We start from the raw sequence: 144,179 nt of genomic DNA, 5'->3' as shown, positions 1-144,179 counted from the left end.
TTGGTTCGGTGGTTGCTGGTCGTGTCGGTTGTGCTCTTACTCTAGGGGATCATTATGAAACACACTCATTGCCGGGTGGCTGCAGTGTTTTCTCTGCCGAGCTGGTCGCCATCTCTCCCGCCCTAGAGTATATCCGCTCCTGCTCAGTTGAGTCCTTCGTTATCTGTCGTGACTCCCAGAGCGGTTTACGAGCTATCGACCAGTGTTTTCCTCGCTCTCGTCTGGTGACGGCTATCCAGGAGTTCCTCCATACTCTTGTGTGAACCCCGGGTCATGTGGGCATCCCGGGAAATGAACGTGTTGACACGCTGGCCAAACAGGCTGTCGGTGCACCAGCCTTAGAGGTTGGCCTTTCGGAGAGTGACCTCAGGTCAGTTTTGCGGCAGAAGGTACTTCGCACCTGGGGTGAAGACTGGCGCGCCCTTCCTTCACCCAACAAACTTCGGGCCATCAAGGAGGCTACCGATGCGTGGCGCTCCTCCTTGTGGGTCTCTCGCAAGGAGTCTGTTGTCCTCCGCCGGCTACGCGTTGGTCACACCTGGATAACGCACAGCTATTTATTGCGCCGCAAGGACCCATCTTTATGTCTCTGCGGGTCAGCTTTGCCGGTGGTCCACATCTTGTTGAACTGCCAACTTTTAACTCCGCTCAGGCAGACGTTAGCTCTGCCTGATACGCTTCCTGCACTTTTATCAGATGACGTTGCGATGACAGATTTAGTTCTGAGTTTTATTCGTGCAGGGTTTTTATCGCCTGATCGAAGTGTTTGTCCTTTTTTTGTGTTGAGTCTGGCCTTTGGCCTACGATTTTAGACTGGGGTTTTTAGTGCGTTTCTTGGTGGTTGGCTTTTCCTGTTTTGTGTCTACGGTCGGCCAACCACTGTCACACTCGGTGTGATTTTAATTCCTTTTTTCTGGTCTCTGTCTGTGTCTTTCTTGTCCTGTGTCATCTCCATTGTTTGTTTTTATTCCTTGTGGGTGTTTCAAGTTTGTGGAAAAAAGGGACCGTTGGGTCTAGTAGTCTGGTCCCTTCAATCCCACCAACCAACCGATCTCTGTGCGCCGCAAGACTTGCATTGTTAGTAATGTTAGCGTCATGACCTTCCGTTAGGCGCCAGTACTGGTACGGCGACTTAGATTTGCAATCCAACCATCAGTGGTCATCACAGATGCAAACAGTCAAGAAGGGCCTGGACAATGTGAGCAGGCTGCTGCTCTTCGCGTGTATCGACGCGTTAAACGATTGCCAAGAGATCCTCTGTCCGCCCTGGGGTTGAAAAACATGATTCGGAATTTGAATTTACCGACGATTTGTGAACTGCTCGTGGAAGAGGCAGACAGCATATATTGTACCAGAAAATACTGAAGAAGTTACCGTTGCCCTGGCTAAGAATGCTGGACGCAGTGTGTAACCAAAGTACGAACTGTGTTGTTGATGTTGTTGTGGTCTTCAGTCCTGAGACTGGTTTGATGCAGCTCTCCATACTATTCTATCCTGCGCAAGCTTCTTCATCTCCCAGTACCTGCTGCAACCTACATCCTTCTGAATCTGCTTAGTGTATTCATCTCTTGGTCTCCCTCTACGATTTTTACCCTCCACGCTGCCCTACAATGCTAAATTTGTGATCCCTTGATGCCTCAAAACATGTCCTACCAACCGATCCCTTCTTCTAGTCAAGTTGTGCCACAAACTTCTCTTCTCCCCAATCCTATTCAATACCTCCTCATTAGTTACGTGATCTACCCACCTTATCTTCAGCAGTCTTCTGTAGCACCACATTTCGAAAGCTTCTATTCTCTTCTTGTCCAAACTAGTTATCGTCCATGTTTCACTTCCATACATGGCTACACTCCATACAAATATTTTCAGAAACGACTTCCTGACACTTAAATCGATACTCGATGTTAACAAATTTCTCTTCTTCAGAAACGATTTCCTTGCCATTGCCAGTCTACATTTTATATCCTCTCTACTTCGACCATCATCGACTGACGAAAATTCCAAGGTTAACCGTTCTAAAAGAGTTGCGACAAATTGGAAATTTTATCCATACAGACTTCACATTACTCACGAACTTTTGGCGCTTGACACAGACATTCGAATAAACTTGGCTCTTACGTTTGTTTCAGGCGTTGAAATTGACTACTTGTGGCCTTGGAAAGTGAAGTGATGAAGCACACTTTACGCTTACAGGGACACTGAAGATTCTTCACAGGGTCGCAGCTGGGGATCGTCATCGTCAACAAACGTTCATGAAGTTCTCCAGCATAGTGAACGCGTCGCTATGTGGTGTGACTTCGTGGTACAATTCATGACAGGTCCACTTTTCTTTTTTTCTTTTAGGAACTCGTACCCCAAGGACAGGATTCATTCATGAAGAATCATTGGCCGGTCGTTCCAAACTGCGTGGTCATCAAGACGCCAGATTTAAACCGGTGTTCTTTCTGGCTGTGGGGTAACCTGAAGGACCGATTTCGTCAACGGGGCGCTAACACACGTTGGAGGTTGAAGATGAGCGCAGCAAGGGATGTAACCAACATACCACGTGAGATGTTTCGGGCATCAGTAGAGCTATCTCCTGAGCTGTTCCAGGCTGTCACATTAAGCAATCGCAGGTTCGAATCCTGCCTCGGGCACGGATGTGTGTGATGTCCTTAGGTTAGTTAGGTTTCAGTAGTTCTAAGTTCTAGGGGACTGATGACCTCAGAAGTTAAGTCTCATAGTGCCCAGAGCCATTTGAACCATTTGAACATTAAGCAACTTTTGTAGCCTGGAACGTAAAGGTGGTACGCAATTAATAAATGTAACCCTCTGTCGTGGAAATCAAAATGTGTTTCTTTCAATAATTTATTCGTTATTTCTCTTCCTCGTGTCATTAGTAACGTTACCACAAAGTTTCATTATCCTACGTTCACTTGTTTTTCACGGGCGCGCTCGCAAATTGCGAAAGCTTGATTATAACCACCATGTACTCCAGGTTGACTGCTTGGGTGACGCACTGCATACATCAGATTTTGAAGTAGACTATTCAGAACAATGTCTAAGAGATCAAGAAAGGTGTACTTTAACAAGAAATGAATTGTGACACACCCATATTTATGTCCGATTCATCCAGTACGAAATGCTAGTGATAAGCATTTCAATTTTCATGCAGAAAAATATGCTGTCGAAATCACAAAAGCCTTTGGAAGAAGCAAAACAGTGAAAAAGAATTACGAATACAGTGTCGTCGCTGATGCAGCTGACATGTGGAGAAACGAGATTATATTACATTGGCAAGGCGAGCTGAAAGAAATAATGAATTTTTAATTTCTTGAGCCCTGCTCAGTATGTAGTCACATCAAAAATGAATTTAAAATTTACATATTGATGATGTTATTTGTTTATAAACATAATGAAATTCTGCTTCTTATAGATGAAAATAAAACTACAAAACAAGGAAAGTTAGATAGAAAAGTTTTCCTTGATGTATCTTGAGTTTTACATCACCTTGGAAAGTTTCAATCACTTTAAGCAGCAGAGAGAATCAATCGTATAATTTTTTGGAAGAGTTTAGTATACGGCTGTCTGAATCTTGTTTCGAACTTACAACACTGATGTAATCCGTACAACGATAACTCTTGTATATTAGTGTTTGCGTAGCTAATTATATAATACGTAAAGTGGTCAGCTCAGCAAGCGTAGCTACTGTGCTGAGGTTGGCGAAAATGTCAGCCAATCGTGTTTCACAATGTTGGTGATGCTGATTTCATGTGGAGTGACTTTAATCAGAACGGCTAATTTTTTACCGTCCAAATCCATATCGGTATTTGTTCTTTGTAGACAAAAATGTGCACGACGGAGGCTATTGTACAAAATAAAAGGAGCATAAAAATTAAAATTAATGAAAAAAGAAAGAAATTTCTACGTATAAAAGGAAACGTCCTGACTGACTGTCTCATCATTGCGCAGCCCAAACATCTAAGGATTGTAACTTGAAATTTGGAGAGTGTGTATATAATATAATGTAGCCATCTCTTAGTATGGGATTGTTCGAAATTCCACCCTTAAGGGACTGAAGTAGGGGATGAAATACTTTTAGAAAATACGTCGTTATCAAGGCAGTTTTGAAGCTAGAACTACGAAAAGTGATATGTACTTAGTTTCTAGGTCAGAAATATCAATGTTTCAACATATTTGGAAATTTAGCCACCAGGGTGGGTAAAATTGTGGGTGAACGTTTGTTTTGAAAATAAATAATTATTAATTATTAATACTATTAAAGCATTTTTAAAGCTACATCTATGGAAATCGATATTTGAATTCTCGTTTAGAAATAAAAGTATACGTGCATCAATATTTTTGGAAACTGAGTCCCTAAGAGGGTGAAAAGAACGATGAAGACTTTTAAGAAAATATTAAGTTATATTACAACATTCCTAAATGTAAAATCTATGAAAACTGACATTTCATTTCTGAGTTAGAAATGAAGAAAAAAATATTTATTAGGGGATGAAAATTTCAATGGAAATATCCCCACAAGAACTTGGAAAGCAGGATTAACAAAAACGTCCGACCCCAGTCACCAGACATGGTTTCTCGTCAGTGCGTTTGGAAAAGACCATAATTCTACGGCCTTAATTAACGTCTTGTAATTTGTGACTGTAAACCAGTCTATGCGAGCGAGGCAACGGGCGCTAAGCTAGTGGGTAAATAAAAGCAGAGGTACAAGTATAAAGGTAAGGGAACACACGTGATATATAATCAATACTGTACAGAGAACGTTTTATTTCAGTACGTGAAATGAAACTTCCGTGGAATCCAGTGCTTCGACAGCTGATGTTGCGTCCTTCAGCGTAAACATTTATATGATCACCGTCAGTGGACTCGACGACGCCCCTATCTACTAGGGAGTAGCCTATATAGCTCGATGGCTGGTGTACGGCCCCGCATATCATCTGCGCTCGGCAGTAACTATACTGGCGCCGCGCCGACAGAACAGCAGACGGACAGCGCCGGGCCACTGTCAACGAAATTTCAGGACATAACAGCGAGCGACCACGGTGTAATGATGGCGATTCAATTTGTAATTAACAGCCATTAATAGCATCGCAGGCAATAAATTTAGTTAATTGCATATACAAAATTTATACGAAATTGCCTCGTACGCGTGCGCTACGTTCGGCGCGATGACGGCGGCAGAATGGGCATTGGTGGAGGGGCGGACGGGTCATGTGCAGCAGGGTGGGAGGGAGGGAGGAGGGGGGAGAGGTTGATTTTGCATCGCTCGTTCCGCAGGTTGAGCAGCGCAACGCACGCCACAGCACAGTATTGCCGCCAAACAGTCAATACGGTCAGCCGGGAGCATTTTATCCTTCATTTAGTAAGCCAATAACGAGGTGCGTGTATTCCGCTGCCGTAATGCGCCACGCGGATTTGCTTACGGTAAAAGTTTGGCGAAAAAATGTGGTCGCGCGTTTTGGTCATGAAACAACGCGCGCGTGTGTTAAAAAATTCAACGCACCGCTCCCGCCCCCTCTCCAAATACGTGTTACCGGCAGCGAAATCGCTCTACTTTATTGCCAGCTACGCGAAAGGACCGGCCGTGCGATGTCGCATCTAATATTAGGCCCATTATTCCTGTTAATCTGACAGACTATCGCAGCTACAGGGGCAGTCATGTCGCGGGTGGCTCTCACTAGCAAGTGGATGCAATCGGTTCGCCTTTCACAGACCAAGCGCATTGCCTTAGGGAGACAAAGTGAACGACTTGGAAATTTTTCTAATTACATTTTAACCTGAGGACGAAATTGTTTAAAACATTTCATTCGATCTCACAGTACTGTTGCTGTTGTTGTGGTCTTCACTCCGAAGACTTGTTTGATGCGACTCTCCATGCTACTCTCTCCTGGGTAAGAGTCGTCATCTCCGAAGAACTGCTGAAATGTACAATCTTTTCAATGTGCGTACCGTATTCATCTCTTACCCTCCCCCGCCCCCCGTCCACACAAACAAACACACACACTTGCCTCCAGTACTAAACTGGTGATCCCTTGAAGTGTCACAATGTGTCATAGCGACCGATCCCTTCTTCTAGTCAGGATGTGCTACAAATTCTTTTACTCTCCAATTCTATACAGTACCTCCTCGTAAAGTACGCGATCTACCCATCTATTCTTCAACATTCTTGTGCAGCACCACATTTCAAATTTTTTGTTCTCTTCTTCTCTAAACTGTTTATTGTCCCTGTTTTACTTCCAGTGATGGCTACATTTCATACAACTACTTTCAGAAAAGGTTTCCTTACACTTAAATCTACATTCGATGTTAACGAATTTCTCTTCTTGAGAAACCCTTTTCTTACCATTGCCAGGCTGTGTTCTATATCCTCTCTACTTCGTCCATCATCAGTTACCTTACAGTCCAAATAGCAAAATTCATCTATTTTTTAAGCATCTCTTTTCCTAATCTCAATCCCTCAGCGTCGCCTGATTTAATTCGATTACATTCCCTTATCCTTGTTTTGCATCTTATATCCTACCTTCAAGAGTATGTTCACTCCGTTTTACTGTTCTTCCAATTCTTTGCTGTCTCTGACAGAATAATAATGTCATCGGCAAACCTCAAAGTTTTTATTTTTTCTCTTTGGAGTTTAATTCTTTACTGCTTGCTCAATGCACAGATTGAATAACATCAGGGATAACCTAAAAACCTGTGTCACTCCCTTCTCAACCACTGCTTCCCTTTCATGCCCCTCCACTAACTGCCATCTGGTTTTTATACAAGTTGTAAATAGCCTTTGGTACCCTTTATTTTATCCCTGATACCTTCAGAATTTAAAAGAATGAATTCCAGTCAATGTCGCCAAAAACTTTCTCTAGGTCTATAAATGTTATAAACGTAGGTTTGCCTTTCCATAACCTATCATTTAAGAGAAGTTGTAGGGTCAGTATTGCCTCGCGTGTTACTTTATTTCTCCGGAATCCAAACTGATGTTCCACGAGATTGGGTTCTACCAGTTTTTCCATTCTTCTGTAAAGAATACGAGTTAGTATTTTGTAACCATAACTTATCATACTGATAGTTCGCTAATATTCACGTCTGTCAGCACACTCTTGATTTGGAATTGGAGCCATCGTACTTTTTTTGAAGTCTCAGGGTATTTCTCCTGTCTCATACATATTTCACACATACACAGTTTGGCAACACCGTCAGTGTCACTCGCACACTTTCGTTGAGCAGTTTAAAGCTGTACCTATACGGAGATACCTATTGATCGTTTTATAGGTGCCTAAAGGCAAGCAACCACTCCAACATCTCTCAGATTCCGTATGCAAGCAGGCGCTGGAATACAGTAATACGGCGCTACTCAGGTGTAGTGTGTCGAAGGGTTTGCCCATCTCCAGGCGCCTAGGACTCGGTCAAGGGTTGTCTCTGTCCTGTGCTCTAGAAGGTGCGTGGGTGGCACTGAGAATATTCGTAAACTGGGTGCTTTTAGAGGGACCGATTACCGTGTTACTCGTGCATATGCCATTGTGGCACCCTCCCATGATCACACCACTGGGGGAGGGCTCAAAGCAGGAGTGCTGATATTGCACAAACATCTTTTATGATTTCGATCAAACTCAAATTTCGCCGAATGGGTTTGGACAATGAGTAGTTGTTCCTCCGTATATACCTGAGAAAAACACTGCAGACGCACTGCAGTCCAAAGGAGTCAGAGGTTACTACCCCATGATATCCTTAGAGAAATCGTCAGAGAGGATGTCGACAGTGCCTGAGTCTGTCACGCACTAAAAACCACTGCACTGTCACGCACTAGAAAGTGTCGTTTTAGAACGCGAAACTTTTTGAGCCGTGGCGGGCTGTCACCGGTGTTATTTTGTTCTTGTATCGTTGAGATCGACTGCGGTTGAGCTAAGCCATCTTTGCTTTTCGCGTGTCTTTCCTTCCGGGTTGACGGGCGAAGCGATTTGTTTGTTAGCCTTCGACGTGTAACCCTCTAGATCTCGTGACATTCGCGGGGAGACGAGTGTCAACGACTGCCGAACGACCGTGATCACCGTTATATGTTGTGGTGTGAAATTGTAGGGCGTTTCGGCGACATGGGCAGCTTGGAGATACAAGTTGTGTGACTTCGCTGGGAACAAAATTTGAAATGAAGCAGTGAAGCTTTATAACCCACTCCTTCGTATAGTGTACGTGGTATGAAGTAAGTGGTCGTAATTGTGTTTGTTGACCGACGCACTCAGAGGCATTTAAATTTTATTATTATGGTGAGACTTTTACAAAAATGGTTCAAATGGCTCTGAGCACTATGGGACTTAACTTCTGAGGTCATCAGTCCGCTAGAACTTAGAACTACTTAAACCTAAGTAACCTAAGGACATCAACAGATCCATGCCCGAGGCTGGATTCGAACCTGCGACCGTAGCGGTAGCGCGGTTCCAGACTGTAGCGCCTAGAACCGCTCGGCCACCCCGGCCGGCAGACTTTTACAGTCGAACTGAAAGATTTTGTGGAAGAGTTCAGTTGGCCTACTAAATGGTGGCCGTTATTTGAAAGTTTTCTCGGAAGTTTTACTAGTGCTCTGTGTTCCTTGTAATCAAATAATTTTATATTGGCGTTTTCAAAGCATGCACTCTATTAATGCAGTTGTACATGTGTAAAATGCTTAAGGTCAAAGTTGCGAATTTGTCAGTAGTGTAACGTGTTCCTATACACGTTTACCCAGATATCGAGCCATATGTTCTGCCGAGTGTTTCTATGTTTCAGAGTTATTCGAATGTCTTTATGATTCGCGCAAAAACCTTTGATTGTGCCAGCGCTTTGGCGGTTAGTGAAATGTCATCCGAGGTCTAGGTCTAGCAGTGTTTAAGAACTTGGTCACTACCGGGAGTTGTTCACATACCGCCTTCCAAAGTTTAGTATTTATCTTCCTTCCGCCAAGGCGGGTTAAGCTGGTAGATATATAAATATATATTGTATGTAATCTGTTCTTATACGAATCTGTTTCCTTAAATATTAGCGCCTGGCATCTGGCTAGACTTTAAATTGCATAGCATCTGTTGCGTTCGTTGCTCGGCGCCTTCTAGTAGTCTTTTATTAACACATCGGAGCACGTGATCATTGTTTTTTTAAAGATGACTGTTTCTGCTGTAGTTTTTTATGTAAGTGGTTCTATCATGTTATGTAATTGGATCTTAGCTTGGCAATAGTGTTGCATTGCCATTAAGTCACCCTGTATTGGTAACTGTTTTCATTACATGTATTTTGAGGGAAATCCTATATGGGAGTTTGAATTTCTGAAGTTCGTCAGTAGTTCTGTTTCCTTAGTAACAGAAAAAAGTGAGGGGTATTAGTGCCCGGCAACGTTAAGTTTGTAATTGACCTCTTAACAAGTGCTTCTTTAAAGGATTGAAATAGTAAGCATAGAAGAGTATTTTAGTAAAGAATGTTAAGTGTGGCCATCTTCATGTAATAAATGGCTTTAAGGAGTTTGTTGAAGCGACTATGTGAGGTAATTGATAACTGCTATGCTTAAGGTTTCTATAAATGCCGGGCACATTAAGTTTTCTATAACTTTCTCTTAAGGGGCTGTTTATTTGAGTACTGAGTACGTTGGGTTTCTAACTATACATGCAAAGCTTTATCTAGTGCCTCGTCCACAATTTGTAATTGTCAAATTCCTTAAAAGGCGTAATGTTAATAAACTGTCTTAATTATAAATTGTGACTACCAACCATGACTCCATTCCGCTTCCTCTTTTATAGTATCTAAGATATGGTGGGTAAGTGTGGTATGAATAGGAATCCACGTACCACTTTTGTAAATAAACGCCCCAAATGAAGCGGTTGTTTCTTTGACACCTGTTACTTCCCTCCTGAAGCCTGATTCTGAGCATCTGTGTGTGTGAATTGTTTTCCTCAGCCACTCAGAAGAAACCCGCTTGATTTAGTAGCTTGACGTCTAAGTTTTGCCCTCCACTGCAGATGCGTCAAGACGGGGGCTGAAATGTGTGTGAATTCCTAAGGGACCAAACTGCTTAGGTCATCGGTCCCTAGACTTTCACACTACTTAAACTAACTTACGCTAAGAACAACCCACACACCCATGCCCGAGGGCGGACTCGAACCTCCGGCGGTAGGGGCTGCGCAGTCCGTGACATAATGCCTCAAACCGCTCGGCCACTCAGCAAGACGGGGTCTGAGCTGTGGTTAAGGTGAATGGTGTGACGTCATTCCCCTCGTGTGACACGTCCGTTGTGGCGTTGGGCTGAGTCGTGGTGAAATTTTGTGTCAATGTGACCTGATCAACACACCTTCCACCTCACATGAATTTCTGAGCTGAGGATTTTTCTCATGTGCCGGTACATTGCTGTTTGATGCGTCACCGTGTCCGAGTGTGAGGCTACAGGGTCATCGAAACATTGTAGAGAAGGGTTGTAGACATCTTTGGGCCAAATTTCAAAGTTCTGTGTCGCAATATCGGGATGTGATGGAAGCTCAAAAACGCGACGCTTTAATTCTCACGCGCTATGTAATTGAAAGCTCAGGAAATGTGGGTTGAGGCAGCTGATAGTTACTCTTAAGTTTTCGATCACCCCATTGACAAAGGGGTAAAGCCACACTGGTGATTTTATTGCACGTGTCTTACTGGAATTAAACTGATGTTTAAAGTGAGTGTGACTTTTAGTGATTTAACTGTGTAGTCAGAGGCAATACGGCGACATCTGACTACACGTAAGACGCTGGGTGTTGTTGCCCAGGCCACCTCTACTCTGGGGCTGTGGCTCAGAACATCTGTCACTGCATGTGTTGTGTCAGCGGCTGCCACGACAGAGGTCCGGGTTCTGGCTGTGCACACGTCAAGGCGAGCACAGGCGATACGACTGTTTCTGTCGAAGAACGCACTGGGAGCCCAATGGCTACCTCGCTTTGTCACGGCAGCACAAAATGTTTCGTGCTGTGCCAGATGCGTCCAGTATTTACCAGGAGGGGACATTGTACTGCCTCTACCTCTCGTCGGGTGTGGTGCTCTTGCACGTCGCAGACAGCGGCTCGGTGTGGGGTCCTGCTATAAATTTTTTGTGGAAAACAAAGGTTCTTTTTGCGTCGTCTCATTGCCACTGTCGAAAGTTGTACCATGGGAAACAAGGAGAGGATGTTGTTTTGCCTGGGCGGTATCCTTTTTCTATAACACAACAGCACAATTGTATTACAAGGTTTCTTTATTCATAAGAACAAGGAGTTACTTAAGATAGTCCAGGTGTTGTGGTACAAGCTCATTCGTAATAGTCCACGTTATCCTCACTGCTGGCGAAGTACAAGTTCCGCTGTAAACACTTCGCTCTCGTAGCCGATGAGGTGAACTGACAGACGCGAGCTGGAATGGCGACTGAGCTAGTAACTGAGCTGACTGCGACTGCAACTGACTCTTTCTGCAACTGAGATGATTGTCTGTGACTGACTGGGTTGACTGAATGACTATCTGTGACTGACTCTATGACTGACTGAGGCCCTCCGGTCCGCGGCGGCGATCTAAATATTTGCGGTGGAGAGGGCGTTGGCGGCCGGTTACTTCCAAGTCTGTCTTTGGCCGCTCTCCTGATAGGTACACTTGATCCACTGCCTGCCATCGATCTTCTCGCAGCCTCTTTGCCAACCGGCGTGCTGGCGACAGCTTACGCCAGCACAGTTCTACCATTAATGAAGACTATTTTGTACGGGAGTATGATATGGTGTTTAATGGGTCCCAAAAAATAAAGAAGGACTAACGTGAACTTCTAATGTTAACTGTTTAGTCTAGAGAGTGGGAAACATCACATTGACAGTAGTAAGAGTATAAGAAGATCATGAATAGGTGGAATTTTTACATTAATGTTGATGTCAAAATTCTGCTACGTCCACTAAAGACTCGTCTATCCGAATTTTCAAATTCTTCTAAATGTCAGACTCAGGCATCCTAATTGGAGAGTGGAAAAGCTTGTCGACATAGGACCATGATTGTATTCAACTGCAACGTAATAAGTGATTTGCTTGGCAAAAGCAGTGATAATCAAACTTCCTCAAGGAAAAATTACACTGGAGGTTCTGCTTGAGAGAGACGTAAATATAAATCCGAGAGCGCACTGACGGCGCGCGATTATCGCTTCATCAAACCGTCCGCTTCCAGGAGCTTAATTATCTGGAACATCGAATTACAATTTTCTGATAATAATAGAAATGCTTGATTATTCTGTGACCGCAAATGGAAACAATTTAAGGTCGTTATGAATATTGTTAAAACCATTTTATATAGGTTTCAGGTTGTCAGTCTGGAGGCAAAGTAATAGCAAGAAGACTGGATTTTACAAAACATAAAAGGAACAATAACTAAGCACAGATATGTTTAATTTAACAAATATAGGTTCTGCTTTAAACTCAAAATGTAGATGTAACAATAAAAAAATTAAATATCACCAATAATTTTAAATTATTTTATTATAAAATGGGAATACGTGAAATTACTGCCAACAGCAAACACTTGCATTGATGCACAAGTCAACAATTATACTATTCGAATCTGTTCTGGAACCGATTAATTGATGTTAAATTATATTTTTGTGTACAAGCAATGTCAGTACTGTATAGGAAACAGGATACAACATTTATCGGTCAGTGTACAAACCACAAATTCATGAGTTTGTGCTGTAAAGTACACTCTTATCGACTTCGAGTATCCCCACTTAAACCATATCTTATCACATCTTGTTAGCACCGGCATTACTAAACCCATACTGACCCTAAACTCTCATGATTACTAACCCACCCCTGCTACTGTAGCCGGCCGGTGTGGCCGTGCGGTTCTAGGCGCTTCAGTCTGGAACCGCGTGACCGCTACGGACGCAGGTTCGAATCCTGCCTCGGGCATGGATGTGTGTGTTGTCCTTAGGTTAGTTAGGTTTAATTAGTTCTTAGTTCTAGGCGACAGATGACCTCAGAAGTTAAGTCGCATAGTGGCCAGAGCCATTGGAACAATTTTGAACCTGCTACTGTAAGTACACGTCTCACTTACTTTAGCGTGGACTTACGGTGTCGCCTACCTTGTTATGCTTCCAACCAGTCGCCTAAGATCTGACGATCAGTCAAAATATGAATGCACAACTCTGGTAAACAAACAAAAAATCACAAAATAACCACAATTAACCAAGTACGTCATAAATATTTCGTACGACTAAATGAAACTGATATTTTTTGCGAAAAACAATATAGAATAACGTACCTATAAAATTATTAATTATTATACTTACCAGACAACACACCACAAGTAACCACACCAGAGATGATCACCACATGCATCAAATTAGCTAGTTGCTCGAGACCTAAGCAGCTGTTTGGGAGTGGGTAGCGAGAAACTCATGGTTCGAATATAGGAGCTCATGAGCGAGGCGACTCTGACATAGTGGAAGGGAAATCGACGATGTGTGGTGATGAATGACATGCAAAGAAAATTACATACACGACACGTAAAGTTCGATGAATACATTATTTCATCAGCATAATATTTTGATATTTGTTTCTCCTTGCCTTCTTGCTCACCAACATCGCAAAATCAGCAAACAGCTACAGTATTCGTTCGATGAGCACGTTCCTAAGAGCAAAACTTTCGTCTGCTTTAATCATAATTCATGAAGTTATTTTATGACAGTTCAGTGAAAGGAATATTACTCTTTATGATATTTAATTGAAAAATAAAATTAAAAGTAGAAGATAATGCTTCATAAAGCAGAACCAGTTATTTTAATGCTGTGGTGATACAAGATAACGTAACACAGTACACGCAAAACGTTTATTTGTAACAGTAATTTCAAAGTAGAAAACCATATGTTACACGTATATAATATACATAGTGACTATTTTTATAGATCAGTTCTGTATCATCTCATAAGATATGACTGTCATCATAAATTAATCAACTTGTCCCAGCAATGCTTCGCTAATACAGCTAAACTGCCCCTGATAAAACGTTTTTCGGTTGCATATATACATAATTTCTTCGTTCAGGATTATAAGTGCCTTGAAAGTTGGATGAAAAGTAACCATGTAATGAGAAACTTGTATCTCATAAAGCCCTGCCTATTTTAGGAAAATTCCTGCACGTTCTTCCTTTTTGGCGTTAAAGAGCTTTCTTTATGCTCAGCCCTTGATCAGTTACAACTGTCACGCTGTGTAGTTCGAGAGCATATACATGTATATTCGACAATTTTTCATATAGCTGCGGAAGACTATTTTTGTTTGTTTTTGTAACTTTTGGAAACTTTCTTGTGAGGACACCTTGTATGTTGGTCCACACCTATTGTCAGCATCTTGCGATAATTGCCAATCCAAAAATCCCACGTTACAGCACATTAGTTCTCATCAATGACTTCCTTTACTTTTGTCAAGCCGTCACGCCTCACTTCAATGGCTCTATCTTGAATATGTCGAGACACGGTTCTTGGAGAAGGCACAGACTGTGTACAGACTGTGACATATCTGGCATCAGTGCCAATTAGTGTTTGAGGAAGAATTACTAACACTTGTCCACGGAGAATATCGAAGTGCCTTTGATTCAACACACACATTAGCTAGCTCTTATCCCTTATTGCCTCCTTATCGCTCTCCGAAATTGTGGGAGATGCTGAACGTTTGAGATATTTTTGAACATATCATGCTTGCTCTGTATACGGGTAACCCTTTGCCTCCCATTCTTTGGCACTGAAAGTAAGCTGCAGGGTCGCACTTTTCCCTTTCAGCCACTATCTGAAATTAAAAATAACAATAATAGACATCTGTTATGTCGGCTACAGTTTCCGTTTTTTTCTCTTTCCACTTCAAAATAATGAAGCAATGTTTTCGAGATTACGTGGCACGAAAAATGCAAAGGGGAAAATATTACGCTCCTAATTTCTACAACTGTCACAAACTGAATTTTGATGAACAGATCCTACGGAAATAAGAAATATCATTCGAACCGTTAAATGAAGTCGAAGGATCACTTTTTCTAATTCCATTCTCGAACTTTGCTTTCCATTTAAATTTTCTTTGAATTGCGACATCTCATGACATATCTGAGCATTCATCCAAAGATCAGCTTTATAGGTTTTTGAGGAAACAAAGTAGCTTAACTAAATAAGTTGATGAGCGAAGCAAATGCACCAATATTAATACTTTTAACGCACGACTGTTCAAAATGTAAAAGAGACATGAAAACAAAAAAAATAGTACTCTTATTTCAAATAGTTGTAAGACTGAACAAAGAAAACTTCAGGAAAATACGATAACACTGGCTGGTACGTCTTGTTAATATAATACCAAATGATGCAAATTACTAATAACGTTAAACAACTAAACCCTAATATTACTCCAGCTCGAACTATCCCAACTTAATGATCTGCTACTAAACTTACCATTAGTTTTTTTGTGTTAAAGAGGTTGTCATTAACGGAGTGAGCAATGTATTATTTTTAGAGTAAAACCACCTTTTGATTATTATTGGTTGTATCGGCATCTTAATTTGGTAACATAGAAATACGTGAATTTTAATTTACGAGGGCGCGTTCAAAGGTAATGACTCTGAACTTTTTCTTGTGAATCTTCTTAAAGCTTTTAAGAAAAACAGACGTTATTAAAATTCTATACCTTTATTCTTCATGTCTACATATTTATTTCTCGACATAGTTACCCTGGCGACGAACTCATTTCTCCCAACGAGATACCAGCTTATTGATACCGTCACTATACACTGTGTGGATTTGTTGATGCAGCTACAGTATCACCTCTGCTTGCACCGTTACATCACCATCAAAGAGATGTCCTCGAACGTGTTCTTTAAGTTTTGGAAAGAGGTGCATTTCGGATGGGTCCAAGTCGGACTGTATGTAGGATGATAGATGACAGTCATCTCAAGGCTTCTGATTGTTACAGATGTTGCAGTGCTCGTGCGTGGTTTGGCATTGTTATGCTGAAGAAGTTGGTGCTCCGTGTGTGGACGAACTCTTCCAATTCTAAACTCCGTTGCAGCATGCTGTTTCTCAAGCACATGGTTACGGTACACGCCGCCATGTTACACGCAACGATTCGAAGCCTTCTAGCGGTAAGTGATCGCAAATATGTAGACATAAAGAATAAATATGTAAAATGTTAGTAACTTTGTTTTATTTGAAAAAGTTTAAGCGTCTTCGCAAAAAAAGAAAAAAAATCGGAGGCATTACTTTTCAGCACGTCCTCATATTTGTATAGAGGACTGTCCTGATTTAATAACAAGTGAAATCGTTAAAAGGCCCTTTAATTATAGGTCGTATCAGTGCCACAGTTCACCAACATATAAAGCGTAGATTTTAATTTATTTGCAATAGAGGATTGCCCTCACTCAATAGCAATACACGATAATAAAGCTTTAGAACCAGCACAATTTATCGTGCAAGCCAGCGTTAATTTAGTTACTAAGGCACTTTGTTTCGCACGCTGGCCGCCGTGTTAACAGCATCGCGTGCAATTCTATTAAGAGGATCGCTAAACGTGCCGGACCCTCCTTTTTTTTCGTCCCTTTGCGCCTCTAACCACACCGCAGGCGGCTGAAATCAGCTCCCTTGTGCGCCGTTCTCACCCCATCGCGTCCGATCCGTGCACCAATACAGCGACCGCCGCCACCACCGGCCGTTCGCTTTCCCCCCTTCCGGTTCCTCCCTTTTTTCCCTCTTTTTTTCGGCGGCCAGCCTCCCCCAGGACTCGGCCCTCGGCGCCCCGGTGCCGGTGGTTTGCTGCCGATTTTTATAGCCGCTTTTTATCGGCGCTGCTCGTGGGCTCCGTCCGGGCCGTGGACCGTTCAACAAGTGTCGGCGAGCGGGCGCGCTCCAACAAGTCGCCCCACACCTTCGCCGGATCGATTCGCTGCGCGCGGTCGAACGGCCTTTTGTTTTTCTGTGGCGGGGTGGAAGAATCGACAGCAGTCGACCAATCAGCTACTGTTGGTCGTGCCGTCGTTCTTAAAACAGTGAAACTCTGGAGACTGTGCCGAAACAGCGTGCGAGTACGTTGCTCCAGCATCCGTGTCAGGAAAGAGAGTAAAGCTGTCTTCACATAGGACGAGGTAGCTAACACTGACGTGGACGTGGACGGGAAAGCAACCACACGAAACATGGTACGCATCACACGATACATGGCACGCATCACACGATACATGCTACACTGTGCAGTCACATTAACATGGCCACTGCATTTATTCGACACCAACGTCCAATAACCACTCACAGGCGGCAGGTGGTAGCACTAGGGGTGGAGGGTATAAAAAGCATGTAGCGGGGGGAGTGGGGGGGAGGGAGATTGGGGAGCGGACACGGGCAACAAAAAAATGGTTCAAATGGCTCTGAGCACTATGGGACTTTAACTGCTGAGGTCATCAGTCCCCTAGAACTTAGAACTACTGAAACCTAACGAACCTAAGGACATCACACACATCCACGCCCGAGGCAGGATTTGAACCTGCGACCGTAGCGGTCGCGCGGTTCCAGACTGCAGCGCCTAGAACCGCTCGGACACTCCGGCCGGCCATGGGCAACAGTGCTGTCATTGTCGTAATACGAAAACAGAATGATGTACGAGGTGCGACGATAAAGTAATGTTTTCTTTGCAAGATGTGGCAACTCTGCAGGCTTGCGTAGGGACAATATCTTTGACCTTGGTCTATAAGCTGCTTCTAGTCCAAGCGGCACATCGATGCAACTGCTCAGTAGTGAGTTGTGCTGTAATAAGTTAACACGTGTTTGTGTCTCTCGTCACGGAAATGGAACCGGATAATATTTCGCAACGGTATTCCATTTCTTTTTGCGTTAAATTGGGTGAAAACGCGACGACAACTTACTGTAAGCTTCAGAAGACTTTTGAAGAGAAGGTTATGTCAAGAGCTCAAGTTTTTCGTTGACATTAAATGTTTAGTGAAGGCAGAATGAATATTGAAGATGAAGACCGCAGTGGACGACCATCAACCTCACGGACGGATGTCAATTTGGCTAGGGTGCGTGAACTCGTACGATCTGATGGAAGATTATCCGTGAAAGTGATTGCAGAAGAACTGATCATCAATTGAGAAACGGTCCGTCTAATAATAACTGAAGATCTTGGTATGAGAAAGATTTGTGCAAAAATGGTCCCCAAAAATCTCACACCACAACAGCGAGAAACACGGCAAAATGTGGCAGCCGATCTGTTAGAGCAAACGGAAATCAGTCCAGAATTGTTGAACCGTGTTATCACTGGTGATGAATGTTGTTTTTTTCAGTTTTTTTTTCTTTTTTGCTCATCAGTCTACTGACTGGTTTGATGCGGCCCGCCACGAATTCCTTTCCTGTGCTAACCTCTTCATCTCAGAGTAGCACTTGCAACCTACGTCCTCAATTATTTGCTTGACGTATTCCAATCTCTGTCTTCCTCTACAGTTTTTGCCCTCTACAGCTCCCTCTAGTACCACGGAAGTCATTCCCTTTCAGTATAATCCAGAGACAAAACGCCAAAGTTCGCAATGGTGCTCAAAGGGATCACCAAGTAAAAAAAAAGTTCGCATGTCAAAGTCAAAAGTGAAATGCACGCTTGTGTGCTTCTTTGATTCCAAGGGAATTGTTCATAAAGAGTTGGTGCTCCTGGACAAACATTTAACTAATATTACTTCAAAGAAATTTTAAGAGTTCTTCGTGTGCGTGCCATCATTGCTGATAATTGGATTCTGCATCACGATAATGCGCCATCCCATATTGCTCTATCAGTACACCAATTTGTAACCTCAAAACAAATTTCAGCACTACCACAGCCACCTTATTCACCAGATATCACTCCGTGCGACTTTTTTCTATTTCCAAGAGTCAAATCGGCGGTCAAGGGACACCATTTTCAAACAACACAATATGTGAAAAAAGCAGTGACGAGAGTCTTGGAGGGTATTACAGAAGATACTCATCTTCTGTAATGTCTGTCCGGAAATGTTACCATCAATGGCAGAAGCGCTGGAAAAAGTGTGTGCAGTCAGAAGGGAACTACTTTGAAGGAGACAACATTAAACTTGACTAAAACTGTAAGCAACTTTTTTTTTTTACATCAGTCTCATTACTTTATTGTCGCACCTCGTATCTCAAGTCCAAAATGGCGTAATCATTGTCTTTCTGCTGAAGGGTAGAAGCGTTTTCGATACGGCAAAGTTTGTAAACTGTTCGCGTGCCGTCGTGGGTAAAGTATACTGTCGACGGCAAAATGGCGCTGTCCCAAAACCGACCTCGAGGTAACTGTGATGCACCACGGGCCAGTAATGACACTGGTGAAAGACGGCTGCGGAGATGTGTATGAGCGAATAGAGGTGCAATTGTTGAGCAACTGACCGCCCAGATGAACGAAGGGGCTATCATTAGTGGCTCCCAATTGACTGTTGAGCGATCGTTATTAAGTATGGGCCTCCGCAGCAATCGCCTGGTTCATGCAGCCATGCTGACTGCTGTATATCGGCAGTACTGGACGTCCGCTGTGTGGCGACAGGTGACCTTTCCAGAGGGGACAGGGTTTACTCTCAATCGGCGAGAAACGTCTGAAAGCCAACAGCCTTCAACAGTTGTATGGCCGGAGGAGGGAGCCATATGGTGTGGGGAATGTTTTTATGACATTTTCTTGGTGCTCTCGTCATTTTGGGAGGCATACTGGAACAACATCAGTATGCCTCCATCCTTGGGAACCATGTCCACTCCTCCATGCTGTTCGCTTTTCCTCAGCACGATGCTATCTACCAGCAGGATAATGCAACATGTTACACAGCTCGTAGTGTACATGCGTCGTCCGAAAAGCATCTCTCCAACTCCCTAGATTAAAATCCAGTCGAGACCACCTCGATCGCGGCATGGATCGTCGATAGAGAAACCTAGCGCAGATGGCTTGATTGCACGTCTCGGAGAGGTCCGCGCTGCAAAAACTAACGCGATTCGCGAAAAGAGCGTTGTCCAGTGGCAGATGACGCCCCTGTTTGACTCACAAATCACACAAATTACCTATGACAACGGACAGGCGTCGAATTCCTATATTATTTCTATTGAAACGTACTTCCTCCATTGTCCATATGGCTATAATCTTGTTCTGTCTATAGTATACATGTTGCCAAGTTGTTTCGAATGCGCTGCAGAGAATTCGGCAGCATGTGGTAGGGCCGGATCTCTCCCCAAGCGGTTTCCTTATTTTTTAAGCTCTGGTGAAAAAAAAAAAAAATCCTTGGCTGTCGATTTGCTTTCGACAATGAGTTACGCGTCTGGGTACAATATTATGGTGCCATAGGCAGCCGAAACATTCTTACATCTGGCCACTGACCGTCTTGCTTCACAGTGGGATAAAATCGTTAACTGTTATGACGACTGCTTTTAAAGTAATAACAAGTTTACGTAGCTTTTTCTCTCGTTTTCATTTGCCCTTATAAATTTAAATACTTTCTTCGCCAGGTAAGTAAATTCTCAGACTCTTTACTTATAACTGAAGTATCTCTGTTATTCTACCTCGTGTGAATCTTGTAGAGCCGGAAGCGGTGGCAGACCGGTTCTAGGTGCTTCAGTTCGGAACCGCGTGACTGCTACGGTCGCAGGTTCGAATCCCGCATGGATGTGTGAGATGTCCTTAGCTTAGTTAGGTTTAAGTAGTTCTAAGTTCTAGGGGACTGATGACCTCAGATGTTAAGTCCCATAGTGCTCAGAGCCATTTGAACCATTTTTTAGTGTAATAGAGAGACAAGTTTGGACTGTTGTAAGAGAGACACATTTGTGTAGTCGTAAGGAATTGGATTTCTGTGAAAGTTGTTTTATCACTGTCAAACAGTTTGCTATGAAAAAATACACGAGACTTTATGGGAACTCTGACTGCTTATTACCGTGATACCTAAACTGAACTTTGTAAGTAATTTCTTGGGAGTTACAAAGCCTGTGCCAACGATCATACTCCGAAGAAGACAACAAAGCCCACATAAGAACAGCAAGTACCAGATTCTTTATCAATGTGGGGCACGACGGTTTTCAGTTTTATGCGAAACGTCGAATATCTGTAAAGTTTATACGTCATTGGAAATAGAAGATGGTCAGAAACAGAATGAAAAGCTTGAAAGGGTGTTGCAGGGTATGTTCTACGGAGAAATAATTCTTCAGAAGAAAATTTCAGTACGTCATGTCGTTTCCAAATTGGTTAAAATTGAAATTAGTCAGTCATACGGTTGCACTTGCATTTCAAGCGGCGCAATATATCCTACTAGCAAAAGTTGTTGCCGTAGCGTAGATGATAGTGAACGGGACTGCTCAACCTTTGGCTCAGATTCGATCCTTTCTACCATGCCACGTCCTGGTTTTGTATCGCCAACTTATTCGGCTTTAGGAAACCAAACCAAGAACAAAAAAATGGTTCAAATGGCTCTGACCACTACGCGACTTAACTTCTGAGGTCATCAGTCGCCTAGAACTTAGAACTAATTAAACCTAACTAACCTAAGGACATCACACACATCCATGCCCGAGGCAGGATTCGAACCTGCGACCGTAGCGGTCGCTCGGCTCCACACTGCAGCTCCACTCCGGCCAGCAACCAGGAACACATTTGACGGTATCGTCTCTGGCAGGCCGCTTGAATCTGCACGCAACGGCTTGATTGGCTACTTACATGCTAATTACCTCAGACACGGTGCAGCGTATCGATTGTATTCCTTAACAAATATCTCTCTGCACAACCTACCCTGCATCACACTTACATGGTTTTCAGACTGTTTGTGTCCACCCTATATAATTCCTACTGAAAGAGCACGTCACATGGAACAATAAATTTGATTTATTATTTTATCAGTCGGGATTTGGTGAGACGATGCACTCGCCGACTAGCGAAATTAGTCAAGGAAACAAAATAATTCGTGGCCTTTGGGGTATTATCTGCTCATCTTGCAATTACGTTGACCGTAAGAAGAAATAAGAGCCCTGCCTCCAGCTACAATAGTACGTACACGGTTTCTCCGTAAGAGCGTGCAAAAATGTATCAGGACATGGAGACTACTCCACTGAACAATATGTGGTAGGGAACATGTGGTCGGAGAAGCCAGCTGGAGGAGGTATGGAAATAAACTTGTCTACCGCTTTGTCTAGCATTACTGTTTGCTAGCTTACTTCCACCTAACATGCGTACATGTTTACTCGTATTGTGCTGTTGAAATGAAATGTCATGTGGCTAGGGTCTCCCATCGGGCAGACCTGACGCCTGGTGCAAGTCTTTATATTTGACGCCACTTCAGCGGCTTGCGTGGCGATGGAGATGATATGATGATGAAGACAACACAACACTCAGTCTGCGAGAGAAGAATATCGCCAACCCCGTCGGGAATCGAACCAGGGCCCCGTTACGTGGCACTCTGCGGCGCTGACCACTCAGCTACCGAGGAGGACTACTGTGCTGTTTAGTCACACGTACATGCTTTATTTCCTGCAAGGAAAGAAGGAGGACGACCCTGATTACTAGGAACTCGTGATGCAAGTTTTGTTTACTTGAGGTTCGTGCAAAGAGTTCTACCTGAGTTGAGTTGTTGGAGAAAGTACCTTTGGCTGTTCGGGAGAGGATGTGGGTACAACATGACGGTGAATCACCTCACTTCAGTGTGGATGTTTGTAACCATCTCAGTGCTGTATTTCCTGGTCTCTGGATTGGAAGGACAGGTCCTATTCCATGGCCTGCTACGAGGTCATCAGACCTGAATCCCCTTGATTATTTACATCTACATCTACATTTATACTCCGCAAGCCACCCAACGATGTGTGGCAGAGGGCACTTTACGTGCCACTGTCATTACCTCCCTTTCCTGATCCAGTCGCGTATGGTTCGCGGGAAGAATGATTGCGGGGAAGCCTCCGTGTGCGCTCGAATCTCTCTGATTTTTCATTCGTGATCTCCTCGGGAGGTATAAGTAGGGGGAAGCAATATATTCGATACCTCATCCAGAAACGCACCCTCTCGAAACCTGGACAGCAAGCTGCACCACGATGCAGAGCGCATCTCTTGCAGAGTCTGCTACTTGAGTTTGCTAAACATCTCCGTAACGCTATCACGCTTACCAAATCACCCTCTGACGAAACGCGCCGCTCTTCTTTGGATCTTCTCTATCTCTTCTGTCACCCCAACCTGGTATGGATCCCACACTGATGAGCAATACTCAAGTATAAGTCGAACGAGTGTTTTGTAAGCCACCTCCTTTGCTGATGGACTACATTTTCTAAGGACTCTCCCAATGAATCTCAACCTGGCACCCGCCTTACTAACAATTAATTTTATATGATAATTCCACTTCAAATCGTTCCGTACGCATACTCCCAGATATTTTACAGAAGTAACTGCTACCCGTGTTTGTTCCGCTATCATATAATCATACAATAAAGGATCCTTCTTTCTATGTATTCGCAAATACATTACATTTGTCTATCTACATCTACATCTACATTGATACTCCGCAAGCCACCCAACGGTGTGCGGCGGAGGGCACTTTACGTGCCACTGTCGTTACCTCCCTTTCCTGTTCCAGTCGCGTATGGTTCGCGGGAAGAACGACTGTCTGAAAGCCTCTGTGCGCGCTCTAATCTCTCTAATTTTACATTCGTGATCTCCTCGGGAGGTATAAGTTGGGGGAAGCAATATATTCGATACCTCATCCAGAAACGCACCCTCTCGAAACCTGGCGAGCAAGCTACACCGCGATGCAGAGCGCCTCTCTTGCAGAGTCTGCCACTTGAGTTTATTAAACATCTCCGTAACGCTATCACGGTTACCAAATAACCCTGTGACAAAACGCGCCGCTCTTCTTTGGATCTTCTCTATCTCCTCCGTCAAACCGATCTGGCACGGATCCCACACTGATGAGCAATACTCAAGTATAGGTCGAACGAGTGTTTTGTAAGCCACCTCCTTTGTTGATGGACTACATTTTCTAAGCACTCTCCCAATGAATCTCAACCTGGTACCCGCCTTACCAACAATTAATTTTATATGATCATTCCACTTCAAATCGTTCCGCACGCATACTCCCAGATATTTTACAGAAGTAACTGCTACCAGTGTTTGTTCCGCTATCATACAATCATACAATAAAGGATCCTTCTTTCTATGTATTCGCAATACATTACATTTGTCTATGTTAAGGGTCAGTTGCCACTCCCTGCACCAAGTGCCTATCCGCTGCAGATCTTCCTGCATTTCGCTACAATTTTCTAATGCTGCAACTTCTCTGTATACTACAGCATCATCCGCGAAAAGCCGCATGGAACTTCCGACAATATCTACTAGGTCATTTATATATATTGTGAAAAGCAATGGTCCCATAACACTCCCCTGTGGCACGCCAGAGGTTACTTTAACGTCTGTAGACGTCTCTCCATTGATAACAACAGGCTGTGTTCTGTTTGATAAAAACTCTTCAATCCAGCCACACAGCTGGTCTGATATTCCGTAGGCTCTTACTTTGTTTATCAGGCGACAGTGCGGAACTGTATCGAACGCCTTCCGGAAGTCAAGAAAAATAGCATCTACCTGGGAGCCTGTATCTAATATTTTCTGGGTCTCATGAACAAATAAAGCGAGTTGGGTCTCACACGATCGCTGTTTCCGGAATCCATGTTGATTCCTACATAGTAGATTCTGGGTTTCCAGAAATAACATGATACGCGAGCAAAAAACATGTTCTAAAATTCTACAACAGATCGACGTCAGAGATATAGGTCTATAGTTTTGCGCATCTGCTCGACGACCCTTCTTGAAGACTGGGACTATCTGTGCTCTTTTCCAATCATTTGGAACCCTCCGTTCCTCTAGAGACTTGCGGTACACGGCTGTTAGAAGGGGGGCAAGTTCTTTCGCGTACTCTGTGTAGAATCGAATTGGTATCCCGTCAGGTCCAGTGGACTTTCCTCTATTGAGTGATTCCAGCTGCTTTTCTATTCCTTGGACACTTATTTCGATGTCAGCCATTTTTTCGTTTGAGCGAGGATTTAGAGAAGGAACTGCAGTGCGGTCTTCCTCTGTGAAACAGCTTTGGAAAAAGGTGTTTAATATTTCAGCTTTACGCGTGTCATCCTCTGTTTCAATGCCATCATCATCCCGTAGTGTCTGGATATGCTGTTTCGAGCCACTTACTGATTTAACGTAAGACCAGAACTTCCTAGGATTTTCTGTCAAGTCGGTACATAGAATTTTACTTTCGAATTCAATGAACGCTTCACGCATAGCCCTCCTTACGCTAACTTTGACATCGTTTAGCTTCTGTTTGTCTGAGAGGTTTTGGCTGCGTTTAAACTTAGAGTGAAGCTCTCTTTGCTTTCGCAGTAGTTTCCTAACTTTGCTGTTGTACCACGGTGGGTTTTTCCCGTCCCTCACAGTTTTACTCGGCACGTACCTGTCTAAGGGTCAGTTGCCACTCCCTGCACCAAGTGCCTATCCGCTGCAGATCTTCCTGCATTTCGCTGCAATTTTCTAATGCTGCAACTTCTCTGTATACTATAGCATCATCCGCGAAAAGCCGCATGGAACTTCCGACACTATCTACTAGGTCATTCATATACACTCCTGGAAATGGAAAAAAGAACACATTGACACCGGTGTGTCAGACCCACCATACTTGCTCCGGACACTGCGAGAGGGCTGTACAAGCAATGATCACACGCTCGGCACAGCGGACACACCAGGAACCGCGGTGTTGGCCGTCGAATGGCGCTAGCTGCGCAGCATTTGTGCACCGCCGCCGTCAGTGTCAGCCAGTTTGCCGTGGCATACGGAGCTCCATCGCAGTCTTTAACACTGGTAGCATGCCGCGACAGCGTGGACGTGAACCGTATGTGCAGTTGACGGACTTTGAGCGAGGGCGTATAGTGGGCATGCGGGAGGCCGGGTAGACGTACCGCCGAATTGCTCAACACGTGGGGCGTGAGGTCTCCACAGTACATCGATGTTGTCGCCAGTGGTCGGCGGAAGGTGCACGTGCCCGTCGACCTGGGACTGGACCGCAGCGACGCACGGATGCACGCCAAGACCGTAGGATCCTACGCAGTGCCGTAGGCGACCGCACCGCCACTTCCCAGCAAATTAGGGACACTGTTATTCCTGGGGTATCGGCGAGGACCATTCGCAACCGTCTCCATGAAGCTGGGCTATGGTCCCGCACACCGTTAGGCCGTCTTCCGCTCACGCCCCAACATCGTGCAGCCCGCCTCCAGTGGTGTCGCGACAGGCGTGAATGGAGGGACGAATGGAGACGTGTCGTCTTCAGCGATGAGAGTCGCTTCTGCCTTGGTGCCAATGATGGTCGTATGCGTGTTTGGCGCCGTGCAGGTGAGCGCCACAATCAGGACTGCATACGACCGAGGCACACAGGGCCAACACCCGGCATCATGGTGTGGGGAGCGATCTCCTACACTGGCCGTACACCACTGGTGATCGTCGAGGGGACACTGAATAGTGCACGGTACATCCAAACCGTCATCGAACCCATCGTTCTACCATTCCTAGACCGGCAAGGGAACTTGCTGTTCCAACAGGACAATGCACGTCCGCATGTATCCCGTGCCACCCAACGTGCTCTAGAAGTTGTAAGTCAACTACCCTGGCCAGCAAGATCTCCGGATCTGTCCCCCATTGAGCATGTTTGGGACTGGATGAAGCGTCGTCTCACGCGGTCTGCACGTCCAGCACGAACGCTGGTCCAACTGAGGCGCCAGGTGGAAATGGCATGGCAAGCCGTTCCACAAGACTACATCCAGCATCTCTACGATCGTCTCCATGGGAGAATAGCAGCCTGCATTGCTGCGAAAGGTGGATATACACTGTACTAGTGCCGACATTGTGCATGCTCTGTTGCCAGTGTCTATGTGCCTGTGGTTCTGTCAGTGTGATCATGTGATGTATCTGACCCCAGGAATGTGTCAATAAAGTTTCCCCTTCCTGGGACAATGAATTCACGGTGTTCTTATTTCAATTTCCAGGAGCGTATATTGTGAAAAGCAATTATCCCATAACACTCCCCTGTGGCACGCCGGGGGAGTGTGGGATATCTCAAGTCTCTTGTGTATGAGATCCGAGTGAATATGGAGATGGAACTAGTTGCCAGAATTGTAGATGCCTGTGATGTGATTCGAAACACACAAGGGATATGTGTCAGGGTGCGTCAGAATCTTGTACGCCGATGTCATGCTTTCATTCAAGTTGATGGCCGTCAGTTTCAGCACATTTTGTAAAATACCGAACAATTGGTACGCTCGTTGGGTCAGCCGGCCGAGTGGTTCTAGTCGCTTCAGTCCGGAACCGCGCGACTGCTACGGTCGCAGGTTCGAATCCTGCCTCGGGCGTGGATGTGTGTGATGTCCTCAGGTTAGTTAGGTTTAAGAAGTTCTAAGTTCTAAGTTCTAGGGGACTGATGATATTAAGTCCCATAGTGCTCAGAGCTATTTGAACCATTTTTTTCATTGGGTCAGTGATGGTATTCGCAGTTAACTGTAACTAATGTTAATACAAAAGTACACAGTAATGTGATTTTATTCCTGTTATCTCCTTAACCTTCACGCGCTCGCGCGGGCGTTGAAGTGACCGCCTTTTTGTAATTTCGAGCCATACTTACTCCACAAAGGTAACGAGGCGGCGGGAGGGACATGTATTCTCTAGTTGCACCTGTTTCCGACAGATGCTGCTCGAAGTTCGTCCAAGTCGCACCTCTCTGCCTCTCAGGACAAGTTCAAATCGGACCGAACACGTTTGGCGGTCAGTTTACCGCCTTGCAAGCGCTTACAAGACTTTGTTCTACTCGTCTACTTCGGAATGTAAGTATTTCTTTTTGTAATTCCCCTATAATTCCTCAATTTTATGGACTCTTCCAATTCTCTAGTGAATGTGCATGTGCTCCAGAATTTCAACATCAAGAAGAACACAAGGGTGGCCTGCATGTATATTTTTCCGCTTACTTGACTTCACAGGAATAAATTCGTTACGCATTTTTCAATTCAACACAGGTAATATGAAAGAAAAAAACGAGAAGACAATTCTTACGTGCGTTATCTTTGGAACTGATGAGCGAAAACCTGAAACAAAGAGCTAAATTGGAGCATCTACCAAAAGATTTGTTAGTATTTTTGGAAAATTACAGAGAGAGTGACGTAGTTTATCCAGCTGTATCAACCCCTACAAGGAGAGGAATATGTTATTTGTGTGGCTCAGAAAAGAATATAAAAACAAAGCGAGAATGGAAGAAACGTCTGTCTACGACATTCAACCACGACAGTTACGTGCAATAATTGTTGTCAGCTTCAAAACGAAAATGAAATGCATACAGACCGATCAGCATTTTTCATCTGACGGAAATGTTTGTGACGTTTTCAATCAAAAATGCTATTTTCAAAGCAAAATTAGCTTTTCTTGTGACGAGTTACGACAGTGAATAATTCTAGTCTTAAGTATTATAGTCCCAAAACATTGCAATAAAAAAAATGTTCTTATATTTCATTTGGGTATTTGGCTTCCCTTTTGTATTCCATTGTATATTTTATTGTTAAATAAATAATTTTGATTACAAATGTGTTTGCAATATTGTGTGAGATATTTTATGGAAATATGACCTTTAAAAACGGAAAACCTCAAGTGATTGATGAAAACTCTCGGGCGGTCGGCCGACCGCCCGCGTGACTATTTCTAGCGCGAGCGCATGAACGTTAAGCTGGCTTCTCCGACCCCTACCTCAAATTGTTCAGTGCAGCATCCTCTGTGTCCTGTTAAATTTTTGCGCGCTCGTACGGAAACACCCTGTACGTCGAGTGCTGAAGGCATTTGCGGCTGAGAGACACATCAGCCTTCGGAGACTGCCGGAGGGGCTGTTTACATACGGCACAGTGCAGCGGGGGCGCCGTATCGGCGAGCCGGCCCACGCAGCCGGTGCGGCCGGCGTCGCCGCTCTAAGAGCAGTTGGCCCAGCGTGCATTATTTAAGGCGGCCAGGGCGGCACACACGCCGGCGTCACGAGTGGCCGCCCCATCGTGCCGTGGATTATTCAGCGTGTCCAGGGAAACGGATCCTGCCGAGTCCCGAGGGACTTCTCCGGCTCTGGGATTAGGCGGCTACCTGCCTCCCGACTCCCGCCTGCTGATAATAATTCATATTTCGCGATGACTTTCTCACCCTCTCCGCCAGAGGGCACGCCGGTCCGCGCCGGCCTTAATTCAGGGGTCCACGTACAGTGCACTGAGTGCGGCCCGGGCGAAATGAGAACAAGCAGCCGGACACGGACACAGTCTGCGCTGCCAGAGGGCGCTAGCTCTTCTGTCGTTCTTTCCCCCCGCCGTGTGTGGCTCTGCTCTGCAGAGGGGGTGGCGACAGCCTCCCCCTAGCGCTGCTGCTCGGTCCTTTCTCACGTCCTTCATCTCGTCTCCCTACTTTCCCTACGCATCACTCCTCTGCCCACATGCCCGCTTGATTTTTTCATATCTCGTGTCCTACGACTGCTGAATTTTGCACAAGTAGGGTTTCAGCGCCCTCTATGAAGAATCTTCTCATCCCTCTTTCTGTCTCCCCTCCAACCATTCTCATCTCTAAATATCTCGGGAGAGAAGACTACAGCTTCGATTGATCCCAGAAATGGCGATTTTAGTGCCGTGGTGTATGAGTTTCATAGAAGTAGATACCTTAGGGGTTGCGAAGCAACCCCCAATCGCTTGATACGGGCTAGTCCTCACGTCCAGATTGTATACCGATTAGGTTCCTTTCAGATTACGCTGACACAATAGCTCGCTACTTAGCAATCATATACAACCGCTCGCTCACCGATAGATCTGTACCTACAGATTGGAAAATTGCGCAGGTCGCACCAGTGTTTAAGAAGGGTAGTAGGAGTAATCCATCGAACTACAGACCTATATCATTGACGTCGGTTTGCAGTAGGGTTTTGGAGCATATACTGGATTCAAACATTATGAATCACCTCGAAGGGAACGATCTGTTGATACGTAATCAGCATGGTTTCAGAAAACATCTTTATTCGCACGCTATCGACAGGGGATCTCAAGTTGATTCCGTATTTCTAGATTTCCGGAAAGCTTTTGACACCGTTCCTCACAAGCGATTTCTAATCAAGCTGCGGCCCTATGGGGTATCGTCTCAGTTGTGCGTCCGGATTCGTGATTTCCTGTCAGAAAGGTCGCAGTTCGTAGTAATAGACGGCAAATCATCGAGTAAAATTGAGGTGATATCAGGTGTTCCCCAGGGAAGCGTCCTGGGATCTCTGCTGTTCCTGATCTATATACATGACCTGGGTGACAATCTGAGCAGTTCTCTTAGATTGTTCGCAGATGATGCTGTAATTTACCGTCTAGTAAGGTCATCCGAAGACCAATATCAGTTGCAAAGGGATTTAGAAAAGATTGCTGTATGGTGTGGCAGGTGGCAGTTGACGCTAAATAACGAAAAGTGTGAGGTGATCCACATGAGTTCCAAAGGAAACCCGTTGGAATTGGATTACTCGATAAATAGTACAATTCTCAAGGCTGTCAATTCAACTAGGTACTTGGGTGTTAAAATTACGAACAATTTCAGTTGGAAAGACCACATAGATAATATTGTGGGGAAGGTGAGCCAAAGGTTGCGTTTCATTCGCAGGACACTTAGAAGATGCAACAAGTCCACTAAAGAGACAGCTTACACTACACTCATTCGTCCTCTGTTAGAATATTGCTGCGCGGTGTGGGATCCTTACCAGGTGGGATTGACGGAGGTCATCGAAATGGTGCAAAAAAGGGCAGCTTGTTTTGTATTATCACGTAATAGGGGAGAGAGAGTGGCAGATATGATACTCGAGTTGGGATGGAAGTTATTAAAGCAAAGACGTTTTTCGTAGCGGCGAGATCTATTTACGGAATTTCAGTCACCAATGCGAAAATATTTTGTTGAGCCCAACCTACATAGGTAGGAATGATCATGAAAATAAAGTAAGAGAAATCAGAGCTCGAACAGAAAGGTTTAGGTGTTCGTTTTTCCAGCGCGCTGTTCGGGAGTGGAATGGTAGAGAGATAGTATGATTGTGGTTCGATGAACCCTCTGCCAAGCACTTAAATGTGAATTGCAGAGTAATCATGTAGTTGTATGAAGTTGTTCGCTGGAAAGCCTCTCAGGATCTCCAAGAGCCTAAATCGCAAGAAATTATCTTCTTTCGTGTCTCTTCGGTCTGTACTTCATAGCGTACTGTTTGTGTTGTCTAGAAAGTGAAATGAAATGTAATGGTCGTATGGCATTGATGGCCTTGAGTCCTCACCTGAGGAAGTTCGGTTGCTGAGTTGCAAGTCTTTCCAATGACCCCACATTGGGTGACTTGTGTGTCGATCATGACGACATGATGATGAGGACAACACCAAACCCAGTCCCGAATGGTGAAAATCTCCGACCGTGTTGGGAATCAAACCCGGGCCTACTACAAATCAATCAGACACGCTGACCACTCAGCTAAGAGGGTGGACTGTCTAATGTGTTATTCTGTGTATGTGACGGTGATGAGGGGCTCTGGCTGTGGCTTGTGACGTGGGAAGTACTGCTGGAACAATGCAAGTTGATTGGTTGGCGATTTTGGTCAAGGGACCAGACAGCGATGTCATCAGTCGCATCGGAAGAAGAAAGGCTGGGGAAGAAAGTGGGCTGTGCCATTTCGAGGGTACCATCCCCGCTTTACCTGAAGTGACTTAGGGAAATCAAAATAGTTCAAATGGCTCTGAGCACTATGGGACTTAACAACTGAGGTCACCAGTCCCCTAGAACTCAGAACTACTGAAACGTAACTAAACTGAGGACATCACACACATCCACGCCCGAGGAAAGATTAGAACCTGCGACCGTAGCAATCGCGCGGTCCCGGACTGAAGCGCCTAGAACTCCTCGGCTACCGCGGCCGGCTTAAGGAAATCAAGCGAAACCTTTATCTGGATGGCCAGGCCTGGGTTTGAGCCGCCGTCCTCCCGAGTGCGAGTCCAGTGGCCTAACCACTCCGCCACCTCGCTCAGTGACAATGCAAGTACTCATTATTATCTTCTTTGCAGACTCGCCACTGAGATACATCCCGGATTAAGAGCACTGCTTGAATGCAAAGTTATTATCATGATGTTTATTAAATACAGTGAGCCACAATAAAATGAACCATCGTGTATGGAGCAAAACAATCTATTAAACTGAATGGCTCATCTGATATGACTGATATGTTTAATCATCTTCTAGGTACTGTATGACGTTAGGTTTTCCAAAGGGTCGGCGGCGGCAAATCCAGTCACGTTAAGCTTGTTATCATCTGTATTGTTTATTTCGGTTCAGATTCCAACAGTGGTCTTGAGCCAACGTCGACTGGTGGAGAATGGGAGTCCAAAACACTGTCCTCATCTACGAAGCACTGTTATCTAAGAGGCCCGCGACCGCCAAGCTCAGCATGTCTCAACCAGAGAGCAACCTTGAATTGTAGGCATTCCAGGCTGGCGTTCGAACTGCGTCAGGCTTTGACACTTAGGTCTGGCACAGCTACGCTGCTAGCACGGTCGGCTGGTGGCCTACGCGAAAAGTGACAAACGGCGGAACCGTAGACACCCAAGGTGCAAGTCCTGGCGGCTTCTGACATCAACAGACACCCAATGGATCAGCGGCTGGGAGGGTCTTAAGTCGACCATCGACCCATTAGTGTGGGGATGAACCCCCGAGGCAGGTGGTCCTACAAGATGGAGAATGCCGATAGCTGCTCCAGAGCCCAAGGAGTGAGCGATGACGGCGTCATGGTAGCAGCCCACTCTGCAGTGGTCCCCGATTCGATGACACTTGCCGTCTGGACGGCCAGCATTTATCCACGCCAGGGAGGGTCTCTTAGTGATCAGACGCCCCAGGTGTCACATACTCCATCTGACGCAGTACCACCAGTGTCTCGGGTTGGAGTGAAACCATTGACTATAGCTGTCATTTGTCAAGGAGATACAAACCTTGCGTTATGTGAAAAGTACCCCTAAGATTTCAGGAAGAGAGGTCTCTGGGATGTGCAAAGACATCTAGGACAAACAAACTGCTGTCACACTCAAGGTTCATAATCTTTTATGCTGACCGTGGAATGAACAGAATATACCCAGAAAGGAGAGTAAAAAGCAATTTCTGCTATTTTGTCAAAAACAGACGTTTTGATCTCGTGGCTGTATACAAAATATAGGTTCACTCTTACATAGAAGATAAAAGCAATCATCCACTTCTTACAACCCTGTTTATTTACTTCAATGTCGCCGTAATTGGTTTTTTATGCATATGTATGGACATAATGAAAGCACCACACACACACTATGTATACAAAAAGCGCATTAAAGAGTTTTTGCTGCTGCAAGATCGTAAGCAGTCTGCACTGGAACATATAGGCGCTTATTTTTCATCGGCACCACCACCCCAAGGAAGTTTCAGTAGTTGGGAAAACAAAAGGCGAAACCTAATGTAAAACGTGAACTAGCTGTCTGATGTTGAACCTGTCGGTTCGAAACCGGTAACGGCGATATTTAAATAAATAAACAGCAGTTTAAAAAGTGGTTGTTTGCTGTTATCTTCTACTTACGAGTCAACCCATAAGAAGCACTTTATTTGACAGTAAACGAAAACGTGTAGAAACGACAAATCTAGGATATATCGCAGGATTCTGCGATGTGGTACGTCATAAAAACTGGGATAACTTGGTAAATGTTAGAGAATGATGCTGCAGCATAATGAATAAACGTTCCTTTTGTCTGCTTCTCGGAGCTTCCGTGCCGTCGCCGAAGTCCTACTCGCAACTGAGGCAAAATCCACACACTCTCAATGGTGCACAGCACACGAATCAAATTACGCGATGCATTAAATAGGTCTAAATGAGGGTCACAAGCCTTTCTTCGACATACGTGTAGTAATCCAACTGCTTTCAGAAAGATCCTGAGATTCAGTCACTGAACTGGAAAATGTATACCGGAAACAGCTCATACACCGCCTCCAGTTACTTCAAACAAATTCCGCCAGTAAACTGCACCACAAACAAAAGAGGAACACAGTTCACAGTCCACAGCGAATGAGTAACACACTCCAAATTTCCAAGGAAACAAACGCAAAGTATTGGCTCCAATTAAACCTGACCGAATCCGTAAGTTTTGACGAAAACCGTCAACAGTCAGCTACTGGCTCTGCGTGTCGAGCACTAGGGTGCCCACTGAATATTATCACTCTTCTGGGATACCAGGAAGTGACAACTGAATTACGCTCCTTCAGACGGGACTGATGTTTAGCATTCTTCCTCGCTTTCGTATTCGGAAAATACTTAGCTAACCACTCCGAATCACTAGTACCGTCTTCAGAAATACACTTCGAAAGACCACTCTGCCTCAGAGGGCATGGGGCTGTTCCCTATAAACGCGAGAGCTGCTTCTGATTTCTCGAGCTTCAAGCAGCTCCTCGAAATGTCTTTCAGCATCTAAGCCTTTCAGCCAGTGATTCTCAGGAATAGAATCCGGGAATTTCTGCTGACCATTTGCTGCTCCCGACGATAGCACTCTCCAGCAAACGGCTGCTTTCTGTCGGTGATCTTCAAAGTTTATTTCCAACAGGCGGTGAAAATCACCTATCATAGTGGGAAAAGTCACTCGTCCTTAAGCCGACCGGCATGTTTCAAACTAGACCAGACCCTGTGTAAGCTGAAGATCAGTCTGTCACCACAACCCCGTTTTCCACCTTCACATTAGTTGGCTTTGCCAACTCGCATATTCCAGCCTAACCTAGATCTCGTCTGAAGATGGGCCAACCAGCCTGAAGCTGGTAAACGGAAAGTAAATTATCATAAAATAAGTAACAGGTCACAGATCTTTCACTTTTCAACATATATTAAAACTAATTCCTAGTAAAACGTAGAGTAGACTACAGCACGCTGAGCTACACTGCTAGACAGGAAACAAATTCTTAATTTGGCTGTACGGTATGGCACCTGCTAAAAGCAAGGTATCCCAGTGAGAACCGCAGGGTTTGCAGAAATGACTCTCCGTAAAAATGTCACTCCGAACAAGTGTTCGAGGCCTTTGGAAACCGACTTAGGATGCACTCCACTAACACAGCCAGGGAATGATATGTTACAGTGTTCCAAAGCAAAGTACTATCAGTAGAAGAGAGGAAGTGCGTATATGAGAGTAGAAGGAGATTTGTAGAAAACTGACTGAAATGTAAAGATTACTTACTTGTTGAAAAGAAGGCCAAACGAAAATCACAGTTTACTACCTCCTTAATATTGAGATAGTTAGAATCCTAACTCATTTGGGTAAGAAGGGTAAAGCGAGAGCCCCTTAATGGCATTTAAACTGATTTAAAGAAACCACACGTAACCCAAATTTTTATGCATTAGAGGGGCTCGTGTGAAGTCTAACTCGCTTGTCCACAAGTTTCTTGTAAAAAGAACACAGCGTGCCATTCTCTTCAGATGTGCTTCCAGGGTGTGTTATAGGACCATTCATTTTTGCAGTATACGTTAATTACGTAGTAGATAACGTCGGAAGTTTAATGTGGCTTTACGCCAATGACGCTGTTGTATACAGAGAAGTCGCAAGTCTAGTAAACTGTAGGGAAAGGATCTATGTTTGGTGTAGGGATGGGCAGTTGGCCCTCAAGATAAACAAATGCAACGTCTTACGAATACATAGACAAAACGTTGCGGTTTACAATGGAAGGTACACTAATGAAAAATCAAGACACGTTCATAGGATTTGTCGACCTGGGAAAGGCGTTCGACAATGCAAACCGGAGCAACATGTTCAAAATTCTAAGGAAAATAGGGGTAAGTTACAAGGAGAGACGGGTAATGTATAATATGTACAAGAGCCAGGAGTGGATAACCAAGGACGAATGCTCGGATTTGAAAGAAACAGTGTAAGACAAGGATGTAGCCTTTCTCCCCTACTGTTCAGTCTATGCATCGAAAAAGCGATGATGAAAATAAAACAAATATTCGGGAGTGAAATTAAAATTCAAGGTGAAAGGATATCAATAATACGTTTCGGTGATGACATTGATATCCTGAGTCAAAGTGAAGCAGAATTAGAGGATCTGCTGAATGGAATAAACAGCCTCATGAATACAGAGCATGGAATGAGAGTAAATCGAAGAAAGACAAAAGTAATAAGAAGTGGTAGAAATGAGAACAGCGAGAAACTTAACATCAGTATTGATGGTCAGGAAGTAGATGAAGTTAAGGAATTTTACTACCTAGGAAGCAAATTAACCAATAACGGACGAAGCAGGGGCAACATCAAAATCAGACTAGCACAAGCTAAAAGGGCATTCCTGGCTAAGAGAATTCTACTAGTATCAAACATAGGCCTTAATTGGAGGAATGGAAATGTACATTTGGAGTACAACATTGTATGGTAGTGAAACATGGACGGTGGGAAATCCGGAACGAAAAAGAATCGAATCATTTGATATGTGGTGCTACAGACGCATTGACTGAAAAAGTAAGGAAAGAGGAGGTTCTGCGCAGAATCGGAGAGTAAAGGAATATGTGGAAAGCACTGACAAGAAGAAGGGACAGGATGATTAGGCATCTCTTAAGGCATCAGGGAATGACTTCTATGCTACTAGAGAGAGCTGCAGACGGCAAAAACTGTAGAGGAAGACATTAATTGGAATACATCCAGCAAATAATCGAGGACGTAGGTTGCAAGTGCAACTCTGAGATGAAGAGGTTGGCACGGGAGAGGAATTCTTGGAGGGCCGCATCAAACCAGGACGAAGACTGATTACTGAGAGAAAAAGAGGACAGAACGATCCTTTACTATTACACGATTGCAGAAGAACCACTGAATGCAATACTTCTATGAAATACCTAGATGTATGCGTACGGAGCGATTTGAAGTTGTACGACCACATGAAATTAGCAGTGGGTAAGACAGGGGCCACCCTGAGATTCTTTGGAAGAATCCTCAGCAAATGTAGTGTCAGCAAAGGAAGTATTTTACAAAACACCCCTTCGATTAATATTTGAATATTGCTCAGCAGTCTGGGACCTGTACCAGATAAAACTGGTAGAGGAACTAGAGAAAATCCAAAGAAGAGCAGCACGTTTCATTACAGGTCCATTTAATGAGATGCTCAGGCAACTCCAGTGGCAGAAGCTGCAATGTAGGCGGTGCAGTTTACTGTTAAAGTTTCTGGAGCATACGTTCCTAGTAGAGGCAACCAGTATATTTCTTCGTCCCATTTATATCTCGCGAAAAGACCATGAAAAAATTAGAGAGATTCAAGCCCACGCAGGGATTGTAATGGAAGTGGTCAGTATATTTCCTATTTGATCCTGTATTGTAACAAGCGATGTGTGACCAATTTTACTCCACGATTCCGACAACGCATCTGAAAATATAGTATATTTTAGTTTTCTTAATAACCAGTTAGTAAAACATTATTCTATTTGTATTCAAAGATAAAAATGATTTGTTTTGAATCGATGCGTTGAATACAATTATTTTTCAGATTTTCAATTTAATATTTAATCTTAATTACGTTGGAAACTATTGTCGTAGCTATTTTTGTATGTAATTCTGTAGTATTGCTGTTTTACGAGTGTTACTTGTATATCTCTGCTGTCGTCTCCTCCCTGTCTGTGCGTAACGTTTTGGCGGGAGTCAGTTTCACTTGTTGATTCTAAGTCGTCAGTTGCAAGGTTTCTGTTATAATGTTGTGAGTTTAGTGGTTGAAAGTGCTTTACGGGAATAAATGTATTTTCAAGAGAATCCTGCAACTATTTATTATTTAATTAATGTATGGAGCCAGAAGACCTGGGAACCTTTTGGTAGCCAATGCGAAAAGGAATCAACCACTTAGAACAGAGTGCCAAGAACAAGAAGAATCTTCAATGATCGTCAACAATCAAGATAAGTTGACAACGTTTTTACTAAAACAACTAGATTACTGTCCTACTCACTCTCAAGTTCAAGATTTTCTGATTCCAAAATAAACGCAACTGATGCATGGTTTGGAACAGTTGCCGACATTAATAATAGTTTTGGAACTTTTTTTTTAATAGTTCAAATGAGGATAAGGGGTCAGAAGACTTACAAGCAACAGTTCTTCCGTGAACCATTCGCGAATGGAACAGGAAAAGGGGAAAGTGAAACTGCTAAGTAAAGTATCCTCTGCCACACACCGAAAGGTGGTTTGTAGTGCAAAAGATGTAGATGCAAGATGTAAAAGTTCACCCTAGATCACTCCTAAGTGAAAGCTGTTTTAATTGCTGAGCCATTGCGGTCATAAATTCATCTTAGAACGAGTCGTTGTGAACATTATCGGAAAGAGATGTCTCCGACATGTTGCAAATAAGAGTGATGACTTGCGTTTGAAAACTGCTTGTACCTCTGCATTAGAAGCGGCGGGACACGGCCACGGCTGTAGCCGCCGCTCTGACGAAGTGCTTTTCAAACAGTGACCGCCTCTTCAGGTTTACGAGTAGTGTCTCCGGAGACAATACGACCGCTGCAGTTGTAACTCCGGCTTCTCTTTGGCCTCTCCGTCTCAGTCTTGTTCCCGCTGCTTCGGTTGCGACGTCGGCGGAATTCGATAGCAGCTGCCAGCTTAAACGCTCATTGATTGTGCAAAGAGCGCGCGCGCCCCAGGGAAAACACATTTTATGGGCCATTTGCCCCGCTTCGGTATTCCCCGAGAGGGCCGCCACTTTCCTCCCGTCCGCTTCTTGCGCCGAAGAGCCCTTGTTTTCTGGAGACTCTTATTTGTTGAGGCAACACAGCGGTCGACCGGGAGATCTTCATTTGGAGGAGAAGCGCGATCGCAGCTGCACAGTACTGAATCTCTGAGCAACGCGCTACCCTCTGTCTATCTTTCTATGTGGATCGAGGGGAAACGTTAATACTTTTTGCAGATGATATAAGCATCATTGTTTGTTTTATATATATATATATATATATATATATATATATATATATATATATATATATATATATATATATATATATATATACACTCCTGGAAATGGAAAAAAGAACACATTGACACCGGTGTGTCAGACCCACCATACTTGCTCCGGACACTGCGAGAGGGCTGTACAAGCAATGATCACACGCACGGCACAGCGGACACACCAGGAACCGCGGTGTTGGCCGTCGAATGGCGCTAGCTGCGCAGCATTTGTGCACCGCCGCCGTCAGTGTCAGCCAGTTTGCCGTGGCATACGGAGCTCCATCGCAGTCTTTAGCACTGGTAGCATGCCGCGACAGCGTGGACGTGAACCGTATGTGCAGTTGACGGACTTTGAGCGAGGGCGTATAGTGGGCATGCGGGAGGCCGGGTGGACGTACCGCCGAATTGCTCAACACGTGGGGCGTGAGGTCTCCACAGTACATCGATGTTGTCGCCAGTGGTCGGCGGAAGGTGCACGTGCCCGTCGACCTGGGACCGGACCGCAGCGACGCACGGATGCACGCCAAGACCGTAGGATCCTACGCAGTGCCGTAGGGGACCGCACTGCCACTTCCCAGCAAATTAGGGACACTGTTGCTCCTGGGGTATCGGCGAGGACCATTCGCAACCGTCTCCATGAAGCTGGGCTACGGTCCCGCACACCGTTAGGCCGTCTTCCGCTCACGCCCCAACATCGTGCAGCCCGCCTCCAGTGGTGTCGCGACAGGCGTGAATGGAGGGACGAATGGAGACGTGTCGTCTTCAGCGATGAGAGTCGCTTCTGCCTTGGTGCCAATGATGGTCGTATGCGTGTTTGGCGCCGTGCAGGTGAGCGCCACAATCAGGACTGCATACGACCGAGGCACACAGGGCCAACACCCGGCATCATGGTGTGGGGAGCGATCTCCTACACTGGCCGTACACCACTGGTGATCGTCGAGGGGACACTGAATAGTGCACGGTACATCCAAACCGTCATCGAACCCATCGTTCTACCATTCCTAGAGCGGCAAGGGAACTTGCTGTTCCAACAGTACAATGCACGTCCGCATGTATCCCGTGCCACCCAACGTGCTCTAGAAGGTGTAAGTCAACTACCCTGGCCAGCAAGATCTCCGGATCTGTCCCCCATTGAGCATGTTTGGGACTGGATGAAGCGCCGTCTCACGCGGTCTGCACGTCCAGCACGAACGCTGGTCCAACTGTGGCGCCAGGTGGAAATGGCATGGCAAGCCGTTCCACAGGACTACATCCAGCATCTCTACGATCGTCTCTATGGGAGAATAGCAGCCTGCATTGCTGCGAAAGGTGGATATACACTGTACTAGTGCCGACATTGTGCATGCTCTGTTGCCTGTGTCTATGTGCCTGTGGTTCTGTCAGTGTGATCATGTGATGTATCTGACCCCAGGAATGTGTCAATAAAGTTTCCCCTTCCTGGGACAATGAATTCACGGTGTTCTTATTTCAATTTCCAGGAGTATATATATATATATATATATATATATATATATATATATATATATATATATATATATATATATATAGGAGACTCTTTTTGTAGACGCACTTTTACAAGTGCGAAGGAGGAATAGAAAAAAAGTACTTACATCACTGAAACTTTTTTTATTTTTCAATGTAGTCCTCTTGTAGATTAATGCACTTGGTCCAACGATGCTCTAGTACCTTGATGCCATCTCGAAAATGAGTTTCTTTCAGGCCTGCAAAATATTTGTCATCTCTGGCTATCAGTTCTTCGTTTGATGTGGATCTTCGTCCACCAAGAAAAATTTTCAGTTTTGGGAAGAGGTGAATATGGCGTGTGTGGCCACAATTCATACTTTATTTTGTGTAATTTTGCCATGGCGGCGGCACATGCGTGCGGGCGCGCATTGTCTTGATGGAAGATGACTTTCTTCCTTGCTAAACCTGGCCTTTTTTTGTGTAACTTTTGTTGCAATTTTTTCCAGGAGGTTAACCCAGTATTCTTCAGTAATTGTTTGCCGAGTTGGGAGATAATCTACAAACAGAATCACCTTCGCATCCCAGAACACTGATGCTATGACCTTTCCCGACGAAGGAATTGTCTTTGCTTTTTTTTGTATGGCGGAGAATCACTATGTTTCCACTGATTTGACTGTTTTTTGTCTCTGGGGTATAGCAGTGCACCCAAGTTTCATCTGTGGTCACAAACCGGTGCAAAAAATCTTGTTCGTTTTTCCTAAAACGGTCCAAACATTGTTCCGATACGTCCATTCTCATCCCATTTTTGATCAAGCGTCAAGAGCCGCGGCACCCATGTTGCAGATAATTTTTTTCATTTCCAATTCTTCAGTTAAAATGTGATATACCCTTTCAGATGGTATCTGGCAAGCGTGTGCAATTTCATGCACTTTCAGTCGGCGATCCTCCATTACCATTTTGTGCACTTTTGTAGTGATTTCTGGAATAGTAACACATGTTGACCGACCACTTCGCGGATCATCATCTAAGCTCTTCCGACGACATTTAAATTCATTTGTCGACTTGGAAACAGCTGAATATGAAGGAGCTGAGTCCCCCAGCGTATTCTGGAAGTCGGCACGAATGTCATTTGCTTTCATACCTTTCTTTACGCAGTACTCAATCACTGCTTGGATCTAAATTTATTCCATCTTCGCAAATCACTACGCGGGAACAACAAAGAGCCACATCACCGCTACAGCTCTCTTCCAAGAGCACTTCCGTGCCACTTGTTTGCAGGCAACAGTCCAATGAATACCACGTGAACAACTCGTTGTGCTAGTGCTGACCTCTCGTGGTGATTCCGAGAACTTTTCAAACCACGCTCGTAATATCAGGGCTGTGCCCTATTTTGCAACTGTATAAAGTCGCATTTGGACCAAAAACGTATAGTATTATTTAAAGCATCATCAGTGGTCACTGCAATATTTGTGGTTTTGTCCTCAAATCGGTTTAACGAGACCATAGACAGTTCTTTTCTTTAAAATTCCTTTTTAGTTGTGTTCTCATACTCTACGTAATGTTAATTTACTTTTGGGATCGACATTATACGCTAAAAAAAAAGAGAAAAACCCTGCTGAAATGCAAAGTCCAAAATTGCAGATCAATTACTGGAAGCAGTTACTTCCATAAAATATGTATGAGTAAGCTCATGGAAGAACCACACAAAATTAATCGCGGTTAAGGCAGATGCTACACTGAGATTCATTTGAAGAATCCTCAATAAATGTAGTGCAGCAACAAAGGAAGTAGATAGCAAAACACTCGTTCGACCAATACTTGAATGTTGGGCGTGATTATGGGATCCTTATTAGATACGAGTGACAGAGAAAATAGAGAACGCCCAAAGAAAAGAACTACATTTTGTTACAGGTACATTTAGTAAGAGCGAAAGGCTCACAGGAATGCCCAGCCATCTCCAGTGGCAGACGCTGGAAGAGAAGCGGGATGAATCACGCTATAGAATACCGATAAAGTTCCGAGAGAGTACATTTCTAAAAGAGTCAACCAGTGTATAGCTTGCTCTTACTTATGTTTCGTGGAAAGTTTACAAAGATAAAATTACAGAAATTTGAACCTATACGGTGGCTTCCCGCGGACCATACGCGACTGGAACAGGAAAAGAGGGATGTCACACTGGTACACGAAACACCCTCCGCCACGCTCTGTGAGGTGGCATGCGAAGAACATTTGTAGATGTAGATGTAGAAAAGTAAATTGTATGAAGCACATTTTTACTTGGCTGACACCATAAATAATAGCGCCCTGTTGTTTTATATACTGAGGAAACTTGAAGACCACATTTTTAACTCCACAGAACAGGATTTTTTGACCAACAATTACACTAAAACAGCACATCAGTTCCACCCACGACTCGTAAACCTCAGACGAAAAACTTAACGATGAACAAAAACGTCAAAAACACAATGTGTACACAAATACAAATCACCATTACATAAAAAAACTGATTATAGAATCCGAGAACAAGGTATAAAGTAAATTTAAAGATTGTAACTGTTTGTGATCTCGTTAAAACAATTTGTAAGCAATTCCACAATAATTGCTCCAGTTGACAATTGTGATGCTATAAACAAAGAGAAACGTGTTTGTTCCAAATAAGACTATCTACAGTTGCAAAAGGCAGCATAATTCTAATATTACTTGCAAGCGTTATTCAAGGCCAAGGAATGAATTTTCGATGGGAAAATAGTAAACGACATTTTTGTTAGATTGTGAAAGTCGTATTGTCCAGCCAGCGTATGGTATCAAAAACCTTTATTGTTTCAACCGGTTATCATTGTCACAATCATCACAGGACAATGGAAGTTTTCCAGTCATATTTGTGTGTAAACCTACACGTCGTCGGAAGCGCAAACTGAACATCAGAACTTAACACATAAATTGGTATGACGAGCCTAGTCTCCCTGTTATTATCGCTATTGCGAAATGATACTTAGCAAACCTCACTAACTTCCAATGCAAGTTGGTCTGCATTCAGGTTTCTTATATCTTGGGAAAAAGTAAGAGGTATGGAAAGACTATCTGTGGAATGAAATGGACTTCACAATTACAGAAAATTTTTTCTACTTGTCTCAAGTTGATTGTCTCTCAGCGAGTATCCCCGTTCTGGCACAGTTGTCTAGGTAAACATTTATGTTTGCAAAAAGAGGAATTTTTTCAAGTTCAGAGTTATTTCAAACACAATTTTAAATTAATTTCATATAGGCCGTTAGTTTGAATCGTTCATATTTTATTAATTCTTTTGCACTTTTTTCACATCATCACAATTTAACACTTCCATGTGAGATGAAGTCTTGAGTTACAGCTTCTGTCAGCAAATGCTTTATATCAGAGAAGATACAGGAAAGGTGTCTTACATCTAACTTATTGACAGTCCTTTCAAATAACAATTTGTCTCTATATAAACTAGATTTAAAGTTACAGCATCATTATAGTAATCAATTTTGTGTTAAGATTTGTTTTTTTTCACATAGATAACTCTGTTTTTGCGGTGTGTATCATAAACAATTGTAATTTTAACGGAAAGAAACGAATTTCTCTTACTTTACTTTGTGATATATTTTAGAAACATTCCAGTAATAGCAATACAAATTCAGCATTCAATGTTTCAATAATAAACGCCAACAACCTTCTCTAGTATTCGAGATACAAGCTGCCTTCCCATGTACTGAATACTGTAACCATTTCCGGCCAGTTGCGCATCACCGCCTTCTCTACTTACTGTTTGGCGTATGCTTGTGACGCGTCAGTTCCTATATTATTTGCCATCACTATTACTGAAATTTGATAAAGAACTTTTACAAATAAATAATTTCATCATTTCACCTTATGGATACCGTGATACTTTTGCCTCAAATTTAGGCGAAACCTTTGATTTTCTCTATTATTAACGGTGATTTAGTAGAATTAAATTGTTAAATGCACTTCTCAAAAGAAAGAGTAGAACGGAAGGAGAGAGACATTCATATAACGCCACAATGCAATTGCTAGAATACAGCTTTTGCATACTCTGTGTAGCTATATCCTTCCGTGGCTTACCAGCAGCAAAATCTTATGACAAGCGCAATATATGTGTCAAGTGGAAAATCTTTTACTATTTCCATCATATACTGAGTTATTACTAGCTGATGAGGGTTTGTTGAAGAAAGCCACCATAACAGCCAGTACCTAAAGAGTGGAAAGTTGCCCATGTCACACCAAAAGACAACAAAGGACATAAGAGTCATTCGCTGAACTGCTGTCCCATATCACTGACGTCGATTTACAATACTATTTTGAAACATATACCACGTTCCAAAATTATGAATTACCTCGAAGTAAGTGATATATCGACACGGATTTAGAAAATATCTTAACTTGAAATAATGAGTTCTGTTTATAGGCGATCTCAAATGGACTCCATTTTTCTGGACATTCGGAAGGTTTTTGACACCGTGCCTCTCAAGGAGCTTCTAATACAACTGCGTGCTTATAGATTACCATCGTATTTGTGCGACTGCGTTGGTAATTTAGACTCGGAAAAGTCACAGACGGAAAGTGATATGTGGCGTTCCGCAAGGAACTGTGTCTAATACTCTAATAGGCATAATCGACTTGGGAGGTAATCTGAGCAGTCCTCTTAGATTTTCTGTAGATGATGCTGTCATTTACAGTCTTGTAAAGTCATCAGAAGATCAAAACCAATAGCAAAGTGATTCAGAGAATATATCTGTATGGTGCGACAAGTGTCTGTTGAGGCTAAGACACGAAAAGTGTGGTCTCGTCCGCATGCGCACTGAAAGCTATCCGTTATATTTCGGTTACACGATAAATCACACAAACATAAAATCTGTCAATTCAGCTAAATATCTGAGTATTATAACTACAGTTAACTTAAATTGAAGTGCTGACATAGATAATGTTGTGTGGAAGACGAATCCGAACTGAAGAGTGCGTCTTACTGGCAGAACACTTATAAAGTGCAACAAGTGTACTAAAGAGACTGCCTGCATTATACTTTTCCGTTCTTTTCTGGAGTACAGCTGCGCAGTATGGCATCTGCATGAGATAGGATTGACGGACAACGTCGAAAAAGTTCAAAGAAGGGCAGGTCGTTTTGTATTGTCGCGGAATTGAGGAGATAGTGTGACAGATATTATGCGGAAGTTCGGGTGCCAATCTTTAAAACAAAAGCGTTTTCGTTGTAGCGAGATATCTTCTTGAAATTTCAATCACACCTTAGTCCTCCTAATGCGAAAATATTTTGTTGACACCCATTTACATAGGGGGAAATAATGGCTATAATAAAATACGAAAAATCAGATATCGCTCGGAAAGACTTAAGTGTTTATTTTTCTGGCGCGTTGTTCTAGAGTGTAATTGTAAAGAAATAGTCCTAACGTGGCTCGATAAACCCTCTGCCAGGACTTCAGGGCCAACGGCAGAGTGGAATCTGTCCGCAGCTCGTGGTCGTGCGGTAGCGTTCTCGCTTCTCACGACCGGGTTCCCGGGTTCAATTCCCGGCGGGGTCAGGGATTTTCTCTGCCTCGTGGTGACTGGCTGTTGTGTGCTGTCCTTAGGTTAGTTAGGTTTAAGTAGTTCTAAGTTCTAGGGGACTGATGACCATTGATGTTAAGTCCCATAGTGCTCAGAGCCATTTGAACCATTTTGAACCAGAGTAGAATCTGTGAGGGGCACTCAAATGAAAACCAAACAACTGATACAATGGGACCCTGGAATTCTTCCATTCAAAAGTAATCACCATAGGCGTTAAAACCATTTATTCCAGTAAGGGATTAAACGATCAATTCGTGTTCGTTGGCCGCAGACGGATCCAAAAGCGCACCCACTCTAGCGCTTTCTCGTCCGACTGAGACCGACGTCCGCACAAGTCATTCTTCAGGTCGTCAAAGATGTGAAAATCACACCGTGAAAGATCATTGTTGTGCGTAGACTGCTACAGTGTTTCCCAACCGAATCTGTGAAGCGTGCCTTCGTCCAGTTGTGGTTCCACGCCCGAGCAACTTGTTCGCATGTGATCACCAGAGACCGTGTATGGAGCGAGCAGGAATGCTGCTACACAGCTCTCTGAAAGGTAGTCGAGTGCTCGGCGCTAGCCCTACAATACTATGACAGCTGGACGAACACACTATACCAGTCCGCCAATAAAGAAGGTCATAACTCATCATCCTTTTTATTATAAGGTGGAGCCCGTCCACGTCCACACCGGCATGATGGCCAACACAAAAGGTGTACTGCCATCTCTGCATAAGGGTTAGTTTTCACAAAGTGAGGTCTCGCAGGATGTGGGAACTGCGATGTTTGCGTTACAATTAACCATTAATATGCGCTCAACCTGAGATAGGTGGGTCGAAAGCTGAACGAAAGGTAGTGGTTTGAACAGCAGAGGAATAAAAGTCCCCCCGGGTTCGATTCCAGGCGGGGTCAGGGATTTTTTCTGCCTCGTGATGACTGGGTGTTGTGTGATGTCCTTAGGTTAGATAGGTTTAAGTTGTTCTAAGTTCTAGGGGACTGATGACCATAGATGTTAAGTCCCATAGTGCTCAGAGCCATCTGAACCATTTGAATAAAAGTCCCAAGGGAAAAAAACCTCTGCGATAGTTGGTTTGGTTTGTAAGAGCAGTTTTAAGAGCAACCTGCGACAGGTCGTGCAAGCTTAGGTTTTGTTAGTAGTGGATATCATGCAGGCGGGTCCCTTTGGCATTGTGGAGCGATGTTACTCGTCAGCTGCAGCTGGGTACCGGTGTTGATTCTCGGTCAGTAGCAGCATGTCTGTAACAAAATGGCTCTGAGCACTATGCGACTTAACTTCTGAGGTTATCAGTCTCCTAGAACTTAGAACTAGTTAAACCTAACTAACCTAAGGACATCACACACATCCATGGCCGAGACAGCATTCGAACCTGCGACCGTAGCGGTCGCTCAGCTCCAGACTGTAGCGCGTAGAACCGCACGGCCACTCCGGCGGCTGTCTGTAACAGTTGAGATCATCCAGGTTAGTGTCCGGTAGCACGTATATCGGATTCACAGTGTAGAGGAGTGTTAGTGGTTTGTTTGTGCATTAGTGTGCGAGCTTGTCGGCTTCCCTGCAGTAGCCTGTTGGCCGGCTGTGATAGCAGCGGGCATATCCAGTCAGTGTTGCTGATGTGCGAACGCTTACCGATGATGTCGCTTGGGAGTTTATGCTACCTCGCCATTGGTGGTTACGTCCTAGCTAGCACTGTCTTAGGCTCCTTATGCTGCCAGCTATGGTTTCGATCATAGTTTCATAGAATAAAGATGAAAGGCTTGTTCGAGTGTCTCGAGTTCCTGTACAGTTGTGTGACGAGCTTTTGAATACTTCATTGAGGGTTTCAAAGCGGTAGTCATTGTGAAGATCCACGGTGCGGGTGTACCGTGGAACGTTGCTAAAGATGCTTAGCACTGTGTTCTGTATTGTCTGCAGGTGGCGCAAGCCATATCCCCATATGGGATTGCGAACATCATTAGAGGTCCAATCAGTGTCATGTATTTGGACGTCGACACTCTCCCGTTTAGTGTCCTTCTTTCCCTGTTGGTCATTGGCTGGAGTTGTTTAAGCCTCACGTGCGCTCTTTTGGCAATGTTTCAATGTGTTTCCCCCCCCCCCCCCCCCCCCTCTGCCAGACACCGAGGGATCTGACTTTCTCCCGGAAACGTATTGGGCGTGCATGTAGTGTTACCAGTCTACAGTATGTTTGCGCAGTAGCTTCGGTCTGCGTGTGAACAGATCTGCTTCACACTTGATGACGTTAACTTTAATACGCCATTGTCCCAACCAAGGCTCGACATTTCTGAGCGCCATCTGTATTAGTGAATTTATGTTGAACGGTTTCCAGTATTGCGCAACTCATCAACTGGGTGCACCTATGATGTTGCACTGTGCCGTTCCCCTACCACAGCGGCGACAATATCGAAGCCTGACAACAGTGGAGCCAATTATCGTGTGGTCTGCGTGTTTTACGGCGGGTGCTCGATTTTCAGTTGATTGCCCCTTGCAGAGGTAGCTAGTCAGTTGCTCCTGAAAATAACTCTTGGAGACAGTCTAACGGTACAGTTTTTACTGAAATCTGGCCCTGCAGTTTCGCGATAATAGCCGATTCCAAAGAAAGCAGGCGTTGACAGATGTGAAAATTACCGAACTATCAGTTTAATAAGTCACGGTTGCAAAATACTAACGCGAATTCTTTACAGACGAATGGAAAAACTGGTAGAAGCTGACCTCGCGGAAGATCAGTTTGGATTCCGTAGAAATATGAGATCACGTGACGCAATACTGACCCTACGACTTATCCTAGAAGCTAGATTAAGGAAAGGCAAACCTGCATTTCTAGCATTTGTACACTTAGAGAAAGCTTTTGACAATTCAAATTCTGAAGGTGGCAGGGGTAAAATACAGGGAGCGAAAGGCTATTTACAATTTGCGCAGAAACCAGATGGCAGTTATAAGAGTCGAGGGACATGAAAGGGAAGCAGTGGTTGGGAAAGGAGTGAGACAGGGTTGTAGCCTCTCACCGATGCTATTCAATCTGTATATTGAGCAAGCAATAAAGGAAACAAAAGAAAAGTTCGGAGTAGATATTAAAATCCATGGAGAAGAAATAAAAACTTTGAGGTTCACCGATGACATTGTAATTCTATCAGAGACAGCAAAGGACTTGGAAGAGCAGTTGAACGGAATGGACAGTGTCTTGAAAGGAGGATATAAGATGAACATCAACAAAAGCAAAACGAGGATAACGGAATGTAGTCCAATTTAGTCTGATGATGCTGAGGGAATTAGATTAGGAAATGAGACACTTAAAGTAGTAAATGAGTTTTGCTATTTGGGGAGCAAAATAACCGATGATGGTCGAAGTAGAGACGATATAAAATGTAGACTGGCAAAGGCAAGGAAAACGTTTCTGAATATGAGAAATTTGTTAACATCGAGTATTGATTTAAGTGTCAGGAAGTCGTTTCCGAAAGTATTTGTATGGAGTGTAGCCATGTATGGAAGTGAAACATGGACGATAAATAGTTTAGACAAGAAGAGAGTAGAAGCTTTCGAAATGTGGTGCTACAGAAGAGTGCTGAAGATTAGATGGGTAGATCATATAACGAATGAGGAGGTATTGAATAGGATTGGGGAGAAGAGGAGTTTGTGGCACAGCTTGACTAGAAGAAGGGATCGGTTGGTAGGACACGTTCTGAGGCATCAAGGGATCACCAATTTAGTATTAGAGGGCTGCGTGGAGGGTAAAAATCGTAGAGGGAGACCAAGAGATGAATAAACTAAGCAGATTCAGAAGGATGTAGGCTGCAGTAGGTACTGGGAGATGGAGACGCTTGCACAGGATAGAGTAGCCTGGAGAGCTGCATCAAACCAGTCACAGGACTGAAGACCACAACAACAGACAAGAATGCCGCCACACTATACATTGTTCCTTCGACGACCACGGGCTGAGCCTGTACTTGGGCTGGGAGTGAACATTTGTAGGAACTCGTGCCACCGGTTGGCAGCCCTCTGTGCAGATGCGCGTTGCCCGCTGCCGGCCACCGCCCAGAACGCACTCCTTCCAGGATGGCGCTCATTTATTCATAGCGGAGGGGGAGAGGGCGGAATAAGCAGGGCCGGCAATTAGCCTGCCTTACACACACGTCCCGTCCTGTCTCCTGCCACCTCTTGCAATCTCTCCCCCTTTTTATATCACTCCTCTGCCACCAGCACCTGTCCATCCGGCGAAAGGCTTTCACCCCACCCTCCCGCGTCCTCTTTCCTCGCACAAAAAAAAGGGAAAGGAAGGAAAAATGGGGGAGGTAAAGGGTGAGCCCGCGGAGAAAGGCGGTGGCAGCAGGGGGCGAGCAACCCTCGTGTGTGAGGCGCCGGTCGCGGATCGCGGCCATCATTAATTCAGACGGCGGATCCGCTGCTGCTAAGGTTCTGCCGGCATTAGCTGCCGTCTGCAGCCCACTCACCTCACCCTCCTGTCTTCCCGTGTCACACACTCACTCCTCTTCCCTTTCTTTCCTGTCCACTTCACATCATAACAACAAACAGCGTGACAATTATTGAACAATACGAAATAAAATCGTAATAAGTTCTGAACGGTTTGTGTTAGGACGTTCAAACTGTACAATTGGCCGCAGAGCATTACAGGAACTAGTAAGCGCATGCATGCTTTAGTTTAGCGGCGAAGCCAACATTCATTTGGATGGGTTCGTCAGTAAGTATAATTGGCGCATTTGGGGAACTGAGAATGCGCATTTCGCTATCGAGAAGTCTCGCCATCCTGAAAGGGTGACTGTGTGGTCTCCACTCTCCAATTACGTTATGATCGGCGCGATACTCCTTTATGGCACGGTGACAACTGAATGGTACGTGAAGATTTTGGAAGATGATTTCATGCCCATTATCCAAAGTGGCCCTGATTTTGACGAGATGTGGTTCATGGAAGACGGAGCTCGACCCCACCTGAGCAGGAGAGTGTTTGACGCCTTGGAGGAGCACTTTGGGGAACGCATTCTACCTCTGGAGTACTCAGAGGCCACTGACATGGGCCTCGACTGGCAGCCATATTCTCCGGTTCTGAACACATGCGACTCGTTTTTGTGGAGCTATGTTAAAGGCAAGGCGCACAGCAATAACCCCAAAACAATTGCTGAGCTGGAAACAGCTATTGAGAAGGTTATCAACAGCATCGACGTTCCGACACTTCACCGGATCATGCAGAATTTCGCTATTCGCGTGCGCCGCATCATCGCCAATGATGGCAGCCATATCCAAATGACATACCTTGAATCAGAATACCTGTAGTGACGTTTACGTGTTGAATAGCGTGTGTGCACGGCGTAGTTTTTACCTATTTTACATTTCTTTCTTGTATTTCAGTAATAGTCACCCTGATATACTATAAAACTATGCTCTTTGAGAGAAGTTCTGTGCGGCAGAAGAAATGCTAATTAGTAGTAGTGGTTGTGATAGTAGTACCACTGGTGGTTGCGGTTTCATTCGTCCTTGAGTCACTTTTACATGAATACAGGATATGGTAGGCTGTTTGCATTTTCAAAACTGTTGTGTACGACTTCGTACGCATCGGTAAGGAGAGGTAGGCCACGGAATGGTGCGGCGACTGTCATCGTAGGAAAGTAGAAATGATTAGCGAAAAAAAAAAAAAAAAAAGGATTTACAGGGTGTTTGAAAAATGACCGGTATATTTGAAACGGCAATAAAAACTAAACGAGCAGCGATAGAAATACACCGTTTGTTGCAATATGCTTGGGACAACAGTACATTTTCAGGCAGACAAATTTTCGAAATTACAGTAGTTACAATTTTCAACAACAGATGGCGCTGCGGACTGGGAAACTCTATAGTACGATATTTTCCACATATCCACCATGCGTAGCAATAATATGGCGTAGTCTCTGAATGAAATTACCCGAAACCTTTGACAACGTGTCTGGCGGAATGGCTTCACATGGAGATGAGATGTACTGCTTCAGCTGTTCAATTGTTTCTGGATTCTGGCGGTACACCTGGTCTTTCAAGTGTCCCCACAGAAAGAAGTCACAGGGGTTCGTGTCTGGCGAATAGGGAGGCCAATCCACGCCGCCTCCTGTATGTTTCGGATAGCCCAAAGCAATCAAACGATCATCGAAACATTCATTCAGGAAATTAAAGACGTCGGCCGTGCGATGTGGCCGGGCACCATCTTGCATAAACCACGAGGTGTTCGCAGTGTCGTCTAAGGCAGTTTGTACCGCCACAAATTCACGAAGAATGTCCAGATAGCGTGATGCAGTAATCGTTTCGGATCTGAAAGATGGGCCAATGATTCCTTTGGAAGAAATGGCGGCCCAGACCAGTGCTTTTTGAGGATGCAGGGACGATGGGACTGCAACATGGGGCTTTTCGGTTCCCCATATACGGCAGTTCTGTTTATTGACGAAGCCGTCCCGGTAAAAATAAGCTTCGTCAGTAAACCAAATGCTGCCCACATGCATATCGCCGTCATCAATCCTGTGCACTATATCGTTAGCGAATGTCTCTCGTGCAGCAATGGTAGCGGCGCTGAGGGGTTGCCGCGTTTGAATGTTGTATGGATAGAGGTGTAAACTCTGGCGCATGAGACGATACGTGGACGTTGGCGTCATTTGGACCGCAGCTGCAACACGGCGAACGGAAACCCGAGGCCGCTGTTGGATCACCTGCTGCACTAGCTGCGCGTTGCCCTCTGTGGTTGCCGTACGCGGTCGCCCTACCTTTCCAGCACGTTCATCCGTCACGTTCCCAGTCCGTTGAAATTTTTCAAACAGATCCTTTATTGTATCGCTTTTCGGTCCTTTGGTTACATTAAACCTCCGTTGAAAACTTCGTCTTGTTGCAACAACACTGTGTTCTAGGCGGTGGAATTCCAACACCAGAAAAATCCTCTGTTCTAAGGAATAAACCATGTTGTCTACAGCACACTTGCACGTTGTGAACAGCACACGTTTACAGCAGAAAGACGACGTACAGAATGGCGCACCCAGAGACTGCGCTGTGTTCTATATCTTTCACATCACTTGCAGCGCCATCTGTTGTTGAAAATTGTAACTACTGTAATTTCGAAAGTTTGTCCGCCTGAAAATGTACTGTTGTCCCAAGCACATTGCAACAAACGGTGCAATTCTATCGCTGCTCGTTTAGTTTTTATTGCCGTTTCAAATATACCGGTCATTTTTGAAACACCCTGTACTTATCTGGTATTTCTCAGTGCGTATGAAGACTCATTACAAATAACACAGCAAGAAAAAGAGTCCAGCTATCACAATGTCCACTAGGATGACGTTCGTGCACTAAGCACGTATGGTGGTGCCATAGCGAGGATGCTCCAAGTGCAAGTGGAACGTCTTTGTGCCGCCGGCTGTCCTATACCGCGGCGCCGGAGGGCGGTCGTGGTACGGATCCACTGGGGGGTGTGGTTCAGTGGGTGTGCATCATTGGATCCGCCAGATCCCGAGCGACCGTTGTTGGTGTTTTATGGAAACTTGCTATTCCGCCGCCAACATCACAATACCCGTGGATTGGAATCAATACCTGATACCACAAGACCAAAGCTACATAATTCATAAATACAATTACACACTACCTTGGCGAAAAAAATGCAGCACTCTCAACCATAATGACGTTTTATTGGCAAGTGATGTGACAGAGAGTACATTTTGTAGTAGGTGCGTATGATAACAAATTCAGACCAAATGTCAAAGAAAAGGTTGCCCAGACAATAGCATAAATACATTGCCATGTACACACACACTCCTTGAGCCACCGTGCGGCGTGTGGCGGAGGGTGCCCTGTGCCTCTACTAGTTATTTCCTTTCCTGCTCCATTCACAAACAGAACGAGGGAAAAGCGACTGTCAGCTGTATATGTCTTATTTTCCTGGTCATTATGCGAAATATGCCTTGGTGACAGTAGAATCGTTCTGCAGTCAGCTTCAAATGTTGGTTTTCTAAATTTTAGCCGTACTGTTCCTCGAAAGCAACTTCGCCTTCCCTCCAGGGAGTCCCATTTGAGTTCCGGAATCACCTCCGTAACACTAGCGTGTTCTACGAAACTATCGATAAGAAATCTAGCAGCCCGCTTCTGAATTACTTCGACGTCTTCCTTTAATTAGAACTGGTGGGGTTCCCACACACTCGAGCGGTACTCGAGAATGGGTCGCACGAGCGTCCTATATGCAATCCCTGATGAACGACACTTCCCTAAAACTCTCCCAGTAAACCAAAAGCCAACATTTTGCCTTCCCCTATACAATCCTTACATGATCGTTCCATTTGATTTCAACGTTACTCCCAGATATTCAGTCGGCGTGACTCTGCCAAGCAGCTGACTATTAATGCTATATTCAAACATTACAGTTTTCCTTTGCCTTCTCATCCACATTAACTTAAATTTTTCTACGTGTAGAGCTGGCTGCCATTCATCATACCAACTAGAAATTTTGTCTAAGTCATTTGTATCGTCTGACGGTCGCTCACCCTCGACACCTTCCCATACACCACAGCATCATCAGGAAACAACCGCAGATTGCTGCCCACCCTATCTGCCATATCATTTATGAATACAGAAAATAACAATGGTCCTTTCATACTTCTCTGGGGGACAACTGAAGAAACCCTTGTCTCTGATGAACTCTCGCCGTCCAGGACAATGTGCTGAATTCTATTACTTAAGTCGTCTTCTAGCCACTCACATACCTGGGAACCTATTCCATATGTAATAAACATATTGTCTTCGTTAACAGCCTGCAATAGCGCACCGCGTCAAATGGTTTTCGGAAAACTAGAAATTTGGAATCTGCCTGTTGCACGGTGTGCCTTCGTCTGTCGGCAAGGCAGGTGCGTATTCTCGCCCACATACGATGATAAACGTGCCGATTGGGATCCTGCAACATATTTTCCCAGGTGTCTTCCGCCTCTTGTTTCAGATCGGCAGTGGTTCTTACAAACCATGAAGTACGAGTAAGTTCCCACATCGTCATGTCAGTGTTCAGTATTCATGTCGTGTTCACTTGACGAGAGATCTGGTGATATTGCTGGCCAGGACAGCTGTTGTACACCAGGAAGAGCACGTAGCGTCACAGCAGCCGTATGTGGAGGGGCGTTGTCCTGCTGAAGAAACACACCACTTTGCTGTCGAATAAATGGCAGTACCATGGGAATAACTGTGCAATGTAGCGGGCTCTGATTACTTCACCATACAGAGACACCTAACATGACAGTGTCTTGTTACTGCCTGCAGAAGTGGCCGAGCGGTTCAAGGCACTACGGTCTGGAACCGCGCGACCGCTACGGTCGCAGGTTCGAATCCTGCCTCGGGCATGGATGTGTGTGATGTCCTTAGGTTGTTAGTTAGGTTTAAGTAGTTCTAAGTTCTAGGGGACTGATGACCTCAGATGTTAAGTCCCACAGTGCTCAGCGCCATTTTTGTTGATGTTACTGATGCCACCGCCCCCCTCCCCCTCTCAATAAAATCTGATCTGCGAGAGAACCTGTGTGTCTTCGGCGAATGCACTCTGAAATAAGCACCTCACCAAGTCTAAACCACATTCGCGAATGTTTTTCATTTTTCGTATTTCTCTTTACAGATACATAATCCCGTAGGGGACAAGCGATCATTTCGAGCCATCAAGTGCTGCTTCTTGGTTTTGTTCCACTCTGTGAAGGCAGCATTTCATTTGTGTTTATCGTTCACTACAAACAAAAATTAAATGGCTTTCTGTACCTCCGTTACTTGTTTGTGACATTCCCCTTGTCACTCAACCTGCAACATTTTCTGGCTAAAACACCTGTTGTACGTTTCGTCCTTCGATGCTGCCACAGTCAAGGAGACAGGAAGATCTTATCTGAAAATAGTGGGAGGAACTTACAGTCATGGCTGCACATCCGATAGTCACTATCAATAGATTCCATCGTTCGTCTTGTTATCTGCTTGACGTAATTCTAATGGGGATAACGTACCGACTTGTTATACAAAGCACAGCAACAGTTGCAATGCCCAGAAGTCTAGCTGGGAAAGGATGGTACGGGTTTTCACATTACACAACTAAATAAACGGAAATATTTGTTTTGATAACGCGTTTCGCGTCAATCCGTTAAGCCATCATCAGTGAACTGAAATACATTTTCATTTCTATAGAGCGCTCTCAACTTACATGTACCGCATTTGTACACGTACGTAACACTGTATTTCTTATTACTTACTGCGTGTGTTGATACTCTCTTACATGTGCTCTTGCTGTTCAGCTGTTGACGTTGTTGTTCTGCCGGTAGCAAACAATAACTCACTACTAAACCTGGCATAAGAATTGATACACACACACATACACACACACACACACACACACACACACACACACACACACACACACACACACACACCACATACACAAACATATATACACATACACACAAAACATATATTAATATAACCTATGATCAGTGACATCAAAATATACATCATGCAATGCAATTCAAAACGCTGCAGAATTGTAAACAGGTTAACACCATGCAGTAGTGTTTATACATTTCGTGGCCTGATTTTAAAACTATTTTTTAGCGTTAAGGGCAGAACAACAGCTTCATCAACAGTGTAGATGAACACATGTAGACCAATATAAAACAACTGAGCAAAAGTTGACTAAGCCAGTACTGTTTGCAACTTGCGTGTTTCAGCATGACAACGCCAGATCACACACGAGCGCTGCAACATCTGCTGGAACGCAAGACCTTGGGTCGACTGTCATCGACCATCCCCCACACAGCTCCGAGTTGGCCCCATCAGGCGTTAATTTATTTTCAAAACTTAAAGAACACCTTCAAGGAATTCACTTTCATAGTGATGAAGCGATGCAAGCAGCGGTGACTTCGTTGAGCCGACAACAAAGTAGTGCAACCTACAGTGACGACATCAACGAATTGGTCTTTCGTTGGGAGAAATGACTTCGTCGCAAGGGCGACGATGTTGAGAAATAAATATGTTAAAATGAAGAATAAGGATGTAACACATTAATAATGTTTGTTTTGTTTAAAAAGCTTCAAGGGTTTTCACATCCAAAGGAGTCACTTCGTAATATAAAATGCGAGTGCCACACTGTTCATTCAGTTCTGAGCACTAGTCATTACAAACACTATACACAAACCTAAGGCCTATATGGAAGCTAGAAGACGATGTTCGGATTCAGTTTTGTGTATCTCAATTTCCCTTTTGTCTGTCTGGAAAGCCGGCCGCTGTGGTCGAGCGGTTCTAAGGCTTCAGTCCGGAACCGCGCGGCCGCTACGGTCGCAGGTTTAAATCCTGCCTCGGGTATGGAGGTGTGTGATGTCCTTAGGTTAGTTAGGTATAAGTAGTTCTAAGTCTAGGGACTGATGATCTCGGATGTTAAGTCCCACAATCCTTAGAGGCATTTGAATCCATCTGTCTGCAAAAATCTCTCCATAATAAATAAGATACTAAGCTGAAAGAGAGAATGACACAGAACTATACACCGTCTAACATTAGTGTAAGATTTCCCAGAAAATAAAAAGAGATGTAAGGGGCAAGTGTGTTGTGAAATGACACTTGTGTTTTATTATTAATTACTGTCGTTTCAGTTCTTACGACGCTCCCACTCTGAGTTATCCAAGCAATGTTTCGCTGTATACAACGTATTGCTTAACAGTTACATTTTAGCAGTGCTATTTTTAACTGATTTAGTAACCTCTCCAACACTTCTAGACCATTTTTGGTATAATATTATTCCTTGAAAGGAAATGCTGCTTTGAATTGTATGTTTACTCTTTTCCGAAAATGTTCAAATGTTTGTGAAATATGATGGGACTTAACTACTAAGGTCATCAGTCCCTAAGCTTACACACTACTTAACCTAAATTAGCCTATGGACAAACACACACACCCATGCCCGAGGGAGGACTCGAAACTCCGCCGGGACCAACAGCACAGTCCGTGACTGCAGTGCCTAAGACCGCTCGGCTAATCCCGCACGGTTTACTTTTTTTCCATGAATTTAAATTCTGTCCAAATTTGTCGCATAATCATATAGATGTAGTAATTATAACTTTTATTTTTGAAGCGCATAAATGATTGGTAAATATCCTCACACACATTAATGACGCAGATATGTTAGATATGAAAGATTTATTGCACTACTGTTTCAACAAAACACGTTTGAAAATTTTGTTTTCATATTTTTCTATTAACAGTGCCTTCTTACATGGGTAATGGTTTGAGAATGAACGAAAATGATCGAGAATAGTCACTAGTAAACATATTAAATTCATCTCTGACGGAAACTTTAGTTAATTACAAACACATCGAGCTGCTGATTCTGATACCGACACAATATTGGAATTACATTAACAGGTAAGGTTGCCTACTCTATAAAAACGAATCTCGAGTTCGAAATTTTTTGGAGAACCTTCTTGAAAACAGTCTCGGCAACAAAAATTGTATATGGAGCAAGACAAAAACGCGTAAGATGAAAATGTAGGCAAGTATTCTTAAAAAAAAAAAAAAAAAAGACAAGTGTGTACAGCACTTCATGTCCTTAAAAGCATATTTATTTGCTGACAGGAGACGTTATACTCGGTTAGCTTCCGCTAGACTCCATCTGAGGCTCAATGAAACAACGCATTCGCCTAAAGGCAGAAAAAGGATCATTTTAGTGTAAGTTATAGCATGTTTATAATATTTACGTACCGCAGTGTTTATTTTAAATGCCAACATGTTCTCCGATGCAGCAAAAACGACGAATGACGTACTCTTAACAGAGTCTCACCATTCAGCCAAGACAAATTTATAATTAACGCCATGAAATGGGAACATTAAGTTTTCGCAGGAGAATCTGCTCAGTTTCTAGAGACGACGTTTAAATTTCACCTTCGACAAACAGCGCTTGGAATCGAATATTTTATCGGCGTTGTCTTCCATTCAGTCCTGGGAGCTGAACTTTGCAAACAGAACGATATTGAGACTGAGTCGCAGATTACAAAAGGAATCGCCCTCTCCCTGTGTCTTCATTTCTACCGGATTAATCTCCCGTAATTGATCCGAATCTGTTTTTAAGCTTAATCCGAAGAATCTCTCCATCCGGGGAGAGCGGGATTTCTTAGAGCAGAGGCGGTCTTACGCGAGTGGCTATAAAAGTAATTCAGACGCAGCGGCCGGAGCCAACGACATTAATGCGACTGACTAGCGCTTGCGTCCTTGCGGGCTGGGGTGGATTCCTAGCCCTTTTTTCTCTTTTTTATTCAGCCAGTTGAGAACTGGCCGCCATGATCGAAGCCCGAAGATCTGAACGCAGATAATACCCTTTCGCCGAAGGACAATCCTCCTGAGAAGTTTGGTCTTGGCTGGGAGCCGCAGTTTGAGAGAGGAGGAGGGGGGAGGGAGGATGGTGGGGGGAGGGGAGGAAATTGAGAAATTGTGGGGTAGACTGAGCGACTGCTGCCGTCTTAAGGGAAGCAGCTCGCGGCGGGCGGCCGAGGACAGAAACGGAAGTTAAAGACGAAATAAGACGGAGAGTCAAAAAGAAGGAGTGAGGGAGGAAAAAAAAAAGAGGTTCGGTCGTCTCCCCCCTATAATAGACATCACAGCCTCCCGAGTCTCTTCTGTTGTTTGCCGACTGCCGGGGCAATCGAAGAGGTTTGACAAAAGGGTCTCGGAGAAAGGGCCTGCAGGGAGGCAGCTGTGAATGCAGCCGTCTCCCGGCTTCTGATCGAACCCTTCGTATCGACAGTGGCAGGCTAGTCAGGTGGGTGGCCGGAGATAAAGACCTCAGTGGTTCGCTAGATGGCACGCTGCCGTTCGTAATGGACGATACGTTGGCGAAACAAATAGGGACATCAGAGAATTAGGAAGGAAAAAGACATAATATCGTGAAGAGCTGAAGAAATATGCATGAAAGTCTTAAAAAGAGGTAAACCAGACATACGCTTACTTGATTTTTTCGAAAAAGATATCTAGAAATACAAAGATGTTGCGAAGATCTTGTGTCCTTACAAGTTACAGTTAACTGCGATTATAGGGGAAATTGCAAAAGAAGCCTGTAAGTAATACTGAGGAAAAAGCATCAACCCTGGTGAAAGTTCTTACAAGAAGTTGCTAATTAAGATATTGAACAAACCAACGTGAGTGTAAGGTCGAATTCAAATCAGATGTATGTGAAATCTTATAGGACTTAACTGCTAAGGTCATCAGTCCCTAAGCTTACACACTACTTAACCTAAATTATCCTAAGTACAAACACACACACCCATGCCCGAGGGAGGACTCGAACCTCCGCCGGGACCAGCCGCACAGTCCAAGACTGCAGCGCCCTAGACCGCTCGGCTAATCCAGCTCGGCTAAGGACGAATTGTGTGAACATTTAATAAATAGCGAAATACAAGCTTACTTCAGTCGGCCATTACCAGAGGATGCATAGGAAGCAGATATGTGTAATATAATTAAATATAAGATCAATAAATCACTAAACAAACGGAAAAGTGTTTGTCGGGAAAGTACATGTGATGATTGATAAATCCTTAGTATGTAAAGAGTTGAGATGTAGATGGCAAGTACTAAGAACTTCGAAAGCATGCATGACAATTACCTGCGAATTGCTACAAACTGAGGTGGAAACTGATACTGTAACACTGCCAGAGCTGAACACATTATGAAGAATTCCGTAGCATCTTGGCCTGCAGGAATAGCTATGAACTGGTAAAAAATTTTCCTCTGCTGGCATCAAAATTGCTTGCAGAAGTCTTAAACAGCTGTATGAATGGAGGGTGAAATATTAACGAACGGAAATTAAATGATATAATTTCGGTGCATAAAGAATGACATAAAAAAGATGGAATTAAGTATGGAGGGCCGGCCGGTGTGTGGCCGAGTGGTTCTAGGCGCTTCAGTCTGGAACCGAGTGACCGCTACGGTCGAAGGTTCGAATCCTGCCTCGGACATGGATGTGTGTGACGTCCTTAGGTTAGTTAGCTTTAAGTAGTTCCAAGTTCTAGGGGACTGATGACCTCAGAAGTTAAGTCCCATAGTGCTCAGAGCCATTTGAACCATTTTTGAAGTATGGAGGAATAATATTTTGTTCGCCTTACGTAGGCCGCAAGGACCAATCGTAAAACCAAAAAGCAGAGGAACTGAAACAGTGAAATGGGTTTACCAGAAAAGTAATGACAAATGGTTCAAATGGCTCTGAGCGCTATGGGACTTAACATCCGAGGTCATCACTCCCCTAGAACTTAGAACTACTTAAACCTAACTCAGAGCCATTTGAACCATTTTCGAAGTATGGAGGAATAATATTTTGTTCGCCTTACGTAGGGCGCAAGGACGAATCGTAAAACCAAAAAGCAGAAGAACTGAAACAGTGAAATGGGTTTAGGACTGGTAGACCTTGCTTCAGATAGCTACCAGAAAAGTAATAACAAATGGTTCAAATGGCTCTGAGCGCTATGGGACTTAACATCCGAGGTCATCACTCCCCTGGAACTTAAAACTACTTAAACCTAACTAACCTGAAGTCATCACACACATACAAGCCCGAGGCAGGGTTCGAACCTGTGACCATAGTGGTCGCGCGATTCCACACTGAAACGCCTATAACCACTCGGCCACACCGGCCGGCAAGTAGTAACATATGGACGTGAGATACAAATCAAATTTATTCTTACAGAGAAAGCTCACGGTAAGGTTTCAAATAAAAACTTCTGGAAAGCAACACAAGACCAGAAAGCAACAATAAGGCACATCGCAAAAGTAAATAACTATCCAAGTTACTTTGTAGTTGCAATATTATAAGAGCATAGCTAATAAATACAATACTATAATACAATTACTATAATAATACGGTTTCTAAAGAACAAACTAAGTTTGTCATCTTACCTTATACGGAGAAATGAGCACTAGTATTGCAACTATTCTTAGAAATTACAATATGACAGTGTCTTTTGGTACCAAAAGTAACTTAGAACGTATTTAGCAACACTCTGTACACGTAAGAAACATATTTCTTGTTTCTGAAGTTTATAAAATTGATTGCCCAGACTGTAAGAGCTGTTACGTTGGCCAAACAGGAAGGATGGAGCAAATTATGTTTGGGGAACACATTGCATTGGGAAGAAAAGATACCACGGAGAAATCGAGTATGGTTGCACATCTACTTACAACAAAACATATGGTGCCGAGTTTGACATCCAATGTGAGGTTGCTGCACAAGTGCGAGAAGTGCAGGTTTCTCGACTTCCTAGAAGAGCTCGAGATCATCTGCAATCACAAAAATACCAACAGCAACCTAATTAATGATTAGGTTGTTATGAAAAACGCACGGTTCTGGGAAGTGTTCGGAGATTTATTGCTGGGAAACAGCGTAGCATTTTTTATTTTTTTTATTTTTCCATATTGTAATTTCGACACCTGTACAAACAACATGTACAGCGTAGGTTTTTTTTTTTTACTTTATTGTGATTTTAACACCTGAACAATCAGGTAGGCTGGCAGCGGCATACAACGCCGCTCTTCAGCCAGAGGATACACAAAGAGAAGAAACACTGAAAAGACACATAAAGACAAACACGGAGCCGTTCACACTCGACGATAATCCACACTGCAAACTGTTGATACGACGCACAAACACTGAAAAAGACGATGGCACTGGTGAACGACAGCGTAGGGTTTGACCTCAGCGAATATGTAGCAGCCATTTGCATAATACTATACGAGTACGATGATTATAATTCTGAACCAACAGTACTTATTCCACGATACTTTAGCTCAGATGCATATACTATTATTAACAGCATTTCAGTATATTGGTTGTTTTGCATTTACAAGGAAAATCGGTTTTAAGGGATAATGAGGTTAGTACCCTCTACATCTACAGCGGAATAGCCAAACCGCACCAACCATGCATGTGACTGACATTTGGCTCCATCTATGAACTGCTTAGTAAATATGATGAACAATATACTTATTATGTTTTAAGAAAGGGAGATATAATAAAGATAAAATTATTTCAGCCGTATCAACTAATAGGTGTATACAGCATGTGTCTTCTTGTGTCTCATAAATTTTTAAAAAGTTTAAAAACTTTTACCCATCAGACGTAATTTAGATGTTTTAATAATAATAACGGACTCACAAGGAATGAACATGGAAATTTTATTACGTGCCGGCAAATACAAAATAAGTCGGACTAAAATGCAAAGAATTTTACGTATGTTTCATTTTATGTAATTCTCATGCAAATTTGAAGTCGCTTACTTCACTTGAATTTTATGTACGTAGTTCATGTAGATGCCGTCATGTAACCAACTGATGTGCTCTCCACACAGCCTGCCTTCTGCAAACAGTAGTATTCAATGAACTGTGGGTGAAGCCCGATCAACAGGGATTTACATGCTTTGAGCGAAAATAGTAGTGGTATGTAATATACAAACCATATGAGTTAAGCCATTGCTCGTAACTTTTTATGTCATCGTCTGACTATGTACTTCTTGTATTCTTAGCATTGAGAATGCCTAACTTCCAGCCGAAATCTAGATATGCATAGTAAAATTTAAATGTAACGACTAATTGCTGCAATCTATAATTTACAAGTCAGTATAACAGTCGCTGAGTGCACGCGCTTTCCGAATAGAAGGTAACCTGATAACCATTTCCAGTAAATGACCGGTTCAGTGGGGCTAGACGACTCAGTCCATTCCATGTAAAACAGCCCACACCATTACACAGCCGCCACCAGCTTGCACAGTTCCTTGTTGACAGTTTGGATCCATGGCTTCTTGGGATATGTACCTCACACGAACCATACCATCAGCTCTAATCAACTGAAAGCTGGCCTCATCTGACCAGACCACGGTTTTCCAGCCGTCTAGGGTCCAACCGATAGGGTCACAAGCTCAGTAGATGCGCAGCAGGCGGTGAGTCGTTGGCAAAGACACTCACCTCTGTCGTCTGCTGCCATAGTCCATTAACGACAGAAATCGCCGCACTGCCATAACGGATACGTTACACTTTGATTTCTGCGCTTATTTCACGCAGTGTTGCTTGTCTGGTCAGCACTGATCTATGCAACCGCCGCTGCTCTCGGTCGTTAAGTGAAGGCCGTCGGCCACTGTTTTCCCCTTGGTGAGAAATAATGCCTGAAATTTGGTTTTCTCGCCACACTCTTGACTGTGAATCTCACAATTGTGAATTCCCTAACGATTTCCGAAATGGAATGTCCCATGCGTCTAGCTCCATCCACCATTCTGCGTTCAAGGTGTGTTACTTGCCGTCGTCTGACCACAATGATGTCGGAAAAATTTGAGAACAAATGACAGCTCTGCCCTCTTATACTTTGCGTGTGCGATACTACCGCTATCTGCATGTGCGCATATCGCTGTCCCATTAATTTTATCAGTGTATGCTGGGTGTTCCACCTAATTGTAACACTCCATATACTTCTGAAACGGAAAAAATGTGAAAAATATGATTGGACAGAGACGCAACTGCGCCAGAGGCTCACACAATGGACAGGAAAGCATAATTCATAAATGTAAATAGACATCAGTTTCAACACAAAGTTACTTTTTTTTTAAGAATACATTTAGGTTTTTTCCTACAGAAATGAAAACTAGAGGTACAATTAATAACGGCAAATCTTTTTTCTCAGTTATAAACCTCATTACATTCTGAAATCCATAGATTGGGGCGCCTTGCCACAGTTCGATTGGCTCCCCCAGTCGGAGGTTCGAATCCTCCCTCGGGCATGGATGTGTGTATTGTCCTTAGCGTAAGATAGTTTAAGTTAGATTAAGTAGTGTGTAAGCATAGGGACCGATGACCTCAGCAGTTTGGCCCATATGAACTTACCAGGAACACCACAACCACCACCATAGACTTTAAAGGATGACAACGGCGCCACAGTTTCTGCCATAATGCGCAGAGCAAGGGTTGCCAACAGCCGGCTTCAGGGCAGTGCAGGTAACTGGCATTACGATATTTCCGCATTACAGCGTTATTTAAAGCCTAAGTGTTCCAGAAGCTTTATAGCAGTGACACAAAGTCTGCCATCACTAATTGTAGCTATGTTTCTCATTTCGGTAGAAAAACATACATGTCCCATTTAAAAAAAAAAAATATAAAAAACCATTGTGTGGAAAATGGTGCGTGTTTATTTGGAGGGATTGTGCATTCCCGTCTTTCATCTACATCTATATTTATACTTCGCAAGCCACCCAATGGTGAGTGGCGGAGGGCACTTTACGTGCCAATGTCATTACCTCCCTTTTCTGTTCCAGTCGCGTATGGTTTGCGGGAAGAACGACTGCCGGAAAGCCTCCATACGCGCTCGAATCTCTCTAATTTTACATTCGCGATCTCCTCGGGAGGTATAAGTAGGGGGAAGCAATATATTCGATACCTCATCCAGAAATACACCCTCTCGAAACCTGGACAACAAGCTACACCGCGATGCAGAGCGCCTCTCTTGCAGAGTCTGCCACTTGAGTATGCTAAACATCTCCGTAACGCTATCACGCTTACCAAATAACACTGTGACGAAACGCGCCGCTTGTCTTTGGATCTTCTCTATCTCCTCTGTCAACCCGACCTGGTACGGATCCCACACTGATGTACAATACTCAAGTATTGGTCGAACGAGTGTTTTGTAAGCCACCTCCTTTGTTGATGGACTACATTTTCTAAGGACTCTCCCAATGAATCTCAACCTGGCACCCGCCTCACCAGCAATTAATTTTATATGATCATTCCGCTTCAAATCGTTCCGCACGCATACTCCCGGATATTTTACAGAAGTAACTGCTACCAGTGTTTGTTCCGCTATCATATAATCATACAATAAAAGGTCCTTCTTTCTATGTATTCGCAATACATAAAAATTTGTCTATGTTAAGGGTCAGTTGCCACTCCCTGCACCAAGTGCCTATCCGCTGCAGATCTTCCTGCATTTCGCTACAATTTTCCAATGCTGCAACTTCTCTGTATACTACAGCATCATCCGCGAAAAGCCGCATGGAACTTCCGACACTATATACTAAGTCATTTATATATATTGTGTAAAGCAATGGTCCCATAACACTCCCCTGTGGCACGCCAGAGGTTACTTTAACGTCTGTAGACGTCTCTCCATTGATAACAACATGCCGTGTTCTGTTTGCTAAAAACTCTTCAATCCAGCCACACAGCTGGTCAGATAATCCGTAGGCTCTTACTTTGTTTATCAGGCGACAGTGAGGAACTGTATCGAACGCCTTCCGGAAGTCAAGGAATATAGCATCTACTTGGGAGCCTGTATAATATTTTCTGGGTCTCATGAACAAAAAATGCGAGTTGGTCCTCACACGATCGCTGTTTCCGGAATCCATGTTGATTGCTACAGATTAGATACTGGGTTTCCAGAAACGACATTATACGTGAGCAAAAATCATGTTCTAAAATTCTACAACAGATCGACGTCAGAGATATATGTCTATAGTTTTGCGCATCTTCTCGACGACCCTTCTTGAAGACTGGGACTACCTGTGCTCTTTTCCAGTCATTTGGAACCTTCCGTTCCTCTAGAGACTTGCGGTACACGGATGTTAGAAGGGGGGCAAGTTCTTTCGCGTAGTCTGTGTAGAATCGAATTGGTATCCCGTCAGGTCCAGTGGACTTCCCTCTGTTGAGTGATTCCAGTTGCTTTTCTATTCCTTGGACACTTATTTCGATGTCAGCCATTTTTTCGTTTGTGCGAGGCCCACTGCCGACGGCAAGCGTCAGATTATTTCCCGTTACAAACAAAATTATTTTTAAACGTTATTTTTCATGCACATTTAACTGATCGGTCCCAAGTAAGTGTAGTGCGATATTTGTTTCATCGATATGTGCTGGCAGGGAAAATAAAACACGATTACTAATCAGTACTCCAGCATTGAGAGCACTGCTCTGTCCGCCGCTGTCTGCTACTGCTAAGAATGCAGCGCTGCTGTGCTGATGCTGTTTGTTCTTCGTGTCTTACTGTCTTTTTTAATATACACGAATAAAACAAACATAGGACTAGTCTAAACTGAGAGCGCTCTATCGAATAGGCACGTAAAATTCCGATTTAAAAATTCTTTTATTTATAATGGGACACAAACTGACACCTGTTGACATAGGATGTCGCACGAAAGACGATATTGGTAGTAACAGTCTGGGCTGAATCCATCCAAAACGATGATGCAAATATTAGCTGAAATAACAGAGAAAATTCGCCTGAAAACACTTTCAGAGACACGCACGTAAACGCAGAACTGGGGTAATACGCGGACGTCTGTGGGACTATGAGTTACCTCTTCTTTAAACCCTCATTACCAGTTAAAATGCGCCTTTTTCGAAAGCGATAATTTAAAGCTAGGTGAGTAGGAGCTACGTTTGTTCTGTTACAGGAAAACAAACGAACAACACGTTTGGCGACGCTTTATCTGGGAGACTGCTTGAATTTGCGAGCGCAAAGAGCTTATTGATGAACTGCAATCCTAATTAAATCGGAAATGGCGCAACATACGGAATTTTTTTTTCTTAAGTATTATTTCTCAGCCCAGCCTACACTGTCTCGCGTCCGTCGGCCGTCGTAATTTAATATATTATTTATAGGTAACGTTGATTCTTGCCGACTTACGTCGTGGGCCTTAATCAAAATGATACTTCATTTTTATTTTTATTTACAATTAAACGCTTTTGTGAAGTTCTCTTTTTTAACAATATTAATCTTCAGTATAAATTATATAAATTATTTGTTACGTTAATGAACGTCAAACTCGCTGAATCTTAAAACATGAGCATATAAGTTGAACAATGGAATAAACTTTTCATATTAATTTCCTCGGCTAGTCAGTTCACTTTAAAGCAAAAAATCTTCAGTTATTAATTACAATTGCGGCCCACACACGCGCGAGAGTATTTTTTCTTACCTCCGTTAACCATTGCATTGTAGTCGGAGTCCTGGCTCTGGCTCTCGGCTATGGTACTGAAAAGAAGAATTTTAAAGCTACGTATTTTCTGCAGCGTCGGGCGGCTGTGGAGAAAAATGTATATTATGTTAATAGCGGGCGAGCTTTTCGCTTCCGCTAATTTTTTATTAGTTAATGTCGCCACGTAATGGCGTCGTTGGCTGCATCGGCCGCTGCGATTGTTGAACTGTAAATCACTCGAATGCAGGTTAATTCAAAGGAAGGCGGACATGAAATCGGGATCACCTCTTACAAGTTAAAAGTGATCAATGATATTAAATCAATATTAATTAGTACAAATATGCTTACATTTGCCAGCACTCGCAAGATGTCCGTCTACACGCAACAAAGACAAGAGAAGAAGTGAAGACGACTAAAAAATTAACGAAAGAGCGTATCTTGTCGTCTCTTTAGATCATTTTGTTATATTTCTTTCCCCTCGAAACTTACACAGAGAAATTATTATAACACGGGTATAATGTATATTATTCGATTTTTAAATGTCTCTTCTTTATAAATAGTTTTTTTAAGTGCTTTATTATTATTTCGCTGGAGACGCTATAACTGCCTCACCTTTACACACTTTTCAGGCTGCTTCTGACCATGGGTGAATGTGAATAACTAAAGAGAAGTCTCTCTGCTACAAAATGTTCTCGGCTTGCTTATTTCAGAGAACAATAAGGGTTAGAACAAAAAACTGATGAATACCAGGCAGACTTCCGCCCCTGTCGTTCGTGCGCAGAACTAATCTTCAGTCTGCAAATAATTGTAAAATACAAGGTTATTAGGAATTGTACACTCATATCCACTATTTCAAGAAAGCATACGAGTCTGCCGACCGACAAACCTTGTTCAGCATCTTAGAAGAACATGGACTCGACCCAAAAACAATACAACAGACACTGGCTGAACAACCTCGAAAACTAAATTTATGGATGAAATGTCTTATCCCTGCATGATTAAACATGGAGTACGCCAAGGCGAAGTATTATCGCTACTGTCGTCCAACATAGTTCTCGACAAAGTATTGAAGCAATGGGATAAAGAACTGAAAATCCAAGGACACTGGAAACAAACACGACTACGACGATCCTGGGACAAGATATACTCTCACATCAAATGAATTAGCAACTGTGAATAAGGACTACCATCAGCTGTAGAATGGAAATGATGACAATGAAACTTTGTGCCGAACCGGGACTCGAACCCAGTTTCCCTCTAATCGCGAGCGGTCGTCTTACCATTTTCTTAACCGTAAAAGACTCACTGCCAGACCCAAACTTACTCATGTGGTCAATCATGCGTGTACGACCTGTACTCGCACATCCATTACGTATGTTGTTGTACAGGTCACACGTTATACTTAAAACTCGCTTGCCCGGCTTTGGCAGATAAACACGATATTGTCGTGCCTGTGTTATTCTGATAGCGACGCATGTCCTAAGGAACTTCACATCGTAAACTGAATAACACAGGCACTGCAACATCTTAGATATATTCTCGGATATAATGAAGAAGCAGCAACCAAAAAAGTACAAATACTAAAAAAATGTGCAGAAAAAGTTCGCCTGCCAATCTCTTTCCAGAAGTCTGAATTCTTCTGCTCGAAATTGAACATACAAAATTTAGACGTAAAGTATGGCAAGATAAACACAGTCACACGTTCACGATAAAGGATGACAGCCAAAAACAGTTGCAGGATAAAAATTTATTAAAATTTCTTGACCAAGGTTTCGGTACATACAAATATTCCTTCATCAGAAGTAAAACATCTGAAATTACATCATGTAATGGAGATTAATAAAACAATTATGACAAAGGCGTAAATTTTTATCCTGCAACTGTTTTTGGCTGTCATCCTTTATCGTGAAGAAATTCAACAGTTGCTGTTGCAGCCATGTTTAAAATCTTGAGACAGTCACACGTTTCAGATGTCTAGGAGAAATCCTCGAACCTACAGGAGGAGAAAAGCTCGCACGCAAGAGTTGACCACAAACAATGAAGAGAGTTTACGCGAAAATACAATACTTATATAATAAGAAATGCTTGCCTATTCAAACGAAAATCAGCGTCTACGACACAGTAACCAAGCCTGACATACTGCATGCAAGTGAGAGACTAATACCTTACTGGAAAAGCGACATGGAAAGCATACAGAAGGAAGAACGCAGAATTACGAGCAAAGTTGTCGGCCAAAAGCTGAGAGAAAAGGGATACCTATTACACTCTCGAGAGACCATAGAGAAGATGTCGAACATAGCAGCAGATGCCAGAAAAAGAAAGTTAAAGTTGTATGTGCGCATCAGCGGGCTACCACCAACGAGACCCACCGACAGAAGTCTGACATACTTACAGGGGGGCCAAGTCAACAATACTACCGACTACACAAGTCTAACGTGACCTAGAAAATTCATAAACTGACCCAACAGAAATTTAAGACAGAAACATATAGATAGACGAGATACAAAAGTTGGATGTTAGTTCAGAGAATGAAGTCCCAAAGAAACAAGGGATAAAGTGGAATGAAAATGGAAAGAGACTCCATGTAGAAAAGGAGGAAAAAATGCGAGGTTGGTTGGTTGGTTGATTTGGAGGGGGGGAGGGGGAGGGGAGGAGACCAAACAGCAACTCCATCGGTCCCATCGGATTAGGGAGGGATGGGGAGGAAATCGGGGGTGCCTTTTCAAAGGAATTATCCCGTCATTAGCCTGAATCTTTTTAGGGAAATCACGGAAAACCTAAGTTACGATGGCCGGATGCGGGTTGGAACCGTCGTCCTCCCGAATGGAAGTCCTGTGTGATAACCACTGCGCCACCTCGATGGCAAAAATGGGAGAATCGTGAAGATCGGAAAGAATACGTAAAATAGGTAGAATGCTTTGCGTGATTCTACTTTTAGGGAGGGGCTAGTCGCTGGAGATGGCATCTCAAGTGCTCTTTATGGCTACACGTTTTAAAACATCTTAGCTCTCTTTTGCATCATTATCAGTAACTTTCTGATGACAAAGGGATGGAGACTTATTTGTCCCAAACGGAAAATTATTTGAAGAGGATTATTGGCAACAGCAATGGTTATCTGCTTCAATGCCAGGGGAAACTCGAGAAATGGCAGGCTGCAACTACTGGTATCGGCAACTCTATTCTGTCTGGCGTTTGGTGGATCCCCTTACGCCTTACTTCGTCCATTGCGGCGTACACCAGATCACCTGCCTGCCTGTGTATTTGTCGCCAACGTCTCCCTCACGGCGCCCGACTCCCTGCACCATTTTCGCCTCCCTCACGTAAACGGGTCTGCCGCGTTTGGGCGCTTGTGGCAGCGCGCGGCTCCGACCAGAGGCGGGCGATTCTTTTCGTCCTCCCGGCCGCCCCGTCCCCTCGCAAAGCCTTCTGGAGGACTCTGAGCCCGGCACCGTATCGAGCCGCTACCGCCGCCGCGACCACGTCAAGAGGATTACCATCAAGTATCGAGAGCGACCAGCTTACGGCCCATTGTCTGTCACGGCCGCCTCCCTCCCACCACCCCCTCCTAGTCGGCAGGCTCTTTTCGTGCTCTCACCACTGTCTCCGCGCACAATGCCAATCGTTCTGGGAAATACCGCGCACTTTGCGAACATTCGCCTCCCCCGCTCCGCCCCCGACACCCGGCGGCAACCCTATAGTCCGATGCCCTCTTTCCTTCCTTCCTGACCGAACCGCTGCCTGCCTGCCTCTCGCCCGTTTTTCGCTGTGAATGCCCTCTTTGATGAATTTCGCCCGTCGATAACTCGCGAGATCGGGGCTTCGTAGACAAAAGGCTTCTTTCCGATACAGCGCCCTAAGCCCCCGGCGCCACCAGCGCCACCCCTCACGGAGGCGGCGACTTTGCGGGGCCGTGACATACATTTGCCACCGCCCTGTGGGGCGGAATCCCTGTCGATCCCTCTTAACCGGCAATCCCTGCTCTCACGAGTAGCCCCTCCCACAGCCAGCAATCCCTCGTTTTCTCGTCTTTGCCCAGTCGTCCTCTCGAACTGTGCGACGTAAATCCCTGCCTTCTGACTGCCCCTCCACTCCCTCAGAAATCCGAAAGTGGTCAGAAAGCGTCGTCTCTCCCATTTGTGTGCAAGTGCTAGCTCAATCCTCTCAGGCGTGGCAAATCCTTCACCCGTCTCCCCTCGACACCCATACGTGAACGAACCCTGAGACCAGTTTCCCACCATTAATCTTCGGTAATAATCGATAGAAGTGTTAAAGAACACCATGTTTGAAACTTCCTGGCAGGTTAAAACTGTGTGCCCGACCGAGACTCGAACTCGGGACCTTTGCCTTTCGCGGGCAAGTGCGTGCTTCGGTAGCTCAGTTGGTAGAGCACTTGCCCGCAAAAGGCAAAGGTCCCGAGTTCGAGTCTCGTTCGGGCACGCAGTTTTAATCTGCCAGGAAGTTTCATATCAGCGCACACTCCGCTGCAGAGTGAAAATCTCATTCTGGAAACACCATGTTTGTTTAGTGATGTGAAATATTCAGTCGTATCATACCACGCCCTCAAAAATCACGAAATGGAAAGGCATCCAGTCCTGGAGGTATAGTAATCGAACTGTTTAAGTATGGAGGACATAAAATAGTAGAAACTCTAGTAACTATTTTTAATAAAGTGGTGCAAGGTATCCCAAGAATGGAAGATATCATACTTTATCGTCTTATGTAAGGAATGGAGCAAAAAAGATCCGACTACTTTCAAGGAATAAGCCTTTGGTGAGTAGGTTGTTCAGTAGTACAAAAAAGAACAGACTGGAGAAGGTTGGGTAGGATGTTGTATCGCAGGAACAGCTGCGTTTTACTTCTGGGAAAAATTGCGGAAATACCATCTTTTGTGTACGCCAGATGTGTCAAAATATGACGATGAGGTCCCATACTCAGAGGAGCATAGGGGACGATGCGGGAGACCCGTAACGCCGTACTAGGCAAGGTCCTAGTGGAGGTGGTTTGCCATTGCCTTCCTCCGACCGTAATGGGGATGAATGATGATGATGTAGACGACACAACAACACCCAGTCATCTCGAGGCATGTGAAAACCCCTGACGCCGCCGGGAATCGAACCCGGGACCACGTGCCCGGGAAGCGAGAACGCTACCACAAGACCACGAGCTGCAGACTCAAAGGATGATGTTGACTTATTAAAGTCCTATGATTCCGTGCCAAGGAGGTTAGTATGGGCAGCACTGGAAAAGGTTGGTGTGAATGGTGCGTTAATAGAGTTGGTGTAAAGGATGTACCACCAAAGCGAGGTAGTTGTGAAGGTTGGTTGTAAAGTATCGGAAAGTTTTAAAACTAGTAGAGTATTAAGACAAGGAAATTCTCTGTCACTAACCTTATGTAAGTTGTGTTTAGAACTTTTTCTTGGTTATTGGAATAGACAGTCTAGAGATCTGAGCGACAGCACAACATCAATGTTTGCATTCATTACTGTCTGCCGACGGTCAAGTACTTATGGCTCTGGATAAAAGTGAGCCATGTATCAAATGAGAAAGTTAGCTGAAATTTATAAACAATGGGGACTGACAGGCAGTGCAGATAACACAGAATGTCTTGTGTGAAACATTCTTGTACCACTTGCCGTATCAGTTCAGTGTAAAACCTCGAGCTTTTGACGATTACCTCCATCGTCTTAGCCAGGAGCAACTGACGAAGACGATGGAGGTAATCGTCGAAACCTCGAGATTTTACCCTCAATCGACGTGGCAAGAAGCCCAAGAATGTTTTATACATCGGTGCCTTCGCGAAATAATTCGTTCTCAGAATATCTCCTTGTTGGATGTGGGCAAGGTGAGGATTTGGAGTTTGAGTCTGGGCTGGTAAGAATTGTGGAAGTGTTCAAGTATTTCGGTTGACTAATCGATAAGACTGGACAGTGTGACGTGGACATATCTCACACTATAAGTCAAGCGCGGGTGGCTATTAGATCATTAAATGGTATCTTTAGGAGTCGGCACGTATCCTGATGAACAAAGAAAGTAGTGTTTCGTGCTGTGGTTGAAGGCAGTCTGACATATGGCTCAGGGTGTTGCACATTCAACGAGAGACAAGGGGGGAAAACTGGGGCTGTCAAAACTGACGGGTTACGGCAGATCACAACAGTCGCTCGTTTCGATCGACTTTGGAATGAATATGTAAGAACGGAGATGCACGCTGTGGAACCAGTCATATATAAAATTGTTAATCGAACACTGAGATTGTATGGACACGTCTGAGAATACAGCAATGGTGGCAGTGTTTGCTCAGTTGATCTCCGTCAGGGAAATGGAGACGAGGGAGACAGAGGGCAACTTGGAGAGTATTTACCGTAGTCAAAGCCATGGAGACGAGAGGTATATAGGAAGACGATTAGCTGGATAGAAGTCTGTGGCATCTGACAACACTCAACTGCTAATAAGCGGAAAACGCCTGTTGCAATAAAAAGAGAGTGCAATTACAGGTCTTTCCAGCAGCACCGATATATGGTAAGTCGAATACATGTTTTAACGTAATTATGATTTATAATTTTACGTAAATGTAATGTGTATTGTTCGCTTGTAACTAAAAAAATGTTTGCTTTTATTTCGTTCCGTTACTGACGCAGCAATAAATTGGCAGAGACGGCAGTCTTCACGCTTTTCTGCAAACTGCATCCAGTGAAACCTTCACCCAGTGAAATTTTCACCCAGAATAGAGTAAGGAAAGGTCCACTAATCCGTCCGTCCCCCCAAAACCACGACGTGCCCAGCAGGTAGAAGAGCCGAGGGCCATTATGTGAGGTGCCGGTGAAGAAGACTGTAACGCCTAAATTTTTACAATTGGAAGTGATCATAATTTTTTGATTATCTGTCGGACCCAATAATACTTTATTTTACTGGCGACCAAATCTTCAGAAAAAATAATGCAAAAAATTAGAACCGAATTACAAACATGGCTTTTAAAAATCGTATGTCTTCTACATGACAAAGCGTACTTTAACATAAAATTTAGTCTATACCCGTGGATCTGCACATGGTACATGTAATGTAAGTAAGATGTATTGTTGTTCTAATGAGAGTGCCATTGTGCATGTTACATGGTGAGCTAGAACTCCAGCGACAAACTTTTGGAGATTGTTCGGGGATATTTTCCCAGTATTTTTGTATAAGAGACCTGTGGTCTCCTGTGGTCCATTAAAGAGTAATTTCATTTCGTTTGATTTATTTATTTATTTTATTTATTTATTTATTTAACCTGATCAGATTAGGGCCATCAGGCCTTCTCTTACATCGGACCAGTGTTCCACACATGCAGCATTTCACACATCAGAGTAACATCATGAACATAGTTTAAATGAGAAAATTAGCTTACTCTAGTGACAATATGAATAAAGACTAGTGACTAAGACCTAATAAAGTAAATGCGGAAGTATTTTTACAACAGTTGCTATACATACAGATTATGATAAAGGCAATAATAATAACAGTAAAACAAAAAATCAAATAATAATGATAAACATGACTAAGACCTAATTAAGTAAATGCTGGCAGTATTTTTACATCTGGTGCTATACATACAGATTATGGTGAAAGCAATAATAATAACAGTAAAAAAAAATCAAATAATAATGACAAACATGAGAAAGATTCGCAATAGTAATGAAGGTTTGTGCAGATGTACATTAATATTTTGGTGTGTAAAGTAGATGTTTACTAGTATAGCGAGTTTTGGGTAAGGGAGGTTTAAGGAGGGGGAGAGAGGGAAGTAATGAGGTGAAGTGCACACATGTACAGAGGAAGGCATTACTGTTGCTTAAGTAGATACGTCATTAACTGTTTTTTGAAGCCGGTCATGTTTTTAAGTTCTCTAACATAACGAAGGAGGTTATTCCAGAATCGGGTTCCCGCTACTGTAAAGGACTTGGAGAAGGTGACTGAGCGATGCAGTGGAACGGAGAGGATTTTATTATGATGGGAACGTGTGTTTCTGTCATGTTGTTCCGACATGAGTGTTAGGGACGAGGAGAGATATGAGGGACAGTGTACATTTATAAGGCAGTAGGTGAGACAGAGTGTATGGAAATCTCTGCGTTTGTCTGCACGCAGCCAGGACAATTTTGCATATGCTGGTGAAATGTGATCAAAAAGTTGAACGTCACAGATATATCGGACGCAGGCATTCGTGACCAGTTCTAGACGTCGGGAATTTTCCTGAGAGAGGCCTTGTAGGATAATATCGCTGTAGTCAATGATTGTGAGTATAAGCGTTTGTACTAATTTCTTTTTCAGATCGAAAGGAAAGAGTTTTTTATATTTTTGTAGGACATGAAGGGATGCTGATGCTTTTTTGCACACTGCAGTTACGTGCTCTGTCCAATTTAGATTTTCATCTATTATTACTCCCAAACTCTTTGCTGAGGGCGAGAAGTTAATAATTGTTCCATTTAGGATAAGAGGTGGTACGGATTCCCGATGTTTTGGGCTAATGAGCTTAGAGCGACCAACAAGTACCGCTTGGGTTTTAGATGGGTTTAGTTTTAGACCTATGTCCTGTGCCCATTTTGAAAGTGCGTCGAGGTCAGTATTGAAATTTTCAATAGCTTTCTTGAGATTGCTTGGTTTCGCACTTAGATACAACTGAAGGTCATCAGCATACATATGGTATTTGCAATAGGTCAGGACCGATGACACATCATTGACATAAAGAGAGAAGAGTATAGGACCTAATACTGAGCCTTGGGGAACGCCTGACACTACCTGCCGCCATTGTGATTTTATATCCCCAGACAGGACGCGTTGCTGACGAGACGTCATGTATGAGCGAAACCATTGCACTGCGCTTGGTGAGAAATTTAGACCGCTAAGTTTGGCTAGTAAGATGTCGAAGTCGACAGTATCAAATGCTTTGCTGAAATCTAAGAAGCAAATGATAGTCGCTTCTTGTCTGTCCATGGCAAGTTTCAGGTCATCTGTCACCTTTATCAGATCGGGTGTTGTGTTTCGATGTTTACGGAAACCTGATTGGTATTCGCCTAATAGGTTGTTAGTAGTTAGGTAGTTGGTGAGCTGGTCATGAACTATATATTCTAAGGCCTTTGATAGTGCAGGAAGAAGGCAGATGGGGCGGTAGTCAGAGGCTGCTGTGGCGATGTCCTTTTTAGGCAGTGGCTTAATTTGTCCCAGTTTCCAGGCCTCAGGGAAAACACTTGTGATTAATGAATCGTTGAAAATGTCTGTTATAGAGGGCAGTAGTTGGTCAATAATAAGTTTTACCATCTGGATAGTGATACCATCATGTCCAGTAGATGCTGATGTAATCCGCATTATGGCTTTCTTGACAGTACTGCAAGTGACGTGCTGTAGATAGAATTTTTCTTTGCTACAGTCGTTCATCCCAATGAAGTAATCAATGATTCTCTGTTTTTTTTGCGGATCAATTTTGGTTGCAGGTAATGTGAAGAATCGGTTTAGTTCTTCAGCTGGGACCATGGGATTTTCTGCAACTTTTATTGCCCCTTGCATTAGAATTGCACTGAAACTAATTGCACAACAGTGAAAATGTTTACAGTACGCATGGTGTAACTTTTTTGGAAACAGACTTGTCCATTCACTCACGGGACTTGCTTTTGACAACAATGAGGCCTACTTTTCTCTGGGTCTTCAAGCTTGCATTCAGTACCTCTCAGTTCGACCTCGGGTTTGCTTTTCCGGCAATGTTAGGTGTAGGTTAACAACGATATAAGCAATATGGTTATGTTTATTGACGAAGACTCGGCTTTAATGCATCTCGTGTATGGGTTCACTGAATGCAATGGAAGGACAGTATGACGACTGTTGTACGGGGTGAAATAACTCTCGTTGGTAAAGTAGTGAGTTCTCAACCTCACTCTTGGTGGGGGGCCTGAGACGATACTACAACACACAAAATATTGGATCACTTTATTACAACTTGCAGAACATGAAATACCTTAACTTGGTTACAATGCATGTCCACAGGAATGTTGTGAGTACTTATTACTGTCACAGACCATTAATACATCGCTTGATACAGACAAGATGCTTATACTGGAGAGATGATTAGCCGAAACATTACGACCACCTGCTGAATAGATTTTTGTCGGTCTTTGGAACGAAATTCATCACTCAGTGCTGCGTATAAAGGATTCGATAGTATGTTGGTTGGCTTGTGGAGGTGTGTGGCATGAGATGTCTATGCACAGGTCATGTAATTTGCGTAAATAACGGGCTGCTGAAAAAAATGGCTCTGAGCACTATGGGACTTAACTTCTGAGGTCATCAGTCCCCTAGAACATAGAACTACTTAAACCTAACTAACCTAAGGGCAGCACACACATCCATGCCCGAGACAGGATTCGAACCTGCGACCGTAGCGGTCTCGCGGTTCCAGACTGTAGCGCCTAGGACCGCTCGGACACCCCGGCCGACACGGGCTGCTGAATTGCGTACGCTGTGATGGTGCCCGATAGCGACCCAGATGGATTCCGTAGGATTTACAGCAGGGGAATTTGGTCACCGAAACATCAACGTGAGTTCACTATAATGCTCCTCAAACCACGAGAACGACTGTAGTGGCTGTACAAGCGGCTTTAGCGTGTGGTACACCAACAAGTTCAGCATGGAGGATGTTGTACCCGTCTAGTTGTCAAAGATGGGGTGTCTAGGAAACCTGTTTCTTAAATTACAAGACAACAATTCAACATCAGTTTAAGATTAATATACTGGCTGGAATTGTAGGTGACTCTGTGGTGAGGCTCTACTTTCTTCCAGCACATCTTTACAGCTGCTGTCTACAGGGATTTTATTCAGAGCACCCTCCAAGACCCTCTAGAAGATGTGCCAGTGCAAATTATAGAAAACACTTGGTTTATACATGATGAAGCTCCAGAATATTTCAGTTTCAGTGCTCGAGTCGCAATGGCTGATGTCTTTCATAACAGATGGATAGACAGAGGAGGACTAGTTCCATCTCCTTCACGTCCCACTGGCCACATTCCTTTGTATCGTTATCTCTGGTGGTTCCTCAACAATTGGTCTATGCAAATGACCACCTGGATGAAAAACTCTTCCTTAGCTTGTCACGGAAACCTGGGAAACCATTTGAAACTACTGGGGAGTATTTGAGAGCGTGCGACAGTCCATGATTCGATGAATCCATGCGTGTTATAATGTCACTCCACCTCGCCGTCGTATCTGGTGCCAATAAATTTACGTCACATAATAATATTAATTAAAATATGACGATCGGACTTTGGAATGAAAGATGTATGATCTAAATTTTGTCCTGAAATAATTGAATTTTGTTATTAATTACGCGTACCAAATAAAGTAGAAAGCGAAACACACTCTGCAAATAGACCTTATGGCTCATTATTTCAGTTCTAATTGAGCAGCTGAAGGCTATTCATTTGATTTCATCTATCACAGAAGATGATACTACAACTCAGTAATAAAAATCTGGGTTCATGTTGATTATTATTACTGCTCAGAACAAGCACGTAAAACAACACTTTGTATTATTTCTGCGGGCCGGTGTGGCCGTGCGGTTCTAAGCGCGTCAGTTTGGAACCGCGTGACCACTACGGTCGCAGGTTCGAATCCTGCTTCGGGCATGGATGTGTGTGATGTCCTTAGGTTAGTTGGGTTTAAGTAGTTCTAAGTTCTAGGGGACTCATGACCTCAGTAGTTAAGTCCCATAGTGCTCAGAGCCATTTTTTATTATTTCTTTAAATATCGTAGCTGAACATTCACACTGATATTCATCAAGAAGTGATCGTAAAACTGAGCACGATAATAAGTGAAATAGAAGTGGAACGAAAAGTGGGACGTCAAGCTGTGTTAGACGTCATTTTATAATGGGACGACGCACCATTAGCAGCGCGGAACCTTACATTGTCATTGTACACAGTTTATTTGGATGAAAGCAACTCGTGCAAAGATATCTCTGCTGCGTTACTTGCGCACTTGCACGTAAATTTAAATACAAGTCAGTAAAGGAAGTACAGGATCTATTACAATGTTCAGAAGCAAGATGATGATATTTCGAAATTTATTATGAGTTTATGTGTTGATTAGCTCAAATCACCTAATTTATAAACATTCGTTAATGACTCGAAAACAAAGGATTTTTGGATATATCTTTATAAGAAGTTTCTTTCTCTTTTTCTTGTAAGGAACGTGTTCACAAAGTTTGTGAAAGTATTTTTGTGAAACGCCCTGTCCAGATATTAAATGGACTTGGTGACAAGCTATAGCCTTGTTTAAGTCAATTATTGGTAATGATTTCTTCAATTTTATTATTGACTATCTTTATTATTATTTTTGAAACCATGAAAGGAAGACATCGAAGCTGCATTTGTTACCGGAGGTTTCTATGAACACTCGAATATTAACGAAACGCTACTTGACCTCAAACGGGAATCCATAGAAGGAGAAAGACATTTTTTCCGCGAAAAACTGTTGAGAAAGTTTATAAAAAAAGCATCTGCAACAGATTCTAGAACGATTCTACTGCCACCTACATACATGTCGCGTAAGGACCGTGAAGACAAAATAAGAGAAATTGGGACACATACGGAAGCATATAGACTTTAGCTTTTCACTCGCACCATTTGCAAATGGAGTAGGAAAGGAAATCCAGAATGAATTTTCACTCTGCAGCGGAGTGTGCGTTAATATTAAACTTTGTGGCAGATTAAAATAGTGTGCCGGACCAGAACAAGAAACTAGGGCAAATATTCTACTTACTTTCTTTTGGTCTGGCCACTCTTTCTCTTTTGAGAAGACTTAATGCGTAAAGGTTTTCATCGATTTTATTATAGAATTTCTTGTACAAAATTTCAGCTCTATTAAATAGCACTTGCAATAAAAACCTAGAGTGCACTGGTCTGCAATGCCATCCCGTCCGAGAAGAATACAATCCCTGAAAGAAGCCGATAATTTGTGACATTAAACGCCACATTTCTGATGATGCGCTGCATGTGAGACGGTGTTCATCTTCGTCCGGAACTTGGCACTGAGAGCCTAATAGTGAATCACGTATTTACCTTTAACTGTCAAGTACGACATTGCACGCATCTCTGTTTCAGCTATCCAAGCACGGCTGACTACCCGGCCTCGTGCGTTACATCTGTCGATATTTCATCTCCTACCTTCCAAACTTCACAGAAGTTCTTTAGCATTCCCCGCGGAACTGCGGCTCCTGGAAGAAAGGATACTGCGAATTCACGGTTCAGGCGCAGCAGTACGACTTTTCACTCTGCAGCGGAGTGTGCGCAGATATGAAACTTCCGCCAGATTAAAACTGTGCACCGGACCGAGACTCGAATGTGGAACCTTTATCTTTCGGGAGAAAGTGCTCTACCGACTGAGCGCGACCCACCCTCACAGCCTTTCTAGGAGTGCTAGTCCCAAAATGTTTGCAGGAGAACTTCTTTAAAGTGCGGAAGATAGGAGATATGGTACTGGCTGAAAATAGCTGTGGTGGAAGGTCGTGTGCCGTGCTTCGGCAGCACAGTCGGCAGGGCCTTTCTCCGCCAAAGATCGCAAGATCAACTCCCGTTTCGGCAACCAGTTTTAATCCGTCAGGAAGTTTCAGCAAAGGGAGTGGTTAGCAGTAGTACAAGGCGTCCGCCGCCACACACCGTATTGTGGCTGTCTGAATATGTATGTCGGAGGAGTCCTAATAAGTGGCCCAAAGAGAAATACTCTCTGCCATGCACTTGGCGGTGGTATGTGGGGTATCGGTGTGGACGAGGGTTGAGTGCAGACATGCGGCCGCGGAAATCTCTCCGAGGCTCGTCGGCAGGTGATGCGGCTGGAGTCCCGGGGATGATCCGGCGCTAATGAAGAAGGCGGGGGCGGCGGCGGTGGCGGCCAGTGGGAACGGACAGGTGTGGCACGGCCTCTCCACCCCCGCCCCGGGGCCAGGGCGGCTCAGCTGCTAAGAGGCTCAGCGTGCGGGATCAGGCCGGGTCACGGAATGGGGCCGCAACCGCAGCCTCTACTTGCCAGCGATCACGCCCGTCTTAGTCGGAAATGTTACTTCGTTGTTGTTTCTGTTTGGCCGTGGTTGTATAGCATAAACAGCTTTTCGATTGCATAAAAGAATAAACAGGAAAAGGCAGGTCATTCATAAAGGAGAAATATTCGTGAGAAAAAATTAACTTCGTTTGCACATAAAGAAGTGTAATAGGACCATTACGACTCGCAGTACAATACAGATATTTACATCGGTAACTGGGAACGGTGTACTGAATAACATTACAACACCATTTACTTTATGTGCGGATTAATAACTGTAGCTATTACAAGTCATAAGTCTTACGTGGATTAGTAGCTCCAAGTACATGAGACAAGAGTTAGTGGTTACTTTTCCCTGGCCACCGAGTCAGGTGTTGAAGGGTGATGGTGGACACTTAGACGCAAAGCAGTTAGTCTATATTGACTGGTGTGGTCCACTTAATGGTGCAGTTACGAGCGTGCAGAAAACATCGAGTAGTAAAGTTTATGATGTATTTGTGGGAAGGCAGTTCGACGCCGGGAAAAAACAACTAACGCAGTGATGTATACATATTAAGGTACGAAATATAAAAATATCGCATTGATAACCGATACACTCTCGATACTAGTTGTATCAAATGTTATTCAAATATCTGTGGCTTGCTGAAAACATTCTAATTGCTTCAGGGAAAGCAAAAGCCTCAGAAGATGCCGTGTTTCTTGACTTCCGCAAGGCGTTCGATACAGTTCCCCCCAGTCGTTTAATGAACAAAGTAAGAGCGTGTGGACTATCAGACCAACTGTGTGATTGGATTGAAGAGTTTCTAGATAACAGAACGCAGCATGTCATTCTCAACGAAGAGATGTCTTCCGAAGTAAGAATGATTTCAGGTGTGCCGCAGGGGAGTGTCGTAGGACCGTTGCTACTCACAATGTATATAAATGACCTTGTGGATAACATCGGAAGTTCACTGAGGCTTTATGCGGATGATGCTGAAGTATATCGAGAGGTTGTAACAATGGAAAATTGTACTGAAATGCAGGAGGATCTGCAACGAATTGACGCATGGTGCAGGGAATGGTAATTGAATCTCAATGTAGACAAGCGTAATGTGTTGCGAATACATAGAAAGAAAGATCCTTTGTCATTTAGCTACAATATAGCATGTCAGCAACTGGAAGCAGTTAATTCCATAAATTATCTGGGAGTAGGCATTAGGTGTGATTTAAAATAGAATGATCATATAAAGTTGATCGTCGGTAAAGCAGATGCCAGACTAAGATTCATTGGAAGAATCCTAAGGAAATGCAATCCGAAAACAGAGGAAGTAGGTTACAGCACACTTGTTCGCCCACTGCTTGAATACTGCTCAGCAGTGTGGGATCCGTACCAGATAGGGTTGATAGAAGAGATAGAGAAGATCCAACGGAGAGCAGCGCGCTTCGTTACAGGATCATTTACTAATCGCGAAAGCGTTACGGAGATGATAGATAAACTCCAGTGGAAGACTCTGCAGGACAGACGCTCAGTAGCTCGGTACGGGCTTTTGTTGAAGTTTGGAGAACATACCTTCACCGAGGAGTCAAGGAGTATATTGCTCCCTCCTACGTATATCTCGCGAAGAGACCATGAAGATAAAATCAGAGAGATTAGAGCCCACACAGAGGCGTACCGAAAATCTTTCTTTCCACGAACAATAGGAGACTGGAATAGAAGGGAGAACCGATAGAGGTACTCAAAGTACCCTCCGCCACACACCGTCAGGTGGCTTGCGGAGTATGGATGTAGATGTAGAAGAGCAGTTGAAAGGAATGAACAGTGTCTTGAAAAGAATTTATAAGATGAACGTTGAGGAAAGTAAAACAATGGTAATGGAAAGTCGTCGAATTAAATCACATGATACTGAATGAATTACTTTAGGGAATGAGATACTGAACGTAGTGGGTGAACTCTGATAACTGGGCAGCAAAATAACTCATGATGACAGAGGCAGAGCGGATATAGAATGCAGATAAGCTATACTGCGAAGAGAATTTCTGAGAAAGAGAAATTTGTTAGGAAGTATTTTATAAAGGTATTTATTTTGAGTGTAGCTTTGTGCAGAAGTGAAACGTGGATGAGAAGCAGTTCAGACAAAATGAGAACTGCGCATCCTCAAATGTGATGCTACAGATGAATGTGAAAACTGGGTGGGTAGATTGAGTTATGAATGAGGAGCTACTGAATAGAAGTGACGAAAAAGTAAATGTATGGCACGACATGACTAAAAGAAGGGGTCAATAGATAGGAGGGAAGTGTTTGGGGAAATAAGAGTAGAGGAACACCAACTGTTGATTACAGAAAGTATTTTCAAGTGGCTGTAGGTCTCAGAAGTCATTCGGAGATGGTGAGGCTCACAAAGGATGGATTAGTACGGTAAGCTGCACCAAAGCAGTCTTCAAACTGAAGACCTCAACAAAGCAACATCAAAACCAATAGGAAAAGCTGACGCAGGTGAAAGTGTTCCTTAAGAGAAGTACTTGCTTTTCAGAACAGGACGCTATTATAATGTAAAAATCGACCAATAGGGATCCGTGTTGGATGCTGTTGAATCCTGTAATAATAAGTACCAATAAAATGGCCTAAATATCACATCCGAGTAGTAGTTGGTAGCCGTTTCAAAAACAGCTCATTCATATTTACATCTACGTTTGTACTACGGAAGCCTCGTAATGGTGTGGGGCGGAGGATGCTTTTGTACCACTGCCACATCCTGACTTTCCAGCTCCAGTGAGTGGAAAGAAAGGTTTGTTCGTGTTAGTGCAAACATGTCTAATTTAATCACCGGCATAGCCTTGTCGCGAGACATGCGTATGAAGAAGCAACACATTGGTTGATTCTTCTACAAACGCGTGACCTGAGACTTTTAATCGTAAACTACACTTTGGTGAACAACACCTCCATTGTAGCGTGTGAAGTTGCATAAGGCTGTCCGTGGCGCCTTTGCGCTTGGTACATGAACCGGTGACTAGACGTGCTGTTCTTCTCTGGAACTTCTCTATGTCCTCCATCAGTCTTATCTGACAAGGGTCCCAGACTGGCGAACAAAGATAACGCGACGGTCGAACGACGGTTTTCTGCTTCCTTCGTCAGTGACTTGCACTTACTGAGAACTTTTCCGTGTCTGGCATATGACTTTGCAACCATTAAATTTTATGTGATCGTTCCGATTTCATTCGCTTCGTACATATACTCCCAGAAGATAGATGGATGTTATTGCTTCCAGTGTTTGTTTGCCAAGCGTGTAAGAATAAGAGAATGAGTCTTTCAGTGTATTTATGTGCATAAGTTACATTTCTTCTTGTTAAGAATCAACTGCCAATCCCTGCATCAAAAATTGGTCCTCTGTAGGTCTTTCAGCGTTCCACTACAATTTTTGTTTTGTGGTTGGGGGAAGGGGTACCACTTCTCTACGTACAAAATCATTATGGAAGTTTGCACAAAAATACACTTTCTAGATATTATTACAATCTGTTTATTGGCTAACAATACGAGCCCCTGACTACCAATTCGTTGTGTGAAAACCGTACAGCAATAACGCTTTCCATTTCCGCAATATTTGCGGTGCAAGTGTGAGGTGGTTCTTCCTAAATACATAGTGTACAACAGATGAAATCTAAAAGTGACACGGGAGAAAGGACACAATAATAGAAGCAGAAACGTTCCAGTAAACATTGGTCTGCGAATGAGCTCTCTGCGAGGTAACAGAGAATTAACTTATCTTTGTCTGGGTTCACAGTCATGTAGGACGTGTGGTTACTAGCTGGCCACTGGCTTAGTGGTAGTATGGAGAATTATCCTAGGTACCATACTGCAAAAATGTGTACTTATTTAGTAAAATCCTCGGTATTAAATTTATGTATTTATATATATATATATATATATATATATATATATATATATAATATGAAATCTTAGAAGGTAGAAGATACGTTCTCACAGAACACCCAACTACAAAAATGAATAAAACATACAGACACGTCATATGCCATAAGAAAGGTGATTCAATTCCAATATCAGACACCAACACAGTAATGAAGCCAGGAGTACCGTACGCAAGCGAGACGCTAACACCGCATATGTAAAGGAACATAGAAGAAAGCATACTGAAGTAAGAACGCAAAATCATTAGAAACACTCGCGGCCCAATATTGCTAGAAAAAGGATGCAGTCCCACATTAGTCTAGTGTGATATTCGGTTTATCTATATGTGTTAAGAGGAATAGGAAAACACGAAGAATTGCCAGTATTTCAGCAGTGAACGAGCAGCGCTGCTGCATGGTGACAGCAGTCAGTGCAGGGGAAGTAGATGCTGTCGTTTCTGGATCACTGGTATTTCTTCGTGTTTTACTGCCTTGTTAATAAATATCCGCAAGGCGAATACCGTATAGACTCTGTCGAATGGACAAGTAAAATTTCTCTTTAAAAATCATTTTGTTCGTAACGGGAAAGACACAGATGCTTTCTGTATACATATTATTCGTAAAAATTCAAACACAAACACCCACACAAAATTCAAGCTTTCGCAACCTATGGTTGCTTCATCAGGAAAGAGGGAAGGAGAGGGAAAGACGAAAGGATGTGGGTTTTAAGGAAGAGTGTAAGGAGTCATTCCAATCCCGGGAGCGGAAAGACTTACCTTAGGGGGAAAAAAGGGACAGGTATACACTCGCACACACACATATCCACTCTTTGCCTTTACATATGTCTGCTTGTGTCTGTATAAGTGAGGATGGATATGTGTGTGTGTGTGTGTGTGTGTGTGTGTGTGTGTGTGTGCGAGTGTATACCTGTCCCTTTTTTCCCCCTAACGTAAGTCTTTCCGCTCCCGGGATTGGAATGACTCCTTACCCTCTCCCTTAAAACCCACATCCTTTCGTCTTTCCCTCTCCTTCCCTCTTTCCTGATGAAGCAACCGTGGGTTGCGAAAGCTCGAATTTTGTGTGTGCGTTTGTGCTTGTTAGTGTCTCTATCAACATACCAACGCTTTCTTTTGGTAAGTTACATCATCTTGAGGTGAAGTCCTGCAACTAACAAGCAAGTTCTTACAGAAGACTCGACAGCAAACATCCAGTAGAACATACAGCAAGAACATATAGCAAGACACATGTCATATGTAACAAGAAATGCGTGTCTGGTCAGACAAACATCAGCCCGAAGAACACAGTAATGAAGCCTGAAATTCTATATACGGGATGATTCAGCTGCCCCTATCTATTGGCGTTATGCAATCTGCAGCACTTTATATACCACACGTGATGTTTTCATAATCTCTGCCTCAATAAATAGATGCTATTAGTCCTACAGGAAAATGAACAGTGCGTTTTTTTAGTAAATTTAATGTAATTAAATTTTGTAGCAGGAAATTTTTTCGCTAGAGGCCCAGAAAAAAAAGGGACCTTCAAACGCGTTTTTTCTTGTATAACTCGAGAACTGTAGCCTCCAGCTAGAAGTTATCCCAGTACAAAATTTAGCTACATTAAATTTCCTACGAAAAGGTCCTACTAATTTTTTTCTGTGGGACTAATAGTTCGCGTGTAGTGAGCATGAGGTTTTTGAAAGTGTTGTGGGTTGCATAAAGCCGAGCATAAGGGAGCTGAATCAATATATAAAGTGTCTTTCAGAAGTGATGATCAATATTCAGGGATATAACAGGAATGATCATTCGAAACAAAAAAAATTCAAGTAAACATGGGCTTTAAAACGCATACGTAAGAGGTATGAGCAACCTTCGATACTGTGAAGCAAATCTCTTCTACTACAAGATCTTTGCTTTCCACGTTTTGGGAGGTGGTAGTGTGGACAAAAACAAGAAAAAGTCCAGTAAAAATGTGCTCTTAAATCCATACCTTAAGAACTATGAGCACTTGTTTATCTTTGCTACTGTGAAACACAACTCTTCGAATGAACAAATGCTCATAACTTTTAAAGTATGCTTTTTAGAGCACGTGTTTACTGGACATTTCTTCTTGTTTTAGTCCATACTAAAAGCACTCCGTCGTCAGGCCGCGAGTGGCCTACCGGGACCACCCGACCGCCGTGTCATCCTCAGGGGAGGATGCGGATAGGAGGGGCGTGGGTTCAGCACACCGCTCTCCCGGTCGTTATGATGGTATTCTTGACCGAAGCCGCTACTATTCGGTCGAGTAGCTCCTCAATTGGCATCACGAGGATGAGTGCACCCCGAAAAATGGCAACAGCGCATGACGACTGGATGGTCACCCATCCAAGTGCCGGCGACGCCCAATAGCGCTTAACTTCGGTGATCTCACGGGAATCGGTGTATCCATTGCGGCAAGGCCGTTGCCAGTCCATACTACCACTTCTTAAAGTATGGAAAGCAAAGAGTTTGCAGTAGAGGAGATACGTTTCACAGTATCGAAGATCAATAACTGCTCATAGCTCTTAACGTATGCCTTTTAGAACACATGTTTACTTGACTTTTTTGTCCAGGATAATCAATCCTGTAATAGCCCTGAATATTGACCATCGCTTCTGTAACACCCTGCATATTGGTAACGTAACCGTTCTTCGTTTTTTCCGATATATGCTTCAGCTTTATTAAAAAATCGAGTATTATTTCACATTACTACCTAGAACGAAATTTGGTTGTATGTGGTTTGTTCGTGCATAATTATAAGCCGTGTTCGCTGCAGCGGCGCAGTTTTCCAGCCTCCAACTAAGTTTGCAATAGGAAGAATCTTTTAAAGTCCTCTCTCCTTGGGCCGTAGCGAGAGGAGAGAGCTCCCGCTTAATCGCCGCTCTTTCTATTCGCCCGCAGGTCGATAATCGACGTGGATATCCGCGCGGCGTGACGCACGGCCGTGCCGTTCCCTTCTGAGCGGCGTCCGGTGGCCACAGCGCGGTCCCTCCGGTCTGCGGTCCTTCCTTCCTTCCGGCTGCCCGCGGCGATAGCGAGGCACAGCGGCTCGGCCGCAGCGGCAGGACAGGGGCCTCTCGCAGGACGACAATGGGCCGCGGCTGACAGCGCAGGTAACGTATGGCCCGGAGCAGGTATGCCGCCGCACAGTGGCGCCGCAGTGTTCTGTTCGAACGTGCCGGCCCTTCCCTTGTCGCCGCGACAATTTGTTGATATAATTATTGCGGGGCCGTCGGCCCCTCGCTCGCATTCCGTCAATGGCGGGGCAGTGTGTACGTACGTGCGTGTGTGTGTGTGCGTAGCGCGCGCGTCTCTGCGTCAGCGCGCGGGGTGCCTCGACAGTTGCCGGTCGCCGCGCCGCGTGGGCGCTGTGGTGGGTGGCTCGGCCCCGGCGGACGCCGTGATGAACGGCGGCAGCTGCAATTGCTATTCATCCGGCGGCACCGTAGAGGCAGAGCCAGTGGAACTGGCGGTGGCTTCCTCTGCGCCTATCTATCACTCAGTCATTGGTCGGCATTATTAGGACGGGGCAGGTGGCTGCCCGTGCGGACAAATGGCCACGCGGGGTTGGAGGCGGAAGCGAGTGTGCTCCGTGTCGTGACTTGAGCAGCGCTAGACAGCGTCACAACGCAGCTGTACTGCGATAGTGTTGGAAACTCATTTTCTATTTGATAATACGTGTCTACAAGGGCCTAAGAATTACCATTAGTACCTCAGTACTAGTACTCAGGCAGATAGTCGTCTTCGGTTCATTTGCAGAATTTTGGGAAGATGTTGTTCATCTGTAAAGGAGACCGCTTATAAGACACTAATACGACCTATTCTTGAGTACTGCTCGAGCGTTTGGGGTCCCTGTAAGGTAGGACAGAGAATCAATTCAGAGGCGGGATGCTAGATTTGTCACTGGTAGGTTTGATCATCACGCGAGTGATGTTTCAGGAACTTGGGTGGAAGTCTCTGGAGGAAAGGAGGCGTTCTTCTCGTGAATCGCTACTGAGGAAATATAGAGAACCACCATTTGAGCCTGACTGCAGTACAATTTTATTGCCGCCAACATATATTTGAACTACTGACGGCCTTGGGAGAGCCAGTCCTGACAAAATTCTACCATCTAGTGAGCAAGATGTATGAGACAGGCGAAGTACCCTCAGACTTCAAGAAGAATATAATAATTCCAATCCCAAAGAAAGCAGGTGTTGACAGACGTGAAAATTACCGAACAATCAGTTTAATAAGTCACAGCTGCAAAATACTAACACGAATTATTTACAGACGAATGGAAAAACTGGTAGAAGCCGACCTCGGGGATGATCAATTTGGATTCCGTAGAAATATTGGAACACGTGAGGCAATACTGACCTCACGACTTATCTTAGAAGCTAGATTAAGGAAAGGCAAACCTACATTTCTAGCATTTGTAGACTTAGAGAAAGCTTTTGACAATGTTGACTGGAAAACACTCTTTCAAATTCTAAAGGTGCCAGGGGTAAAATGCAGGGAGCGAAAGGCTATTTACAACTTGTACAGAAACCAGATGGCAATTATAAGAGTCGAGGGGCATGAAAGGGAAGCAGTGGTTGGGAACGGAGTGAGACAGTGTTGTAGCCTCTCCCCGATGTTATTCAATCTGTATATTGCGCAAGCAATAAAAGAAAAAAAAGAAAGGTTCGGAGTAGATATTAAAATCCATGGAGAAGAAATAATAGCTTTGAGGTTCGCCGATGACATTGTAATTCTGTCAGAGACAGCAAAGGACTTGGAAGATCAATTGAACGGAATGGACGGTCTCTTGAAAGGAGGGTATAAGATGAACATCAACAAAAGCAAAACGAGGATAATGGAATGTGGTCGAATTAAGTAAGGTGATGCTGAGGGAATTAGATTAGGAAATAAGACACTTGAAGTAGTAAAGAAATTTTGCTGTTTGGGGAGCAAAATAACTGATGATGGTCGAAGTAGAGAAGGTATAAAATGTAGACTGGCAATGGCAAGAAAAGCGTTTTTGAAGAAGAAAAATTTATTAACATCGAGTGTAGATTTAAGTGTCAGGAAGTCGTTTCTGAAAGTATTTGTATGGAGAGTAGCCACGTATGGAAGTGAAACATGGACGATAAATAGTTTGGACAGGAAGAGAATACAAGCTTTCGAAATGTGGTGCTACAGAAGAATGCTGAAGATTAGATGGGTAGATCACATAACTAATGATGATTTATTGAATAGAATTGGGGAGAAGAGGAGGTTGTGGCACAACTTGACGAGAAGAAGGGACCGGAGGGTAGGACATTTTCTGAGGCATCTAGGGATCACAAATTTAGCGTTGGAAGGCAGCGTGGAGGGTAAAATCATAGAGGGAGACCAAGAGATGAATACACTAAGCAGATTCAGAAGGATGTAGGTTGCAGTAGGTAAAGGGAGATGAAGAAATTTGCACAGGATAGGGTAGTATGGAGAGCTGCATCAAACCAGTCTCGGGACTGAAGACCACAACAACAACAACTTATATTTCGCGGAAAGTCCACAAAGATAAGATAAGAGGGATTACGGCTCGTACAGAGGCATAAAGGCGGTCATTTTTCACTCGTTCTGTTTGGGAGTGGAACAGGGAGAGAAGATGCTAGTTGTGGTATGAGGTACCCTCCACCACGCACCGTATGATGGATTGCGGTGTATGTATGTAGATGTAGCTGTAGATGTCAGTGTTTCGTGACACTATTGTTATTACCTCTCGAATTAAAACATGTTTCAGTATTTTTTATTTTTTCTATATTAATCAGCAATGTTCCCTGAATTTGGAGAAGGATGTAAGGTATAAAATGGGTAGACAAAGTGAGAGATCAGGACATGATAAGAAGAGTGGGGGAAGACACAGAAATTTTAAAGGTTATCAGGAAGAGGAAACACAGTTGACTTGGACCTTGGATGGGAAGAGATTGTTTACTGATGGATGCTGTGGAAGAAACGGTAGATGAAGGAAGAGAAGAAGTCGGAGAAGATACCATATGGTGGATAGCATCACACGAAGCAGTTACGAGAAAACAAAGATGGTGGCAAATGACAGGACTCCATGGTGAGCTACATGTGCAGACCTGGTCTGAGGCAGGTACTGATGATGATGATGATTTCAATTAGACTCTATGGACCTTGCCTTTTTCTTTGTTGTTGTAAGTATTTACTGTGCATTTTTGTCCTATGGCTTGTTATATATCCTTAGGGATCCCTCGTTGTGGACCAATGGAACAAAGACCTCTCGTTCGACCTGTGCACAATATACACATGCAAAGAAGCAAGTTACTTTATGTTTGTTAGATAATAGACTGCGCAAACAATGTATCACACTTTCAAAAGGTGATAAGTGTCTCCCACTGCGACTCCTAAGTTTGAAATTTGGCTCAAAGCTGCCTCCAGAATTTTTCTGCAGTGGTGCAAAAACGCGGCGCCCTGCGACTTCACCCTCGAGCTCGGCGACGCACCAGACAGCGAGTTGTAGTCACATGCGGAAAAAGGGACCAGAGCTGAGAAGTTCGTACCAGGTTTAAGGTGGCTTTATGATGTCAAATTGGTACCAAATTTCACCTCGTAACCTCCCAAAACATATATATGACACATTTAGTGTAACCTCCCAACAGTTTATTATTCCATAACATCGCAATAATAACGTGACTAACCTCCCAATAAAAAATCTGACTCTTACGCAACCTTTCAATAATTAACTGACTGTGAATCTAAACTGGTAAATCTGGACGTCAGCAGTCCTGTGTCATGGCTCTGAAAGATTGTTCTGAATAAATTGAAAATTCTTACCTCAGTGAAGTCGCCGGATAACGCGTACATATCTGCTCCTATAAGAAATTTTTCTGGCACAGCCCAGTGCAATACTGGCCGCTAGATTTGTCGTGTATAAAAAGAAACAACTGATTTTTCCTTACATTAATCGGGATGACCATGAATTGCAGAAATTAGTAAATTCTTTAAATTCAGGTGAATGATTGTCAAAAAGTTAATTTTATAAAAAATATTATTATTAAAAGATTTTCTAAACATTTACATGGGACTTGATATATCAATAGTAAAAATTTATTTGTAACAAACTACATATGCGCGCGGCTGCTTTTACCTAATATTACATTGCTCAGGCGCCACCATCGCTCCCCACGACCGGCCTGGCCAACTCCATACACCCGACTACTAGCTACTACCTACTCCTACTGTCACTGCTCTTACTGCAGAAAACATCTCTCGCTGGTCTGAGATTCTCTTCTAGCTTACATATCGCAGGCAGTGCGTGAGCAATCCATCGAAATTACATCTGCTCGAGTGCGCTAGCAATAAATTCCTTAGTCATGGACCTCTTACAACCTCATTTCTGACCAACGTCATCGTGGACGTATCACACCATGGAAAGGTCGTCAAACCTCGTCTTACTCATACTTCATTCCTTCTTTTGATGTCTCTGCAGTAGAGGTCGGAACCATGACGCCTTACACTGAAATTGTAACGGTTCCATGTGAGCCGCTACATGGCTTAACACACGAGTCATATACTCAAAACACACCAGGGTGCCCATCCGACATTAAGGGAAGATCAATATGAGATTTATTGTTCGGAATTATGTTTCGTATGGGTAATTACTTTAATATTATCACTCTTAGTATTGTCTGTAAATGTGAATGTGGGTCGTCTGCTGATGTATGGGTGGAGTAGAATGAAATTTTCACTCTACAGCGGAGTGTGCGCTGATATGAAACTTCCTGGCAGATTAAAACCGTGTGCCGGATCGATACTCGAACTCGGGACCTTTGCCTTTCGCGGGCATGTGCTCTACCGACTGAGCTACTCAAGCACGACTCACGCCCCGTCCTCACAGCTTCAATTCCGCCAGTACCTCGTCTCCTATCTTCCGGCACACAGTTTTAATCTGCCAGGAAGTTTCATATCAGCGCACACTCCGCTGTAGAGCGAAAATTTCATTAAAGGAACATCCCCCAGGCTGTGGCTAAGCCATGTATCCGCAATATCCTTTCTTCCAGGAGTGCTAGTTCTGCAAGGTTCGCAGGAGAGCTTCTGTGAAGTTTGGAAGGTAGGAGACGAGATACTGGCGTAATTCAAGCTGTGAGGACGGGGCATGAGTCGTGCTTGAGTAGTTCAGTCAGTAGAGCACTTGCCCGAGAAAGGTAAAGGTCCCGAGTTCGAGTCTCGGTCTGGCACACAGTCTTAATCTGCCAGGAAGTTTCATATGCGTGGACTGTCTGCTGTGGGTTCGATGAATGTGTAGATGCAGTTTAGCCAACCATTGTATTAAGTAGAGTGCGTCTGCACTGGACCAGAGAGACATAAGTTCCCTAAGCGTTAGCAGGCCCCTTTAGGTTGGCAAATAGCCGCTGTGCAGCCTCTCTGAGCCGTTCCGGCCACTGTGTGTGGACCCCGGACGAGGAGAGACGATTGGGCATTCCCTGCTTAGACTCTGGTGGGTACGACGCTCTGCGTGATTGCTCTTATAGTTAGCGAAAGTTGAGGCATTAGCGTTCACTCTGAACTTTCCAGCAGCTTACCTGCTAATAAAACACACTATAGTTTTTCTTAGTCATCTCTGTTAGAAGATATAGGCTGGTTGCATAAAATTTCTATTTTTATTCTGTATTACATATGAGGGGCCAGCATTCACCAGAATAACATTTTTAAGTAAATTGACTGATTAATGAGTATTTTCATGTTTTCTACAAAATAAATGTTGTTGTAGTAGATATAAAATTCTTAGCTTTGCTTCTCACAACAACGCCATATTTCCGTTACCATTCTATTTAAGTTATGCAAAATTTCAACTTAAAGCTAACCACTAAGCAGAAATTTTGTGTAGTGATGTTTGTTCATGCAAAGTGTCGTAGGCGTCTTTCATGAAAGACACAGGTGCCATTTTCAAATTGAGGATGCCTGCCAAGGCTTTGCAAAAAGCAATTATCATGCAAAATCATTTCTTACGGGCTGCCGAGGAAAAGGATGTCAATGAATACACCACTTTCTCTTGGGTCTATGGTTCATACACATTTCGCAGTCGAAAACGACAGTTCGCAGTGTGATGGGCATCGGGACAACATTCTAGTCAACGTTTGACCTTGGTGACACCCCACATCCCAGACGATTCAGTCCTACTCAAAAGACATGGTGTGGTTGCAACCCCACTGAACATCATTTGGCTCCTTCGGAGTTTAGTGTGACCTCAATTTTTGCTCTACTTTACAGGGTGGGATCAGTAGAGATCTTTCAAAACCATTCGACGAGATTTGAATGTGATCTGATGCAGCAAAAGGTTTTATGTTTTTTCAGCCCTCGTGTTCCCGCCATCCTGCGATGTGATCGGTGTTAGTGATTGGTGGTGGTGGTAGTGGTGGGGGAGTGGGGGGGAGGGTTGCATCAGTGCGTGAATATAATGGCAGAAGTCCCTCTAGGACCCTGCAGTTCAGCAACAGCATCGGTGCCGCCTACGCACCTTCGTTGAGCCCATTAAAAATGTAATAAATATACCTGTAAAGGACTTCGATGCCCATTCAGGGGACTGGTGCTCCACTGCTGCCCCAGTGTTTGAGCGCAGGTATCCCAAGCTAAGGTGCGTCGAAGGGGTTGCCTGCCCTAAGGCGCTACAGCAACTGCGAGACACTAGGCAGCCGAATGGGTGTCGAAAGCTCTTACACATACATGCTCAACAAAGATGCGTGGGTAGCACCAGTGTGTTACCGAATGGTGGGAGACTTACATAAAGTAAGTGAGAATTTATTTGCTATGAGCTATGGACAGTATTAACAAGTATCTAAAGAAACAAACAGTGTGTGTGGTGGTGTGACCAAAAGTTTGATAATTGCTTTAACTATATGGTAAGATAGTGATGTACAGTAAAGTTTAAACCGTTTCTATCTAGAAATATTTATATCAAGGCATGTGTTAGATAATATGATTACTTGCTAGAGACAGATTTTGTTGAAGACAATATTTCGAACGACATAAAAATGCAACAGTGGAGAATTTTTTTAAAGAAATTAAAATTTTTTGCCGTCTAGCTCATCATTTAGCAGCACGTCACCATGTACTTTGCCATGAATGGAAGTTTCTAATTCTTCACATAAGTTCATTGGTATCTTTTATCTGTTCTGTGTTACATGTGAAGATCTTCCAAAACATTCTAGAAAGGGTAGCCAGTATTTTTGTATGGGTGGCTATTGCTGATCTATTATAATTTTTTGCGTGGTAGGGATGTATATGTTCATTATATCTTTTCTGGAAGAATCGCACAGTTTGGCCTACATTGAGGGTTTTGTAAGAACTACATGCTATTTTACAAACGCCTGATTGCTTATGTTCATCTGTCTGTACGCTTACGGTGTGTCTTAGTGTATGTTACAATTTGTTATGTGTTGTGATAGCGATGATAATGTTGTCCAGTCTGAAACTGTTTGCTATTTTGTGGGAGATTCTGCCTGTGTTAAGCAGTTTTTTTCGTTTTCTTGCTGCAGTTGCTTTATTGTTGTTTCTTATTTTCTGTGTGAGGTTGTCAATAAGTGTTTCATCATAACTAATAGCTGCAACTGTTTGTTAGATTGTGCTGAGTTCCTCAAGCTTTGCTTATTTATCCAAAGGTATATTGCTGGCTGTGTTAACTGGTGCTCTGTATGCAACAACTTGTGTGTAATTGGGTTGCTGGGTGTGCTGTGTATGATTGTGTCTGTTGTTGTTCTTCTGTGGTTTTTGGTGTAAATAGCATACTTTACTGCTGTTCACGACTAAGAAGTTGTTACTTTTCTGTCCTGTTTATTGAATGTATCGAGTAAGTTGTTAATATCATTTGTGTCACCATATAAGAGGGAGAATGTAACATCAAAATAAAGCCTTATGTAAATAATTTTATCCACGGATGTTGATTTCACTGCAAGAGCTTTTCGCTCAAAGCGGTTAATGTATATATTTGTAGTTGTACCTTGCACGACCTTCATGTTGCATGTAAATTTTATTGTGAAGTGTAAAATAGATACAGCTTATTACAAGTTCAAGAAATTCTATGGATTCAAAGATTTCAAGCAATGATAATTTTTCGTGTTTTTTGAGGTTTTACATGATGACCTTGAATTATTCATGAAGTGTTATGTTTGTGTATAGATTCGTAATGTCCCATGACACGACTTTAACTGAATGGGGTATGATGTTGTTTTTATTTTTTATTTTTTTGTATTTGTTGCTGACTATTTTGTGCTGAGTAGTTTGCAGTGTATGTGTATGGCTTATCTAGTATCTGATTAAATTTGTTTGTCAACTGGACAAATTGGGCAACCTTCTTTATGAATTTTTGGTTGCGATCATAGCTTTGGTTCCCGACGATTCATTGTAATGCTATACTTCTTCTCACAGTCAGTTAACTAGAAATCTGTATTTTTAATCTGAGGTTTGAGTTTTGTCTGAAACGTATTTTTGGGGTCTTTGCATTTCGATAATGCTATTATTTGTGAAGAACTCCAATGTTTTTCTTATGTATTATTCTTCTTTCATTATACACAAGGAATTCCATTTGTCCACCTTTATAATTATTGTTTCATGGTCACTTAGCTTTTGGTTTACGTCTTTGAGATTGTTTATATGTCATCTTGATACTTATTATAATTTGTTTCTTGTTTGTTTAGTTCCTTGGTGCTTATACATTTCTAAGTTGTGATTTAATAAATGAACACAATTTGTTACTGATAACTCATTTCAATCAATCGATTCATTTCTTTCACCCTACTGCCCAGCACTGCCACAGCTGGTCACTTGAAGCTGTCTCTGACGTTTACAATAGCGAACAGGAAACAGCACACATGCATTTCTGCTGGCGAGATCAGAGCAAGCTCAAAGACCTGATAGGTGACGACTATTCTCTCTGGTTACACTGCTCATTTTCAGGATCACTGTCAGTAATTTAGCCGTCCAAGGGTGATTTTACAGTTATACAGTGCGTTCATCCTAAGACTCACCAGGCGCATTTTCTATGGTGTTTAGGTACAAATTTATAATTTCATTGTTCAGTTTTGTGGCTATAGTCATCGTAGACAAAGACTGGTAATCATCTCCTTTATGCAACTCCCAATGTCGACGGAAAGTGTCAGTTTGTTTCCCTTTACAAAGAAAAGAATTTTTAAAGCGGAATTTAATGTTTCCATTCGATAGTGTCTTCCCAAATTAGTGTACTTCGATTTTTGTTTTATCAATATTTGTTAACAGGAACAGTAAACTCGAAGACTAAGCAGTACTCCAGCGACAAATGAGCTGCAAACTGCACTGTGATAGCAGGCAGCGTGAGCCAAGCTGGTGGTGCCACTACAGGAGTACTGACTGTTTTTCATTTTTTTACCGTCCCTGTTGTATTTTTCTGTCGTAGGACTTCGGACTTGTTTGTTTATGCCGGCCACGAATTCCTACCTTATACCAACCGCTTCATCTCAGAGTAACACTTGCAACCTACTTTCCCAGTAATTTTCCGGATGTATTCCAAACTCTGTCTTCCCCTACAGTTTTTACCTTCAAAAGCTTCCTCTAATACCATGGAAGGTATTCCCTGATGTCTTAAAGCTTGTCCTACCAACCTGCCCCTTCTTCTGATTAGAGTTTCTCATGTGTCGCTTTCTTCATCGATTCTGCTGAGAAACTCCTCATTGTTTACCTTATCAGTCTACCTGATTTTCAACATTCTCTTGTACCACCACATCTCAAACGCTTCCATTCTCTTTTTTCTTGTATTGTCTCCACAGTCCATGATTCACTGCCATACAATGCTGTGCTCCAAATGTAAGAGCGAGTGCTGAAAAGTAGTACCTCCGAATTTTTTATTCTGTTGTCAGTATCGGTTGAGGTATTACCCGTCATGCAAATTACTCGGTCGACTTTTCCGCTTCGCTAACGCAAGTTGCAGCCGTTGCCGCTGGAAGACTCTGGTTCGTGGTATCTAACACGGCGGTGTCTGATTTAATTGCGTCGACGCGTGAGGACCAGCGTGCTATAATCGAGTTTCTAACCAAAGAAAAGGTCCCTCCAACTGGAATCCATAGAAGAATGAGAGCTGTGAACGGCGATGGGCTTTTCGTAGTCGCAATGAAGGAAACGGTAGTGCTACCCTCAACGAGTGTGCCGGCCGCGGTGGTCTCGCGGTTAAGGCGCTCAGTCCGGAACCGCGCGACTGCTACGGTCGCAGGTTCGAATCCTGCCTCGGGCATGGATGTATGTGATGTCCTTAGGTTGGTTAGGTTTAAGTAGCTCTAAGTTCTAGGGGACTGATGACCACAGAAGTTAAGTCCCATAGTGCTCAGAGCCATTTGAACCATTTTTTTCAACGAGTGTGACAGAAATCGGAGTCGACGACAGCTTACGGCAAGCGACGAAAGTCTTAGGAATGGACTTGCTCAACTCATCAGTGAAAATCGGCGGATAAAATAGAAACAGCTCTCAGGTAAGTGTGCCATATCATGAAAGTGTGTGGAGACCAATATTGCACAACTGCGGTACCGAAAACTGTGTATACGGTGGGAACCTCGAATGATCTCTCCTGACAGGAAGCAGAGCAGATTTCTCATCTATTAACAATTTCTTTTGTGTTTTGAGGGTGAGGTTAATTGGTTCCTTAGCAACATTCTGAGACGTGATGAAAGTTGGGTTCACCATTTTGATCCAGAAAACCACAAAGCGACAGTGGAGTTCCGCCACAAGTGATCGGCGACGCCAAACGCTCACGGTCATGCCAGCAACGGGCAAAATCTGCTCACAGTGTTCTGGGGAGTGGGAAATTGGGAATTCATACCCAACTGCACCACCGTAAACTCTACAAAGTATTGTGACACCTTCAGAAGACTTCGTCGACACATGGAGCAGTCTTACGGCTTCCTCTTGGTTCTTATACGTATTGTATAGTTCCCTGCCGCTTACTCCTATTTTTCTCAAAATTTCAAGCATTTTGCACTATTTTACTTTGTCGATCGATTTTTCCGGTTGACATATCCCATGAGCGTGTCTTTATTTTTCTTCTCCCTTGTTTCCGTTACCAAGCGCATGATAATACCTGCCTCTCTAGTGCCTTTCTCTTTACTAAAGGCAAACTGACCACAGTGATGGTCCTCTAACAAATCATCAATTTTCTTTTCCATTCTTCTGTATATTATGCTTGTCAGCACCTTGGATACATGAGCTTTTAAGCTGATTGTGCGATAGTTCTCGCACTTATCTGCCTTTTCTCTCTGTTAATACATACATGTAAAACGAATATCGCACTAGATTAATTTGGAACCGTTCTGCCTGTTGGGTAGTAAAACGTTTTAAAAATTACTTTGTCTGTAACGGGAAGCTGATTGGCTGTTTCCGTCGACATTGTGCGTCGCATGATGGCCGTCATAAGTAGTATTTGTTTGGCCTGACCCCAACTACACATTGCAAAAACGAAGGAGAAGACAGATGGTAGCAGTGGCGTCTCTAACTGAACTATTCCTGCATTTGCCCGAAGTGATCTACGAAAACAACAGAAAAATTAAGCCAGGATGGCTGGACAGAGCAAGAGTCCCCATCCTACTTAACCTGAAGCCAGGTTCTTCACAAATGCAATGCCTCAGTCGGATATACCTAACGTACAGCGCCCTTACAATTGTACATACGTGGAACAGGTTAGCTCAGTAATATGAAAAACAATCAAGCACTGTTCTCTTAACTTAATAAAACAAACGAACACCGTCTGAACAGGCCCAGTGGTACCGACCGGCCGCCGTGCTATCCTCAGCCCTTAGGCGTCGACGTATGTAGATACAAAGGGGCATGTGGTCAGCATATCGCTCTCCCGGCCGTTTCAGTTTTCGTGACCATTGCCGTTCTTTTTCAGTGAAGTAGCCCATCAGTAGGCCCACAAGGGCTGACTGTACCCGGCTAGCCAACAGCACCCAGCCTTTTAACTTAAAAAACATAGTAATAATCATACACTGTTGAGTTAGTCTTGTCACTACAGGAAGCCCACACACTTGCCGCTGACTTTAGAACCACGACCATTGCTTCTCCCTCTCTTCCCTTATCTACACTCCTGGAAATTGAAATAAGAACACCGTGAATTCTTTGTCCCAGGAAGGGGAAACTTTATTGACACATTCCTGGGGTCAGATACATCACATGATCACACTGACAGAACCACAGGCACATAGACACAGGCAACAGAGCATGCACAATGTCGGCACTAGTACAGTGTATATCCACCTTTCGCAGCAATGCAGGCTGCTATTCTCCCATGGAGACGATCGTAGAGATGCTGGATGTAGTCCTGTGGAACGGCTTGCCATGCCATTTCCACCTGGCGCCTCAGTTGGACCAGCGTTCGTGCTGGACGTGCAGACCGCGTGAGACGACGCTTCATCCAGTCCCAAACATGCCCAATGGGGGACAGATCCGGAGATCTTGCTGGCCAGGGTAGTTGACTTACACCTTCTAGAGCACGTTGGGTGGCACGGGATACATGCGGACGTGCATTGTCCTGTTGGAACAGCAAGTTCCCTTGCCGGTCTAGGAATGGTAGAACGATGGGTTCGATGACGGTTTGGATGTACCGTGCACTATTCAGTGTCCCCTCGACAATCACCAGTGGTGTACGGCCAGTGTAGGAGATCGCTCCCCACACCATGATGCCGGGTGTTGGCCCTGTGTGCCTCGTTCGTATGCAGTCCTGATTGTGGCGCTCACCTGCACGGCGCCAAACACGCATACGACCATCATTGGCACCAAGGCAGAAGCGACTCTCATCGCTGAAGACGACACATCTCTATTCGTCCCTCCATTCACGCCTGTCGCGACACCACTGGAGGCGGGCTGCACAATGTTGGGGCGTGAGCGGAAGACGGCCTAACGGTGTGCGGGACCTAGCCCAGCTTCATGGAGACGGTTGCGAATGGTCCTCGCCGATACCCCAGGAGCAACAGTGTCCCTAATTTGCTGGGAAGTGGCGGTGCGGTCCCCTACGGCACTGCGTAGGATCCTACGGTCTTGGCGTGCATCCGTGCGTCGCTGCGGTCCGGTCCCAGGTCGACGGGCACGTGCACCTTCCACCGACCACTGGCGACAACATCGATGTACTGTGGAGACCTCACGCCCCACGTGTTGAGCAATTCGGCGGTACGTCCACCCGGCCTCCCGCATGCCCACTATACGCCCTCGCTCAAAGTCCGTCAACTGCACATACGGTTCACGTCCACGCTGTCGGGGCATGCTACCAGTGTTAAAGACTGCGATGGAGCTCCATATGCCACGGCAAACTGGCTGACACTGACGGCGGCGGTGCACAAATGCTGCGCAGCTAGCGCCATTCGACGGCCAACACCGCGGTTCCTGGTGTGTCCGCTGTGCCGTGCGTGTGATCATTGCTTGTACAGCCCTCTCGCAGTGTCCGGAGCAAGTATGGTGGGTCTGACACACCGGTGTCAATGTGTTCTTTTTTCCATTTCCAGGAGTGTATATACTGTTTGACTGTATAGTATACGATATTTAAAAAGTACTCTTCGACTGCATTATCGAACGATGGTATTTTAGTTACTCATTTCCTTGAAGGAATAATACATAATTTAATGTATGATATAAAACACTGTTGTGACTATTTCTTTGTTTTTCCTTGTTAAATGTAAGTCCAAACTTGCTCCTGCCCCATGATCGTGGAAAGAGCTATTTCTGAAATAGTAATATATTTTCCTCCTGTGCACAAACGGTTGATAGAGGAACTAACTTAGTGCAGTAAGTGTAACGAACTTTTTAAATAGGTCCTTAACAATGAGCCCGACAACAACTTTCAGTTACTATTCCTAAACCCCGTCTTTCAGTTTGAAAATTGCGTCCTTGTTTCGTGCATTTGATCCCCTGAACAGAATTCCACTCTTAAAAATCGGGTATACATGGGAATGACAGTAACTGTAGGGCACTGGGTGTTACACAACTGATGAAAGGACCCTAAGGCGATAAGACACAAATGAAATCCTCTTTGCCATTACCTTCGTTTGGTCATTACAGGTCCTTTGACAATCACTGTTTATTCCTAAGAACTTTGTTACATAATCAGTTTATAAATTTATCCTTTATCCTTAACGTTACAGTGTTAATTTCCCTCTTCAAGCTGCAACTCCTGGTAATTGCTTTCTTTATATACAATGTTAATGTATTACACCCTGCCTAGTTCTGCAAACCACTGAATAGCTCTGATGTTTTATCAGTGGCTGTAATGTGATCATCACCAGCTGAGTGACTTTCTGTCCGTGTCTTGTACCTTAGGGATAGTTATTAATATATGTTATTACAGAATAGGTTCCAGTGTGCTACCCTGAGAAAAATCTGCGTAAAAACGTCCTACACTACAGACAGCGCTTTAGTTCTGCAACGTTTCACTATCTGATCAAGAATATTCGCACACCCATTAGTGGACATTCATGTGGGGCGTGTCCAGTTCGTTTAAGGAATTTTATTGCCAGAGACCACCGACTCACAGATGCTGCTTTATGAAACGGTGCATTGTCATGAAGATCTTCTCGGATTCTACCTCCACCGTTCACAACGCCGTAAAATATATTCATATCTTTTCGCTTCTATGTTTTTTTAAGTACCCGACCGCACCATAACCACGAAGAACGCTTCCATTTCGCAGCTCCACCACCCTTACGTTTCATACTCCGCGCTACACAACACTGCAGGTGACGTTCTCCAGCATCCGCAAACCCGAACCCCTTCACAGTATCGTCACGGGGTACAGAATGATTCGTCACTCCAAATCTCTCGTTTGCAGTTATCCACTGTGAGGTAGCGTCGCACTGTACACCACTCCAAGTGTCGCTTAGCACTGAATGTAGAAATGTGTTCTTATCAGCAGCCGATCGGGCACTGTAGCCCATTATTTTCAACTTCCTACGTACAGTCATTGTGCTGGCTAGACTTCTGGTATCACTATGGAACTCACGAGTTATCCTTCCGCACTAACATGCGATTTGTTACAGCTACCCTCTGTAAAGCTCGATGGTGGTTCTTAATCGGTACATGAGGTCTGCCTAGGTCTGATTTTCCTATGGTTGTCCCTTCGTGTTGCCACTTCACAGTGAAATCGCAAACACTTGGGCTGCTTCATAAAGTTTGAATTGTAGCTGATAGATTTATTACTCAGGTGACATCCGATGACTAGTCCACGTTAGAAGTCACTGACCTCTCTTGACGGACCCTTTTTGTTGTTACAGCTTCTATACGGACAACACACCACTCTTCGCCTCTTGTTACCGGCCAGTTGTGGCATCTACAGGTCTATTCCACATTATATAGCGGTGTGCAGATATTTTTGCACACAGTATTCGTGGTGCTTCTAGTTTGATTTATAAAATTTTGTGAAGAGTGTCAAACGGCTCATTTGGACTATAGATATGATTGCCCGCCGAAAAATTCAAGTAATATTTTTTTTTTAATTTTTGGTATGACAGATATTGTACCTCTGCTACCTCAGAAGCCAAACTGTTTCCGTAAGAGGATTCTACAAGGTGATTCAAAATGATCTGTACTCTTTCAACTGTTGCAAAAAAAATGTTTGTACTGAGGTAAGATATTATACGCGGTGGTTCACGAAGATATGCAAATTTTTTAATATGTTATTCTACAAGTAAAAGTAAAGATAAAAGTTTATGTAAACATAGGCCCGCAAATGTTTACTTACTGAGTTACGGCTAATAAAAAATTTTGTCTGAAATTTGGCAACTTCGCTAATATGAAGCCATCGCAAAACTGCACGAGGTTAAAGTAAAGCAGGATTTTTATGTATATATATATATTGCTCTGGTGAATCTAATAAAACATATCCCAGACTTGTATCTGCAGTTGTTTTCGAGAACGTCCAGAGAAGCAAAGATAATTATACAAATAATTTTTTTTTTACTTTCCATTAAGAATGTAGAAACGGTTATGTCATTGTTGGCAACCACTAGTAAGTTGTTTCAGTCGTTTCCTAACCTTGAAACGAGTTACTTTTCTGTATTGTTCAGTGAAAGAACATAACAACAACACTGTATTTAAGTGAAACCACATAGGAATTGCTGTAGTTTGTAGATTATTGATGAAATAGGGATGCCTTTCAAATTTACGACCGAGGAATACGCCGATATGGTGTTTATTTATGGCAAATGTGATGGTAATGCTACAGCTGCAGTTAACAGATATCGCGTATGTTATCCAACTCGGAGGATTCCGAATGCACGAACCATTAATGGAGTATTTCGAATGTTGCGGGAGAGGGGTTCTCTACGTAGCGTTCATAATCTGGAAAACTACTGCATATACACGTCTGGGACAAGTTTTATTAGATTCACCAGATCAATAACAACAAAATAAATGGAGATCGTACTTTACTTTAACCTCGTACAGTTTTGCGAGGGCTTCACATTAGCGAAGTCGCTAATTTTCGGGCTACATCTGTTTTTAGCCGTAACTCTGTAACTCAACATTTGCGGACCTATGTTTACATGAACTTTTTTTTCTTTAGTTTTGGCCGGTCGGAGTGGCCGAGCGGTTCCAGGCGCTACAGTCTGGAACCGCGCGACCGCTACGTTCACAGGTTCGAATCCTACCTCGGGCATGGATGTGTGTGATGTCCTTAGGTTAGTTAGGTTTAAGTAGTTCTAAGTTCTAGGGGACTGATGACGTCAGAAGTTAAGTCCCATAGTTCTCAGAGCCATTTCATCCAGCCATCTTTACTTTTACTTGTAGAATAACATATTAAAATATTTGCATATCTTCGTGAATCACCCTGTATATTTGCGCAGTATGTGTGGCAAGGTATTACATTTTTATGTGCAACAATACAGTAAGTCAAGAAGTTTTCTTCCTGTTACAGTGATCTCCAGCAACATGGCTGCCAGACCAACAGAGAACCTACTTTGCGTGATGGAGCTCCGCAACAGCGAGTCAGCAAATAAAGTTCGTCGGAAATTCAGGATCACATTTAAAAAGGTTCCACCTACCAGGGAATCCATATACGAGTGGTTGCACGTTTAAGGGGAAAAAAAAAGAAAAAATGATCGTGTGGCACTGCTGGCCGGGAACCCCATTCGAGGAAGTTCGGCCGCCGGGTTGGCCACTTGCGTGTCGGTGATGGTGAAACGATGATAAAGGGCAATCCAAAATCCAGTCCACGAACGGAGAAAATCTCCAATCCGGCCGGGAATCTAACCCAGACACGCTGCATGGTAGGCAGTCACGTTACCACTCAGCTAAGCACGCGGAAGTATTTAAGGAAACAGGTTGTACTTGTAAAGGCAAAAGGACTGGGTGGTCATCAACATCTGAGGAACAGGTTGAAAAAATCAAGGAAACATTCAGAACTGGACTATAGACAGGATGCGTTCCGTGTGACTGACTCTTCGAAGATTGAATATTTGTGAACGTGAGACAAAAAACTTCTTGAGTTGGTAGGACATATTTTGCGGCATCAAGGAATCACTAATTTAGTATTGTAGGGGAGCGTGGGGGGGGGGGAGGGGGTAAAAATCTTAGAGGGGGGCCAAGAGATGAATAAAGTAAGCAGATTCAGAGGGATATAGGTTGCAGTAGGTATTCGAAGATGACGAGGCTTGCACAGGATAGAGTACCAGAGAGAACTGCATCAAATCAGTCTTTGGACTGAAGACCACAACTACAGCAACAAGGTATTTTATTTATGTTTCTATAATTTCTAACTGTAGGCATAAACACGCATTGTGCCATTTACAATAGTGTTTGTTCGATTCATATCGATTTTGAGCTGTTTTGCACAGTGTGGCGTAATATTTTTATATGATACTGTAAATATTTCCTGTAATTTTTGACAGTACGCACCATAGTTGTTTTATATTTATTTACCATAAAACATGTGTGGTGTGAACCGCCAAAAAATTTCAAAAAATGTTTACAACAGTGTATCAGAATATTACACCCCACTATGTAAAACAGATCAAAAGCAACATGAAATCGATGTTCTAGAATTTCACGTGAAATATAACCTGAACAGTCACCAGATAGAGCTACACCAGATGATATAGATACGCAGACATACTTGAAAATTGAAATCTTCCGAAACAGCTGTAGTAATAATCGATAAATGTTTTAAGCAGTGATACTGGAATCTTACTGACAATGTCCGTTCAAGACATATATTCCAGTGCAGGCCCAATCATCAAGAAAAATCTTACAGAAATCTCTTGAAAATCTCGGTACAGTATTTCTACCTCCACACCTTGAGAGGTGGCAGGAGCCCCCTCTCATATTTCTATCTTACTCTGAGTAATTAGATTTTCCTCTCTAATTGCGTGCGGTGAAAAGTTGCTAATCCTTCACACACCGACTTTCCACGCAGCGTCTCTCGTTACCCGGGTGGTCCGGTGACAGGCGAGTTCTGTTGAGCTTGAAGGGGTTAAGCCGATTGATGTGAGGGAGTCGAGTGGATGCTTTTCAGACGCCGAAATTGTCATAAGAGCGTCGGCGACACGCCCGCAGGGGCCTGAAGGAGCAGCTGGGCTAGAGATTCCGTTACTTTGCAGAAACTTAGTGAAAACTCTTTCTGGCGGGCTACCAGCGAGGCGTGGGAATGACTTGTGTTCCCAGGCAGTCATGGCGGGCAAATTCCCGCGTTTTCTGCAAAATCGTAACTGTGATTGGCTTGCTCAGGGCCGTGACGTAGCAAAATCGGCGCAGAAATTTGCGCCAGGATCTCCATTGGTGGATGGTAGTGCTTCGGCAATAGAGAATTTTCCGCCGGTTTTCGAGTTGCTGATTGGAACGTTTAACCACGGCCACTGTCGTGGGGGCGGGAATGTTCGGTGTTCGGTTTGTATGAGTGCTCTTGAGGTAGTCGGTTCTTGCCTTTCGGTCGGGATAGGTTACAAGACTGAGCTCTCGCTGCTCTGGACAGTCTGCCTTCCGTTGGCTGTCTAATATACTTTCATTTAATTGTAACTGTTTGACGAAGTTGCTGAAGTTTCGACTTCAACGCAACTTTCCGATTACAGTTGGCAGTTGAGCGTTCTGTGTACAAGCGGCCTATGCTGTCCGTCTTGAGCAGTTTTGGCTAAAGTTGACTGTATCAGAGTTACTGTGTGACTTGTTAAAATTAATCACTGTACCATCAGTGATTGTGTGGTGAGCCTTCTTCGACTCCCTCAGAGGCGCATTTGTATTGTTGATAGGAAGTCTTTAGTCTGGAACAACCAGACCAGGACAATTCGTTTCGGGCTATACTCGCGACATTATCATCACCATGACAGGATGTCGAAGCAACCAGCCATCGCTTCCGGTACGCCAGATCGTGTCCTTGCAGTTAAGAAGACAGCTTGGTTATGTAAGTCCGCAGCACCGACAGATCAGGGAATTTGCTCTGTGATAATCAGAGGTCAGCAGAGCGCGCCTGTTCCCGTCTTTTCTTATGTGGTTATGTCTTGGATGTTCATTGTCTGAATTCTCACTACTGTAGCAGCAATTAAAGTTGGGTTGGCTGGATGTTTCTTGTAAGATTTGAGTTGCAGGGAATTGGCTCCACATACCACTTGGTCATAAACGTCACAAGCTAGTTTATGGACAACTTCACCTTCACAGCATTTATTTGAGTATCCAGTTTGACGTATTGTGTTTCATGTGATTTGTTTATTATTTTGAGTTAAGTCATAATAAATCAAATTGTTATTTTGGATATAACTTTCATTCTGTGGATCGGTAAAGCAACCCTTTCATTTCTCACTACGTTAATGAAACATTCCTTTATCAAATTAAATTTTTTATTATTTTTTTTATTATTTATTTTATGGCCTTCATTGGACCACTGTAGTCAAAAATACAAAGTTCTAAACAATTTGTTACACATGGATACAATTTGGTTCGACAATAACTTAATATATTTAGGTAATATAATTATTAGAGGCTATTCTTATATGAAAGGTGTTTTGCTCTTCTGTCTGCCCAATATTTCTTCATTCTTTCAGATATTTTCTTTCTTTCTTCATCTGAGACAACTCTTCCTGTACTCCTTTTATTGATTTTCATTTGTAGTCTGGTTTGCGGGTCTTGCAGTATTCTGGTTTTCTCTGACTTGTTTTTTAGGTCATATACTGTAATTTGAAGCTCTTTTATATCTTCCTTAATGTCAGTGATCCATTTAATGTCGCTCTTGCTACTCCACAATTTTTGTATTATTTTTTGCTAATTCTGTTTTCTGGAGTTCTCATCACATGTCCAAAGAATGAGATGCGTTTCTTCCTGATTGTGCTCATGACTGGTTCTATTTTCTTATATACTGTTTCATTTGATGCTATTCTCCAATGTCCATTTATTTTATACAGTTTATTTATACATGTCCTAATTATTCTTCTTTCTATTTTTAGTATTCTGACAATTTCTGCTGTATTAGTTGTTTTGAAGATAGTTTCAGCTGCATACGTTATTTCTGGTTGTGTAACTGTTTTATAGTGTTTTAATTTTGCATCTATAGATAGGCTTTTTTTGTTGTATGTAGTTTTGGTAATGTAATTTGCATAGTTCAGTTTTTTTTATTCTATTTTGCCATGATGGCTTCTCATTTAGATTGTATGTTATTATTTCACCTAAATATTTAAATTTATCAACAATTTTGATTTCCTGTTCTCCTATTGTAATTTTGTTTGCAAGTGGTGAATCAGTTAGCATAATCTCCGTTTTTTCAAATCATATTCTAAGGCCTACTTTCTCTGCTATTTCTTATAGTGATTTCACTTGTTACCTGGCTTCTTGAACGGTGTTGGCTAGGAGAGCAAGATCATCAGCGAATCCCAAGCAGTTTAAGCTAATATCATCTTTTGCACTTCCAATTCTTATCCTCTTTGGATTGTCCTTGTACCATTCTCTCATTATGTATTCCAGTGCACAGTTGAAAAGTAATGGTGATAGGCAGTCACCTTGTCTTAAGCCTGTTTTTATGATTAATGGTTCCGAAATTTCTCCTCTAAACTTCACTTTTGGTTTGGTGTTGGTTAGAGTGAGTTGTATTATTTTAATTAGTTTTGGATGGAGTCCTAGATTTCTTAAAATTTTTAATACTGAAGGTCTGTGGAGACAGTCATATGCCTTCTTAAAATCTACAAATGTTATTGCCAGAGGTTTGTTCCGTTTCTTGTAGTATGCCATAATCAATTTTAAACTAATTATGTGCTCTGCACAGCTTCTCCATGGTCTGAAACCTCCCTGATATTCCCCTAACTCCTTTTCTAATTGCTCCTTGATTCTTTCATATAGGATCTTGGATAAAATTTTATATGTGCAATCTAGGAGAGAGATTCCTCTGTAGTTGTCTGGGTTGCTCTTATCTCCCTTTTTGTGTAGTGGGTGGATGATAGCTGTGGTCCAACGTTTGGGAAATTGTTCTGTTACCCAAATTTTTGTTAGAGCCATGTGTAAGGAGTTCTTGACTGTGTCACTTGCATATTTCCACATTTCAACAAAAACCTGATCTTCTCCACATGATTTATAATTTTTTTGTTCTTTAAGAATTTCTTCTACTTCTTGGAAAGTTGGAGGGTCTAGTTTGTTAGGTTTGGTTTTTATTGGGGTATTTATGTTGATTTGTAAGGGTTCTTTGCGTTCCTCGCAATTCAGAAGATTGTAAAATGCTTTTGCCATGATTTCTGCATTTTCCTTGTTACTGTGTGTCATTCTACCATCTTCATCTTTCAGTATTAGTGTAGGGGCCTCACATTGTTGTAGTTGTTTCTCAAAGATTTTGTAGTAGTTCCTGGAGTTGGTTTTATGATAATTACCATCTGTAGACTTTATAATATCTTTATGAAATCCTCTCTTGGTTCTTCTAATATTTTGAGTGAATTTTTTTCTTTCATTTTTTAGGTTGATGGCATTTTCTTCTGTTTTATGTGCTTGAAACTTTAACCATGCTTGGTGTCTATCTTCATGGAATTTGTCACATTCTGATGTCCACCATGCATGTTTCCTTCGTGGGTTCAAGGGAGCTAGATTCTCTGCTTCTTTTTTAAGATTAGACGCTAGTTGTTCTAGATCATCTGTTAATTTGATGGTTTGTGTTATTTGTTGGTACTTATTATTTTTAATTATCTGATGTGGGTCAAACCTCCTTTTTATTTTATTTGTTTTTCCGGTTCTCTTCTTTAACGATGTGAATTTGATTTTAATTTTAACCATATAATTGTCTTAGCCTGTGTCTACTCCCCTCAGTACTTTAACATTGTGGATCTCCTTATGAAAATTTTTGTCCATACAGACATGGTCTAGCTGCCACACGCCCTTCCTCCAGTCTGGATGTTTCCATGTTTTAAGTTTACTTGGCTTCCTCTTAAAGTATGTTGATTTAGATATAAGGTTGTGTTCTCTGCAGAGTTCTACAAGTCTTTGACCGTTTTTGTTTGTAAATTTATGTGGACTCCATTTTCCAATTATATCTTTATATTTCCTTTCTTTTCCCAACTGAGCATTGAAATCTACCAATAAGATTTTTACATTCTTTTTATTTACTCTGTTCACAGTTTGTTCTAGAAGGTCCCAAAATTTATCTACCTCTTTCTTTGTTCTTGTTAGACAATTTTTTTCATTTGTTGGGCATGAGCATTTATTGTATAGGTTTTATTAATTGTTTTAAAGCTTAGAGTCGCAATTCTTGGTGATACTGCTTGGAAACCCGTTACTGAATGTATTATTTTTATGTTTACTAAAAACCTTGTTCCAAACTGGGGACATTGTTTCATTGCCCTCGGTCCTGGTTTCCCATTATAAATTCTGTATCGTTGTGATTCGAATGGGTCCTCTGTGGTGTTTCTCATTTCTTGGATCCCTGTTATTAAAATTTTTTGTTTATTTAGTTCATCTTTGAGCTCCTTGATTTTTCCGGTCTGAAGTAGTGAGTTTAAATTAAATTATTGCAGGTGCCAAACTCTTTTCTACTCCACTTGCAGGGTCGATTACAGTCGGTTTGTGTTTCTTCTTAATCCATCTGCAACACCAAAAGTCGGAGTTAGAAAGGGGGGCTTAGAGCATCATTTCCATATGAAGAGGCTAGAAGAATTTAGTGTTAAATACACTCCTAGCTCCGGCACCTCGCAACCTTATCTGTCCGTGGATGAGCGACTGTGAAAGACTGCGATCGACTCTGCGCGGCTGAGAATCCCCACATCGCGCGCCCAGGCTGCTTTCAAAACATCGAATGCGCCAGGTTGCCGCTAAAAGGATTTTTAGGGCCAATGGCGTGGTGTCCCGCACGTCTACTCATTACGGTCGCCTCCTCCGCCGTAAAAATCCCGGGGCTGTCCTTTCCTCACCCCCACCCCATCCCTGCCCCCCGCTTCTCCGCCATCCCCTGGCGCACATTACGCGACGCTATCGCGGCGGTGCGGCGTCGGTTCCGATGACGACGCCCTAGCGTCGGCGGCATCCGTCTCTCGCGCCGCGCGAAACTTTTTGAAGGTGGCGGGTCTGTAATTTATGACGCGACCTCCGACCCTTCCCCTCCCCTTTCCTGCTCGCCGGCACGCCACGCTGTCCTCCGCCTCCCATATCCAGTTTGCATAAAAAGGAATCCTAATAGGCCATTAGTCTAAGTTTACAAAAAACACGCGGCGGCGGGGGTGGTCGCCACACGTTGACCGCGTCGGTATTAGAAACATTAAAAGCGGCCGCCGTTGGTGCTCTGACGCCTGCACTCGCACGAGAGAGACAGAGAGAAGGACCCCAAAAAGAAAAATCACGTATATATCTGCGAGGGCCACAATTACATTAGCAAAATAAAAGTTTGGGTACTTTAATATAAATGTATATTTCTCTCTGCTTTTTCTTGCTGCTCTTATTCCCCCGGTTTATTATTTTGAAAAATCGCGAGGCTCACGCATTACTTGGCATCCATACACATTAAAATGTATGGGTGTTAATTAAATAAAAAAATACGTAGTGCTTGGGCGATATTAGCAGCGCCGCGACGCTGTGTGCCCTCAGCGACGCCTCTGGCACGATCTACAAAGGTAAAAGCAAAAGCCATTTCCGTGACGTCATAATAAGTGAGTGAGTGCTGCGCGTCGGGGGTGGGCCGCAACGCGCGCGACTGTGGGGCGGGAGGGTTCGTTGGAGGGGGAAGGGGGGGGGGGAAACGACGGGGGTGGGAGGGGGGGGGGAGCAGAACGTGAGGCTACAGGCGGCGCCAGCAGCGGGCGGTGGTAGCGGTGTCAGAGTAGATGTCGGCGTTAAAAGTGGATTAATTACTTTAGCGGTCGGTTGTACATCAGCCGGCTTGCTGCGGTTGCAGATGTATATAGATGGATATGCGCCCCGAGGCGGATACTGCGAGGGCTGCTGCGTCAGACCACGTGGGGAGGGAGGCGTGATGGTGCCGACCGTGGCGGATGCAGCATATGTGATTTCGACCACACGCACACACACACACACACACACACACACATACACACACACATACGTGGGAGTCTCACACAAAAGCGAAGTGTGCCGAGCGGGACTGGAAGGCTGTAATTGGCCGTTCTCCTGTATGTAAATATGATGTGTTCTTTCTTGTGCACAAGTACGTGTTTATAAGTGCTGTTTACATGTTGCACCAAGAGAGTAGACAAACTAGACAGCTACCATTTAAAAGTGGCGAGGCCAGGAGCCTGCCATGTGGAACGAAAACAATGTACGATCACACGTGTGTGTGTGTCTACCTTGGGAAAGGGGGGGGGGGGGGCCGCAGGAGGGCGCACGCGCGCATGTGTGTGTGCGTGTTCGCCTATCCTTGTGTCAGCTGCCGAGCCAGGTAGTACAGTGGCGGAGAACGGCCGCGTGTGAAGCTCCTGAACTCCCACCCCTTTCCCCCAACTCCACTTCCACTATCCATCCCTCGTGCGCTCGGATGAGAGGCGCAGCGAGATGGACGCATTTCGCGACCAGAGCGTGGAGGGGCCGCGAAAAATTGACGTGAACTAATAATCCACCCTCAATCAGGATGCGGCGTGGAGCGCCGAAAGCTTTCACCGCTAACGCGGCTGATGGCCACGGTCATAAACAACGTCCCGCGTTCCGTGACGGCGGGCGCGCGCTTGTGTCCCAGTGAGATGCGTCTGCGTATGATTTGCGTGTATGTCTGTGTGTGTGTGTGTGTGTGTGTGTGTGTGTGTGTGTGTGTGACAGGCGGTGCGTGACTATGTGCGGGGTCGGCAGAGCAGCCACCCAACAGTGGCGTCGTAGGATACATTTCGAAGAATATTTAGTAACACACAACTATGTCCTTAAAAAAACGAAAAAGGAGAGCTTACCTCCTTGGTCATTCCAAGGATCATGAATTATCAGAATGTGGTGCACCGCAGCTTGTAAATATTTGCAGAAGATCATGATTACCTCCAAGATCTGCTGATAAAATTTCTTTCTTTAACATTCAGTTCCGGTCAATAGACCATCATCAGGTTCACAAAAGACTTTATACTTTTATGAACCTGTTCATGGCCTGCGGACCGAAACTGGTTGTTAAATAAAGAAATTTTTATCAGCAGCTCTTGCCGCTAATCATGGAGTTCTTCATCGATTGTGCACTGCTTGGGAACTGGTAAGGAACAGAGACATGGTTGGACAGGAGTAATCACAGGGAGTAATGGATGACATGAAACACTGTCCATGCGTAATTGAGGTCGCGTGGTTCCAAAAATGCTTCAAATGGCTCTAAGCACTATGGGACTTAACAGTCGCTCGGGATTAGCCGAGCGGTATGAGGCACCGCAGTCATGGACTGTGCGGCTGGCCCCAGCGGAGATTCGAGTCCTCCCTCGGGCATGGGTGTGTGTGTTTGTCCTTAGGATAATTTAGGTTAAGTAGTGTGTAAGCTTAGGGACTGATGGCCTTAGCAGCCAAGTCCCATAAGATTTCACACACATTTGAACATTTGGATTTACCATCTCACGTCATCAGTCCCCTAGACTTAGAACTATTTAAACCTAACTAACCTAAGGACATCACAAACATCCATGCCCAAGGCAGGATTCGAACCTGCGACCGTAGCAGCAGCGCGGTTCCAAACTGAAGCGCCTAGAACCGCTTGGTCACAGCGGCCGACTCGCGTGGTTTATTTATATCGTAAAATGATACAATTTTCACCACATGGGTAAGCTGGATAACAGACAGAAATAACGTTCATGTTTCACACACGTCAGACCCGCAACGTAATGGTCGATATCGGACTCACAGTAGGGAATATGTCCTCCTCGGGTACTGAAGCACATTGTGCACCTGTTATTCATGCTAGCTACCAAACTACTGATGGTGCCTTGCGGGATTTGTCCCACCCCTCTCTCAAGGCGGTTCTCAGTTCTTGTACGATTTGAGGAGCAGGTGTTTCAGGAACATCTCGGGCATGTTCTGTAGGACTTAGGTCTGGAGAGTTTGCAGGCCATTCCATACGTTGAATATCTTCACTTTCCAGTATTTCCGACACGTCACCTTTCTTGAGTGGGCTGTCACTGTCGTCCGCAAAACAGGACTTTGGGACCTACCGCACCCCTAAACAGACGGTCACAATCCACAACAATCTCATATTCCTACAGGAGGTTTGTTCACAACTAGAAGCAAATTTCCTATAATTGTGTATCCGTAAACCAATAAATGTTGAGATACGGACTAACCCGTCCTCCCATTCCCATCTCTCTACTACAGGCAGCTGTGCAAATGATTGCCACACATCCTGACACATCCTTCGGCCCTTCTTCGCAATGGATCACGCGCTATTTCAAAAACACCTGGCTCCATTCGGATTTCGTCACATGTATCGGTCACATGCTCCTGTAGCATATCCACATTGTCGAAGAGCTGACCATGCACCATCCCCTTTCACCCATTGAATCCCAAAAATATAAAAATATAATTTTAAAATATTTCACAATATTGACCTTTTTGTCGTAGTAAGCAACGAATACAAGAATAAATTGCCAAAAAGTAAACATTTAATTATTTAAGGCGGTAGTTTCATTTTGGATCCACTGAGACATACAACCATCCACAATTTTATGAGATATATTTGAAAGCAAATTCGCATTTTTCGTTGACAAAGTCCCAAGAATCGATACTACCATGAAATCATATTGGATAAAACAAATTGTAGTCCTAAATAACAAACAAATATGTGCCTAGAATTTAATAAATTTCTGTAAAATTGCTGCAATGCACTACATTCGTACCTCATTGTACAACCAAACGTCTCTGTCTTGCAATATCGTCGGTGGTTTCAAATGAAAGGACCTGGTACTTACAAAAATTAAATAAACAAGTAAAATACTGGTGTCGGGCAGAAACCACTGGTACTCAAAAGCTTACAATTTCCCCAAACCAAGAAGTCCAACGGATCCTGGACGGGAGAGCAGGGAGGCCATGTTACCGGACCACCTTGAGCAATTAATCGCCCATGAAACGGAGTGGCGAAGTAGTGCCGCATGGTCTGTACAAAATGTGGTGGTGTCTTCTCTTGTATGAACCTCAGTAATAGTGTTTCTGAAAGCTTAACGTTGTCCAACTATGTGTTTTGTCTCTTTTTTGCTACACAAATGTTTGTAAGGACTTCGTATTCCTCACACTTTCACAGAAAATGAACACAGTATCAGTACATCTTATTTTGTCACCCTTGAGTATTTACTTAATGAAAAGTTTACTATTTTGTCAGTAACTTGATTCAAATGTTGATTCCAACTGCTATTAAAAATTGTGCTAATTTAAAAGTGGTCAATTGCATGTATTAGCAGTGAAACGTCCCCTTAGAAAAATTATTGAACTACTGTGCTGATAAACCCCTTACGTTATTTGGTTTTCAAACAGCTGAGCAAAACTGAACGTACTTGGACATTTCTCTCTTTACTTATTCTGATCATCACTAAACTGACACACGACATTTTTTTTAGCGCAACGCAATCTGACTTTCAATAATCCCTACAAAAGAATGGCCCTGACTAACATTAACCTATACCTTTCACAAATCACTTATCTCACAAAAATCTTCGTTACTCGAACTACTGCAATACAGCGAGCGCCACTACTGCCAGCTAAATAAAAGATTCAAACTACTGAAGGCACTAACTACTGATAGGCATAGTCAGCAAATGAAAGATTTTGATAGAGAACAATGTATTTACCTTAATGGTGATCAAAAGTCATAATATATATAGCGGTTCATGGCATCCAGTCTTACAAATGTACTGTCTCTGATGGACACACGTCCAAATCATCCGCTCTCAAAATTCCACCATCTCTCTCCACACATCCACCACCGCTGGCGGCTCGCCTCCAACTGCGCAACGCTACGCGCTGTTAACAGCCAACTGCCCAACACTACAATAGCGACTACTGCAACAATGCCGACCAGCCTCAGACTGCACACAGCACAGTCAGTGATTTTCATATAGGGCGCTACGTGGTGTTACCAATAAAAAACCTAAACAGCCTACTTACAGCAGACAACATAACTGAAAAGAGAACCTAAAGAAGGCATAACGAATTGCTTAAATAATATTTACTGATAATCTATAGACATTTAGCCAACGACCTTGCCGCAGTGGATACACCGGTTCCCGTCAGATCACTGAAGTTATGCACTATCGGGCGTGGCCGGCAATTGGATGGGTGACCATCCGGGCCACCACGCGCTGTTGCCATTTTTCGGGGTGCACTCACTTTCGTGATGCCCATTGAGGAGCTACTCGACCGAATAGCAGCGGCTCCCGTAAAAGAAAACCATCATAGCGACTGGGAGAGCAGTGTGCTGACCACAAGCCCCTCCTATCTGCATCCTCAACTGAGGATGACACGGCTGTCGGATGGTCCCGATGGACCACTTGTGGTCGGAAGACGGGGTGCTATAGTCATTTAATGTGAGCGCACTTGCTCAAGAATACTGGGTTATTTATTCACGAACCAAGTATTACTTATTGTGTTGTCACCGGCAGACACCACACTTGCTAGGTGGTAGCCTTTAAATCGGCTGCGTTTGTAAGATGTATGCTTCGCCGGCGATGGGCGAGGCATGACAGAATCTCTGACCAGAGAGTAGTTTATCGTTAGTTGTTGCTTGTCGCTAGTCTGCGCTTGTCTGCGCGAGTCGTCAGTACTACTTTAGTAGTAGTCGGAGGGAGTCGGCATGTATCAGCTGTGTGCTCTGCTCGCGACTGTGGTCAGGATTCTAGAGGATGAGTATTGTTGTAGAAGGTAAAGAAGCAGCCTTGCGCATATTTAATAATGTATGTTAATTGTAATTTAATTTGTTGCAAGAAATGTCCCAATAATAATTTTTATGATATAAAGCAACTCTTTTAAAGGAAAGCATTCATTTCAATTTAAAGAATATTTCCAATGCATGATCATTCCTTCCAAGAATAAAAAAAATATATACGCCAGCATTGCACAAAGCTGTGTCGAAAGATATGTAATTAAGAGTAGATATATTTGCAGTTTTTATTGAGGTAAGAATTTTTGCTTTTTTATTCAGAATACAGGGCCGAAGGTCAGCGCTGCTGTCCTCATAAAATTTATCAGGTTACTAAACTTTTTTATTATTTTGGTGTTTAGGAATTTTTCTGTTTCGAACTTGACATTAAATGAGAAAAGAATTTTGTGGGAATATTAAATGTGAATGTATTTCTGCACACAGACTATAAATCGGAGCCAATTTTGTTCAGAGGTTACAATATAAGAAAAATTCATTTAATTGTTAATATCGGCCCTGTATTCTGAATAAAAAAGCAAAAATTCTTACCTCAACAAAAACTGCAAATATATCTGCTCTTAATTAGATATTTTTTTGACACAGCTTCGTGCAATGCTGGGGTATATTTTTTTTTTATTCTTGGAAGGAATGATCATGCATTGAAAATTCATTAAATTGAAATGAATGTTTTTCTTTAAAAGACTTGCTTTATATTATAAAAATTATTATTGTGGCATTTCTTGGAACAAATTAAATTACAATTAACATACATTATTAAATATGCGCAAGGCTGCTTCTTTACCTTCTACAACAATACTCATCCTCCAGAATCCTGACCAGAGTCGCGAGCAGAGCACACAGCTGACACATGTGACTCCCTCCGACTACTACTACACTAGTACTGTCGACTCGCGCAGACAAGCGCAGACTAGCGACAAGCAACAACTAACGATAAACTACTCTCTGGTCAGAGATTCTGTCATGCCCCGCCCATCGCCGGCGAAGCATACATCTTACACGGTCCGTTAGTATACGTCGGACCCGCGTGTCGCCACTACCAGTGATTGCAGACCGAGCGCCGCCACACGGCGGGTCTAGAGAGACTTCCTAGCACTCGCCCCAGTTGTACAACTGACTTTGCTAATGATGGTTCATTGACAAAATACGCTCTCATTTGCCGAGACGATAGTTAGCATAGCCTTCAGCTACATCATTTGCTATGACCTAGCAAGGCGCCATTACCAGTTACTATTGATGTTATGAGTCATGTACAGTCAAGAGCAACGCTCATCATTAATGGATTAAAGTTAAGTATTCCACCAGCTACGTCCGTTTTTCTAAAGTCTAATTTCCTTGTCCTGTTCCAGACCTCACCCCAGCCTGCATGAGCTAAAACGCGTGCCTTTCAGCTTCCTCTAATAACACGGTGTTGGCTCTCCTGCCAACCCACAACATTGGCGACGAGGCAACACTGCGTTCGTAACTATACTGCCCTGATTTACGTGTGTAATGGCTTCGCAACCATCTCCAGATGTACTGTCCGAATTTTATCGCTTACAGAATCAGCAGACGCAGGCCTTACTGGATGCCCTTGGACAGCTTGTCCAGGGTCAACGTGCGCTGCAACACGATGCGGCAGACGCCGCTCCACCGCTAACGCAGCCACAACACGCAGTTTCACCTACTTTTCGTCCTTTTGATGCTGCACTGGAAAGCTGGACGGAGTGGTCACGCCAATTTGGATTCCATCTCGCCGCCTACAGAAGTCAAGGTAACGAGCGGCAGCCTTTTTTATTGTCCTCCGTCGGGGTGCACACGTACTGTGTGATAGTCAAATTATTTCCCCGATGCGACATAGCAACTCTGTCCTACGACGAAATTTTGTCTGCATTAGACGCATATTTCAAAGAATCAGTCAATGTAGTTGCCAAACGGTATACCTTCTTTCATACAAAACGTACGGTAGGTCAGACTAATCGAAAGTGGGTTGCAACCTTGCAAGGCCTTACTAGGGATTGTGCTTTTGAGTGTCAATGTGGACTCCCTTATTCAGATACTATGGTACGTGATGCAATTGCACAGAACGTTTATGATGTTCGTATATGGGAACAGATTTTTAAACTAGTCAATCCCTCCCTTCGACAAGTGATGGACATATTGGATCGGCAGGACACACTTTACTTTGCTCAGGAATCATTCGAAACTTTGCCACCCGTGTGTCAGGTTAACCGGCCCGCCGGGCGAGCTGCACGGAACAGTAAACAGTCCTCGCGCCCGGCGGCGCCGCTGCCACCAGGCTCTCAGCCACGTGTACCACGCTGGCAAGCAAATGCAGTGCTAAAATCATGCCTGCGGTGTGCTACTAGACATTTGCATGAGAAATGCCCGTCACGCCAAGCTATTTGCTTTTACTGTAATAAAAAAGAACATGTTCAGAGTGTTTGCCAGAAAAAGCTCAGAACGGAAGCTCAAAACCGTTCCAGGCCCTTTGCTTCGCGCCGGAATCGGAATCGAACCAAGGATACTCAGGAGCGCGACACTTTGGCCATGGAAATTCATATAGTTCATGCCACTCCGCCCAGTGCCACTCTCTCTAACAATGACTGTGTTCATCCCATAAATAGTGTGCGTCGACATCGCCAGCACTCCCGTCAAGTCGCAAGTGATTTTCTACCATTGTCAGTCTACGCTGCATGAGACAGTCGCTCTTGTCGTCAGCAGGACAATAAACTTTTTGTGGACTTGGACATTAACAGCAAAGTGATACAATCCCAGCTCGATACCAGGGCTACAGTTTCACTGATCAATCAGGACACTTACAAACTGCTGGGCACACTTCCGTTGCATGCCGCAACTGTTAACTTAACTAGCTATTCGGCTCACAAGATCCCTGTGTTAGGACAGTGCAGCCTTCTTGCAGCATACAAGGGACATACAAAACTTTTGTCATTTTACGTCCTTCGTTCTTCTTGTGCGGTGAACTTGTTTGGTTTCGATTTATTTCAGTTGTTTAACTTGTCTATAGTAAATCAGGTACTATCAGTGAACCAAAATGTGGCTTCAGACAGTGTTTCTCGTCTATGTGAAGAATTTGCAGACATTTTTGCACCGGACCTCAGTTGCGCTAAGAACTATAAAGCACATTTGGAACTGAAAGTAAACGCGCAACCAAAATTTTTCAGAGTGCGCAATGTTCCCCAAGCATTGCGTGATGAGGTCGCAAAAACATTACACGATTTGGAATCACAAGGTGTAATTGAACGTGTGCAGGCTTCTCTCTGGGCATCACCCTTAGTAATTTTGGCAAAACCTTCGGGAAAATTGAGACTTTGTGTGGACTTCAAGGCAACAGTGAATCCACAACTAGTGATTGCAACTTTTCCTTTACCCTGCCCAAAAGATCTTTTTGACAAACTGTGCCCGGGTAAATATTTTTCGAAGTGGAACCTAGCAAATGCGTACTTGCAAATACCGGTGGACGAAGAATCCCAGCGCGTTTTGGTGGTTAACACGCATAGATTCAAACGACTGCCATTCGGGTGTGCATCCGGCCCTGCATTGTTTCAGCAATATCTACAAACTGTTTGTGCGTCGGTCCCTACTGCAGCAAACTATCTGGACGATATTGTGATCTCCGGAAAGACGGAAGAAGAACATTTAGCCAATTTCAGAACATTATTTCAGGTCTTCCGACAAAATGGTCTTCGCTTGCGGAAGGACAAATGTGTGTTTTTTGCTCGTGACTTACCCTACCTGGGACATGTACTCAATGCCCAAGGCATACATCCCAGTCCAGAGCACCTCCGTGCCATACAAGACTTGCCTTAGCCGCAGAATTTGAAGCAGCTACAGAGTGTGCTGGGCAAAATTCACTATTACCATCGCTATGTTCCCCACGCCTCTTCCATTTCAGCTCCGCTTCATCGCTTACGCCGTAAAGGTGTTCCGTTCGTCTGGACGACGGAATGCGAACGCACCTTTCGCCAGTTGAAATCGGCGTTGCTTTCCAATACTTGCCTTACGCCATTCGGTCCCCGGAAGCCCCTTTTGTTGATGGTGGATGCATCGGATTTCGGGATCAGTGCTGTGCTTGCGCACAAAGATGGTTCGCACGATCGCCCTATTGCCTTTGCGTCCAAATTGCTCTCGTCTGCGCAACGAAATTATTCACAGATCGAGAAAGAAGCATTGGCTCTCGTATTTGGTGTTACAAAGTTTCATGATTTCTTATATGGTCGTCACTTTACCATCATCACACACCACGAACCTTTGACATCGCTTTTTCATCCGACCAAGCTTGTACCTCCACGTACAGCGCAGAAATTCATTCGCTGGTTTATTTTCCTCTCGCAGTACCGCTACGATATCTTGTATCGGTCCACTGCTAAGCATGGCAACGCCGATGTTTTGTCCCGTTCGCCTGTTGCTGAGGATAGAGCATTCGATTCCTCCGAACTTGCTTGCATGTTCATTGATTCGGAAACCGATGTCATGGTAGAATAGTTTCCGATTGATTTTTGTCGTGTAGCTACAGCCACAGCTGCCGACCCTGTCCTTGCCACCGTTCTGCGTTTCGTTGCTACTCAATGGCCCTTGTCAAAGTCACGGATCGGGGATCCGTTGGTTCGCCGATTTTTTGCTCCAAAGGAGAGACTTTTTGTACGACGTGGTGTTTTGCTGTTGCGTTCTGATAATGATCAGTCCAGGGTCGTGGTCCCACGTTCGTTACAGTCCTCTGTCTTACAGCTTCTCCACCAAGGACATTGGGGTATAGTGCGAACGAAACAAATTGCTCGTCAGCACTGTACTTGGTTCGGAATCGATGCCGCGATTACGAATATGTGCTCTTCTTGCATGGTGTGTGCCGAACAACAATCAGCACCACCGCGGAAATTCTTTGCATGGAAAAGCCACTTCCCCTTGGCAACGCTTACACATCGATTTTGCTGGTCCATTCTGGAATGCTCGATGGGTGGTTGTGGTAGATTCATTCAGTAATTTTCCTTTTGTTGTCTGGATGTCTTCCACGACGTCATCTGCCACCATCCAAGCGTTATCTGCTATCTTTTGCATCGAAGGTCTTTCACAGACTATTGTTTCCGACAATGGCACACAATTCATGTCCGCAGAATTTCAGTCTTTCTGCAAGGCCAATGGTATTCAACATCTGACGTCCGCGCCGTTTTCGCCACAGTCAAACAGTGCCGCTGAACGTTTGGTCAGGACTTTCAAGTCACAGATGTTGAAGCTGAAAGAGTCGCATTCTCGGGAGGACGCGTTATTGCTCTTTTTGTCCTCGTATTGCTCTCAGCCCCGAGATGGTCGCTCGCCAGCTGAGTTGCTCCACGGTCGCCCTCATCGAACCTTGATGTCTTTGTTACATCCGCCGCATCAGGTTCCTGTGCAGCGGCAGACACCTGCTTTTGCCCCAGGCGACGTTGTCTACTACCGCCACTATCGAGGTTCACGGCGTTGGCTCGAAGGGCGCATTCTTCGCTGCCTCGCCGCGCTATGTATCTGGTTTTGGGGGCCTCTGGTGAGGTGCGTCGGCATCTCAATCAGCTGCGCCTCTGTCGTCGCACAGGATCTGCCGCTCCCCGTCTGCTTTCAGCGACGGTGCCGTCCGGTCAGCGCCCTGGGGACCCATCTACTGGCTCGCCTCAGCCCCAGGTGTTACCAACGCTGCCTTCCATTTTGCCCCATGGCGACGCGCCGCCGCCGCCGCCGCCGCCGCCGCCGCCTGTTCTCCCGCCGGCGACGCCCGCAGTGGACGCGTCGCTGCAACCGCCGGGCGCCTCCCTGGGTCACGCGCCGCCGAACGCTTCCCGTGACCAGTTCTCCTCCGACATGGAACTCTTGCCCGCTCCAGGCCATATGTCGTCTTCGCCCGTCGGGTGCCCCGGCCCGATGGAGGTCGACTCTTCGGCCCTCTTGTCTCTCTACGGGCGCATACACCGCATGTTGGCGTGCACCCTGGAGCAGCTTTTCAGGCGTTTCCTAGCTCCCCACGGTCCGAATGGCAGGGTGTGGGTGGCACAGCCTCGCCTGTTGTTAGGCTCCCCACCTCGTCGCATACGTCAACATGGGGTCCTCCCCACGGCGGGCGGAAGCCTTATAACGCAACCGTACGCCGATTTGCGGGAGAGGGATGTGGTGTCACCACCAGACACCACACTTGCTAGGTGGTAGCCTTTAAATCGGCCGCGGTCCGTTAGTATACGTCGGACCCGCATGTCGCCACTATCAGTGATTGCAGACCGAGCGCCGCCACACGGCAGGTCTAGAGAGACTTCCTAGCACTCGCTCCAGTTGTACAACTGACTTTGCTAGCTGACAAAATACGCTCTCATTTGCCGAGACGATAGTTAGCATAGCCTTCAGCTACGTCATTTGCTACGACCTAGCAAGGCGCCATTACCAGTTACTATTGATATTATGAGTCATGTACAGTCAAGAGCGACGCTCATCATTAATGGATTAAAGTTAAGTATTCCACCAGCTACGTCCGTTTTTCTAAAGTCTAATTTCCTTGTCCTGTTCCAGACCTCATCCCAGCCTGCGTGAGCTAAAACGCGTGCCTTTCGGCTTCCTCTAATAATACGGTGTTGGCTCTCCTGCCAACCCACAATACTTATACTTAATGTAAATGAGCTGAATCTTGATTCTAACAGAATGTTTATAACACATCTTTTATTTAAATACTGCTATAATACATTTGTTTAGTGCGGAAAGTGGTCAAGATGAGTCCAATCATGTCTGCAACAGGTAAGAACGATGTGTTGTTGGTTGGGGACAGCCTTCAGCCAACGGAACAGCAAACAGAAACGGAGTCATGTGGAGACTTTTCGAGTGAAGAGTTCAAAGGAGCGCTTCTAGACACTTTATGTCCAGTTCTTGAAGAGGACAGATCTGCCTACAGCAACGCGCGTGATTCGGTCGTATAAGTGATTGATTCTGGGTAGTAAGTGGCCAGTACCAAACTCTAAACTTTCAAGGGAGTTATATTTCGAGAGGTCTGAATATGCTCGATAGTACAAATATAACTTTTTCCGCTTGTAATACGGAACGGCGCTTAGGCAGAGTAGAATTTACTATTGTTCGTATCATGTTGTTGTTGTTGTGGTCTTCACTCCTGAGACTAGTTTGAAGCAGCTCTCCATGCTAATCTATCCTCTGCAAGCTCCTTCATCTCCCAGTACCTACTGCAACCTACATCATTCTGAATCTGCTTAGTGTATTCATCTCTTGGTATCCCTCTACGATTTTTACCCTCCACACTGCCCTCCAATGCTAAATTTGTGATCCCTTGATGCCTCAGGATATGTCCTACCAACCGATCCCTTCTTCTAGTCAAGTTGTGCCACAAACTCCTCTTCTCCCCAGTTCTGTTCAATACCTCCTCATTAGTTATGTGATATACCCATCTAATCTTCAGCATTCTTCTGTAGCCCCACATTTCGAAAGCTTCTATTCTCTTCTTGTCGAAACTATTTATCGTCCATGTTTCACTTCCATACGTGGCTACACTCAATAAATACTTTCAAAAACGACTTCCTGACACTTAAATCCATACTCGATGTTAACAAATTTCTCTTCTTCGAAAACGTTTTCCTTGCCATTGCCAGTCTACATTTTATATCCTCTCTGCTTCGACCATCATCAGTTATATTGCTCCCCAAATAGCAAAACTCCTTTACTACTTTAAGTGTCTCATTTCCTAATCTAATTCCCTCAGCATCACCCGACTTAATTCGACTACATTACATTATCCTCGTTTTGCCCTTGTTGCTGTTCATCTTATATCCTCCTTTCAAGACGCTGTCCATTCCGTTCAACTGCTCTTCCAAGTCCTTTGCTGTCTCTGACAGAATTACAATGTCATCGGCGAACCTCAAAATTTTTATTCCTTCTACATGGATTTTAATGCCTGCTCCAAACTTTTCTTTTGTTTCCTTTACTGCTTGCTCAATATACAGATTGAATAACATCGAGGAGAAGCTACAACCCTGTCTCACTCCCTTCCCAACCACTGCTCCCCTTTCATGCCCCTCGACTCTTATAACTGGCATCTGGTTTCTGTACAAATTGTAAATAGCCATTCGCTCCCTGTATTTTACCCCTGCCACCTTCAGAATTTGAAAGAGAGTATTCCAGTCAACATTGTGAAAAGCTTTCTCTAAGTCTACAAATGCTAGAAACGTAGGTTTGCCTTTCCTTAATGTATTTTCTAAGGTAAGTCGTAAGGTCAGTATTGCCTCACGTGCTCCAACATTTCTACGGAATCCAAATTGATCTTCCCCGAGGTCGGCTTCTACCAGTTTTTCCATTCGTCTGTAAACAATTCGCGTTAGTATTTTGCATCTGTGACTTATTAAACTGATACTTCGGCAATTTTCACATCCGTCAACACCTGCTTTCTTTGGAATTGGAATTATTATATTCTTCTTGAAGTCTGAGGGTATTTCGCCTGTCTCGTACATCTTGCTCACCAGATGGTGAGCTCTGTCAAACTCTTCACGCAGTATTGTATCTCCCACTTCATCTTCATCTACATCCTCTTCCATTTCCATAATATTGTCAAGTACATCGCCCTTGTATAGACCCTCTATATACTCCTTCCACCTTTCTGCTTTGCCCTCTTTGCTTAGAACAGGGTTTCCATTTGAGCTCTTGATATTCATCCAAGTGGCTCTCTTTTCTCCAAAGGTCTCTTTAATTTTCTTGTAGGCTGTATCTATCTTACCCCTAGTGAGATAAGCCTCTTTAACCTTACATTTATCCTCTAGCCATGCTTGCTTAGCCATTTTTCACTTCCTGTCGATCTCATTTTTGAGACGTTTGTATTCCTTTTTGCCTGCTTCATTTACTGCATTTTTATATTTTTCCTTTCATCAGTAAAATTCAATATTTCTTTTGTTACCCAAGAATTTCTACTAGCCCTCGTCTTTTTACCTACTTGATCCTCTGCTCCCTTCACTACTTCATCCCTCAGAGCTACCCATTCGTCTTCTACTGTATTTCTTTCCCCCATTCCTGCCAATTGTTCCCTTATGCTGTCCCTGAAACTCTGTTCAACCTCTGGTTTAGTCAGTTTATCCAGGTCCCATCTCCTTAAATTCCCACCTTTTTGCAACTTCTTCAGTTTTAATCTACAGTTCATAACCAATAGATCGTGGTCACTGTCCACATCTGCCCCTGGAAATGTCCTACAATTTAAAACCTGGTTCCTAAATCTGTCTTATAATTATATAATCTATCTGATACCTTTTAGTATCTCCAGGATTCTTCCATGTATACAACCTTCTTTTATGATTCTTGAACCACGTATTAGCTATGATTAAGATATGCTCTGCGCAAAATTCTAACAGACGGCTTCCTCTTTCATTTCTTAGTCCCAATCCATATTCACCTACTATGTTTCCTTCTCTCCTTTTTCCTACTGTCGAATTCCAGTCACCCATGACTATTAAATTTTCGTCTCCCTTGACTACCTGAATAATTTCTTTTATCTCATCATACATTTCTTCAATTTCTTCGTCATCTGCAGAGCTAGTTGGCATATAAACTTGTACTACTGTAGTAGGCGTGGGTTTCGTGTCTATCTTGGCCACTATAATACTTTCACTATGCTGTTTGTAGTAGCTTACCCGCACTCCTGTTTTTTTATTCATTATTAAACCTACTCCTGCATTACGCCAATTTGATTTTGTATTTATAACCCTGTAGTCACCTGACCAGAAGTCTTGTTCCTCCTGCCACCGAACTTCACTAATTCCCACTATATCTAACTTTAACCCATCCATTTCCCTTTTTAAACTTTCTAACCTACCTGCCCGATTAAGGGATATGACATTCCACGCTCCAATATGTAAAACGCCAGTTTTCTTACTCCTGATAACGACGTCTTCTTCAGTAGTCCACGCCCAGAGATCCGAATGGGGGACTATTTTACATCCGGAATATTTTACCCAAGAGGACGCCATTATCATTTAACCATACAGTAAAGCTGCATGCCCTCTGGAAAAAATACGGCTGTAGTTTCCCCTTGCTTTCAGCCGTTCGCAGTACCACAACAGCAAGGCCGTTTTGGTTAATGTTACAAGGCCAGATCAGTCAATCATCCAGACTGTTGCCCCTGCAACTACTGAAAAGGCTGCTGCCCCTCTTCAGGAACCTCACGTTTGTCTGGCCTCTCAACAGATACCCCTCCGTTGTGGTTGCACCTACGGTACGACTATGTGTATCGTTGAGGCACGCAAGCCTCCCCACCAACGGCAAGGTCCATGGTTCATGGGGGGAAGGTTTTTATATCATGTGTGTTGATAATTTGTGAATCATCACGCTGAATTCAGACCTGTTTTGAGGTGGTGAATCTTTCATGGACTGTGGTCGCAAAGTGCACCTAGTTTTCGCGTATCTTTGATGACTATTTAGTTTGGAGATTTTGTTGCCATTACCGTAACAGTCCTAACGTAGCTTTACTGCATTTGATAAGCATACTTTAGTCCGTATTTCAACTGAATATCGTAAGACCATTCTGTGTTTATTTGAGATGACCCTTGTTGAGTAAACATTATTCAACATACTAGGTGCATTCAAGTTCTAAGGCCTCCAATTTTTTTTCTAATTAACTACTCACCCGAAATCGATGAAACTGGCGTTACTTCTCGACGTAATCGCCCTGCAGACGTACACATTTTTCACAACGCTGACGCCATGATTCCATGGCAGCGGCGAAGACTTCTTTAGGAGTCTGTTTTGACCACTGGAAAATCGGTGAGGCAATAGCAGCACGGCTGGTGAATGTGCGGCCACGGAGAGTGTCTTTCATTGTCGGAAAAAGCCAAAAGTCACTAGGAGCCAGGTCAGGTGAGTAAGGAGCATGAGGAATCACTTCAAAGTTGTTATCACGAAGAAACTGTTGCGTAACGTTAGCTCGATGTGCGGGTTCGTTGTCTTGGTGAAACAGCACACGCGCAGCCCTTCCCGGACGTTTTTGTTGCAGTGCAGGAAGGAATTTGTTCTCCAAAACATTTTAGTAGAATGCACCTGTTACCGTAGTGCCCTTTGGAACGCAATGGGTAAGGATTACGTCCTCGCTGTCCCAGAACATGGACACCATCATTTTTTCAGCACTGGCGGTTACCCGAAATTTTTTTGGTGGTGGTGAATCTGTGTGCTACCATTGAGCTGACTGGCGCTTTGTTTCTGGATTGGAAAATGGCATCCACGTCTCATCCATTGTCACAACCGACGAAAAGAAAGTCCCATTCATGCTGTCGTTGCGCGTCAACATTGCTTGGCAACATGCCATACAGGCAGCCATGTGGTCGTCCGTCAGCATTCGTGGCACCCGCCTGGATGACACTTTTCGCATTTTCAGGTCGTCATGCAGGATTGTGTGCAGAGAACCCACAGAAATGCCAACTCTGGAGGCGATCTGTTCAACAATCATTCGGAAATCCCCCAAAACAATTCTCTCCACTTTCTTGATCATGTCGTCAGACCGGCTTGTGCGAGCCCGAGGTTGTTTCGGTTTGTTGTCACACGATGTTCTGCCTTCATTAAACTGTCGCACCCACGAACGCACTTTCGACACTTCCATAACTCCATCACCACATGTCTCCTTCAACTTTCGATGAATTTCAATTGGTTTACACAACGCAAAATTCAGAAAACGAATGATTGCACGCTGTTCAAGTAAGGTAAACGTCTAAGTATTTAAAACAGTTCTCATTCTCGCCGCTGGCGATAAAATTCCATCTGCCGTACGGTGCTGCCATCTCTGGGACGTGTTGACAATGAACGCGGCCTCATTTTAAAGCAATGCGCATGTTTCTATCTCTTTCCAGTCCGGAGAAAAAAAATTGTAGGCCTTAGAACTTGAATGCACCTCGTAATTTTCTGTCGTCTTGATCAATTACAGAGATTAGAATAGAACGCTTTTCATTAAATTAGTCGTTTATCATTTATTTCATATTCCTGTTTATTAACTCGCAATCCTAGGCACCGTATAGACTATCTGACTGCAGGATTACAGATATAGCGAACTAGTTGCGGGGCATGAAAACAGACGCGTGCGGCCTATGACGCAATGAGCTGTTGTTTTTGAACAGAGCTGCGCATAGCCTCAGTAGCTAAAGTACGAGTAACAGCAGGTAAAGATGCAACTGGTTTGAAAGAGCAACTAATATCAGTAGTAACCGTTAGGTACCGTCGCAAAGGTATTTGCAAGGAAACCATGGATAACAGGAGACATACTTCAGTTGATCGACGTATGAATAAAGTACAAAAATGTTACGGGAAATTCACACTACAGGAATACAAGTCACTTAGGAATGAAATTGAAGTTTAGGGAATCTAAGACGAAATGGCTGTACGAAAAATGTGAAGAAATCTAAAACGAATTGATTGCTGGAAGGACCCATTCAGCACACAGAAATTCAGACAACCTTCGGTGAGACTAAAAGCAAGGACAGGACCATCAGGACTGTGTTGGTGATTGCACTGTTAAACGCAGAGGAGAGAGCGCGTAGGTGAGGGGAAGGACCCGTCTGATGGCGTGAGAGCGCGTAGGTGAGGGGAAGGTCCCGTCTGATGACGTGATAGAGGACATAGAGGAGGATGCAGGACTCGATACGGAAGAGATAGGGCATCCAATATTGGAATCAGGAGTTAAAAGTGCTTTGGAAGACTTCAGATCAAATAAGGAAATGAAGATATTTAACACTACATTAGATTTTCTAAAAACATTGGCGTAAGTGGTAACAAAACTATTATTCAAGCTGCTGTGTAGAATCTATGAGTCTGGCGATATACCATCTGACTTTCGGAAAAACGTCATACATACAATCATGAATGTTGCAAGAACCGACAAGTGCGAGAATGATCGCACAATCAGCTGAACAGCTGATACATCCAAGTTGCTGGCAAGAATAATACACTGATGAACGGAAAAGAAAATTGAGGACCTGTTAGGTGACGGTCAGTTTGGATTTAGGAAAGCTAAAGGCACCAGAGGGGCAGCAGCTGATTGTGTTCCCGACTTAGGGGAAAGAATTGGCCACGTCGGAGTACGATTCGCGCGCTGAGGGTCTCGTACAGATTTAATTATGAGTGTGTGTGGTTCATCCGTTCCGGGAATCGAGGATCTCGACGATTTTTCATTGTTGTCGACATTGACACTGGAAAGATAACGATTCCAGGGATTCGATGACTTTCAAGAATGTTTTAATTTTAAACTTGAGGAAGGCTAACAAACGACAAAAGAAATATTTTTTCATGTGCTGTAATAACAAATCAACAATTTCCTAATTTTTTCTTTACTCGTACTGTGAAATCTTTCTCCTTCAGAAATTTCATGACTTTACGTGAAGCGGAAGTACCGTATAGGTTTTAATGAGCGAGTTTGCGAGTATCAAAATATGTGACATGAATGGCCGTACTTTTGATTGCACTGACTTTGAAGCTAACAAATGTATAGTACGTGACATACAATTCAACTTGATAGTTCCAAATGTTCCCGAGACATGTTGTTTTGAACAGTCGTACAGACAAACAGACAGAGAGACGGGTAACGAAAAAATTCTATAAGGTTTTCGTTTTTAACGACTGAGGTATGGAATCTGAAAAATATTTATACTAGGTATAAAATTCCAAAGTAAAGAGAGAAATAGCATCCAAAGGGACAATAAATCATTATTTGCTGGGAACAGCATTGATGAGGACTGAAAAATAAAGACTTTGCTATAAAATGGTTTAGTATCATGTGCATCAGTTATCCCTAAATTAGAAGATGATACACATCGTCAAACCCTTGTCTCTGTCAAAGTCTTTTACCGAGTGGACGCACGTTAGCGTCAAGAGATCAAAAATTTTTGCTTCATTTTAATATTGTGGGTTCACACATTGAAAGTAAGTGGGAATATTATTACTTGCAAGCTATTAACCTAGAGTTCTCACGGACCACTCTGAAGTGTTCTGCTCACTATTCAGAAATTCGAAAATCTGGAAACTTTACATTTTCTTTCATGATTAATTCTGACGTGCATGCATGGTTAGATGGTAGGGAGTGAGCCAGCTTATTAAAATACTTAAAAAATTTCTTAAATAAAAAGTGTCTGTACATATGTTACTTTTGTTAGGCACGCTTGAAAACGGCTTTCTGTGTAAGATCTGTTCGGATGTTTTTACTGGACCATGGGTATCTCTTCAAATGGAAACTTCTTTTATTGGACTTCGAAAACACTTATTCACAAAACAAATGATTCGTACTGGACTACTTACGTGCAATTAATGATCACTGAACCAATCGCCACGTCAAGACGCAGTATAGCTGAGGATGATCTGCAATATAACATGAAGCAAATTTTACGTAATTTCAGTGTATTCAATTATCACACATAATCAATAAATTTACAATGAGACTTGCATTAAATCAGTTGCTGTATGCAATGATATGCGAGTGCTCCAAATATGGTTGAGCCTCTACAAAACGTAAAAGAAAATGGCGGTGTGCCGTACAAATCTGCCGTAATCACAGAAAAGCGACCGTCTCGGCTGGCTTCTAAAACAAAAAGGGTGCCGTCCCCTTCACAAAAATTTATTGAGGGACGTAATTCTACATTTGTTTCTGCGGTTGTATCCCACAGGCGACACAACCATTCATAGTACTTAATTTATAATTAATACTATATTTCTTTATTTATTACGTTTCAGACATTTTGTTTGTAAATTATGCTCTTCCCGCAGATGCGCCTTTAAAAAACAAACACAGGAAGGAGGTACGTCACTTTGGAAACAATACTGATTTTCGGATACCGTTTCTATACCCTGAACACTGGGATGAAACGAACAATAGCAAGCAGCATGACAGATTGACGCATAGACAACATTTTGCAAACACAAACTGAATATCGGTCCGTCATGGAGATACATTAGTTTGGAAATAAGCTCTTCAGTTGTGCTTTTCCCGCTTTTCGCGTGCGTGTGTAATGAGTTACTTGACTGTGTGATGGTACTTTGCAGTAGTCGTGGAGAATCCCGTTGCTTACAGATCGGATGGGTGTAACGTGCCACCCTTCGTGTGTATTTCTCCTGGAAAGGGAACGTCCGTCTCGGGAGACTCGCGGCGTGAATAAGTGCCGGAATGAGTGAGGCGCGCGGTCAACTGACCAGAGTGGGTGGCGGCTGACAGGCGTCCGGAGCGACCAGAGCAGAGCGGCAGCCGGTGCCGTCCTGCTGACTGCTGACTGCTGACAGCCGCGGAGCCGCAGGTCAGTCGCCGGCAATTGTTCGCGCCACTTGTTGCGGAACGGCGCCGTCTTGCGGCCGCCTCCTGTCCGCACATCTGACTGAAAGCCCGCCGCCGCTTCTTAACAACGCCAAGTAAAATTCTCCGCTCTGCTCGAAGCTGTCGGACTGTCTGCGCCTACAGACCAGCGAATTTGAATCTTTAGCTCTGTGTTCAGAGAGACGGTTAGTACACTGAACGAAATAAAAAATAGTAACACCAAAAAGTAATATATGCAGATAGTAACTGTTCTCGAAGGAACAGAAAGCATTGTAATGTAGATGCATTAATTTGTTCTGAAAGCAGTGCTGATATTCAAGACAATAAAAGCGGGTTAAAAGCTGTCAGCTATCTGGAGAAGTTTACCTAGCGTTACTGAGAAACAGTTTCACCAGGTATCCAGTCTAGCTTACCAAATTCCCAACCAGACTAATATTAATTATAATCTTTTAACAGTCGTCTTACGACAACCGGTGATATATATATATATATATATATATATATATATATATATATATAGGGTGTTTCAAAAAGGTACGGCCAAACTTTCAGGAAACATTCCTCACACACAAAGAAAGAAAATATGTTATGTGAACATGTGTCCGGAAATGCTTACTTTCCATGTTAGAGCTCATTTTATTACTTCTCTTCAAATCACATTCATCATGGAATGGAAAGACACAGCAACAGAACGTACCAGCGTGACTTCAAACACTTTGTTACAGGAAGTGTTCAAAATGTCCTCCGTTAGCGAGGATACATGCATCCACCCTCCGTCGCATGGAATCCCTGATGCGCTGATGCAGCCCTGGAGAATGGCGTGTTGTATCACAGCCGTCCACAATACGAGCACGAAGAGTCTCTACATTTGGTACCGGGGTTGCGTAGACAAAAACTTTCAAATGTCTCCATAAATGAAAGTCAAGAGGGTTGAGGTCAGGAGAGCGTGGAGACCATGGAATGGGTCCGCCTCTACCAATCCATCGGTCACCGAATCTGTTGTTGAGAAGCGTACGAACACTTCGACTGAAATGTGCAGGAGCTCCATCGCGCATGAAACACATGTTGTGTCGTACTTGTAAAGGCACATGTTCTAGCAGCATAGCTGGAGTATCCCGTATGAAATCATGATAACGTGCTCCATTGAGCTTTGTGTGTGAGGAATGTTTCCTGAAAGCTTGGCCGTACCTTTTTGTAACACCCTAAAGAAATAAATCTGTTTATACACTCCCGGAAATTGAAATAAGAACACCGTGAATTCATTGTCCCAGGAAGGGGAAACTTTATTGACACATTCCTGGGGTCAGATACATCACATGATCACACTGACAGAACCACAGGCACATAGACACAGGCAACAGAGCATGCACAATGTCGGCACTAGTACAGTGTATATCCACCTTTCGCAGCAATGCAGGCTGCTATTCTCCCATGGAGACGATCGTAGAGATGCTGGATGTAGTCCTGTGGAACGGCTTGCCATGCCATTTCCACCTGGCGCCTCAGTTGGACCAGCATTCGTGCTGGACGTGCAGACCGCGTGAGACAACGCTTCATCCAGTCTCAAACATGCTCAATGGGGGACAGATCCGGAGATCTTGCTGGCCAGGGTAGTTGACTTACACCTTCTAGAGCACGTTGGGTGGCACGGGATACATGCGGACCTGCATTGTCCTGTTGTAACAGCAAGTTCCCTTGCCGGTCTAGGAATGGTAGAATGATGGGTTCGATGACGGTTTGGATGTACCGTGCACTATTCAGTGTCCCTTCGACGATCACCAGTGGTGTACGGCCAGTGTAGGAGATCGCTCCCCACACCACGATGCCGGGTGTTGGCCCTGTGTGCCTCGGTCGTATGCAGTCCTGATTGTGGCGCTCACCTGCACGGCGCCAAGCACGCATACGACCATCATTGGCACCAAGGCAGAAGCGACTCTCATCGCTGAAGACGACACGTCTCCATTCGTCCCTCCATTCACACCTGTCGCGACACCACTGGAGGCGGGCTGCACGATGTTGGGGCGTGAGCGGAAGACGGCCTAACGGTGTGCGGGACCGTAGCCCAGCTTCATGGAGACGGTTGCGAATGGTCCTCGCCGATACCCCAGGAGCAACAGTGTCCCTAATTTGCTGGGAAGTGGCGGTGCGGTCCCCTACGGCACTGCGTAGGATCCTACGGTCTTGGCGTGCATCCGTGCGTCGCTGCGGTCCGGTCCCAGGTCGACGGGCACGTGCACCTTCCGCCGACCACTGGCGACAACATCAATGTACTGTGGAGACCTCACGCCCCACGTGTTGAGCAATTCGGCAGTACGTCCACCCGGCCTCCCGCATGCCCACTATACGCCCTCGCTCAAAGTCCGTCAACTGCACATACGGTTCACGTCCACGCTGTCGCGGCATGCTACCAGTGTTAAAGACTGCGATGGAGCTCCGTATGCCACGGCAAACTGGCTGACACTGACGGCGGTGGTGCACAAATGCTGCGCAGCTAGCGCCATTCGACGGCCAACACCGCGGTTCCTGGTGTGTCCGCTGTGCCGTGCGTGTGATCATTGCTTGTACAGCCCTCTCGCAGTGTCCGGAGCAAGTATGGTGGGTCTGACACACCGGTGTCAATGTGTTCTTTTTTCCATTTCCAGGAGTGTATTTGGACATTTATTTTAACATTGATCATTGTTCCGCTAAAATTTCGTCGTATTAAACTTGATTCATAAGTAAACTGGTGCCTTATTTAGGATTGTGAAAATATGAGTTTGTAATCTTCCGGAACACATCAAATATGCAGCCAAGACTGGGAGACTGCATACAACACTGCATTCATAAAATAACACACGAAGAACGTTGAAACATATGCAAGAAGAAATTAACCACAACCAACCGATTCAATTTTCACCCAAAGAAGTTACGTTCGTAGCGCAATCCTGTTCGTCATGAAATTACCACACACTGGTATACTAAATTCATACTAACTCTCTGTGAAATCTTCCCGAAAAGAATAGCTGAGGGCTACTTTGATGATTACACCACATGCTTCACGTGGTCAATTTGGTTTACACAAAGAGTGTAACTCCACAATAATTTTGATAATTAAAATAAATTACATCGAAACGCACTTTACTAAAGAAAAACCTCGAACTGGTTACTAACGTCTTACTATTAACCTGATGGGTCAAACAATTGCATAAGCACGTGGTACTGGTCTCACAAAATACACCCCACGTGGGTTGAACATAAAGAAAAGTTGCTATATTGAAAAATATTGTCAAGACGAGACGATATTATCTCACGCACATGCGCATTTAAGATTGATGATCTTAGAGTTACTGATCAACCCTGATATAAATTAACTAACTTCACATTCCCCCATCTCGTTCGCTGCAATTGCAGCAAATGCTTATCACTTTCCAACTGTGAGATTATCGGAGACGGATGCAGTGGTGGTTGAAATTTCTGAGTTCAGCCACTGTACTGTGCTTTAGGGCCGAGAAATCTCCCTTCCTGCAGCAAACAGTGTCATGGAACGAGTCTGTTCTCTACGATGGCCCCAGGTCTGTTCTGACAGTGTACTCCGAAACTTTTCTAGTTCTGCCAATGTCAGATTCTTCACAGCGAAATGCTGCAGATCTTGTGAGCTCTCTCCAATCATAGTTTTGCAGACAAATTGAACGATTTCCTACTTTTCTGGAATTTGTCATGGTTAAGCAATAAGGTATGATGAAGGAATGAAGGCAGAAAATCTCTCGCATTGCATGAAAAATTTTTCAGTCCTGTGCAACCTAAAGCCCTGCACATCCGCAGGCGCAGGAACACGCCGCTTCTACCGACAAAATTACTATGAATCAATCAGAAAATTCGTTACCAGAATTTGAACAACATTTTATTAGGAACTGACAGAGCTCAATGGCTACGAAGTCTCGTGTTTTCCCCTGGCCTTCGTTTTCAATAACAATAAACAAGGTTCAGGATCAGAGTGAGAGAGAGAGAGAGAGAGAGAGAGGCGAAGAGGACACGGACAGAGAGAGGGAGAAGGAGAAAACTAGGAACTGACAGAGCTCAATGGCTATGAAGTCTCGTGTTTTCCCCTGGCCTTCGTGTTCAATTACAATAAACAAGGTTCAGGGTGTGTGTGTGTGTGTGTGTGTGTGTGTGTGTGTGTGTGTGTGTGTGTGTGTGTGTGAGAGAGAGAGAGAAAGAGAGAGAGAGAGAGAGAGAGAGAGAGAGAGAGAGGCGAAGAGGAGAAGGACAGAGAGGGGGAGAAAACTAGGAACTGACAGAGAGCAATGGCTACGAAGTCTCGTGTTTTCCCCTGGCCTTCGTTTTCAATAACAATAAACAAGGTTCAGTGTAAGAGAGAGAGAGAGAGAGAGAGAGAGAGAGAGAGAGAGAGAGAGAGAGAAAGAGAGAGAGGTGAATAGGACATGGACATGAGTGGGAGAAGGAGAAAACTGACAGAGAGAGGGGGAAGGAGGAGACTGACAGAGAAAGAGTGACTAGGAAGTGGAGAGAGATTTGGTGGCAGGAGGAGGAGGTGGACAGTGAGAGTGAGAGGAGGAGGAGATGGAAAATAGAGGAGGAGGAGGACAAGGATGAAGAGGAGGAGGTTGAGGTGGAGGTGGAGATGGATGAGGAAAGCCAGAGAAGTCGATTAAATGGATTTCCAATTGCGAATATAGACAAACATCAGCTGTAGAATGGAATGACCATAATGTAAATTTGAGCCGGGATTCGAATGGTGATATCACCTTACCATTTGCCTATCCGTACACGACTGACAACCACACCCAAATTCACATTTGTCGTCAAACATGAGTTGATAACCTGTACCCGTATATCCATTATGTATATTCCCACACAGGTGAGCCATTTTACTTGAAAGTCGCTTGCCCTGTGTAGGTGGATAAATACGATATTGCAGTGCCTGTGTTATTCCGAATACGATGCAATGCAGCGACTACAGCCATTATTAAATACATAAATTGTGTTGTCATTTGCGAATATGGACAACCACGAGCTGGTTAATGTGATTTAAACTCTAAGCGCTCTTCAGCGGCAGTTGTCGGCTGTATTTGGCTCGCAAACATAGTTTCTTTACGAAAATGGACGCGCGTAAAATAGCTGCGTTAACTACGTTACAGATTACCGAAAAAGAGCGGGGAAAATTGCGAAGGAGGTTCTGGATTCGTCCGTTGCTTGAACAGCGAATTGCTGGCCTAGGACCATAGGACCACTACATAATCCTGCACAATGATCTGAGATACATACTAGTAGAAGTTATGCATTAACTCGATTACATTATCGGTTTTAAATGGAACATAGTTAAGGTATAGTGTGTAATGTCCGTTTGCAGATCCATAATATCCATATTCTCGATATGCATTGACTAGTAACACTCTGAAGTAACGAACTTCATCACACAGGTTTCCTCATTTCATTCGGATGGAAGAGGAAATTTTTTTAAGTTGCTCACCATCATTTAAAAAGATATTTACCGGAAAGGTACAAACATGAGCCAGTCCATAAACCCGTAGTTATAAATATACATTTTACACAAAGTGTCGTAATAGCAGAAACTTCCAACTTGTGTTTACTTTCTGACACAGACTGGCAGTCACGTTAAGATTTCTGGTACTGGGGCAACGACTCAGCCTTTGCAACAAGAATTGCAGCTAATAAACTATTTATAATAAATAAGATGGACGTTTGAGATAATATTTCTACTAAATAAATGATGAAGACCAAGAATATTTTAGTAGATACAAGACGAAAAATAAATTTTTGAATGGAGGTGGACGCGAAGCTACTACCATTCTCTTCAGCGTTCATGGCCGGCCGGCGTGGCCGAGCGGTTCTAGGCGCTTAGGGTCTGGAACCGCGCCACCGCTACGGTCATAGGTTCAAATCTTTCCTCGGGCATGGATGTGTGTGATGTCCTTAGGTTAGTTAGGTTTAAGTAGTTCTAGGGGACTGATGACCTCAGAAGGTAAGTCCCGTAGTGCTCAGAGCCATTTGAACCAACCAGCGTTCACAGCTCACGACGGTATTGATTGTGCTGTAGCTAATACGTGGGTGTCTGCCCTCTGTAATGACATAGACTTTGCAAATACTGTATCTCCAAATCCGATTGTTTGATATGTAATACACAAATTGTAACAAAAAGACACATTCTGATATATCATCATTGTGCCGTGGCTTTGAAACGGTATAATTTCACAGAACACAAACTATAATATTAAAAACATCGACTAAAGAAAGCATTCACCTACAGGTAAGCAGTTTTCTGTTGTGGTCTTTAGTCCTGACACTGGTTTGATGCAGCTCTCCATGCTACTCTATCCTGTGCAAGCTTCTTCATCTCCCAGTACCTACTGCAGCCTACATCCTTCTGAATCTGCTTAGTGTATTCATCTCTTGGTCTCTCTCTACGATTTTTACCCTCCACGCTGCCCACCAGTACTAAATTGGTGATCCCTTGATGCCTCAGAACATGTCCTACCAAGCGATCCCCTCTTCAAGTTGTGCCAAAACTCCTCCCCAATTATATTCAATACCTCCTCATTAGTTATGTGATCGACCCATCTAATATTCAGCATTCTTCTGTACCACCACATTTGGAAAGCTTCTATTCTCTTCTTGTCTAAACTGTAGTATAGTTTTGGAAATATCCTCTGTTTGCCGATGCTTTGAAACGACCTACATTCGTACCACGTAATCTATGAGAAAGAAAACCCACCAAATACCATGTCTAACGCCATGCACTACGGCGGCTCCGATGTTTTGGTTGCGACGGAAAACGATGGCGTATCCCATTGGTCACGTTCCTCTCCAAGTGACAAAAATCTGACATGCCAGATTCTATGGTTCAAATGGCTCTGAGCACTATAGCACTTAACATCTGAGGTCATCAGTCCCCTAGAACATAGAACTACTTAAACCTAACTAACCTAAGGACATCACACACATCCATGCCCGTGGCAGGATTCTACCCTGCGACCGTAGCGGTCGCGCGGTTCCATACTGAAGCGCCTAGAACTGCTCCGGCCGACCAGATTCTATGTTTTACGCTCTGCAGTGTAGTGGAACGTGGATTTCCAAGCTGTGACGTCACCGGCTCAGGGTCGAGGTGCGTTTTGGTTTCCCGTGAGAGGGCAGCTTTAGAGTCTGGATTCTGGTAGCGGCGGCAATTTGGCCTTTTCCAGACAATACGGAAGCTCCGAGGCGACAAACGAGAAGAAACGTTTGAAATGAGGGCCGATAAGGTTCAAATGGTTCAAAAGGCTCTGAGCACTATGGGACTTAACATCTGAGGTCATCAGTCTCCTAGAACTTAGAACTACTTAAACCCAACTAACATAAAGGTGTCACACACATCCACGCCAGAGGCAGAGTTCGAACCTGCGACCGTAGCGGTCGCGCGGTTCCATACTGAAGCACCTAGAACTTATCGGCCACACCGGCCGACCAGATTCTATGTTTTACACTCTGCAGTGCAGTGGAACGTGGATTTCCAAGCTGTGACGTCACCGGCTCCTGGTAGAGGTGCGTTTTCGCTTCCCGTAAGAGGGCAGCTTTAGAGTCTGTGGATTCTGGTAACGGCGGCAATTTGGCCTGTTCCAGACACTACAGAAGCTCCGAAGCGAGAAACGAGAAGAAACGTTTGAAATGAGGGCCGATAAGTTTCAAATGGTTCAAATGGCTCTGAGCACTATGGGACTTAACTTCTGAGGTCATCAGTCCCCTAGAACTACTTAAACCTAACTAACCTAAGGACGTCACACACATCCATGCCCGAGGCAAGATTTGAACCTGCGACCGTAGCAGTCGCGCAGCTCCAGAGTGTAGCGCCTAGAACCGCTCGGCCACTCCGGCCGGCGAGGGCCAATAATGCAAATGAGCAGATGCCGTAGTAGCTTTGCACGGTATCGGCAGGCACCACGATTCCGGGCCTCCTGTCGGGCGCTGTGGAGGCCCTCCAGGACCCCCGCCGGCCCAGAAGAGCGGCCAGAGCGCGCCCGCCGCCTCCCTCCGCCCGGCTGTCAGCCGGCCGCGCCCTCTGGTATGGATCCGACTCCACCTCCCGCGCCACACGGGCCTCCTATTGCTATGAATGTGTAATTACCCAAAACCGAATGCCGTGTCCGTCAGAGGCGCTGGCTCCGGCCGAGGGGAGGGCGCAGAGGGAAATTAGAAAGAGCCGTTTTGATTGGCAGCCGTGAGCGGCGGCTTAACCACTCTTCCCCGGCGAGCGGGCGTGGTCCCTGGAGGCAGCCCGCTCTAGCCACTGAAGGTGCAGCCGGACCCTGTACCACATGTGTCCAGCCAGCAGCTGCGTCCGGGGCCTACCAAGCTGGAAGCTCAGCAGCAGTATAATCGTTTTTGTTGTTGGTAAGCTCCCTACACGAAAGCTGAAAGGTGAAAGGAATGTATAGAGAGTCTATACAAGGGAGATGAACTTGAAGGCAACACGGCAGAAAGGGATGAGGACGCAGATGAAGGGAGATATCGTACTGCGAAAAGAATTTGACAGAAGACTGAAAAACCTAAGTCGAAACAAGATCCAGGGAGTAGACGACATTCCGTCAGAACTACTAATAGCTTTAGGAGAGCCAGACATGACCTAACTTAGATTAGATGAGATTAGGTTTTCGTTCCATAGATCCGTGCTGAGGAGATCCTCGTGGATGTGGAACATCTCAATTTTTTAAAATCTGAAATAAAGTATGAATAAATACAATACATCATTTGTTTCTATTAAAAAATTCGTCAGTTGAGTAGGAGTTGGCCACTAGTAAGTCTTTCAGGTTCCTTTTAAACTGATCTTTATTTGTAACTAAATTTTTTATGTTTGCTGGCAAAATATTGAAGATGAGTGTTCCTGAATGGTGGACCCCTTTTGAAACTAAAGTAAGTGCTTTTAAGTCCTTGTGCAGATCATTTTTGTTCCTGGTATTGTATGTATCAACTGAGCTGTTTGTTGGAAAAATAGATATATTATTTAGGACAAATTTCATTAAGGAGTAAATAAACTGAGAGGCAGTAGTTAGTATATCCAGTTCTTTGAACAGGTTTCTACATGACGTCCGTGAATTTACTCCACAAATAATACGTATTACACTCTTTTGGACTCTTAAAACTTTTGTTTGACTTGAAGAGTTACCCCAAAATATTATACCATATGACATTATGGAATGAAAGTAGGCAAAGTATGCAAGCTTTTTCCTTTTTATGTCGCCTATGTCAGCTAACACTCGAATTTCAAATACAGATTTGTTAAGGCGTTTCTGCAGTTCTGTGGTGTGCTCCTCCCTACTGAATTTATTATCAAGTTGTAATCCCAGGAATTTAAGACTGTTAACCTCTTCTATCTGCTCTTCTTCATACTTTATGCATATGCTGGGTGGAAACCTCTTACAGGTTCTGAATTGCATATAGTGAGTCTTTTCGAAGTTTAATATCAGTGAGTTGGCTTTAAACCATTTATTAATATCCATGAAAATATCATTAGCAGATCTTTCTAGAACTACACTCGACATACTATTTATTGCAATACTTGTGTCATCTGCAAACAAAACGAACTCTGGTTCTGGCAGTGTAACTGATGAGAGTTGTACACAAGAAAAAGCAATGGCCATAAGATGGATCCTTGTGGGACACCACATGTAATTTCTTTCCACTCTGATGATGACTGATGACTTAATTCGCTAGTCCCTTGCACTTACACTATTCCATACGAAGTGCAAGATGTATGAGACAGGCGAAATACCATCAGACTTCAAGAAGAATGTAATAATCCCAATTCCAAAGAAAGCAACTTTTGATAGGTTTGAATATTATCGAACTATGAACTTACTACGTCAAGGTTGTAAAACACTAACACGAATTCTGTGTAGAAGAATTAGAATACTGGTAGAAGACTACCTAGGGGAAGACCAATTTGGATTCCGGAGAAACGTAGGAACATGTGAGGCAATACTAACCGTACGAATACTCTTTGAAGATAGGTATATAGCATTTGTAAACTCAGAGAAACATTTTCACAATACTGACTGGAATGCACTCTTTGAGATTCTGAAGGTAGCACAGGTTAGCTACAGGGAGTGAAAGGCTATTTACAACTTATACAGAAACCAGATGACATTTATAAGAGTCGATGGACATGAAAGGGAAGCACTGGTTGAGAAGGAAGTGAAATTTAAGCAAGCACTAGAAGATAACAAAGAAAAATTTGGAGTAAGAATTAAAGTTCATGGAAAAGAAATAAAAACTTTGAGGTTTGCCGATGACATTGTAATTCTGTCAAGGGTAGCAAAAGACTTGGAAGAGCAGCTGAATGGAATGGATACTGTTTTGAAAGGAGGATGTAAGATGAATATCGACAAAAGCAAAACAAGAGTAACGGCATGTCGCCGAATTAAATCAGATGATGCTAAGGAAATTGGCTTAGGAAACGAGACACTTACATAACTAGATTGATTTTGCTATTTGGGCGCCAAAATAACTGATATGGTCGAAGTATGGAGGATATTAAGTGTAGACTGGCATCGGCAAGAAAAGAATTTCTGAAGAAGAAAAATTTGTTAGCTATTCTTTTCTGAAAGTATTTGTATCGAGTGTACCGACGTGTGGAAGTGAAACATGGACGACATACAATTTAGACAAGAGAGGAATAGAAACTTTTGAAATATGTTGCTAGAGAAGAATGCTGAAGATTAGATGGGAAGATCGCGTAGCCAATGAGGTACTCAACA

This window comes from Schistocerca piceifrons, chromosome 8 (genome assembly GCF_021461385.2).
Source record: "Schistocerca piceifrons isolate TAMUIC-IGC-003096 chromosome 8, iqSchPice1.1, whole genome shotgun sequence".
Lineage (NCBI taxonomy): Eukaryota > Metazoa > Arthropoda > Insecta > Orthoptera > Acrididae > Schistocerca > Schistocerca piceifrons.
This window is presented reverse-complemented; position numbering follows the sequence as displayed.